Below are 144,179 nucleotides of genomic sequence, written 5' to 3' on the forward strand. Positions count from 1 at the left end.
AATGAAATTTAATTAACTCAGTATATTCTGTTGTTGGCTTTTTATAGACATTTCATATATTCATACTCTGTGATTTAATAATTTAACTCAATCAGTTGCATTGTTTACCTCGCCTTAATGACTCCGTTCCATTATCTTTGCTGCATCCCACTCTCAACATTTACTGCTTAAACATTCCCAAATATGAAATGAGAGTGTTTCTATTTTAATATTTTGTGACCTTTTTCTTGTGTGACAGTTTCAGGAAGAAAAAAACATTGCATATAAACTCGCTAATTAAGTCCACATTTCTAACCTACAAAACCCTGATTCAGATAAAAGCCCCGGTAGATAGCAAATGAGCGGGTCCTTATAACAAATATCACCAGCAAAAGAATGAAAAAAAATGGAGATGGAAGCAAAAGAAGAAACATGGAATATTTATTTTACCATGAGAGTTTTTATGCATTACAAATTCATCACAATAGAGGCTGAAATATGACTTTACTGTGTAACTGAAACACATTACTAGTCTGGGTGCTGTAACTAAGTCACACTTGATTATACACCTAAATAGATTAAAATAAAAAAGATTAAAGGCATTTCAGTGGGTCAGAGTATACTGATCATATTTATTCCACCAAGGAACGCAGTCGAGTTATGTGACGATCAGTGTTGGTTTGTCTGTCTGTCTGTCTGTCTGTTAGCAGCATTACTCGAAGACACACTAATGGATTTGGATAAAATTCATGCAAATCACACTTATGAGAAAGAACATGTTAAATGTACAAACATTTATTACTCTGCCAAGGAATGCAGAAGTTATGTGAGAACTGGCTAACTTTCCGTATGTCTGTCTGTCTGTTTGTTCGCAACATTACTCAAAAACAAAATAATTGATTTGGATGAAATTTTCAGGAAAGGTCAGAATACACATTTAGGTCACGTGATTCAGTATCTGTACATAACCTACACATGCATAACACACACCTGTGCTCAATGCAAGGTCATTTTGTTTGTGGGCACATTTATATTAAATGGCCTCATTCTATGTTGCTGTGATTTGTGATCATCAGTAGCTAATAAACAAATGCTGCATTTATTTTTTAAAAATGCTGCATTTCTGACAATGGAATGAACAGCCTTGGTGGAGTGCTGTGCTCTCTGAGTGCTTTTTTAGTTTGCGTATTTAATACTTTTGTGAAAATGGCTTTTCACATGTAAAATAGATTAGATTAGCATATGATGGGTAAAAGTGCATCTTTGGATGCAGGGCTTGTTAAAAATGACATAATAGTTTATGTTTCACTGTCAATCATCCACAAAGGTGTATGATGTACAGTTGTACACTGAAATCACAAATGGCTATTATAGTTATAATTGTGATTATGTATTTAACTCTAAGAAAATGTGGAGGCCAAATAAATCTGTCTCAATCTAAAGGACAATCCTATAAATAACAGCGAGGCAGCACCGAGGCTATCTGAAACGGTGTTCGTCATTGCGACTCTGAACTTCATTCAAAAAAACTAACATTTATGTGTTATTTAACTTACTGGTGAAGGTACAAAAGTTCACAGTGTACCCATTAAGATTATGAAGAAACAAAAAGGTCTTCTGGTGAATTCGGCGCACATCTGATGTCAGTTAATTATTTGAGAATAAAAATAAAAGCGTACAAAGTTACTAATTTACCTAAATAATTGATGCTTGTTATTGTGTGTGCAGAAACCGAGCGTTGCTCTGGACTGACAATGGTGTCAAATCATGTTTAAAGAATATATAATGTATTTTTTTTAGTAATGTCATTACGTTTAGCGTTGTGTAACATGCGGCACCGTGCCGTTACACAAGTCCCGTGTTTACGTTAGGTAAGCTCGCTGTTATGTAGCTTAGCTAACTGGGCTAGCTCAGTGAGTGTGCAGCCGGAGTGTGTCGGTCTGCTGTGGGTTCAATGGTCTCCTCCTCCAGGCTGCGTCTGGTTTGGCGTCATTTTGTCAATAGCAGGATGGGTGACATGGCCTCCAAGGCACAGATGCCAACCCCAGAGAAAGCGCTACCCGGTCGGACTGACAGCATCAAAGTCTCCGGTGAGTCCGAGCCATGCTAGCTGTAGCTGGTTAGCTACGTTAGCAGTGTGATCCAACTTTATGACACATTCGCATTATGTCACAATCCTAAATGGACCTTTTGTCGTCTGGTTTTGTGCTATGGTTGTGTAGGTCTAATGTTTGACGCGCTGTTATCCATCTATGATAAAGGCAGCTTCAGTAATTAAAACGTAAATAACTTTAGAAACTGTATCATTTAGCTTTTAGCTTCTGGGGTATCTGTATACAGGAGCCAGTACTTTCTGCGCATGCGTACGCCGGTTTACCGGCAGTGGTGGAATCTACTGTTTCGTAAGGTACAAATACTATTCTATTCCATTATTACTGAAGTACTAGTACTAGCACATGATTGTATGAGTACTTAACTACAAGTAAAAATCTTGCATTCAAAGTTCAAGCAAAAGTGCTGAATTATCATTCGTAAATTGTCCAAAAGTACATCCCATGTTCTGCAGAAAAATGTATTCTGTGATTGATTTATTATTGTACAGGACATTATTCGATTGTAAGTATTGATGCATCAATGTGTAAATGTAAACAACATTTTATTGTTGTAGCTTGTTGAGGTGGTGCTATAGTTTTAACCAGTACAGTTCAATGGTTTCCAACCGAAGGGTCAGGCTCACAAGATAAATCTCATGAGTCACAAGATGATGATTAAGTGACAAAATAAGAAAAAAAATGATTGTAGAAGAATTAGTCCTGTTTTCAGTTTTTTTTTTTTTTTTTTGTAAAATCTTTCCTCTTGTGGTAAAATATTAAATTTTTCCTCCTTGGGCATCAAATATTTATGGAAATGGACATCTGAGAAGTGTTGAGAGGGAATGTCTTTTGTGTCTAACATTTCCAAGTGCAGCGACACTGTACTTATTTGATGGCCCCAGCAGTAGACCTTCTTGTGTGAAGAAGACTAGATAAACTGCTGTCTAGAAAAACAAAGAACTGACAAGGAGCTATACATACATGTATAGAGATGTACAAAGCAACTGATAATCCTGATCCTTTGCCCACAAATCTTATAAAGAGTGTCTAAAATATGATGATTAAATTCCAACTCTATTCCTATTGAGTCATTCCATCTCATTTCAACAAATCTGAGGAAATTTTGTTGCATGACCTCCTCTGATCATCTCCAAACTTTTTTTTTAACTATCCCAACATAAGAATAGATTACTTGCAAAGTTTTAACATCATATGATTGCTATTTGCTAAGTTATAAAATATTTAAATCCCTATTTTTCCACTCGGAAATTGATATGTTAGGTAGAAAGGCTTGATTTAGGAAGATAATACTGGGAACTGACTGATGATATAGACTTACAAGTGATCTGAAGGGTTCAAACACCTTAACAATAGAGCAGGAAAAAAAATTTGGAATGAATATACCCATTTCTCTGTGGTACAGGGCAATTTAAAAATTTGGCGAAAATGGCATTTTTCAAGAATTTAGGCATTTTTTTCACAAATTTTAATAAGTAACAAGGTTCATATGTTATAAAAATCTCAAAGTACCTTAAAAGTTCTCTCTAACCTAAAAATATCCAAGAGCTAGCTAGTCTCCTTAGACCTCAAAACGATGCCTATTTATGAAACAGACTGAAAAACACCATACATATATTGGCACAGAAACCAATGTGGGACATGGAGTAGAAACATGAAACTTTGTCTGTATAACAATAAACATCCGAATAATTGATATCTGAAGTATCAACATTGTTTCTTGAATCCTTCATGGCCAATTTAACCAAGAAATGCACTATGTTTTATAGGCGTTTTTTTAGGAATTCTAACTAATATATTGCAGTTAAAATGAGTTATATTGCCTTAGGTCCCATGTAAAACATGTAATTTGTCCCCAACTTATCACACCACTATTTCTGTCCTTTGAACTGCTTGAATTTCTCTGAAATCAGGCCATCATCTGCACCAGATATGTGGTACTGTCCACCATGGCGTGTTGAAGGAGCAGTGATTGGACATAGGATGTGGGCTGTAGGCACCCACACTACGTCATCCTTTCTAGGCCATGTGAACTTCTTGCTGGGACCTTTTGGGTGCATGAATTTCACTTGCAAATCTTCAAATTCAGCTGATAAGTCAAATACGATACCGAGGCTGTCCTGAGAATGCAGTCTGGGAGTGATGCCATTTCTTCTTATTCAGTTACTGTATGAAAGAAAAAACAATGTCTATATAATAATTAACTTCAGATATGCCCTTTGTAACTTATACTACGATGCTGATGCTTCAGATTCATCTTTCATCTTTAGTTGGTCATGTAAATGGTTCCTAAAAACAAAAACGAGGATCAAAATGTATAGTAAATTGATTCAGCAGTTGCTCATCTTTGGCACAAGAAACAAATATGAAAGTAAGTTCACACATACTTCACACATACTAGTTCCTCCAAAAAAAATTTGAACCGCGTACCATGTATCCCACATGCACTTTTTAATGCCTAAAGTTAGGCTATTTTGGGTCTACACCTGAGTTCAACAGCCTATAAATCAATAAATAAGCTTTATTTTAATGTTTTAAAACTTTTACCTTATGCAACTTTCATTAGTAAAGAAGAAAATTCATTCTTTCAATGTCTTTTCACAAGAATAAGTCCTAAAATAGAGGCATGAAAAACCCAAAATAAAGTCGCCCATGAAATAATAAGGATATTTTGGGAAATTCCACAGTCCAGTATTTTTTTATTTTCATTCATTTCTATACTTTTCTCACCAGAAGGGTAAAAGTTTTGGAAGGGGAAAAAATTCTGACCATGTAAAAGGAGTATAAATTGCTTTTTTAGTAGTTTAAAACCCTAAAATCATAGGCGAGGATTAAGTTTGGACTGACTATGGGTATTAGATTAGATCATTACTGCTTATACTGTATGTTTATAACCATAATACTTTGCATTTGTTCATAAAATTACCCAAATAAAGCCCAAAAAATTTTTTGGGAGGATCTGAGAAAGTGGTGCAACAAGCATTTGTTGAATTGACATGGAATGACTCTATTGCCCTTTCAAACAGTGTTTGGCACAGTTATATGCATGCAACGGATGCTAACAGTAACCCTCTGAGGCAGGTTTCCTCATGACATCACATGATCAACATCAGGACCTTTGCTATATTTGTACAAAATAAGATAAAATGTGATATTCTACAGCATAAATGTGTTCAAGCTTGTAAAACAATAAAGCTTTAATTATGATCTGCTCCAACTCAGCAATTTAGACTGCAGAATTTTATATAACATCAAAACTTGTCACATTGAATTGTTATCCAGCCATAATTTGAGGAAAATGAAGAGAGATGTTGGTGTAAAACATCAGATATCAGCAGCTTCAGTTCATAAATGTCAGTACTGTTTTTTTAAGTGATCCAAACATCTGTTGATTTAGTCCCTTATAGTTGAAGGTAATTGTCACTCTAGCCTGCAAATAGCTCAAATAAAAGTGTGTCTACGTGTGTGTTTGTGAGATAGAGAGCTTTCCGTGTGTATAAACAGACCGACAGCAGCACTAAGTTGGCAGTCGGGGCAGTTGGCACCAACCTGCCCCCTCTTCACTACAAGTGAGGGCGCTGAGTCTTGGCACATGATGAATAGATCTGCACTGGCACCGAACAAAAGACCCGAGACACACATCCACACACACACTTACATCAGAAACATACACACCCCCTGCCCTTTATATTGCCCTTTAGTAATAAGTAGTAAGTGTAAAGGTTGTCTGGTGAATGGAGTGTTGAGAGTATTGACTCAGTGGTATTTGGGTTCAGTGTTAAAGAGAGAGAGAAACAGTTAGAGGAGGGTAGTGCACAATGAAATGTTTGAATGATTTTAAATTATTCTTAGATTAGGTTTAGATTGATTTACCCAAAGTGTGTTTAATATTTTGGCTGGACTGGAGGGGGTTGGACTGGGGAAGGAGGATGTGGGAGTGGAGGGGTTAGCGGGGCGGGGGTCCACAGCGAAAGGACGATCGGGATGGAGGGATGGATGGGAAGGTTCAGACGGAGTGGCAGACATGCTGGAGCATCGCCAAAGCTTCTCGGGAACACTGCCACAATCGAGAGAGACGAAGAAAGAGCGAGGGAGCAGAGTGGAAAGGAAAAAGCCATGCCTGCAGTGGAGAGACTTGGCAGGGCTTCTCCTTCTTTGTCTGTCTGGCTCAGGGCTGCAGCGCCAGAGGAAATCAAGAAACGGCCAGGCATGGTGGTGGTGGTGGAGGAGGATGGGGACAAGCTCTGCAGAAAAGACAAGAGAGAAAAAGTATTTCCAGCGGACTGCAACTCAGCTTCTGTAAGGTCTATGGAAATCCAAAAACAAAACAAGCCGTTTTCTCTTTTCAAACAAAATTCCGCTTTGGAGCCAGCCAGGTTTCGGAGACAAAGTGTAACGTGATCGCAGTATCTGATAGCTCGACAGGTTATTTTAAAAGCAACAAAGTTGTGCATATCGCATTTTTGTTTTTTTGGAGAGCCAAACAATGCCAAGGACGGACATTTGACTTCAGACACTCAGGGACTAGCAGCCAGAGGAAGGCCATCCCTGCGCCAAGCAAGAGGTTTGTGAATGAGTGTTTGTTGGGCTTTCAGACATCTTTAACCAAATCAGCAGGATTATTCAATCAGTTTTATGTTTAATTGCAAAATGTTGGTGTACGAGTTGAAACGTAGATCAAATTTAAGTATGTGGTTTGTTAGTCTGATGGAGCTGGAGGACACAAAGCAGGCCAAGCAGGGCCATAAGCCTTAACAAAGGACCAAAGTGCGAATTCTAAAAATTTTTGAGCTCTTCAGGATCGCTACAGTCGCCCTGGTTAATACTGAAAAGGAGACTTTGGATATTATATTCAGAATTATACAAATGGAATGATGGGTGAGATTGAAAATTCCTTTTTGGCCTTGGAAATCTCACCTCTTAATCTGTTTCATGGCTGCTCTAGAGAACCATTGATTGTAAATTATAGATGGTAGATAGCATCCTAAATAATGGGATTAAATGACCAGTCTATCTGATATGTATAAGCTGTCTCAATAACTTGCTATTTTAGAATGCCTCCATCATGTAATTCTGTAAATACTAAGGCTTTTGGACACTTACGTAGGAATAAAAGTTACACACAGACATTTGTATAAGAAAAATTGTTTTCAACAACAAATTTCTTTGACTGTAATTACAAGGAAATACTGAAAGCAAGTCCTTTCATTCAAGGTGGTTTCATTTAATAGTTTGATTTATCAAACCAACACTTCAAAGACATTTGGCTTATGATCATAACTCACAAAAGCAAGTATCAAACCTGATGTTTATGAAATCCCGATCTTGAGATTCTATTATCAAAACATGGTAGTGTGCAATTAATTTTCTTCTGACTAAATTAGAATTCAACTGCTCGTCTGTTCACCTTCAGATTCCCAAACTTCAACTTCAATGGCCTGCAAAGACGTGGCTGTTGGTGGCGTTTTCCATGTAAAAGTCAGTAATGAAACATGAAAAAGATTGTTTGTATTAGTATATATTACATCTTGGTCAGTAGGTTGTGAGGCTGTTTGGTGTTTTATCAAAAGTGGAATCATATCAGATCTCATAGAGCCTGGAATTCACTTCTTTGCCATTAGTTAACCATGTTCTGCTGATTTTACTATTTTACTTTATTTTACAGTTTACTTTAAAACCTATTTTTCTTGTGATCATGTCCATATGGTGCTTTTTTATGGTAGAATGAGTGAAATAGGTTCATGATGTCAACACCATGGCTGAATATTTCCACCTTAAAACTGCAGTGCACTGATGACAGTGTCAGAAACACAGATTCAGACATCTGTAACAAACCCAAGGAGCTAACTCAGTCAACTTATAGGGTAGGACCTTCTGTACGTGTAGGGTGGAATTAGTCCAGTGTTACAACTTGCATTATGTAATGTAGTGTGGTTTTGGCAGAGTCACAGGTGAGCTGGAGTGCTTGACCTGCTCTGTATAGCCACCTATAGGTTTCCTGAACAGCAGTTGTGAAGCTCACTGTGGTGGCTCCAGCCATTGGCTTCTTAGCAGTACTTAACTCCTACTAACTCCTGGGTAATTCAGAAATGAACACAGGTGTCACAGGAGTGGAGCTGAAGCGGCTATAAAACTTCTCTGAACCATTGACTGTGTTAAGACGGTGCCCTGCTGTTAAGCCATGTCCTTAAACATACATACCTACATCATACAACCTCTGTAAAGTTGTCATAAATGGAACAATTAGCTAGCAAAACTGTTCTTGTACCAGCCCGTTAACATATTACTCCTGCTGTAAAGTTTGGTAATTGAACACAGGCTTCTATGAGCATTGACTCGCTTTTGGAGCCGCCTCAAGTGGACATTTAAGGAAGTGGAGTTTTGGCATTTTTGCAGCAACGGTGTTAAAGTTACATTTAAGCCATTTTAGGCAGGATGAGATTATTTTCACAGAAAATTTTATAAATAACTATCTAAATATGCAACTTTGATACATAGAGATAAGATTTCAGGGGTTTAATTAATAACCAGAGATAATTTAAATGTTGAATCCATCTTACAATTTATTTGTCTTCTGCTCATCCACTTTTTAAACACACTACCTTTTCCCATAGTATTCACCTGGAAGCATTAATATAAGCAACACTCAATTACTACTGAAGAATTCATGTTTGGGACCAGAGATCAACAGCTAAATATGCTGTCCGATCATTATTTCTGTAATATCTTACCTCGCCCAGTAAACGTCTCCTCTCTCCATCTCCAGACACAGATGAGGAAAGTAAAACCAAAGCCTAATGAAGAAGTTAATGTCATCCACATCACAGCTTAATGCAGATGTCTTCAGACATCCAGCAGCTGGTGTGTGAAAGTCTTTTAATTAGCAGGTGTACCTGTGGGTGTAAATCATTATTTTGCAGCTTGCTGTTGAAGAACATATAATTTTGACAGGGAAAATTTCCAGAGATTTCTTTGAGGCTAACAAAAATGTCTCGAGTGATATTATGCAAATGAGATTGTGATTTGAAGATACTACGTTTGTATATAGAAAAAAGTTGTTTCTTGGCACCACACACTGAGCTGAGAGCTGCTGCTCAGTTGAAGCCAAAAAGCCAGTTGTTTTGTTCTCAACCTTTGAACAGCTAACAGCAGTTGCATCACAACCAACAGTTTCTGCACTTATTTTGAGCTGGAATAGGTACTTGGATGTGACTGTATGTCTGTTTTATTATATTAATTCATGATTCCAGTTCATGTTTTGATTTTGCACTGTGGAGCAAAAGAGAAAGCAGCTGTGGACTATGATGAACAACGAATAGTGTAATGAGGACGCTATAGTTGATCACTGATAATAGGCTGTTTTTTGCTATGGCCATTTAAAGGTGGACCAAATCTTAGTGCATGTTCTGACTGAAAAACAGTCCTGTTGAACCTTTTAGAGGCGGAGAAAAAAAAGAAGTACCCCAGAGTTGGTACTATTAAGCACCTCTGAAAGATTGCTGTGAGTTGGTTGAACTCTGAAAAGACAGAAAGCTCCATATATTCTGCTCTGTAGTTGTCCTTATCAAGGTTCTCTCTGACATTACTATCAGCAACGTAAAATTCACCATATAGGCTAATAGAACCAACCTTCACTGTTGTATTTCCTAGAACTACAGTTAGTAACTACTATTAGCTGTTGGTTTGGTGCACTAGAGTTCATGTTGCACTCAGTGCTGTCCGATCTTACGCTACAGTGGAAACAGAGCTGTTCCTGTAAATAGATATACTAAAACATTTCCTGGTACTGTTTCTGCAAATTTTTTCGATTTTCAGCAATATTCGAAATCTAAATCTAAACTGTTTTGGTTTTGTCAGATCATTTGTGATGAGTTCACAGGCCATGATAATATTTTGGAAAATCTTCTTAACCTCTTTTTTGTCAAGCGATAGAATTGATGCCACTCTCATATCTGTATGCGAAATCTGTTAGCTTAGCTTAGCACAAAGACTGGAAGTAAATGGGAAACAGTTAGCCAGGCTAGCCTTATTTGCCAATGTGGCAGGTTAATGCAAATGTTAACTGATTTGCATTTGCAGTGTTGACTGATTTGAAATTTGCATCTACTAGCTTATTTACACTTCAAGAAGTTAAGGAGTTCAGTTGCAGCATTTAACATTGTTCTTTTCTACCAAAGCTAGTCATTTGAACTATTTCATATGAATCACATCTAAAAGGGATGGCAGTAATTAGGTCATATTTCTTTTAATAAGAGATCAGTTTTGGCCTAATGCGTTTGGTCCCACTCTACCAAACACTTGAGTGACAAGATAAGAGTCAGAGCATATTCAGTGGTTTCCTGATGTGGAGAATCCAGGTGAAGCCCCTGTTGTATACCTGCATCAGCGTGTCCATCGCATCTCCTGTTCATGCTAAGTGACTGCAGCGTTATCAGGCGGCGGCTGGCACTCCTCTATCCATCCACTTTTGTCACAACCGTTACCACAACAACACAGTAGGATTCCAGTAAATGAACAAACGTGTGTTTGTGTTTGATTTCAGCTGCAGAGGTCTTTATTGTTTACACAGTGACTGGTCTGATAACCTTGACAGCAGAAATGGCAGGTGTTTAGGGGTGAGTGTGAGAGGCAGACATGGTGATGAGGGAGACTTATAGAACAAGATGAAAAGAGGGAAAGAGGCACAAGACAGAGACAGAGGCTAAGAGGTTTAATGTCACTCAGATGTTCAGCATTAGTCAAGCCGATATTACCCACCAACACAAAATATGTGCAGACCAGTTAGAGAAGGGTTGGTGGGTTACAGACAGCGAGGCAGCAGACAGACGTGTTTGAGCAGCATGACACATACAACATAAATGTCCAGATATATATAATCCAGTCACTGTTACTCCTGTAACTGCTAGCTACTCAAAGTTAACTAGCCACTAACCCTAACCCAGTCAAATGTGAGGTTTGTCTTAGTGAATCGTTATGTAACTATAAGTCAGTTTTTGTCCATCCAATCAGAAAATATTCCACAATGTAGACAAGGATGTCAAGTTTAGCATCACACTGAGTTGTGCGTGCACCAGTGTAAATGGTCAAATGTTGTTCAGCAAAAGAAATTCAGCACAGAGCAGACTACATAGTGTAGTAATTTTACGTATGCATATGTACCTTGTGTGTTTTTGTGAATTATTTGAATCGTTGCCACATTGAAGACTCGATGTTTTACATTGGTTACACTGGAGTGCCTAACATCCTCATAATTTTGGTGCACCAATGCCTTTTGGTGCTGAATAAAATAGTATAAGCATTATCCTTTTTGCCAGTTCCCCTGCACATTGATCATTTCTTATGCATTATGCAAACAAAAAAGCACTCAGAGAGTGAAGTACTCTGTCAAGGCTGCTCAGTCGTTGTATCATTTCCGACAGCTGAAGTCCTGAAAAAACTCGTGGTTAAAATCACAGCAACATAGAATGTGGCTATTTAATAGAGATGTCCCCACAAACAAAATGACCCTGCACTGAGCACAGGTGTGTTATGCATGTGTATGTTATGTACGGATTCAGAATTGCGTGACCTTCATATGTAGCGGGCAGTGGGAATTGATGGGACTCAGAAACACTCCCACAATTTAATCAATTGTTCCTTTTGTCATTTGTGATGGATAAGTCCTGATAAGTCTGTAGCGGTCGATTTGAAGTAGGATTGAAATCATGTGATCATCAGCAGGCAGTGACATAGTGTTTACTTGTCGTCATAGTTACAGTGACGCCATGCCGCCATCTCGCGATACAGAAGTCTTTTGCAGATCCGTGGATCCAGATATGATAATATGCCAAAATGCCAAAATCTAATCACTTGGTCTTTGTGTCATTTCTGACTTTCCCTGAAAATTTCACCCAAACCTGTTTGTCCATTTTTGAGTAAGGTTGCGAACAGACAAACAGAGAGACAAACCAACGCCGATCGTACAATATTTGTACATTTAACATGTTTTTTCTTATAAGTATGATTTGCTACTAAAGTCAGTAAAAGGTAGCTTTTCTTTTGGTTTTATCATAAAGGAAAGGAGACAGATTTAGCACTTCATTTCAACTGCAAGTGTTTAGAAGCATTACCTGCGCCTTTGTACTCCATCTGAATTAACATGCAATAATGTGATATCAAGTGGATGTAGCCTGTCATTATTATGTATTTTCCACTAATGGTGAGTAAGCTGTCAGTTTAGTTAGCTCCTGTGTTCAGGCCATTCAGCTCACGGTGAGGTCTGTTCCACTTGTTTTTTTGATAACTTACGATCAAGCAGAAATACTGTTGCTATGGTTACCTTACAATTCATAATGGTGACCGGTCAATTCCATACGTGTTTGCTGTGTCGCTTTTCTGCCATGAATAGGAAAAGATTTTGGGGCACACACAGATTAATGTGACATCTCACGTGTGCTACTCCACAATTCATTATTTACTTTATAAGAACGCTGAATCAAGTGACAGCCTGTAATATGAAAAGTGTTGCTCGTACCCACAGAGAATCATCTACTCTGTAGCTCAATGGCGCTCTTAAGCCTCTTTTAGTTCATTGTTGTGGTTTTACAACACATTTACTGTACTGCTCAGTCTCAGTGCTCTCATTATCCTTGTTTCCATTAGTTGCAGGCAGCTGGTTTCAGAGAAAAAGCCTGAATAACTCCACTGCATGCTAAATGCCCAGCACTGGGGAAAGTTAGCAATTAGATGGTGAAGAAAGCTGCAGAATTTAGTAGCTAAAGAGCAAGATATTTAACTTGGGAATGAGCAGAACAGAGCTAAAACAAGAGCGAATATTGGACTTCATCATCAGGTCAACAGACACAGAACTCCACTTTGTGTTTCTGAATTAGCCTCGGCAGCTTTTTAGATTTCCCTGCCATGAAAAGCACAACTAAAAGATTAATGAGATTCATGACAGCTTCAAAGATACATTAGAATCAGCATGAAAATGAGGTCGATACAACCCAAAACGTTTGTATCAGCCTTCAGAATGGGTTGTCAGCAGTGACAGCTGTACTGCACTTTTGTCTAATTCTGTCTTTTTCCTTCCTTCTTTTGCTTTGATTGGCCTACTTTATGAAAAATTGTTGTTGTAATCTTCGTTTCTTGCATTTTTTAGCCAATGCTACTCCATTTGCAATAAACAGCAATAGTTCTTCATCAGGAAACACATAGCTCTGTCAAAGCTCGGACCACAACCCTACCTTTACTCAACATAAGCATAGACATTTTAGAATAGCGTTACTTTTTACCCGACAACTGAGTACGGAGAAGATGGTTCTTACCTTGCTGTCTGTACATTCTGCCTTTGAACTGACAATAGATGGATTTGGCAATGAACCGTAGTAATGCGGAGATGTCTTCAGTTGCTGAAACATGTCAGCCAAGTAAAAGCCATCTTTTCCTTGCTTAGTTGTCGGGGAAAAAAGTAACGCTATCCTAAAGTGAGATCTGACAAAATGAACATAATCCAACTATAAGCATAAAGACAGGGAACTTTTGCTTCTTACAAGGGAGCTTTGTGTGTTTATTGCAATGATGGCACACTGTTCAAGATGTCATGAATCTATTAATGTTGGTAAAAAGCCCGTACAGCTTACAGTAAACAATCTTAGGCCTTATATATTAAACATAAATTCCTGCCTGATTTTGCATCACAGCTCTACATAGCAGTCGACATTTTCCATAGTGTCCACTTCCAGCATGTGTGAATGCACAAAGCCATTACTACAACGTATAGAAGTCTGAAAGGTCTAATCAGTTCATCGTCTTTTAAGTGCAAAATGCATCGAGTCTGTTTCCCTGCACCGCACGCTGTCTCATGACTAATGGCTGAGAGTGATCGATCAAGTCGAACCCTCAGGAGGGCACAGACACACACATACACACACACAGACACACACACACACACACACACAGCCTGCAGAGGCTTATAACCCCCCCCCCACACACACACACACACATACACACCACCACCACCACCACCACCACTCTAACTACACTCACAGCTGTCAATCAAGTGATTTTAAAGGTTCAGATGAGATGAGATGAGGAAACAGAGAACCAAACAGGAAGCATACCTTAAAGTGTAAAACGTGTACTGCAGGTGATGGTGTAGTGTCATTCTGTGTAACACTGGCTATTTACACTCAGCTTTTCTGCAGTGAACAACCATCAAGTCAAGTTTATGATTGCTTCAGCTTTGCTGTGCTGTAATGTGCGTGGGCAGATTTTCACAATGTGCAGATCTTGAATTAAGACCTGCTTACCAGCTTCTTCTGGAACTTCTTCATGGTTTTTATCAGTGCATGGAGGTTTGTCAGTAGTTGTGTTGTCAGTTGTTTGACAACTTTGAGATGCCATTCTTCAAATGGATATTTTTGACCATTTTCTCGCTAAGGCATTGGTTTGATAGAAAACATCCCCTAACAATCCCCTGATAATAAAAAATGTAATAAAAATTGATGTGAGCTGCTGGTTCAGGAGGTTAAGATTGTGGCTTGTGTTTTTTTACATGGCATCCCTCCTCTCTCACACTTCATTGTTTGTAAACTCCGGCAAAAAATCAAAATAATATACTGCATAGAATGTGCACTTTTTTACCACTAAAACAGAAACACCATGTGGAAACTCTTATAGAAACCATCATATATTGCCAGAGCAATATATTTTCATAATATTGCCTTCTATTTGACTCAGTCAGTTAAAGATATATATTATTTTTTGGCAAGCTTGTCTCTGCTGATCAATGTCACTGTGTCCTCTAAACTTAACATTTTGTTCACTGCATTTAAATACACAAGCATCTGCTGAACAACAACCTTTAAAGCCGATTAAAACAGTTTTCCAAACAAGCACGTAATTTCTTTGGATGAAAACTGAAACATCAGTACGTATATCACTTCCTTGAGGTGTCCTGTATGTTCAAAGGCAAGCAGAGGAGGCAGCCAGCAGCAAAACAATAAGGACAACACTGATGGTTGTAATGATGGGCAGTAATAAAAACAACGATGGCAATCAGAGCAGCTGATTGAGAGGCTAAGATAGAGAGCGAGGTAGAAATACTGTAGCAGGGAGAAATAAATGGAGAGAGAGAGAGAGACACGGGTGGAGGAGGGAGATGCTCAGGGAGGTTGATAAGAAAGGGGGAGCAGGAGGAAGATGAAGAAACAAGGCAATCAGAGAGAGAGACACAGGCGGAGAAGAGGATGGGGGGAGGTTACTTTGTAGATTTAATTGCAGTGCAGTTGAGGCAATCTTTTGTGTGTGTGTGTGTGTGTGTGTGTGTGTGTGTGTGTGTGTGTGTGTGTGTGTGTGTGTGTGTGTGTGTGTGTGTGTGTGTGTGTGTGTGTGTGTGTGTGTGTGTAGACTCTCCAATCTCCCCCAGCCAGACATTAGCTGCAGTGCTTCATTTATCACTGTCAGGCTTGGAGCTCCAGGGGGGATGAGAAGGGGTTGTTGAGCCCAGGTTGTAGCTCCTCTCCTGGTCAGGGCAGCCCACTGAGGACCTGGTCCAGTCTGTGGGCCTCTAATATTCAGTGCAGAGGGTGAGGGAGAACCACTGCTAATATTTAGTTACATTCTGCTGGTATTGATTGTGCTTACATGCCGTCAGTGTTTGTCTTGGCTCAGAATGACTGTGTAGGACTTCATCTATGATCAATGAGTCTTGGTTGCATTATTTTACTGAACTCTACGCATTTTCTTGTTGGTATAGACCATTTTGTAAATGAAAATGTCTATAAAGCTTAAGTAAATAAAACTCAAATTAAGAAAACTGGTTTAAAAATTTTTTTGTTTTGTTTGTTATATTAAATTCTTATTTTCTGCTGGTTTGACTTTACTTTGCTGCAGGCTCTAACCTCTTTGAGGGGCACCAAATATTTCACTATGCAGAAAAACCCTGGTCATGTCTGCACCATGATATGAATCAAATCTATATTTTTAGCCATGCTAGCAATGACGGATGATGGTTGGATTCAGCCCACTACTTTACATCCAAATGAAAACTCTTTGTTAATAATCTAATTATGTGTCTTTAAACTCTATACAGACATTTGTGCTCCACAGAGGATAATCTCAATGCTAATCCCCTGATATTTTCTCTAGTGCCACTATGAAGTACTCAATCAGTATTGGATGGATTATCACTGACTTTGGTGCAAACATTAGTTGGCGGTGTCAAATAACCTTAGTGTTCCTTTGTTTTTTCACTTAGTGCCATCAAGAGGTCAAAATTTCTTTTTGTCCATTGCTTTGTTTTAAGCCTCGCTGGTTCGCACTTTTGGCTTGCAGCTAGAAGATCCCTGGTTCACGTCCCGATCTCCTGGGGTCTTTCTGCATGGAGTCTGCATGTTCTCCCTGTGCATGTGTGGGTTTTCTGTGGGTTCTCTGGCTTCCTCCCACAGTCCAAAAACATGCTGAGGGTAATTGGTAATTCTAAATTGCCTGCAGGTGTGAATGTGAGTGTGATTGTTTGTCTCTATATGTAGCCCTGTGATAGACTGGTGACCTGTCCAGGGTGTCCCCCAACTTCACCCTAAGTAAGCTGGGATAGACTCGAGACCCTAATTAAGTGGAATGGATGGATGGATGGATAAATATTAAATGCAAACCACCATGACAGAAAAATGCTAAGATCAGTTGCATGTACAAACCCCAAATAAACTCTCTTTGGCCCATATCATCACTCAGTATAAACCTTAGTCATTAATAAAAAGAGGTAAATTGGGTTATAACTGTGGATATCAACTGAAATGAAACATTTTGTTGTGATGAAATTTTCAGCTTTATCTCTCAGCCCGACCTAATCAACAGAAATTATTCAAACAATCTTTTATTTTTCTGCATAAAAAGCACTTGTTGGCTTCAGAATTGATGAGGGCTTTCTGTCTTTTTGAAACTTTATGATGAACCTTTTTGACCGTTTTCTGCCGGACTTGACTAATAGATTCAGTGGAAAAGGTTGGAGGTGGTTTAGAGGTTTAAGACGCTGACCACGTACCGGCAGCCTCCCTGCTCTGAATCTGGCCAGTAACATTTTTTTTGCATGTCATCCCTCCTCTCATTTCATGTGAACCCTCTGCTGACAAGAAGAAAGTTGGATTCCTTATAATTAAATTGGGTTCCGTCTTGCTGCAGCAGTAATATTTTTTATTATGCTGCTGGTGAATGATGAAAGGAAAACACGACTGGAGAAAAAAAAAAGAGATCAAACAGCTTGAAAATCTAAGACAATGACGCAGGAGGCTGACTCAGCACTTTGTTCAGTCAGCTCTGTGAGCAGCATGACGTAAGACGCCGGTTTATCTTGGATGCGCAGAAACGGAGCGAAACACATTTTTTCTGTTCGGAATAATTTACCCAGTGTGTAAAGGTTGATGTGTAGAATCAGTCCAGTCATCGCACAACAAATAACTCTGTGCTGACCTGTTTATGTTGCCCTTATCTGGTGCGTTCGATCTGATTCTGCCTGGTTATCTGTAGCTTCACTACAGAAAATTAAAAAGAGATGAAGGGCGTGATGAAAAGGCCATGAAGATAAACCAGAGTGTACCGAGTGCTGATTGGCCGACTGTGTAGTGATTCTGCCTGCCTTCACACACACACACACACACACACACACACACACACACACACACACACACACACACACACACACACACACACACACACACACACACACACACACACACACACACACACGTGGGCCTGAGCTGAAATAGAGCAGCACTAATGGAGAGTGTGTGTGTGTGTGCCACAGATGTCACCGTGGATAAAGGCCTGTTCTGTGATCAGGCTTATTATTGTGACAGGATTTAGGAAGCTGCAGGAAGAGACTGAGAGGCAAGCTGGTTAGCCGCAAACACACACTCACACACGCACAAAGTGTAGCTAAAATGAAGTGGCTCACTGTTTGATGTGAAGTGTCCTGAAGTGCTTTCTAACCTCTCTCGCTGCTCTTTACCGCCAAATAAAAGAAAATTAGTCGCCAGCACAAACTGTCTAATGAATAAACAAGGCATGGAGCGGGAAGCAATCTGCCGTCTATTTTCTTGTAGTCAAATCATAACAGCAGCGTCAGCCGTGCGGTGTGATATTTTGTGCAGTTTGAGATCCTCAGCATTGCCACATATGCTAATTCAAGGTTAAGCAATGCTGGAAAAATACAATAAACCCATCATCACGCGCACACACACTGTTGCAACCTTACACAAAAATCTGAATTCAATTAATCACCAAGAAGCGTTGTTATCACTCCCAGCAAGTCCACCGCAAGATCAGGCATTTGGGGAGTGCTGCATGAAATAATTACTCTCCGGAAAAATGACACCGTCTGTATACACTGTGTCGAGGAAAAGATTAATGTGGAATATTAATGAGTGTTTTTGAAAAGGTTTCGGCCTCTTTCTTCCTCGTGTTGGAGAAATTATTTGTCATTTCTCTTCACCCTGCATGCTTCACTATTTTTAGGCTTTCCGTATTTACTGCTGCTTTAGTCAGAGTAGGCTTGAACATGGAAGCAGCGTATGTGAGTCCTACAGGGTTTTCACATCAGAAATGAAACTGTTCAAACAAAGGGCAACCTGTCTACCTACTGCAGCAATCACCTGGCAATTTGTCATGATTATAGGTGGGATGCCAGTATAGGATCTTGCATCTTGCTACCTTAAAGACCTCCTGGCAGCAGTCCAGTTTTTTACCTTGTTAACATGGTTTTCACTTTTTTTTCACATTTTCATCTGGTAATTTTATATGCTGGGAGACACATCATGAGCAAAGAAGACAGTCAGCACCATTGCTGAGCATTTCCACCTTGAAACTGCAGTGTACCAATGCCAAAAACATGGATTCAGGATTTCAGAAGTTTCATTCGTAACAAACTTAAAGAAATAATCCATGGCGGGGCTTTCTGTATCATTCTTCTTCTTCACAACTGGCTGCGGCTCTATAATGCCTTGGCTACTGTGCCGTGGAAAAATATTTGCCCCCTTCTCAAATTATTATTTTTTTGTAGAACAAGTACTCCACCAACGCTGCTCAGTTGATTTCCGACAGATGAAATCTTTAAACAATTTGTGGTCCGCAGTGATCGGTTTGTAGTAGGATCACAATCATGTGATCGTCAGCAGGCAGCTGATGTAGTGTTCACTTGTAGTCATACTTACAGCGCTATCTTGCAATGATACAAAAACATTTAACAAATCCGAGAATCCAGACTATAAGCTGCATCACTGCCAAAATCTAATCATGTGGTCCTTGTGTCATTTCTGACCTTCTATGAAAATTTCATCCAAATCCGTTTGTCTGTTTTTGAGTAATGTTGCGAACGGACAGACAAACAGACGGACAAACCAATGCCGATTGTCAAATAACATTCCTTGGTGGAGTAATAAAAGGGTTTTTTGATCAAATAAGATTATCAGCTCAGATTTAGTGAAGTTTCCTGACAGAAGTATACACCATAAAACCTGAATCGCTGATCGTCACATAACTCCACCGTGTTCCTTGGTGAAGTAAAAAAAGGCTTTATGATAAAATAAGATTAGCAGTTCAGATTTAGTTAAGTTTCCTGACAGAATTATACACAATTAGTTCAACCTTTGGAAAGCTGAAAACCTGAAAACTTCTTTAGTTTTTACAGTTACTGGCTCTGATATATGGTGTCATTTTTGCTAACTTTTCAAAAGAGAGCATGCTGTTCAAACCCGCCAACGGACTTTGGGCTTTGTATTTTTGTATTCCTTAAAGCAGATACAACAAGAATACTGTGCAGTGGGAAGCTTAAGTTGGCAGGAGTGTAACGGGACTGAAGGTGAAGAGGTGCAGTCATTTCCTCCCCAAGACCCAATCGACAGGAGATGACTGCAGATGACCTTCCTACTTCTAAATATGTAACTTCAATACACATAGAAGAGTTTTTCGAGCTTTAATAAAGAATTAGAATGAGGCTAATATACCAGAAACTTTTTGGGGGGTTTTCGCACAGTTTTTGCCTTTTGGTGGCCGTTATCATGTTCCCTAGTGTGGTTGTGTGGTACATGCATGTGTATACCTGGTTACAGTGTGCACTAATGTGTTATTCTGCTGTTTTGGGTCAGGCTAGCTGTCTGTAGACACAGAAACCATGAACTGGCCTTTAGTGGCTCTGGTTGGTCTTGACTGTTGCTCAAACAATGACCGTATTTCCATCTGCTCTTTGAATGTGAGCACACACGTACATATTTTGACTTTATTATTAATCAAATTTTCTGACATGATTAAAGAAAAAAAGAGCTGCGAAGGTTTGGTCATGCAGCTGCTCAGACGCACACAATTGGATTGTCAATTACAAAAGCTGATCTTTGTCTCAGTGTCGGTCTGGCATGTTTAATATAAAAGCCCAGTAAGATTTATAGACAGGCCGTAAATAGAATCAGGGAAAATTACAGTTTTCATGTGCAGCACCATGTCTGTAACAGTGTACAGGACAAATAACCCAACCCTGCACAGGAAATGTGAAAATGTGTGCAAAAAGCAGTTCAAGTGGGAGTGTGCAACTGACTTGTCAGTGCAGAACAAATCAAAAATTGAATGGTCTTGGTGCATCAGTTCTGTGGGAATGTTCAGTATATGCATGACTGTCCTTTTGCACAGCCACGACCAAACGTTAAGTAATGTACAGGAAAGTATAAAAGCTGTAGAGCTGGTTTGTTGCTCAAATAACGGAAGTCATTTCTTAGTTATCTGTGATTAAATCAGTGCAACCACCAGTGACAAGTCTATATTTATTGGTATAGGTTGATTGAGCCTCCAGAAACTACTGTGCAGGTGGTTTGTGTTTGCAGTCTATGGGAGTATCAGTTATTATCTCAGGAAGGTGTTTACATTTCAGAGCATATATATGTTGGGTGTACTGAGACAAATGATCTGCATCTTCTGTCGCTTCTTTTATTGTTGTTTTTTTTCGTTTTCATCCTGCTTTGTCTCTCTCACCCACAGTGAGCTGTTACACTCATTAGTATTCTGTCTGGACTTATTGTCTTTCCCACTGACATTTACATTTAAATTGTTTATCTCTCAGTGTGTGTGTGTGTGTGTGTGTGTGTGTGTGTGTGTGTGTGTGTGTGTCTACACGTGTGTGTGTGTGTGTGTGTATAGTCAGTAATGAACATGCCTTCACTGGTCCCTGAAGGCAGCCATTACTAAAACACACATACAGAGGAGGAGGGCAGAGAGGAAAAGGAAGGCTGTGAATCTGTAGCAGTATTAAGGTGCAGGATTTTAAAATTCCACTTCAAATCACTGAGGTATGCACCTTGTTGAAGGCTGATTTATTTAGACTGAAGCTTGTGCTGATATTCAGCTGCATTAAAATTTTTTTTAATGTTTTATAACAAAAAATCGCTGCAATTCATTCCGTTAGCCTCATTTACTCTGGAGTTCTAAGTCCTGACGTTTAGTGTCTGAAAACTAGGGCATCTCAGTTTAAAAATCTCATCTCTCTGATTATGATTTTTAGTTTTTTATTGCTATTAGGATTTTAAAAAAGGCAGCCGGTATCTGCACAGTGTATTATAGTGTCGATCACTCATTTTTTCAAAGACAGAACAAGCAATGTTTGGAACCTGCAGGGTTCTCATCAAACAAATGACTAACAGGACAAAGGGCAAGGTGATTTTTAGATCAGAAAAATGATAAAAACCTGTCTGATATCACTGTCAGCAAATCAAACTTGGGTAAACATTTGATTAGGACTCTAAAGATGTCAGACAAAAACTTCATTTGCCAGAAACATGCAATGGAAATGTGCCCATGTATGATCACACCGAATAGTTGCGCACTCGTTTATCATACAGATTGCCTAAAGTGATGCACAGGAAAGGTTTAAGCACACATTCAAAAGGTGTAATACTACAGTCTAATTTTTCCTTGATTTTATATATGTTCTTTAACCTTCTGAATGCAAAGCAGTTTCCGGCTTTTTTTTGCTCCTGTCACTGTGGCTCATTTATCACTGCAGTATAAAGTCCTGGCCCTTTGTAGAAACAGCACAATCATGACTAGACAGAGAGGCAACTCAAAAATGCCATTTGTGCAGTAAATTGTTAAAGTTGTGTTTTTTGTCTTTTTTCTTTCATTTTGATTCTTATATTACTTGCTCTACATTTTTTTTATATATTTAGCCCTATTTCTTTATTCATGTTGCTTCTCTGTAATTTCTTGTTTTTAATCAATTTCTCATTGTTGCACTGCCTGCTTTACATGCCTTTTTAATTGCCCCCTGGGGACTCGTAAAGTTATCTGAATCTGAATAATCCCGTTTATCATCAAAAAAATATTGTACAATACTTCAATAAAACTAGACTGTAGACCAATTGCCCACAGATGTCACCACTACTGGGGAAATAATGCTGACTCTACATACTATAAATATTTTTGACTTAAATTTTAAATTTGTTTTGATACGTGTCCCCTGTCTGCTTTGTGAACACACTGCCTGCAGTTCAGCCGATAAGTCTACTGAATTTTTGTCACATGACTGTTGGTCACAGCTGAGTCACCTATGGTGTCTTGGTTGAGATGAGACGCACAGACTTTATATCTTTTACAGAATCTGGTTTGAGCAGATTATTTAGATTTGGCCAGTTTTCAAATGAAACATGTAGAACAAGAGAAACTCTCAGAGAGCGCAGCATTCTGCCACAGCTGCTCAGTTGTTGTATGATTTCCAACAGATGAAATCTTTAAACAGTTTGTGATGCACAGCAGTGGATTTGTGGTAGGATCACAATCGTGATCATCAGCAGGCAGCTGATGTAGTGTTCAGTTGTCATAGTTACAGTGACGCCGTGGCACTATCTCGCAGTGATATAGAAATCTCTAACAAATCCGTGGATCCAGACTATAAGCTGCATCACTGCCAAAATCTTATCAATTGGTTCTTGTTTCATTTCTGATCTTTCCTGAAAATTTCATCCAAATCTGTTTGTCTGCCCACTGAGCAATAGACATCTATTAGACGTCTAGTTTTTTTTTTTTAGACCGAAATTCAACCGTCTAGATTCTGTCTGTTTTTATACGGAATTTAGACATTGCAGTTTAATCAATTATTCTATAACTATTTATTTAAAAAACAACTGTAAGGTGCATAGCTAATCTCCAAATACTGAACTAATATAATTATGATAGCCGTTGAGCGATATACAGTGTAGTATAAATATAGCTGAGATTTAGACGTCTAAATCTCTACTGCATTTCAACGTCTAGATATAGACCGAATCTAGACAACTGAATTTAATCCATTATTTAAAAGTTGTTTATTTAAAACAATAACTGTATGTTGCAGAACTGATCTTCAAATACTGAACTGATATAATTATGATAGCCGTTGAGCGATATACAGTATAGTATAAATATAGCCGAGATTTAGACGTCTAAATCTCTACTGCATTTCAACGTTTAGACATAGACCGAATATAGACAACAGAATTTAATCCATCATTTAATATTTTTTTTATTTAAAACAATAAATCCATGTTGCATAATTGATCTCCAAATACTGAAATAAATCAATTATGATAGCCGTTAAGCGATATCGCTTGTAGACCGAATTTCAACAACTTAATTTTATCCATCAGTTATTTATTTAAAACAATAACTGCATGTTGCAGAACTGATCTCTTTTGAAGAATGTTGCGAACGGACAGACAAATAGACGGACAAACCATCGCTGATCATCACATAACTTCACCGTGTTCCTTGGTGAGGTAAAAAAAGGCTTTATGATAAAATAAGATTAGCAGTTCAGATTTAGTTAAGTTTCCTGACGGAATTATACACAATTAGTTCAACCCTTGGAAAGCTGAAAACCTGAAAACTTCTTTAGTTTTTACAGTTACTGGCTCTGATAAATGGTTTCATTTTATTATTATTTTTTTTACAGTTTTTCAAAAGAGAGCATGCTGTTCAAACCCTCCAACGGACTTTGGGCTTCGTATTTTTATATTGCTTAAAGCAGATACAACAGCAATACTGTGCAGTGGGAAGCTTAAGTTAGCAGGAATGTAACGGGACTGTCATTTCCTCCCCAAGACCCAATCAGCACAGGAGATGACTGCAGCTCCAAACCTTCCTCCCTCACAACACAGAGGAAGATGAGAAAGATTTGTGTCGTACTGACACAGGATGAAGGGCTGCTCGTGCAATCAGACAAACGAGGACGACACACACACCGACTTTCAGATGATGTGTGTGTTTAGTGTGTGCTTGTGCAAGATGAAACAATCAGCTTATTGCAGAATGTAAAATTCAAAGAGATAATCACAGATGATTTTGGTGTGTGTGTGTGTGTGTGTGTGTGTGTGTGTGTGTGTGTGTGTGTGTGTGTGTGTGTGTGTGTGTGTGTGTGTGTGTGTGTGTGTGTGTGTGTGTGTGTGTGTGTGTGTGTGTGTGTGTGTGTGTGTGTGTGTGTGTGTGTGTGTGTTGCGTTGCTGATTGGTTGGCAGCATCCATCTGGCTGCTTTTTGTCTATAGGCATGCTGCCCCTTACCAATTGTGTGACCACGCATGAAGATTGTGTGTATATGTGTGTGTGCATTGAGGAAGGGGGAGGGCATGGGAAGGGGGGGATCCAGATGTTTACTTCATTCTCATTCTCCTCCATCATCACATTTATTTTAATCCGTCTCCCTCCCCCACAGCATTGTACAGCGAGCCATCTGTACACACACACGCAGCCTCCGGCATGCTAACGCTAATGCGTGTTAGCTCAGCCAGGTGGCTGGATGGCCTCGAATGGGTCCTCGTGCACCTCTGGCTCTGTGTTGATTGGAGTGAATGCAGCTGCTATGAAATTATGCAGAGCTGCTCGCCGCTGTTTAAGTGGGTCACTGTATGTGTGTTTGTGTGCTGCAGTGCTGAATTTTCTGTGTTTTGGTGGTGTAGTCTTGTTAATAGTGAGTTATTCAGTTGAACTGTACAATTAAAACAACAGTTCAGTATCATACTGATTACTATTTGCAGTCAAAATGAACAGTTACACAATGGTCTTTGCTTGCTGCTTAGATGCTTCTTTCACCGGGTCAGCTCAGAAACAGGATTCAAGGATACATTAACAGGTTGGGAAATGCATTCCAGTGGTACAAATCTAATGAATAAACCCTCACAGTCTGCCGGTAACAAAATAACTGAAGCAGAAAAGAGAGAGACGGTCTGCAGCAATATTCTTAACTATGTTTTCTCCTTGTTGTGCAGCCAAGCATGACGTGAATGGAAACAGGACTGTTCCACCTTTTCCAGAGGAGACAGAGATGGTCGTGTTTGGTGAGTGTGTAATGCTCAAAATACATTTCAGGAAATGAAGACAGCTTGATCACCTACTGGTATGACCTGAGATTTATTCTGCAAACCAACGTCACACCATATGACAGAACACGATTTAAATGCAGCACAAATCCTGTACTTATTTTCTACTATGTGTGTAGTATAATTTGTACATTATAACAACTTTGAAATTCACTCCACCCCTTTCACACATAAAGATTATAATATTAATGGTCACATGTTATACCCCTTTTCTGCAAATTGATTTAAGTCCCATATGTCCACAGGTTTTTAGCTCAAAACACTGCAACAATGGTTAATTCCACCATAGGCCCTGGTTTTACTCCTGCTCTAAACAGACTGATTCAGTATTTGTAGCTTTCAATGCAGATAAGCTGCTGCTGTCTCCGCCCCCTTCAGGAAAAAGACTCTCTGTGTCTGTAAATCACAACACAGCAAAACAATGGACCACACAACAGCTGAAACAGTTGAGAATGAGTATGTGAGATGAGGATCATTTTACATGGAAATATGATCAAATTCCCAGCACTGACTCATTTGTCAGATAGTGTCACAGTTATGAAATCAGTATTTTCACTGACGAGCTTAAAAATTGATCTGAGGTGACCGCTAGTTAACATGTTATCTTACCAGGCTGTGTTTCAGTCACTATTTTATTGTTTCAGATGTCAAATTTGTTCACAGGGATAACCATTTCTGTATGTATGTATGTATGTATGTATGTATGTATATATATATATATATATATATATATATATAATTTCTGTATTTTTAAATTTCTTTTTTAGATATGTGTGTGTTTGAGCGAAGTTACAACCCTCTAACGTAATAACATACAGTTGCAGAAATACATAGATAAATAAATGAATGCATGTAGGCATCCATAAATACATGTACAAATATAAACATGTGTTGTTTATTCATGTATACTTCAGGCTTTTTTGTCCATACAAACCTGACTCCAAACCATGGTGCTCCTCATTTTTTAGTAATCGTCTGCCTTTTTTCATCAAGTAAATGCTTGATTGAACATATGAACAGCTGTGAAGCTTTTTATGTTTCCTCTTTTAGCAGAAAGCTTAATAAATTCCCCCAAAGATATGATGGTGCGTTGTTAAAACATATTGAATGTTAATAATTTATTAGATTATCATATTTCTGGTTCCATTTCTTGAAGGTATGGGCTGTTTCTGGGGAGCAGAGAGGAAATTTTGGAGACAGAAAGGAGTTTATTCCACCCAAGTGGGCTACTCTGGAGGGTACACGCCTAACCCCACCTACAGGGAAGTTTGCACAGGTAACCTAAGCGTACCAACACACACACAACACACACAGACGCGCACACACACAGTGTACAGGGCAGTGTGTTGTCTACTGAGAGTCAATAAATTGTGGAAAACAAGACACACATAAACAGAAGAGTGAATCATTTCCCCCAGGCCCTATTATACTGGGGCATGGATAAGGCTGCTATTGATGCCTGACCACTCTGAGCAGGGACTATTTTTGTGTTTGTGTGTGTATCTGTGTGTGATGTGTGTCCAGACCTCCCAGTGATTCCTCCAGTTTGCCAGTACAGAGTGAATCCATCATTAGACCTGCATCACCACCTGTCTCTTTTACTTTCTAGCTTGGCTTTATCCTCTCAAACTGTCACGTTGATATGGTGCTGAAAAGTTTAGATGATGAGAAAAGCTGAAAGCAATATTGGAACAAATACAACAAATTCGAGTGATTACATATCAGGAAAGGAATAAATGCCACAAGCAAGAGTTGGATTAAACGTAGGAAAATTAGGCTTTTTTTTAATAATGAAAAGCTCAAGATTTGTTTGTACAGAGAACCAGTGTTTGCTCTGCGTCAAAGGCTGATAATATGTGGACTAAAACAAAGCTGCATGCTAATCTCAGGGGGGATAGGCAAGATTTTAAACCTAACACAGGAAAAAATTAGGTTTGTGCCCAAAATTACTTTGTAATCATAATAGATGAGAACCTCAAAATTTTGAGTTACTATTTATTGTAGCAAGAGAAACACGAATAACTTTAATTTGTGTTCTATAAGAAATTTAAAAACTATCCCATAGCTCTTCTAACTGGTATTTATACACTTTTTACAGGCTAAATGATGAACTGAGATACTGATAACAACAATACATGTTAATTTTACTCCTACATCCAGTAAACATGCAATAGTCAGTTTTTCTGAAATTCTTGAGTGATGTTTCAAGAAATTGTGCTAAACACTCTATGAATAGATTTAAAATACCTAAAGACGCAGGTTGAAACATGATTTCTCAGTTTTGGACTATTGTCAGCACTCACATTGTAGGTTTGGCTGAGTATAATCCGTTTCCTTCTGCAGGAATTTGGAAACTATTTATGGCAGGCCAACCTTTAGTGTGTGTTCTGATTGTAGACTGTTATACACATTTTTTTATACTCTTTTATACACATAAAAGATGGATGTGGCCACAGTGGTGTTTTTGGACTACCGTTGTGTGAGCAGTAAATCCAAGTGAGATCTCAGGGACACTATGCACATTGATGCAGTTCCCGTCAAACACAAGGTAGTCTCGCTCTAAAGCATCCCTTAATGTCTTTTTCACTCTAAATGGTACCATAATGTCATCTTACAACTAGCAGCTGTGAGACCATAAACCTTTTCAGTAAATGTTTATTTAGGTGACAAATCAAGTGAGAAATTTCTCATTATCTCATTGACTTCTATAGAGTTAAATCTGTTTTACAACCAGAGGAGTCGGCCCCTGCTGGCTGTTGCAAAGAATGCATGTTTAAGACACTTTTGCATTGCCTTTTCAGACACATCTATCTTTTATACACAGTTTTTGGTTCCAAGTACAAGACCCTCACCTGGAGAACCTGTTTCTGCACAGATACAGTGCCTTGTGAAAGTATTCGACCCCCTTGAACTTTTCAACCTTTCGCCACATTTCAGGCTTCAAACATAAAGATATAAAATTTTAATTTTTTGTCAAGAATCAACAACAAGTGGGACACAGTCGTGAAGTGGAACGAGATTTATTGGATATTTTATACTTTTTTAACAAATAAAAACCTGAAAAGTGGGGCATGCAATATTATTCGGCCCCTTTACTTTCAGTGCAGCAAACTCACTCCAGAAGTTCAGTGAGGATCTCTGAATGATCCAATGTTGTCCTAAATGACTGATGATGATAAATAGAATCCACCTGTGTGTAATCAAGTCTCCGTATAAATGCACCTGCTCTGTGATAGTCTCAGGGTTCTGTTTAAAGTGCAGAGAGCATCATGAAGACCAAGGAACACACCAGGCAGGTCCCAGATACTGTAGTGGAGAAGTTTAAAGCCGGATTTGGATACAAAAAGATTTCCCAAGCTTTCAACATCTCAAGGAGCACTGTGCAAGCAATCATATTGAAATGGAAGGAGTATCAGACCACTGCAAATCTACCATGACCCGGCCGTCCCTCTAAACTTTCACCTCCAACAAGGAGAAGACTGATCAGAGATGCAGCCAAGAGGCCCATGATCACTCTGGATGAACTGCAGAGATCTACAGCTGAGGTGGGAGAGTCTGTCCATAGGACAACAATCAGTCGTACACTGCACAAATCTGGCCTTTATGGAAGAGTGGCAAGAAGAAAGCCATTTCTCAAAGGTATCCATAAAAAGTCTCGTTTGAAGTTTGCCACAAGCCACCTGGGAGACACACCAAACATGTGGAAGAAGGTGCTCTGGTCAGATGAAACCAAAATGGAACTTTTTGGCCACAATGCAAAACGATATGTTTGGCGTAAAAGCAACACAGCTCATCACCCTGAACACACCATCCCCACTGTCAAACATGGTGGTGGCAGCCTCATGGTTTGGGCCTGCTTTTCTTCAGCAGGGACAGGGAAGATGGTTAAAATTGATGGGAAGATGAATGGAGCCAAATACAGGACCATTCTGGAAGAAAACCTGTTAGTCTGCAAAAGACCTGAGACTGGGACGGAGATTTATCTTCCAACAGGACAATGATCCAAAACATAAAGCCAAATCTACAATGGAATGGTTCACAAATAAACGTATCCAGGTGTTAGAATGGCCAAGTCAAAGTCCAGACCTGAATCCAATCGAGAATCTGTGGGCAGAGCTGAAGACTGCTGTTCACAAACGCTCTCCATCCAACCTGACTGAGCTCGAGCTGTTTTGCAAGGAAGAATGGGCAAGAATTTCAGTCTCTCGATGTGCAAAACTGATAGAGACATACCCCAAGCGACTTGCAGCTGTAATTGCAGCAAAAGGTGGCACTACAAAGTATTAATGCAAGGGGGCCGAATAATATTGCACGCCCCACTTTTCAGGTTTTTATCTGTTAAAAAAGTTTAAAATATCCAATAAATTTCGTTCCACTTCACGATTGTGTCCCACTTGTTGTTGATTCTTGACAAAAAATAAAAATTTTATATCTTTATGTTTGAAGCCTGAAATGTGGCGAAAGGTTGAAAAGTTCAAGGGGGCCGAATACTTTCACAAGGCACTGTATTTCTGAACAGAAATGGATGCTGATTCAGCTCACACAACTAACGTAAAATTCACTATGTAGGCTAACATAATATACCCTCTATGTTCTATTTCCTATGTGCCCAAGAAACTGGAGTTACATTCATTATCTACTATTTATTGTTGCTTTGCTACATTGTGTCGCGGTTCAAACCGTCTGACCCTACATCACTGAAAAGACTGAAAGGATCTATTCCTCTAAACATTCAAACCACATCGGTGTTCCTGCAGTGAAAAGTTGCCGTATGCTGCCCAAATAATCCTGGACAGCTTTTATATTCTCCACTCGTGATAAATCTTGAACGTTTCTTGTATTCTGTACATTTGATTTACTTTTTGTTGCTGTATTCAGAACAACAGTTATTGATGAACTTCTTCAAATTATATAGTTACATAGTCACTCCGACTTCCTGCCACAGTCCAAAAAAATGCTGAGGTTAATTGGTAACTCTGAATTGTCCATCGGTGTGAATGTGAGTCTGATTGTTTGTCTCTATATGTAGCCCTGTGATGGACTGGTGACCTGTCCAGGGTGTCTCCTCCCTTGATCCTAAGTCAGCTGGGATAGACTTCAGCCCCTCTCCTGTGACCCTAATGAGGATTGAGTGGTGTATAGAGAATGGTTGGATATATTTGACAATATAAAAACTGATGGACAGATCCTGGGAATTAACATTTAAAAAAAAATGCAAATTACTCTTTTGTAGTTCATCATATTCTTAAACTGCATCACTTTGTATAATGTAGATGCAGTATTGTGGTTATACTAAACAGGAAGAGGAAGAGATTCTCTTTAACAACTAACTAACTCGTCTGTCGCTGTTTCTCAAACAAAAACAACTGATGTGAACCAGGTTTGAACTGCTGGATGTGTTTTTTAATTAGCGCTGTATCTTGGCAGACCATTGAACAAGGGCACTTGGCTAAATGAAGTGCTCCTCACACCTTCACATCTTCAGGAGAGACACATGGAAAAAAAAAACTGAAAAGATTGATCTGAATATTCATTGTTGGTTAAATATTTACAGTCAGATCAGCGTAGGTTCAAAATGTGATGATTATATTAGCATATTTTTCTCTTTTTGAGATAGAGCACCTGTGCTACTGGATTTAAAAACACTCCCACACTGTTCATTATTTTTCTCATTTGCAGTCCTTGTTTCTGTGTCTCACACTCACAGTCCTCATCATTATTTGTTTTCAAAGCCATCTTCCTCTCAGTCAAAGGAATGTATGGTAATTCTTACTTTTTAGAGCTGTGAGAGCTACAATGAAGGTGAAGGCGTTGGCTCACAAAACATCTCTTGGCATTTGACGCTCAAACAGAAGGAAAAACGAAGCTGCTCCAATAGTTTATTAGTGGCAGTCAATCAGAAATGGATAATTTGTTGCTAGCGTTTAATAAAGACAATTGAATTAATAAAGTAAATCATTAACAACTGTTACTAACTTCTAGGTCCACCTTAAGACTTAACAAATACTCCAAAATAAATGCAATGTAACATAATCCACTGGACATATTTAAAATGAGAAGTTACTTAAATTTGCATGTGTATATTGTTCCAATCTAAAACCATTTTAACTTCAAATACATTAACGTTATAAACATCAATCTAGAGAAAATGCTGTATAAAGGTGTCATCAGGAATACCTGAATGAAATGAGTCTGTGTGATGTGAAAAGGGATATAATTATCACAAGACTCTTTGGGGAAAAAATCTGCTTGCAAGTTGTTAAAATGCTTGCATTTATTAAGCAGTGTGTCCAAAAGAATTAATCTTTCATTCACATTCTCTGTCTAGTCTCTTTCTCCCCTCGGTGTCTGGTATTATAGGCAAACAAAAAAGGAAGCCGGTGTCTTTCATGAATGTGATTGATAACTTTGAAACTCTGTTGGAAAATGTCAAAACCACAGCTGCAAAAAGCAATATTTGCAGAAGGAAGAAATCCTTTGTTGAATTTATCTCTTCAAAATGTTACATTAAAAGCACTTTTAATAACTTTTGCCCTCAGCCTGCAACTGCTATTACACCATCTTCTGTGACCCATTTGTTTCGTTGCTCTGCTGAATGAAATGAAAAGTCTCAGTTCACTAGAAAACAAACTGCACATAACGATTGAGTAAGAGGTTTGAAAGGGATCGGATTCAGTGATTGGATTTTGATTTTTCAGCCTCTATCTGGTGAAAATTTAGCCAACAAAGAGCCAAGACAAAACTTGAAGGAGAGTGAAACATACAGCCGCTGAGCTTCTAAACATCAGGTGGCCAAATAAATAACTCAAAATGAATGTAAATGTTGCTCAGTGTATCTGTAACTACATGCAGAAACATTTTTGCAAATAATTTCACTGCCATCAAGTGCCCAGTAAAGTCACCTTATTCTGCTCTAAACACAAATGAGTTTTGAGGGGGGAAAATCAAAAAACAAACAAACAAAAAAAGCAAACATAAGATTAAAATTTCAGTTGAAATTTATCAAGAAAAATGTATTTTTCCTTCAGTGCTTTACAGCATCCAGATATTTGTATGGCAGGCTATCAAACACACACATTTGATTGTTTATTCTGCATTAGTGGCAGATTATAGAATATTCTTGCAGCAGAATGTACATTACGCCAACGGCTGCAGCTTCATTTTCAGCTCTACTTCCAACCACTACTGTATTTCTCATCCTGTCCAAGATGAATTTATTCCTGCGAGATTGGCCTTGTGAGACATTAATTTAATATCAACCGCTGCTTTGTCTCTGTTCGCCAATATCGGCCGTAGGATTCCATAACTCCTGATATTAAAAAAGTAATAAGAAAGAGAGAGACAGGAGTGGAGGTAGAATAAGAGATGGGAGGAAGATGAGGTGTCACGTAATGGGTCACAGTCATTACCAGCACCAGCTGCTATTTGACTGTCAGCAGGACGAATCGTTTGAATGCTAAAATCTGCTCTGGACCTATATGGGCCTGTCAAGGACAACAGCTGCATTTGGTGCTTTTCAGATGTAAATTTGGTCCTGATATTAGAAATATTCATATTAGGTACTGTGCTGTGAAAAAGTATTTGCCCTTCTACAGAAGTCTTCTATTTTTGCATATTTTTCACACTAAAATCTTCCAGTGATAAACCACAAAACACAACATGCAGTTTTCTAAAGGGTGATTCATTAAAGACTTATTGAAAACCTGTAACACCCCTGCGAAAACGTAATTGCCCCCCTAATTCTAATAACTGGTTGGTCCCTTGACAGCAACGATTGCCGTTAAATGTTTGTTACAGCTGCTAATCAGTCTTTAACGTCTCCATGGACGAATTTTGGTCTGCTCTTCTCTGCAGAACATTGTTAATTCATCCACATGGGATGGTTTCAAGCATGAACTGCCGTTTTAAGGTGTTGCCACAGCCTCTCAGTTGGATTCAAGTTCAAACTTGGACTCGGCCACTCGAAAACCTTAATTTTGTTCTTTTTGAGCCACTCAGAGGTGGACTTGATTGTGTGCTTTGTATCATTGTCTTGCTATAGAGACCAATTTTGTTGAAGATTTTCTGATAGAAAGCGCAATTCATGGCTCCATCCATAATGACTCGTCGTTCAGTTCCTATGGAAGCAAAGTAGCCCCAAACCATCACAATACCAACACCATGTTTCATGCTAGTATGATGTTCTTCTTGTGGAATGCAGTATGAGCTTACTCCAGATATAACAGGACCCACGTCTTCCAAAAGTTCCACCTCTGACTCATCAGTCCACAGGATGTTATCCTTGGGACTCTTCCAGGTTGTTGTTTTTTTTTTTTTTTTTTTTTCCAAATGCTGACGAGCATTTATATTCTTTTTGGTCAGTAGTTTATTTGGACCTTGCAACCCTCCCATGATGCCATTTTCTCCCAGAACCTTTCTTATTGTGGAATCATGTAGATGGACCTCAACAGATCCCAGTGAGGTCTGCAGATCTTTTGATCTTTGTCTGGGTTCTTTTGTGACTCCTGAATTAGATGTTGACGTGCTCTTGGAGAAATGTTGAATTTTTGATCACTTCTGGGAAGATTCACCACTGTTTCATTTTTATCTATGGATAATGTCTCTCAGTGTGGTTCTCTGGAGTCCCAGAGTCTTAGCAACGACTTTGTAACCTTCCCGACTGACAAATGTCAATGATTTTGTCTCTTTACGTGGCATCATGTGCTACATTTTGAGAGCCTTTCGCTACTTCACCATACAAGACAGGCTCTCTTTAGTGATGTTTAGATTCAGCAAGCCTGGCAGTAATCATATGTGAGTGTATCTGGTGAGATTGAACCCAACTGCCTACTATCTAATCTACAATCTACTCAGAGTACTAAATAAATGTGATCATTTGGTAGATTGTAGGGCAAGGCAGGCTGTATGGTATTTTTCCCTCAATAAATGAAATCATTGATCAAAAACTGCATTTTGTGTTTTCTTTGGTTGTCTTTGTTTTACATTAAAACTAATTTCACGTTATCAAACATTTAAGAGGGTCAAATATGCAAAAATAGAAGATTTCTGTGGGGGGCAAATACTCTTTCACAGCACTTGCTCAGTTAGTCAAAAGTGAGGAACTGGACTTTAATTAAGTTTTTTTGTTAACTGGTGTTTTGCCAATATCTACTGCAAGAATCCATAACTCATGATAATAAAAAAGTATTAAGTACATCAGGAAGTGTTAATAACGAAGAAGAAGACCCTGTGGTACAGTCAAAAGTTCCGGAGCAAATGAAGAAGTAGAGCCTGAGTCAAGAGCATTTTGTCACTATTAAGTAAAATTTTGAAGCCAACATTGATGTGAAAATAATACTGAAAGACAACTCGACTGATGAAGATCATAAAATTCAGTCAAAAGAACAAACCAGCAAGTACAACTATACTTAAGATTGGGTTGTTAACGGTTTCCAGGACAGAGAAAAAGTTTCAAAGTACTGGTGAAAAGATGATAAAAAGTCAGTCCTTTTACTTGCTTGTTTTGGAGCCTTTTCTTGTATTGCATGGCCTTCTTCAACAGTTGGAGCTGCTCACTTGTCATTAAATCATATTTTCAGTAGTCATAAGGACTTGTGTAAGAACTGATTTTATTTTTTAATATCATGAGTTATGGATCTCTGGACGGATATAGGGGAGCACGATTTACAAAGCAGTTTCAGGTCAGCCACTTTCACGCCTGTTCTGGAGTTTTCCGCTGTAAAACATGGTCTTCATTAAGACATAAGTACTGATTTACAAATCACTATTTTATTATCAGGAGGTATGGATTCCTAGGGATACTTACTGGTTAATCAGCAGTTAACAAAAAAAATCTAAAGTCAAAGTCCCCTTGCTCACTTGTTTTGAAGCTTTTGACTGTATTGCATGGTCTTCATCAACAATTGGAGTAGCTCAGCGTTCATTCAGTAGTATTTTCACAAACATCACAACTACACTGGCTTCAATGTTGACAGCTACTGACCAAACACTCTTGATGTAAGGTCCACTTATCGTTTGTTCTGCAGCTTTCAACCATAAGAATGAAAAAAATGATGTAGGCCTTCTCACAAAGCCCAATTGTCCTAAACTGAAAAATTTGAACATCTACACTTTCACAGCAACTTAAACTGTCAGATGATGATGAAGACCACATGATAAGTTAAAAGTTTTAGATATTGTACTTTAATTAAAACATGCCAAACTGAAAAGTTTAATAAGGGGGAAAAAAGGCTTTAAGCCAATAATATCTGAGTGAAAGGATTCATGACCTCTCGGATCTTTCTTTGACTCATCAATGTTGTCTGTTACAGGCATGACAGGACACACTGAGGTGGTGCGAGTTGTTTTCCGTCCAGAGCAGATCAGCTTTGCAAGTCTCCTCAAAGTCTTCTGGGAAAGCCACGACCCGACTCAAGGTACAACATCACCCACTGACTAAATAAACCCACGAAGAAAGTTTTATTGATAAAGAAACTAAAATCGTGAATCAAGAAACTGTTATTTTCTTGCCGCATTTGCTACTTTGTACTGGATGAAACTTTATTTACAGCAAGTACTATTTTACTGGCAGAACTCTTTACAGAGTCATTTTTAAAGGCAGTTGTTACTCCGCCAAGGAATGCAGCAGAGTTATGTGTTGTTCTGTCTGTGTGCAGCATTACTCAAAAACGGAATAATGAGTTCGGAAGTTTTCAGGGAAGGTCAGAAATGACACAAGGACCACCTGAATAGATTTTGGTAGTGATGCGGCTTAAAGTCTTGATTCATGGATTTGTTAAAGATTTCTGTATCATTGTGAGATAGCGGCACGGTAACTATGACTGCAAGCGAACGCTACGTCAACTCTCTGCTGACGATCACATGATTGGGATCCTACTACAAATCCATCATTCCACACTTATCAGGACTTACCCTTTGGAAATGATACAACTGCGCTCTCTGAGTGCTTTTCTTGTTTGCATATAGATACATTTTAATAGAACCACCATCCCCATTGTATTTCATACAGTTAAGTACTTCTGACTAACCAAATAACAGATGACTTTACATTATTGTCACAGAAACGTACATCGATACAAAAACATGCATGTTTTTATCTGTAAATAAAGAATATCTGTGTACATGTTTTTTATAATTGAAGTGTGTATGATTCAGGTTTAGCTGGGGGTTTAATCGAACCTAGACTTTAGGGATGAACTCTGGAAACAAACTGGTACAGACTCTCATCAAGGTGGGTGTCCTGAGCAGAACAAGAAGTTTATCTTGTATAATTGACATTGTAATTATTTCATGACCTTTATCAACAATTTTAAAGTCATAACTTTAGCAAACGTTCCAGATTTTAATCAAGTGAGAGTTACATTAAAAGCTTATTATACAGTATATGAGTCTACATGTTTTTCTACAGCAGTCTTGCCTGCATAAGTAAATAATGACGGTGACTGACCAAACAAAAACAGACTGATTTGCTGAAAGAAAATAAATGAAATTAGCAAAACATTGTGTCAACCCACAATAGTTCCAAGATGGCCAATCCTATATAAACTGTCTGCTCCACTGCTCACACTCACAGGTTTAAATGTCACCAAAGTCACGAGGGACCAGAAGTGATTGGACCTGTGTGGGATTGACGGGTTTACCGACACACTTTTCCGTCCGTAGAAACCTGTGCGCTAATCAAACATTGCTGTTGACAGGCTGACAAGCTGACAGTGAAAGGATGAAAGGATGCATGATGAAATGATCAAATCAGTCAAAAACAGCAATCAGTTCCGCCAAGACAGACGAGTCATATTTTTGGAAATGCTGTCAGCTGTTGTTTTCAAATGATGTGATGTTCCCTCTGCCAAGAACTGAGGATGCAGGCGCTTCACTGCAATCCTCAAATCTTGATTTTCACAATGTGTGTGTGTGTGTGTGTGTGTGTGTGTGTGTGTGTGTGTGTGTGTGTGTGTGTGTGTGTGTGTGTGTGTGTGTGTGTGTGTGTGTGTGTGTGTGTGTGTGTGTGTGTGTGTGTGTGTGTGTGTGTGTGTGTGTGTGTGTGTTCAGGGATGCGTCAGGGGAACGATGTTGGGACGACGTACCGCTCTGCCATCTACACCTACACACAGCAGCAGCTTGAGGAAGCTTTGGCCTCCAAAGATCAATACCAGAAGGTACACAAATCCATCAGTCATTCATCGCTGTGGCGGGGTTATTTGTTTTTGTGTTTGGGCATGTAAACATCGTAGCAAAATTGCAGAAACCGGGCTAAACCCTTATCCCCGTTTTGAGAAAACCAAATATGCTAAGTGGAGAAACTAAGATACCGTTGCGTGGAAATGCAGATCCGTTCAAGTCTATAGTAGACAGATTGCAGAAGGTCTGTTTCCAACATGTGCAGAGGAAAAAACATCACGTTGATAGTCACAGTCAAATGGTTACAGGAAAGCAATTTAGCCACTTTAAAATTGACAGTTTGCAAACATGACAGGCGCCTGCACACGTAGCATGCAGAAACTGGTATGCTAGTATTCATCATGCATCCAGATGAACATTGTATCCCAAATATGATCAGTAGCAGAATAGAACATCTAATATAAACACTCTTTGTTCATTCTCCTCCCTTCTTGTGTCCTTTTCCACCTTCCTGTTCGTCCCTTCATCTTTCTCTTTCTCTGACTCCACTTCCCAGCATCCTCCTCTGCTCCTCAACCTTCTTTCTTGCAGTCTGTATCAGTAACACGCCTTTGACTACAGCCCGTGAATACTGAAATATAATGGATCTGTCTGTGTGTGCACGCTGCATTCACCACCTATGTCCATATTCTTTTAAAATCAGCACACACAAAAGATGTTCACACGGTGCCTCTCTCAAACTCTCTCCTGCTGAGGCTTCTCCACCGCCATCCCACCAAAGGGCTTGTTGCCATGGAAACTGACGAGGAAGAGGTTACTCTATTCTACTCTGTTCTATTCTAGTGTAGTCTGGTCTTCATTAGAGTCCTTTTTCTCTCCCGTTCTTCACCCCGTTTGCCCTTCCTTTTCATTCTAGCACCTTTTCTCTTTCAGAGGATTTTTTTCTCGAAATCAAGTGGATTTTCAGTAGACGGCATTATGGCAGTTTTCTCCAGAGAACTGGAGTCATTGGGTTGTAATAATGGTTTTGCTATGCTGTGGCTTTTTGTGTATAGCATGAATAGCAAACAAACTCATCCAACAGGAAAGAGCAGTGATAATGTGGCAGCTTTAATTAGCAGCAACACAGTAAAGACACCAAGAGAGCAGAGTGGATGGAAACATGCACTGAAAAAAGTTAACTAACGGTCTTGTCAAGATTTGTTGTCTCATAAAATACTATGATGCTAAATTATACTGAAGTTAAATTAAAGCATGCAGTTAAAAGCCCAGAAAAGGTCAATCTCTTATCAGAGGACGTGTCTGTGCTGATTTTCTCAGACATCTTTTTCCTAAAAGCATCCTCAATTTAAAATATTTATAAAAAGCATCTCATTCACTCATGTTTGAGATGTTTCACGGCACAGAAAGGCAATTTAGTAAACTGTCGAAGTAAATGTTTTTTGCAAGTGTGTTTAGCTGGAAACCATTTTATGCCTTTGCAAACCAGAGGCATTATATTTTGGAATTGTCCACTCGTATCATTCTCATGAACATATTTTCTTTTGAAGGCATTTTTTCAAATTTGACACAAATGTTCAGTAGACCTCAACAAAAACTGATTCCATTTTGGTGGTCAGAGGTCACTGTGACCTCATGTCCATCCAATTCCTGTGAACGCAGTATATCTGGAATACCTGGAAGGAATTTCTATGTTATTGGCACAAACGTTCACTTGGGCTCAGTGATGAACTGTTTAGATTTTGGAGGTCAAACGTCAAAGTTCCTCCAAGCTACCGCATGACCTCACACATTTCTGGCCATAGCAAATTCTTAAGCTAATTGTAAAAAGTTTTACTTAAATTTTTATGCGGATAAAATGATGAAGTGATGATATTTAATGTCCAACAGGTAAAAGACGACTTATTTAACGCAATAACTGAGACTGTGATTGTCTCTGACATTGGGTCGGACACTGATTTGATTTGGTGACTCTAATTTTGGGGGCTCACTGATTGAATTCTTTCAAATTCTTCACTGCATTTTTATATTTGTATGGACAGACATACAACTGCAACTTAACTGGTTGGCTGAGTCATACCACCACAAGGATGTCAATGCACGTTTTAAATGTTCTGTTTCCTACAGCGTTGAGTTGAAATATGATGAGTTGTATGTCGTCATATTAAGTGTCCACTGTCTTAAGAGGCTATAAAATTACTGCAAATGACAAAAATATCAAAGCAAAGTAATTAAATGAGCAAGACACCTGGACAAGAAATTTCCATATTCTAAAAGTAGATTTCCAGCAGAATCAATGAACATTTTAATGCTCACACGAGGTTTGACCATTAGCATCACAACATAGTTTTGATTTGATTGTTTTTCGTGATCCTCTTTTGGGCGAACATTTTCACTCGTCAAAATAAGTGTGAAGAACTATTAGATTCAGCTCACATCATCTCCAGAGAATCAACTGATGTTACATTTTAATGTTAGCCTGACTGTGTTTAGACAAAGTGTATCTTAATGGTAGTGTAAATGCACAGAAAGTCAAAGAAAAATGGACAAGAAAAACATGCGCGATTTGAAAATGTTTCAATTTTAAGTAAAGATGTTGTACGTCAGATATACAGAGGTGACAGAAAAAAGGAGAGACCCTGGTGCACAGATAACAGAAAGAACTGGGTTTCTGCAAATTCTACATTTTGGTTTTCCAAAAGAAAAGTTAGTAAAAGTCAAAAGTAGGATGCCAACTACAAAAGCTGCCAGTTTATGGTAGAAACACTGAGTCACTGCAATGTTTAATAATAATAAAAATTTATGTTTGCCAACAAGAATCAACTTTTTTCACCATATTATTTTTTGCTCCACATTACATTATCTTAATAAGTGTTTGCAAACAAATCAAAACATTTTCTGCGTTTGTTGCAAGTGACAATATTTAGGGCTGAAAATGCAGCCAAAGACGAAGACCCAACGACTGCAGTTCCTCGAATAACCACTTGAGGCTGGCTCAAAAACTAAATCAGTCCCCATAGATCTCTGTGTTAGCATGTCCAGCTTTGCAACAGAAATAAACATGATTATAGCCTGGGACTAAAACAGTTTTGGTCTCTCTACCTAATGTCTCTGTTCATGACAACTGAAACTTTATGCTTAAATTACATTAAGGCCTAAAGTTATGCATAATTAATGGTGTGGCTGCTTTTTTTCAAGTTGACAGTCGATGCCTCTCTCAGTTGAACTCATCCCACACCTCCTACATTTGAATTAGCCAGGAGTCAGCTGGAGTCACACTGGGCGTAAAAACCGCTCTGCAGGAAACCTACATCCCATAACAGAGAGTTCGTCCATCTTCAGGTTTAGTCAGTGGCTGCTGGAAACGTCCTTTCAGCTAACATCCAGCTAGTACGACTATGCTGGCTCATGTGTGGCAACGTGGTGTAAAAACACCTTTGTGACAACAGTTCCTCTTCTACACAACATACACAGAACTATGATGCAACAGACCGACTGTGATGACAATAGTTGAGCAAAATCCTGCTCCTTGGAGACTGAACCCTTTTAAATTTTTGACACGGTTAGTGTCTACAGTGCTTCGTGCAGACATTTTTTTTCTATTTTCTGCTGGTAGAAAACCTCTAAGAGAAACTATTTTTTTTATTAAATTGTGAGCATTTAAATTTCTGAGAGAATCTTAATACTTTGATTCTTGTTAACAAAAGCTTACCTTGTGTACTTTTGTGTGCTTTATCATAAGGCTAAGAGACGACAGTTATGTGTGCATCCCAGTCTGGAGATAACCTTGTTGGGCCAGACACTTTGTTTTTATTTATAATGGTCATAGATGGATAAACACAGACACTTTCTTTCTCTCTGTAGCTGGTTTTTTTTATGCTATACGGAGACAGTTGATGGATAGGTTCCCTTCATCCAACCACAACGTCTCCATCAAAATCTCTCATAGGTTTTGTTTCCTCTCTCATTTTTTTCTCACCAGATTGGCTCCCCCACCCCCTCCCATCTGTGTGTGTGTGTGTGTGTGTGTGTGTGTGTATACACGTGTATGTGTGTGTGTGTGTGTGTGTGTGTGAGCAGTTGGCCTATAGCAAACACACTCCATGCCAAACCATCTGGGCCTTAAATCTGTCCTCCACAAAAATCGCTTTAGTTGCAAAACTAACGCACACACTCGTATACGTACACGGAGCGTCAGGGTTTGTTCAGATTAGACATTTATTCAAATAACAATATAGTATTCACGCTGACTCCTCTACATCTGATGTTTCACTTAAAGCAACCACCTCTTTAATTTTGAGCATTTCCCTGCCAAAAAATTTGAATAATTTAGTTCTTTTCCCCCTCTCTTTCATTCAGAGTAGAAGCATCATTTTCCTGCATTAACTCTGTGCATTAACTTGACACACATTCGTACCATGCCGTCTTTAAAATATTGATGAATTTGTGCTCCCAAAAATATTGCGGAAGTCTTTGTCTTTGCCTCCACGGCGGCTACAGCTGCTCGTGCCGGCGACCCACTTCTTCTCCCTTTTTTCCAAACAAACTGAAAATGTAAAATGCATCACGGCACAGAGGAATTTCCCAGGACATGCGTACCACACACCTCCTGAATTTTTATTAACGTATAGCTGACTTTTACAGCCACATGTTACATGTGGAAGCATATAAAAAATGGCAATGGCGATAGGAGAGCGAGAACGGTGACATGCAGGCGGAGAAAGAGATAAAGTTTAGGCCACGGGTGGTGATAAAGAGAGATGGGAGGCTAAAAAAACAAAAGAGTCTGGTTAATTTGGTGTCAGGGTATTGACTATGTTCGCTTCGCCGCCTGGCTTGATTGTATTGTTCACACGGAGAGTGATTGGGGAATTTGGTGTGTGTGTGTAAGGTACAACAGCACTGCAGAAAATTACCTTGCAGGCGGCTGGCGGTTGTCTGCAGCATGAAAGGAGCCTCCCCTTTCTTTTCTTGCCTCCTACCCATCATTAGGGTGTGCACTGCGTCTAAAATGGCAGGTGGAAATGGTAACTCTGTGTGTGTGTGTGTGTGTGTGTGTGTGTGTGTGTGTGTGTGTGTGTGTGTGTGTGTGTGTGTGTGTGTGTGTGTGTGTGTGTGTGTGTGTGTGTGTGTGTGTGTGTGTGTGTGTGTGAGTGTGTGTGTGTGTACTTGCGTGCTTGCTTTATGTAATAATGTGTGCTCGGTCTGTGGGTGCAGGCATGGATGCTGAAGCAGTGTGTACTCATTGTTCTGGCACCCCTTTCTCTCTTGATACACGTCTCTGGCTACATTCTCTTTTCATGAACACTCATATATCCACTTCTAAACACAAAACAGCTGCTTTTCTTTCCTTTTTCTTTTCGGCCCCTTTCTTCTTTGTCTATGAAATCCCTCTCTAGTGCTTTAAACATGCCAGCTTCACCTTTTTTCATTCCGTTTTTTTTTTTTTTTTTTTGCCATTCCTCTCTCTGTCTCGTGGGTGCTTATCAGAGTTGTTCACGTTTTCCTGCTTTACCAGAGCAGTCAAGGTATTTGCATTCCAAATGAGCAATCTACTTCTCTGACATGCAAATTAATGGATGTGAATTATGCATTTATGGCCGTCTGCTAACACAGCAGCAGGACCAGCCCAAACAAACGCAATGAAACGCTGAAAGGCAGGAGGGACAGTTAGAGATGCCACCACAGCAATATAATGGAGAATGCAGCCATTTTGAGCATCACAGGTAGCCTGGAACTATTGTCAGCGCTCATATTTTTTAGCTTAAAGCTGCCTGCAGTCAGTATTTCTTGTCCTAAATGACTACATGCACAATTTGTCCTCATTGTATCAAAGACTCATGGTTGGATTGAAATGTGGCTTTAAAAAATTCAGCTGTCAGGCAGTTGATTGTGAAAAGGATTTAAAAGTGAGGTACACACAAAGATTTTACAAACAAAGCAAGAGCGAAGCTGATGGATGTGATGGACAGAAGGTTTTGTGGTATTTTATGTCTGGTTTCACAAAGAACTCATGAAGAAATTACCCAATATAAGCTTTGTTAGCATTATAGAACTACTCATAAATATGCCACTTTCCACTGCAGGAACTTGAGGGCTGTTCGAGGACGAACTGAACCTTTGTTTTTCAACCTTTGACTGCAGGAACCGTCCATGTAGAACCTCTTTTGGGGCCATTTTGGGGACAAAAAAGTGCCCTCTCCATTGTAGCTACTTCTGAGCAGCCCTGAAAAAACAGTGTGCATGGTTTGATGCTAATTGGTTAAATTTGATAAGAAGCTGATATCTCAGCATCACACAACGTAAAATTCACCATCCTTGACAGCACAACAGTCTGCTGCTTTCAGTGTTTTAGACCAGGCCTGTTTTATTATCATATTATTATGTGCATTTTTGAGTGTTGCATTAGAATTAGTTAATAGAAACAGCTAATTAAAAACACTCCTCCAATTTTGCAAGAACTACCCGAGGTAGTTTGTGGCTTTTTCGGAAAATAGCAAATGTGCATAGTGAGGGATAGAATGGCAAATATTTAACTTAAGTGGAGGATCAGGTGTTTCTGTCGTGGTCATCACCTCAGGACTTCATGTAACATGGCCAATACTAGCTGACAGGAAAGAATGATTACAAGTCACCCAGTTGAATACGGTTCCTCCTGTAGGCTTCTTTCTATTTTTTTTTCTGTCTTGCAGGATTTCAAAAGTTGACTTTTTTTCTTAATCCTTGTGTTGTCCTTCCCAAAAAATGTTGTTGCCTTGTCTGAAAAAAGTCCAAAGATTCAGAAAAAAAATCTGCCCAAATTTATAAATATTTGCAAAATCTTCATGAAGAAAATTCCTGAAAAGTTTACCTTTAAAAGTTTTATTTTTTTAAATAAAAAATCCCCAAATTTGACAGCGAAATTCACTGGATTTTGGTAGTTTTTTTCTGAATGTTCTTAAATATTTTTTTCAATTTGTCATTTTCCACCAAAAATGCTCAAAAATTTCCTAAAAAAATTTTGAAAATGTGGAAGTTTTCACTCTGAAAATATATATATTTTTTCCACATTTTTAAAACTTTGAAACGGGTCAATTTGACCCGAAGGACGACAGGAAGGTTAAAGGGAAGCAGCCTTTAGTTTTTACTGTCTACAGTGCTTATAAAAGTATCTACCTCCTTGTATGATTTGCAGTTTTTTGCCTTGCAACTTTGATTCATGACCAGTATAATTTGGCTTTTTGGATGAGTGTTTTGTTTTGTTTTAAATGGACTCTTCTGTCAAAATGAAAATTAATTTCTACACAATAATATCTTAATTAAGTTCATATTCTGTAATTACTGCATTGACCCCGTGTGGATCAGTCTCAATCAGCCTTCCCCTTCTGGACACTGTAATTTTACCCATTCTTCTCTGAACAACTCCTCAAGCTTTGTCAGCTTGCATGAAAATCATTAGTGAACAGCCCTTTTTGAAGTCAAGCCATAAATCCTCAACTGGATGAGTTAGATGACTCGGCCACCCCACAACATTCACCTTGTTGTCTTGAAATCATTTCTGTGTAGCTTTAGTTGTATGCTTCCGGTCACTGTCTTCCTTGAAAACAAATCTCCTAAGTCACAGACTTGCAGACTTCATCTGGTTGTTCTCCAGTATTTCCCTGTAGATCGCTGCATTCATTTTGTCCTCCACCTTCACAAACCTTGCAGGTCAAGCATCCCCATATCATGATGCTGCCACTACCATGCTTCCTGGTGGGGATGTTGTGTTTGTGATGATGTGCAATGTTTGGTGTTCACCAAACATGGCATCTAGTCTGATAGCTCAATTTTAGTATCATCAGATCAACAAGCCTTTTTTAAGATAACTTCAGAATCTCCCACATACCTTCTGTGGAAACTGTAGTCAAGACTTAACATAAGTGTTTTTTTCAACAGTGGTTCTACTATCCCATAAAGCTTTGACTGGTGAGGAACAGACAACAGAAGCTTCTTACTCTTTCAGAGGAATCATAGGTGTCTTGGTGGCCTCCCTCACTAGCCTCTTTCTTGCATCATCAGTTTTGGGGGATGGCCTGTTCCAGACAGATGTACTCATGTTTCATATTCTTTCCATTCCCTGATGATGGTTTAACTGTACTCAGTGACTTGAACATTTTCTATCATCCATCCTCTCACTTGTGCTTTTTAAAAACTTGCTTTATGTGTTCTTGTCTTTCCATGGTGTAGTTATAGCTAGAAGTAGTGATTCACCAGTGACCAGACCTTCCAGATACAGGTGACTTCATGATACAATCACTTGGGACACATTAACTAGTCTCAGAAGTCTCTGTTTCACTAACTGTGACTTCTAGCAGCAACTGGCTGCACCTGTGCTGAGTTCAGTGAGTCGTTTAAAAAAGGGGTGAATACTTAGGTAATCACTTATTTTATATTTGATTTTTTTTAGTGAATTGACATTACTTTGTAGAAATCTGTTTTCAATTTGACATTAAAAAAGTTTTTGTAAATTTTTGTGCAGAAAGCCCAATATATATGGGCCCTGATTCACTGTTGAAAGTAATAGAAGAGGAGAACTTCCAACGTGGTGACTGTATACCTTTTACAGGCGCTGAAGAATAGATAACTCAAATTTTTAAAATGATTTGTTACTGAGAGCAGCAGATTTATTCACTTTGATATAATATTTCTTTGTGTACAACTATTTTTACTTTCTTTCCCTTACTTCTATTTTTAATTTTATTTTCTCTCTTTTGTCTGGTAAATGTTTTTCTTTCTTTCCTCAAGTCCCCTTTATGTTTGAAAGCTGCTATATAAATAAACCTGCCCACCGTAAGCATAACTCCATCTCACCTCTCAGAATCACAAAGGGCAGCTGCAGCAGCAAAGAGAATCCCACTCTAACTGCTGCGTTGTACTTCCACCCTACTTAGCCAAATTAAACTGTGGTGTCAGTGCAGTCATGGTGGGAAATCTTCACGGGAAGTGATGAAGCAAACAGTGTGTCCATTAAAAGCTGACCTCATCAACGTTACATCTTTTGTCTCTCCTGTCTCTTTGATGTTTTCTGCTTTAAAAGACTCAAAGACCCTCCAGGTTTGTTTGCTGACATCTTCTTGAACAACTTCCGAGTGCTGACGTCAATGAAGCTAAAATGGTTTTCGAACCATTACCTCATTAAGTATTAGAGGCACCAATGTGTGAAATTACCCAGCACAGTTTTAAGACTGATTGTTTTCGTACTAAAAATAAACAGAGGACTTTGTATTATTTCCCCAAAGACTTCTTTCTATTCAAACTGGAAGTGCAATCTAAACGGGGAATGTACAGTTTAACTATAACCTCTCTGTGATATGATGCCATCACACGTTTTGACCAAAGTAGTCCACTGACGGTTGTTGGTACGTCCATGAATACGTTACAAGCAGGAACTGCTCATAGCTAATGCACTGAACTTTTAATGGCAACGGTTTAATGACATTTTAACAGATATACATTAAAAAGAAGTCTCATACCAGACTAGTGCTTGAACGTTTGTGAACCCCTTAAAAAGATTCTGTTTCTGGCTAAATATGACTTAAAAACATAACTGGATTTTCACAACATTTCTAAAAGTAGATAAATAGATAAGCAAATGAGACAAAGCTAGAATAATTGGTCATTTTTGTTTTGAGAAAAATTATCCAATTTGACGTAGTTTATGAGACAAATATGTTATTGTCATCTTTTTAGCTGGGCTCTCTTTACACTTTTGTGATGTGTGTGAAAATTAGATGCAGAAATATAGAAAACTAAAAAATTCACACACTTTCAAGTACCTGTCGCTGATATTATAATTGTCCATTCCAGCCCTCCAATCTTTGATTTCTCTCCAACATTGCATTGGTTCTCAGATATTTTTGTGTTTGCATGTTTCCAACAGATCAGCACAAAAAAAATCTCACCAGAAGAAGGAAAACACTTTTTTTTTTCAACTAACTTCTGCAGTTTTTGCTCTTCTCTGTCCCCCCTATGAACCCCGACTTTCATTATCTTGTGTTAAGATGTTATACTTGACATGTGAACATCTAGAACTTATGGAAAATGGTGTTTCATAAATGCTGGTGAAAACCTTAAAATGGAACCAACAAGAATCTTAAAATATTTTTGAAGAAGAGCCACACTTACATTACCGTTCAAAAGTTTTGGATTGACCAGACAATTTCATGTTTTCCATGAAATGTCACACTTTCAGTCATGTGCTAACATAACTGCACAACGGTTTTCTACTCATCAATTAGCCTTTCAACACCATTAGCTAACACAATGCAGCATTAGAACACAGGAGGGATGGTTGCTGGGAATGTTCCTCTGTACCCCTATGGAGATATTACATTAAAAATTTCCAGCTAGAATAGTCATTTACTACATGAACAATGTCTAGACTGTATTTCTGATGAATGCAGTGTTATCTTTATTGAAAAAAATGCTTTTATTTAAAAAAAAAGTGACCCCAAACTTTGAACAGTAGTGTATCTAAATAGCCTAGCCGCGCTAGACAACCCACGGCAACGAATTTAATTCTCTGCCACGGTGGGTCTAGTTACCCTCCATAAGGCTCGAGGCTGGATTCTCCTGAAACTAGCCGGACGAATAACCATGAAGTGTAGAGTCAGAAGGCGGGCGTAACTAAGTGACGACAGAGGCGCGACGATTCTGACAGAAACAACCGGAAACAACTAGCCTAGCCGCGCTAGACAACACACGGCAACGAATTTAATTCTCTGCCAGGGTCGACAACAAAAACGACAACAGTCGTTGAGCTCCATTAGCACCGACTCTGAATAATCTTTCTGTTTACATGTCTGTAATATACTTGAGCTTCACCCATTGACTGTATAAATAAGGCTTCACCGAACTACCGCATCCTCTGATTTCCGGCTCTCTAGGAGCCTATTCATTACGCTGATTGGTTGTATACCTACCCAATTGCTGCAGAGGGATTTGAAAGACAACCTTTTAGCCCGCCTCCCTCCCTGTCGAGCGTGCCTAGACCCTTGTGCCGTCAGAAACATGGGTGTAGCGTGGCTAGGCTAGTAACTAAATGCATGAAGCAAGAAACATAAACTGTTTGACTGGACTTTTAGTTAGTACAAATATCAACAGAATTTTGAATGAGGTTTTCTTCTCCTTGAACAAACAGAATGCACCTGAATCCGCTCAGAAAGTTGCCTGTCAGAAACTTTAATCCGAACATCGAATCAAGGCTTTTACTATTAAACAGCTTCTTGTGGCTTGTCGGAGCTCCACATCTCTGGAACCATTCAGCCCAGTGGAGAGGCGCTTTGCTGGGCTTCAGGTCCAGACCACCTCCCTGAGGCCTCTGGTTCTCTGGCTAATACATAAACACTGGATGGAGGAGCAAAAGGAGGGAGGGATGATGGATGAAATGACACTGATGACATGTGTTTAGATGATGTATGGTGCTTAATTCAAAATGATTTATTTTCCAGTCTGTCATTCATCCTGTCATATGATGGATATTATTTTTATATATTTACAGTCGATTGATCAGCGCTGTCTTTGTTATGCCTGTGGTGATAAAATATTATAAAAAAATCATTGGTTTTGCCTAAATTTTAGACAAAGCAAGACAAAGATTAAGAATATCAGCATAAATTGTTCAAATTGTGTTGTCTAATGACCCCAAAAATGTAAAATTGATAGAACAAAGTAGGGAAATATATCGATTTCACCAACTACTAGCTCCCTGCTGAAAACAAGCTCATGCTATAGTGTACAAGACATTTCCGTCAATTATAAAGTCGAAACAGTCACATACTGTAAGCCACATAATCACAGGATATGGAGCATATAATCAAGCTGTGAATTATAGTATGAGATAGGTTTCCAGTAGAGTAGATACTCCAAACGATGTGAAGCACCCAGCTTTTAAATAATTAACCTAAATGCTCAGCCGCCAGCATTTGCATTCATATAAAATTTTAGCCAAATCAACATCAAGCAACTCTGACATTTTTATTTCCCTAAAATAAAACCCAGTCCCGTCCTTTATGGCGATGAGCTGAGCCACGGAAACAACAGCCTGAATAATAGCTGTGTTTAGTAATTATTTAGAGGGACCAACAGGATAATTACCATAAACCTGGTGCAGTCACTTCAGGGGCTTTGGATTCCTCCTTTGTAGCTGTCGTGTCAAGAAGAAGAAGCAGAACAGCAGCTTTGCAGATAAAAGGCTAAACGTTTAAATGCTGCACCAGATTCATCTCTTCTACCACCCATGATACGCTCAAATAAAAAGCGTAGCTATAAACACACACACACGCTAAAAACACAGTAACGGCCCTCCATCAGGAGTTAAAGTTTCATCGCTGTGTGTCTTCATGCTCGCCGCCGTTTCTGTTTGTCTTTTAATTTACCCACACGCCATCTGTTTGAGTCATTTTTATCACAGGGAGGAGAAGGTGTCATTACCAACTGATTATAAATTGAATATCTGTGAGTGTATTGTCTGTTTTCGTAGGTACTACCCTGCCTGGAGCTGCACGTTTTGCATAAACACATCAGACATGTACAGATCAGTGGCAGTTTGGAGGCAACATCATCATACAATATATTAGTCAGGCATTGGGCCACTGCATGCCATCAGAAGAGCTTCTTTTCATTGATTCTCCAGGTCTCTGAAACTCTGTTGGAGGGATGTAGCTGATGTAGTCTGATGCTAAAAGGTATAGCAATCCTTTTAATGTTTAAAATTACAGATATCTGTAATTTAATTGTACCGAGTCAAAATGTTTTTTTTACAGACAGCTCTTTAGGCCACAGAGATCACCCTTTCTTTCATTATTATTTCTCTAATAAAACCCAATAACTGGGCACACATGCATAAGCTTCATTTTATATTCCTACAATTAACCACAGATGGACATAGAGACACTTCTGCATCTTCATATTGTAGCTGTCCTACGACCCATTAAACCTCATGCACTGCTGTGGTTATTTATAAGGCCTGTACCAGTTATCATACACGTGTGTCACAAGAATCTGTAAGCCATCATTATGGTGATATCTAAGTCATCCCTATTAAACACAGGAAGGAGGATTAAAGGGTATTTTTTAGGTGTTCATATTGAAACAGACTTCATGGCTGAGTTAAAAAATGTATCTCTGACAAGGAAGTAAAGGCTCAAATGTCAATACAAAGAGTGATTCTGAACAATTATCCAAGATTTCCTGTTAAATTGACAGGCCAGTCTTGTTTTTCTGGACTGGCTTTCGTCTGCAAGATTTATAAATGTATATAATATATAGAAGAAGAAAAGCATTCAGAGAGCGCAGTACTTCGCCAAGGCTGCTCAGTTGTTGAATCATTTCCAATGGCTGAAATCTTGAAAAGATTTGTGCCAGAAATCACAGCACTATAGAATGTGGCCATTTAATATAGATGTACCCACAAGCAAAATGACCTTGCGCTGAGTACAGGCAAGTGTTTTGCATGTGTACGTTATGTACGGATGCCGAATCCTGTGACCTAAATAGCGGGCGGTGGAAATTGATGGGACTCAGAAACAACAGCACAATTTAATCAGCTGTTCCTTGTATCATTTCCAATGGATAAGCCCTCAACGGTGGATTTGTAGTAGAATCACAATGACGTGATCGTCAGCAGGCAGCTGGCATAGCGTTCACTTGTTGTCGTAGTTACAGTGATGGCATGCTGCTATCTCACAATGATACAGAAATCCGTGGATCCAGACTATAAGCTACATTACTGCCAAAATATAATCCCTTGGTCCTTGTGTTTTGTTTTTTTTTACCTTCACTGAAAATTTCATCCAAATCCGTTAGTTTGTTTTTAAGTAATGTTGCTAACCGACAGACAGACGGACAGACAAACATATGCCAATCACCACAGAACTCCCCTGTTCCTTGGCGGAGTAATTATGTATATAAATGCCCGCAACCTGAATTTTACTCAACGCCCTTCTGTGGTCATTGATTACCCTCATCTCTGTGTATTAAAGTTACATATTTGCACGTTTTGCAGACCTATGACATCACTGCCTCTCCTACTCACCCTGCTCTGATCCCTGCAGCCCGAGCACACCAGCTCACCTACAACTTTGTAGAAATACAACACTGTAGAAATACTTTCTGCAAGTTGTAATGTAAATTTAGGAACATGTCTGAACTGGAAACCAAATCAGACTAAGCATTAGGGGTGTAACGGTACACTAAAATGTAATTTCGGTTCGATTCAGTTTCCTAGAGTATTCGGTTCGGTTAATTTTCGGTACAAAAAAGGCAGAAAAAGAACGTGAATAAGAACGTAGTCCCGTGGCAATAAAAACTCCAATGCCATGTGTTATTGCTTTGGCCCGGTCAGAGTCGCGTGTTAGAGGTTGTTTAAAAGCAGACGTTATCGTTGTTTGCACCAAGCTGGTTTTCTTTCTTGTTGATGTAACATTTACTGTCGGGTGATGCCGTTTTAAGTGCGTTAACATATTAGACGTGTTTCCTGTAGCATACCCGATCTCTGTGGAACAGTGCCGACACACAACTTTGGTTTTATCCACTTGTCTTTGTCCATTGGTAACTGTAAAAGGAAAACCAAAATGTTCCCAAACAGGAGAGCGTGGTGAGCTGTGAGGGTCTTCCAGCTCAGGTTTGATGCCATTTAACACGCCTGCTAGCAGCGCCTCCACTTCTTCAAGAAGTGGAAGAAGTGGTGTCCGACGCTCTAAAGCGTCCGTGTGAAAACACGTTAAGGACTTTAGTTCCCGACGGAGAGCTTAGATCACTCTAGTCATAAATTTGAAGAGAAAATAATATGAAATATGAACCGAAACGGTGCGCAAGTGGACCGAAACGAACATGCCGTACCGAAACGGTTGAATACAACCACGTGAACCGTTACACCTCTAATAAGCATATTAAAAAAAACAACTGCTAGCATGATTAAAAACTGGATTTCCATTGGAGACGGTCTTTGATTTGTTACTAACTTGTTCAAAATTTTGTGTCTTTTTGCTGTTTCTCTCAGATACTAACAGAAGAAGGTTTTGGTCCGATTACCACAGAAATAACTGAAGCCAAGCCGTTCTACTACGCCGAGGACTACCACCAGCAGTACCTGAGTAAAGACCCAGATGGATACTGTGGCCTGGCAGGAACAGGTGTCACCTGTCCAATAGGCATCAAGAAGAAGGCCTAGATAGCCAATGAAAGCCAGGTGTTACCTCTGATCTGTGATGTAGTGATTTTTGAAGGTGATGCTCACAGATGCAAGAAGTTTGGGGTTTTAAACATGTGAACATCCAATTATTTTTTATCTTTTATGCACTTAATATTTATACTGAATTACAGCTGTGAGCTTGTCAGTAGTTTTTACAGTTAAGAGCTGATTTATGTCTTGTAGAAATCTCTCTGTTGCAATTTCTGATTGATGTGACCGGTGGCACAACTGCACAACATGAACTGCAGGCTGATGAAGGCTGTGAGTCTTCTCAGCTATTTGCTAATGATAAACATACCAGTGCCTGAAAATGTATGCATAAAAAATACTGTGTTGTAGAGGTGATGCAGCACATCAGTTTATAAAAAGGTTTGAATGAAAATACAGCAATCGACACATGCATTACATATTTATCTAATAGATAAATATGTAATGCATGAAGTATTGACAGAGGTCTATAGACTGAGATCCAGTGAAACGGTGCTAAAATCCCACACTGCATCAGCACAGAATTTGCTTAAACTAAGGTTTAAAATTGTTGCTGTTAGTGTGGAGAGCCCTTTTCATTGTGTGTTACAAACATTAGGATTCTTAAAACTGCTCTGATTTGTTAAATCAGCTGCTTTAGGTTGGGGATGCACTTAAAAATCATATTTTTGTTGCTGAAATTGCTTCAAAGCTTTTTATTTAAGAGTTGGTTGCTTTGAAATTGATGCAGTTTGCAAAGAAATAAAGCGGCTTCTGAAATTATGAGTATACTGTGTTTTTTTTTTTTACTGTTTCTTGACCTGCTGACACACTGCTCTATGGGTACTACACATCCAGTTTGGACAGAAAATTCACACAGTAAGGCCAAAGATCCTCAGAAACAGGGACAGAGCCACTACACATAACCAGTAGTGAAGCCCATAAGATTGGTGTCATAGAAACACAAAACAAAGTTGCATCCGGTGTATAAACAGCATATGAATACATCTGTTTTAAGATTTAAATAAAGAATATGTTTGTAGTTAAAGTGTGTATGATTTAGGTTACCTGTAGATTTAATAATAACAATATTCGGGTCAATGTATAATTGTAAGACTTTTTGTATCATAGTCGACCTTTTTGCTGTTTTCAGGCTTAAATTCAACATGGCCACCTATAACCTAACACCACATGGCATTTTTACAGAAAGATTCTTCTAAATATATGTAGAATTGAGTAAAATTGAAATTGAAAGTTGTTTATAAAGATATTGTAGTAAACCTGTTGACATGCGATAAATCCGCACTTGACTGACACAGTCCTAAATATTAAAGAACTTGGAGTCTTTCCAGTCTTTTCTTCAGGAGGAAATGACATCATGTGGAGCAGGTCATGTGATTTGGAATTAACACACTTCCTTGAGAGGTGTTTTTGTAACGGGTAACTTAGTTGAAAGTGATTTCTTGGGCACAGATACAATTTGTTATTGCCAAAAAAAGAAATATCTGTCATGATTATCTCAACTTAATAAAAAGAACACAATCTACTATTTTTAATAAGCTCCTTTTATTATTGTTTAGCTAAATAGAAAATGGTTAATATTAAATTCGGACAGTCAGTTGACATTTTAGTGATATCCAGCCATTTCTTTATTAATAAGTGATTGTTTCCATAATAAATAATTATGGAATTTGTAAAGACGCCATCATTATGAACATAAAAAATATTAATTCTTTCACTTTTTTAATAAAAATGTATGCAAGATATGGTCGTCAAAAGTCCCTCAATTATATATTGACTCAATATATTTTATTTATAAGTGCCTTTCTTGACACCCAAGGTTGCTTTACAAGAAAAATAAATACAACAGAACAGATAAAAACTATACATACAAGAAAAAGACAATTACAGAGAATAATTAGTGTTGAACAGGTGAGTTTTGAGTCTGGATTTGAAGTGAGGCAGAGAGTCAATATTACAAATGTCCGGTGGGAGTGAGTTCCAGAGTTTGGGAGCCGATGTGAGTGAGATCAGATAGGGAGGGGTGAGGTCGTGGATGGCCTTAAATGTATAGAGGAGGATTTTGAATTCCAGTCTGGATTTGACAGGGAGCCGGTGGAGCTGCTGTAGGACGGGGATGATGTGATGAAATGAGGAGGTTTTGGAAGTTATGCGAGCAGCTGAGCTCTGGACCAGTTGAAACTTTATGGAGGGATTTGTGAGGGAGACTGAAGAGGAGAAAGACTTACAGTAGTCGATGCGATGAGGCTGTGGACGAGAATAGAGGTAGACGACTGATGTTGCAGAGGTGGAAATATGCAATGCGGGTGATGTTGTTGATATGGGATTGGAAGGAAAGTGAGGAATCGAGGATGACACCCAGACTCCTGAGGGGAGGGAGAAACTGAGGAGCTGTCAACAGAGAGGGTAAAACTGTCAGTGTTGGATAGTGTAGTTTTTGTGCCAATGAGAATGATCTATGTTTTTGTCACTGTTTAGTTTTAGGAGGTTTGAGGTGAACTAGGATTTTATTTCAGATAGGAAGTTGGTGAGGGAGGAGAGTAGGAGTGGAGTTGGGTTTACTGGATGGATACAGCTGGGTGTCATCGACGTAACAGAGAAAATGAAAGCTGTGTTTACGGAAGACATTGCCAAAAGGAAGGAGGTAGGTGATGAGGAGAAGGGGAAGACTTTTGTAGACTGTAGGGATGAAACCTACTCTACAGAAGTGGTCCAAACAGCTGAACAATATAAAACTGACCCAGAACCTGCAGCCAGAGAAATAAACTAAAAGTCTGGATGCACACAGTGTCGTGTCACAACTAGGTTCTGAGCAGAACAGGGACACTTGAGGAACAATTGAAGTCTTACGTGTAATTATTTTGAAGGTGCCTCATTGTGCACTTTTGTTTTAAACAAATTAATCAAAGTATCATCAGTCTTTCTGCTCAAAACACTGCAATGATGATTCCTGTCACCACAAATTATAACTCTGCTGCTGTCACAAAAAATATATCATCTACATCTGTGACTGGCAGCCAGAGGTGTCAATCGCAATTTGAGCTGGATGACTATTGGTTAGTTAGATGTCTCTAGCTCCTGACTCGAATTCTTAATCACTAGTGAAGCTGAGAGGATAACTAGTTGTAGGGGGTTTGAGGAAGGTTTCAGTCTTCAAATTCTACCAGCTTTAATTTTACACCTTCAAATTTATAACAACCACAAAATACTTAAAAATGGATTTTCATCATATGGGACCTCTAAGTAAATCAACTGTAATTGTCTTATAATTTAAAAAGCAGAATTTAATTTTTAATCAATTGAATGTTGCATAACATAGCTTGTTACTGCTGTCCACATGTACTTCTGCATGGAAACCTCGCCCGCGAAAGCACACAATAAGAGTGAATGATCGAAAAATTTGGTCTATAATAACAATTTGCTGAAATTGAGCCACCCTGGTGTTTGTAATAATCTCAGCCTGACCACCTCTATAAAAACTATCTGCCTCACCGCTGCTCAGATGTATTACAGATACAGGCCTCTGATGCAATTTTCAACAACTGTCTCACTGTGAGATGTGAAGAAAACAAGTGCAAGAAGTAAATGGCACACCCAGTATTTGCTATGGATTATGGGTTTGCTAATGAAGATCAGAAGAATCTATGTGCACCATAATTGCTATTTGGAGGCCTGTATTATTTTTGTATTTTTATCTTCTTCCACTAAATTTGATTTTCTGATGGAAAGATGTGTCCGTAGGTTTGTGTTTGCTCTTTTGTTTTGCGTGCGCGTTGTGTTTCGGGGCAGGATTGTGGATGACCTCCTTCCTCTGATCTTTGCCTGAAGCCATGTTCCAGCCCGTGACTCAACTGTCGTCGCTGTTAATCTCCACGCATGTGTGTTTGTACAGTATATGCGAGTGTTTTGATGGTGCAGCGTGCAAACACACACACACACCAGCAGGAGGAGAGCGCGTTCGGTGCCAGGCCCTCCAAAGCTTGGCATCACCATCACAAAGCAAAAGAAGGCAGAGATGAGTCTCTTTGGAGATGGCAGAGCGCCACCTTGGATCTCCGTTGCGTTGGATCACCTCCACGATGCAGGCTGCAGGACCACAGCTCGAGCGGCTTTTAGAGCCAAATCTCAACACTATTTTTGGAATGGAGCGGATGATGTCGGAGATTTTGTGAAAACGTGCAGCATATTTAAATGAGTCTATTTTCCCTTGAAGTGAATCCAAAATGTGTGTTCATGTTTGCACCTTTAATTCTTGTAGAGATGGGAAAAAACAACCCCTCTCCTTTCAAAATATATAATCAGTTCATATTATCCCTTTCCAGAGGCATTCTACTGATGAATTATTGGTAACTGTGCATGAAAAAAAATGCATCACATATCTATTATATCATCCAAGGAGAACACCAGCTGGACTGAATCTCATTTTTAATAAAAGAACAAGACAATGCTGAAAACAGCCACATCGCCTCATGCATGTTCTCTCTGTGACTGGTTGCTCTTATGAAACATCCGTCACATTTGCTTGTGGAAAAACACAACTAAATCTTTGTTTTAACATTTGATATTTCGCTATTTCTCATAATTATGAGGAATTTGCCTACTACTTTTCATAAATTTCAGGATGTGACGATGGCAACTCAAGGGTTTGCTGATAATGCGCTGGTTAAGATGAATTTTGTACAAGGATTCACACAATCGTTTCACAAATTTTGTTTTGTTTGAGACACTGTGAGGCTACAGTGCCCTTGAACAATGCTTCTGTCAACTATTTTTAGCCCCGTTTGAGCATGACAATTACTGTAACAAAAAGAATCAGTGGAATCAGTATTGAGCATCAGTACATTTTAATTGTGTCTGTTGAAAACTGTAAAGTACTGAAGCCCTTTTGATGCATTTATGAGCCCAATGACCTATTATTGGATGTGATAGTTCATTTTTCAGGTGATGTATTTATGCAAAGTTCTTATTTTTGTGTTTCTGATTTGAGATCATCAGTATAAAGATGTCAGAATCAGAATTGACTGCATATAAGAAAATACTGAAAATAGTGTTGACAGTATTGTCTATGTTCTCAGTCTCCAACTGTACAGAAATTCATACACTTTCATTTGTACAATCACCATCAGTTTTTTTGAGCTCACCTTCATTTACAAAGAGGCCTGATCCTGAATCTGACTCTGGTTAATGTGCTTGATTATGCTGCCATCCTGTGGTATTTTAAGGTGTACGTGGCTCAAGCCTTGTGTTACCATAACACTGTCAGGAAGTGCAGATTGAATTGATAAAATTACAAATGTTCTAAATCCGTATTGATCACAAATCCTTAAATCCACAGAGGTTTAGGCTAAAACACACAATTAATGCTGTTTATATATATTCAAAATCTGAGAACTAAAAAGAATTTACTCACAATTATTCAGAAATGTCATCAACTTCCAAAAATATTTGTTTTTGCTTAATAAAATGTCACAGAGAGATTATTTTCTAGCACAGTGTGTATAAATCGGTGATATGGCGTTAGGGAGGAAAATTAGAGCCTTTATTTTGAAGGGTCCTAACTGAAGTGTGATACATTATGGTCATTTTACAACGAAAACAACACTTTGTGCAGCTCAAGTTTTTTTGGTTCCACGTCCAGAGTCATTGTTGAATAGTTCGTGTTTGCTTTAAGGGAGTTTTTTTTTTTAATCTTAATTAGTCGTTTATCTGTGTATAAAACAGTGTGTTGAGACAATAGCTCGGGAACTGTAGCAACAGTAAACTTCCCTCCATGGCTCAGCTTGACCCGCGACAACACAACAGGTGAGTGAAGTTAATTAAACTAAAAAGCTACACATGCCACTCATTTTTTTCGATGTAGACTTTTTCTTGAGAGAGCAAATACAAACGTGTTCGTTTTCTACGAAATAACAGCTGACAGTTTTACTTAAGTGAGCTCGAACGAAGAAATATCAATATAGCTAATAGATTTGCATATAGTATATAATGTAACTAAACACTTGTTTCCTTCTTAGAGCTAAACTTTTTTTTTTTTTTTACCAAAAAATGTAGCAAAAAAATAAAAATAAATGACGGACCCAGTTTGTACATTAGGTAAATGTGATTTATTTATTTATTGGTGTTTAGCTTGTTTACAGCCCTAATTTTACCCATCATGTAACATGAGACGTTTGGATTGTTAGCTAATGAACAGCTAACTGCATTAAAGTCATAAAGAGCCTGTAACTAATGTGGGCATTAAAGCCTTTTAAGAAATATAAGTAATTTATACTGCTTTGAGTAGGTTTACAGCTTCCTTGGATTTGTCTGTTTAGCCGGAACAAATAATATTCTGTGTTGTCAACAATAATTAGTGTTTTTAATTAGTATTTTTATTTATTGTTATATAGTATATACATTTAAAAAACTATTTATGTTTTCAGAGTTTGAAAAACCTGTATATATGCCTATATTTTCAATTATAAGAAACTGCAAGAGCAAGAAATATGTTAGGTTAGGGTTAGAGTTGGCTGGCTATGGCTTGGGTTAATCCACAAACAACAAGTAGGAAAACTAATTTCTGGCAGCCATTTTAGTTCAGTTGCAACTGCAAAACAAACAAACAAAAAACCCTCGGTATGAGATATACAAGATAAGTCTTTGTTAATCCAATGTACACACGTCTTTTAAACTGTGGCAAACTACTACTGCATTATTTTTCTTTTAAAGACACTTTTGCTAGCTCCTAGCTTAAAAATATGATCATGACGGCTGTTAGCTTGTCCCTCACATGTAGCCAATAATTTAGACAGAGATAAAGGTAATTCAGAAAATTGAGAAATTCACATCGAATGACAGAAACATTTTAAAAAAAAATATTAATTCTCCATAATAAGTTAAACTACTGCTCAATGTTCTCATAATTTCTAAAAATAATCTCCCTTGAAATTATGAAGTCTTCTGCTACTTGCTTATTATTTCTGATGCCCTCATGTGGAAGTAGCAACTAATGCATTCCAGTTAATAAACAACAAATCCTTTTGGAATTCTTCAGTCTGAACATGAAAACAAAACACTCCAGCAGTGCAAGTTCTTCACATCTGCGCACATTTCAAGTTCAGACTGTTTTATTCCTGTTTTGGGAGTGAGCTTAAAATGAAAGCAAATATTACAGCTCAGATTAAGGCGTTCTCTCTACAGTTATAGCCTTGGAAACTAATTCTGGTTGCACTTTTGTCCCTTTTCTAATCAACTTACAATACTTTTTGCAGCTGAAAACAAGATGAAGACAAGTTCAGCATAAAGGAGTCTCTAAAGCAAGTGAGCATCAACCAAGAATGTCTGCTGAAATCCCAGAGGAGAGGAAGCACCAGAGGACGTGGACGACTTCAGATCAGTCACTTGACTCTTGACACTTGATGAGGGCATGTATCACCCTCATCTGCCCTGCCTGCTGAGCCCTGATGATGCTGCCTCTGTTGGTCATTCTCAGTCTACTGCTGCCAGCCAGGATGTTTGTGCCTCTCGGACTGCAAATCAGCAAGTACGTAAAACTTCACCGCTTTGTCTAAAAGCTCACAAATTAAAGGACAAATATACCAAAAATATTTTCACGGTAAATTGTTTTGATTATTTGATTGCTTTGATTTGTAAGACATTTTTCTGTTGATCTTTTTGCAGCAATGACCAGTGGTCATACTCTGGAAAGTATGTCAGTTTCAGTGAAGTAAAATCCAGCTAACACATGTTTTCAGCACGGTCAGAGCACCCTGGAGCTGACCTCCACCTCCAGTTATCCAAATGGAATACATCATGCATTCAGTTCTTGAAATTTGTTTTCAGATACTGTCTCATGCTGAACAAACAGTGTTCTCTTCTCTGAATTTATCACCCAGAGGCAACACACAGCAGCATGGTGGATACTGTTGTTACTGCCTCCAAACTAAGAAAAGAGAAAATAAATCCTTTATTTCTCCGTATGGCAGGGGAAGTTCACATTGTTACAGCAGCTTATGTAGCAGTAAGCGTAGTAATAGAAATAAAATAATAATAAAAATAGTAGTAATAATAATAATATTTACAATATGTACAGGGATGACAAATGAGGATGAAACAGTACAGTACTGACACACTGTAAGACAGTACAATATAAAGTGGCTTGAAAAAAAATAAGTTTAAAAAAGTGCAAAGATGTAGCAGTGCATAAATGTCTGTGCAAACTAACACTCATTACATCTTCTTGTGTATCATGGTAACGTTACCTTGTCATGATAAATGCTTTTCTGCCCAGCGAACACCAATTCAGTCTCTGAATTGAATTTAGTGGTAGCAATCATGTTCAGAATGGAACCAGCACATTCAGAGCTTTGTAGCATAAATGCCTTTTTAGTGGTGGCGTTGCTGCAGACATGGGACTTATCCAGTCACTTACATACAAAATAAGGCAACACATGTTCGGCCTGATAACGAGTAAACACAAACTCCATTATGGACTGTGACCCAAATTCTCGCTGGACAAAGGCTCCCCTCCTCACAAACCCCAGTTTAACCCCGGAATAAGCACCTCAAATAAAAGTCTTTCTGAGAAGTCCTTTAAACTACAGAGTATCAACAACAGTTTCTAAGTACAGGTTCAGAGATCGGGTTTTTTTGTACATAACAAACCAGAAGAACCAGTCCTTTCACTCTGAGGATTTTTGCATCATTGCTCTTCTTCAGAATTAGTTTCTAGTTAGAACCTGTACACTTGAATTACTCCAATTTTTTGACTTTGTCTTGTGAAGAGCAGTTTTAGTGTCTTAGCAGAGTTATAGATTGGTATATTCTAAAGGAAGCAACAGGTTCAGGTTAAAGCCAGCAATCAGTCTCGTCAACTGCCAGTCCATTTTGTTTTCTTGCCACTAGATGGGTGTAAAACATCATATCATTGCATCTCAAACTGCTTGGCACAGTCATTGAAAAAAACTCTTAAAGTTTGTCTGTTTCTTTACAGGCTCCTGATCGTCCATATGAGGTGGTTCAGATGCTAATTGAGCAGATCCACAAGGTGTTACAGGAGCAGAGCAGACTGCTGGCTCTTTTGGGAACAGGTCAGTGTTTGACAATACACACTCCTGTTTGTACATCCAGTGGGAAAAATTCTGCTTTTCAGCGTTGGGATGAAACACTTTCAGCAGTTAATTTCACAGTTTTAAACCTCAACAGCACACAGCAGGTTTATTGTAAGAGGTACACACGTAGAAGTCCGAACATTTAAATTAGAATCACAAGAAGACGTAGGGGAAATTGTAACTGTTTTTTCTGTTCACCTTGAATTCGTCAAGTTTCCCCATCAGCACTTGTCACTTATCATTATGAGCTAAATCCCATCAAGCTGCTTTCAGGCTGAGGCTGGGTCATTTAGCCATTAAAGGCTTTTAAGAAGCAGATGGAGCATGGAGCCACTCTGCAAAAAAAAAAAATGCAAGAACCATAATGAAATTATGTTCCGTGTTTGTGTTTTCATACTTCTTATATGTGTTGTTGCTGTTGCTGTGATGTTCTGGCCTAGAGGTCGCTAGCCTCAACTAAACAGCTTTCCTGTTGCATCACCTGCCTGTCCAGTGCTAAAGGTGCACAGCGCAAAATGTTATTAAGAATTGTCAAAATGAGAATGATGCATAGATAAACTGGGTCTCGTATGTGGAAAGGCTCTGCTTGAACTTGAACTATTGCAGGTGACATCATGTTATGGCCATCAGAGTGCACAGACACAAGCTGAACAAACTGTAGCACTCTTCTGCAAAAGGGTGGACCACGGATCCTCAAGAGGCTGATCAGCAATGCCAATATTTGGACATTGTAAGGATCATGAGGTGGATTTGGAAGTAATGCTTTTTGTAGATGTTTGGGATGAAGTTAAACCATTAGGGGGTTTTACGGTGAAGCTTTGCACGGCTGTGTTTACGTGACAGTAGTCGATATTTTAATGTGATGTGATGTTTTGCCGGGAGAAGGCAACACTCCTCTCTTCACTCCACTCACGCAACATGAAAAGCGGACTCTCTGGCTTAGATATTTTTTTGTGTATTTGCAGCACCAGTATACAAAGATCTTCAGTCAGCATTACAGTCTTTGACAAATAATTCAATTGGGATTATCAACATCACAAGAAAATGTACACAGCTTGAATGAGGGGATTTTCAAACAGCTCTCCAGGTTTTCGTTGTCCACTAAGATTTGACATTTTTGAAGTGATGCTTGTAACATAGATTTTTGAACACCACAATACTCGCTTACAACATTCAACAACATGAACAGAGAGATGGAGAAACACGAGTTGTAGACAAGCAGAGCAAGAGAGACCACAGAAATAAGTGACTTCCTCAAGACAGATGCAGCAGCTGAAAGATACTGACATGTAAGTGTGCATTGTGGCACAATATCTGAACACATGGTGGAGTTCACAGTATTTTCTGACTGTCAACCCCAATAAGGACGGTTCCATCTGGTTCGAGGGATAGATGATGAACATGATGGTTAACGATGCAGACTGTAAATGAGAGTATGTTGTGCTTTCTATGCTATACTTCTGATTACTCTGTAGTTACTGCAAGGCCAACATATGCAGTCACAAAAAAAATGCCACGTCATCTCGGATCCTATTAGAGATCCTAATAAATAAAAAAATCTTGAATATATTCAAGTAAATATTGATATAAAATATCAGTTTATATTCTACTATTTAAAGCAGGCAGTTGACATCTACATTGACATCCAACACATTGTTTACTTTTCTAATAATCTAATAATGACTTTTAATGCTGGATTTTGCATTCGATCCGGAAACATCTACATAATATGAAGCCATGCGAGTTCACCAGTCAGACAGGATCTCAGCTTTATAAGTGAACCTGTTCTTCCACTTAAATGCTCTCTAGATTTGCGTTTGTAATGTTTTGGCTGAGCAACCAACTTCATAGGATGGCATGTATGTGTGCAGGTTATTTATTTACAGGATGACAGTCTAATGACATATGACTGAGTATATGTCAATGTGTATTTGACATTGCAAAAGTGCAAAAAAAAAGTTCAAAAGGTCATATTTTTGTCTTCAGTACAAGGCTTTTAAAAACACTGACCTGTTCTTTAACCTTCCTGTTGTCCTCATTTACAGGCACTAAAAAAATATTGTTTCCTTGTGTGAAAAAAATCCAAAAATTCAACAAAAAAATTCCCCAAATTTCTGAAAATTTGCAAAACTTCCAGGAAGAAATTTCCAATAATTCCTCAAAATTTCCTTTAAAAGTTTGATTTAAAAATCCCCCAAATTTGGCAAGGAATTTTTTTTAGATATTTTCAAAAAATGAGTGAAAATCTTCCCCCAAAAAATCCTAAAAATATCTAAAGTGATTACTTATATATCAGTAAAACTTCTAATATTTTCTTTAAGAACATTCACATAAAAATCAACCTTGATTTTTATGTGAATGTTCTCAAAGAAACATTTTTAACAGTTCTTTTTTCTACCAAAAAATGTTCAAAGACTTCCCAAAAATGTTGAAAATGTGGACATCAGAAGTTTCACTGTGAAAATATTTTCACAACGGGTCAATTTTGACCTGCAGGGCGACATGAGGGTAAATGTATGATTGCAATGAGAAATAATTCTGCAGATTACTTACACAGGAAAACCACAGATTAATCTTTTCAGACACACTGTGAAAAAAAGATGAAATACATCTGAATAATAATGTCAAACTGTGATGGTCTATGACCTGCATTCTGGAGGACATGCTCACCACATAAAGTATGTTTGCTACCTTCTAGTAAAGGGCATTTGATAACCTTAAAATGTCAGCATGGCTTTTCCCTGCTTTTTCAGAGAATAATCTGTCAGAGTAGGTAAAAACCTGCTGTGGGGGTGGATCTCTGATCTTAACACTGATATGTAATGGTAGATAAAATGCCTGTGCTGCCATGGAGATAGGATCACAATTCATCAGAAAAAAACAATCATTTCTCGATTATCGGCAACGTAAGAGTTCTAACTCCAGAAGTTGTAGTAGTTGCTCCCATCCCAGATTCAGAGGTTATCAGCTTCTTCTGAAGAAATGTAGGACAGAAGCTGGATATGTAAGCGTCTTTGAACCCTGAGTTACAGAAGCAGTACACCAGCGGGTCCAGCAGGCAGTCAGTGTAAGACAAAACCATGAGGCTGTCGTACACCTGAACCGCTACTTCCTCTGCTTTCTCCAACTCTTGCAGCCGGAGGCCGAGCAGCACGGCTCTGGCGATAGCACAAGGTAGGAAGCAGATGGAGAAGACAACAACAACCGACATGACTACCCACACAGCTCTCCTTAGTTTGGTCTTCTCCCCGACTGTTTTCTTCCTCAGCCGGTTGACGATGCATACGGTGCAGTAGACAAGGATGAAGAAGGGGATAATGATCTGACTGAAGAAGACCACCTTAAAAAATGAGAGGACACTATTTAGTATGTTGACAGTACTCTAGACAGTTAAATAATGTCAATTCTTTGCTTAATTTATTATATTTACATTTTGCTCAAAAGATACTTTTTTGCTGGGATTATGGGCTCAATTCTAAACCTCGCTCTTGGAATCATCTATCCCAGATATCTCCACCCAGAAAAACCTGTTTGCTTTTTAGTAAAGGTTGGCCCGTTCCTCATTGCATTATTCCAAAGCCCTTAGACTCTTTATAGAACATATGAAACTGTTTTCAAAGAAACCTATAGTATAAAAGACATTGAAATGTTTGTACAATTAAAAAAAAAAAGAAATTATAATTGGAATTTTTAAAATGAAAATAACTATTCTAACAGTTGTCTTTATTTGGTATTTATTTAGATTTTTTCTTCAGTCAGTTAGCAGTTGTGACTTATTCATTCTATGAAATGTTCAAAAATTGTGAAAACTATCCATCACAATTTCCCAGAGGTCCAGATGAAGTCTTCACTTGCCATGTTTTGGTTGCCAGGATTTTGGGCTAAAGTCCAAAGATTTTAAGTTTAGTTCAATACAAAACTGAGAAAATCAGGAAATCTGAATTTAAGATAATGGAAGTACATTTTTAGCATTTTTGTTTCACTTTTGAAAGATAAATATGTTACAAATCTATCAATACTGACTACGCATTAAACAATTCACTAAAACGACAAAGATAGTTAATTATCTGACACAATACAAAGCCTCAGATTGTTAATTTGGCAAAAAAAAATAAAATGATTCATTTGCTTGAACAAGTTTCTTTCTCTTTGGCCTCTGGCAAGCTGCTAGTCAGGGACCAGGGCAAATTAGATTTACCATTAAAGTTAATATTTTATCACGGTAATGTTCACTTTACAGGAAGTCAGTGGGGTAGTGTAAACAGCTGTACTTCTTCTGTGTTGAAAAACTGAGTTTAGCTGTTCAGACTTGGTGAATGCACCCATCGCAATTAAACTCATATCACAGGTTAATATGTCACAGCTGTGTTAATGCAAAGTAAAGAAGAGCCCATTTAAAACAAACAAAAAAACCCAAAGCCATACCTCTCTAAAGGTGTCTGTCACATCGTGATACTTGGTCTCATTTTGTCGGCCGTGGCTGTTGCAGCACTCAAAGGTCTTGACCATGGTGGGCACGGTGAGGGGAAGCAACAGGAGCCAGATGACAACAGAAATCTGGGGAGATTTCTTCAACACTTTGACACAATTTCTCCTTCCAAGATGGACCACGTTGAAGTAGCGATCGAGGGACAGGATGATGAGGAAGGCTATACTGACTCCCCGGTTGAGAAACAGCATGAAAAGCATCGTTTTACAAACCACACCATCCTCGCTACGCCTCAAGTTGTGCTGGTAATGGTGAATCTTGACAGGAAGACAGGCCACCAGCAAAAAGTCAGCAACCACAATGTTGAACAGGAAGATACTTTTGTTCTTCCAGAACTTGAACCTAAAGAAGAAGTAATTCACAGTTTATTAGGGTTTGTTTCTCGTCGAGAGTAAACACAGGGGCAAAAAAAAAGTGACCCACATCCTATCTTTACATTTTATTTTTAACCTCTGCCACAATTTACTGATTCAGCTGATGCACTTTGCATAATGAGAGGATGACTCATAAAAGATCCAATGGCAAACAACAGCAGACACATACAGGTACTAATGTGATGTTTCTGTTTCATTTTTTAAAGGCACAGAATGCCCTTGCTTTTCCTTTTGCTGTTTCAGTGATGGAACAAATACAGATGTATGGAGTAAAATGATAGCCAGAGTGTGCCTGCTGGAAGCCTTTATCATACTGTCAGAGTTACTCTTCACCTATAGCACAGTATTTTCCACATCCAACACGTTTATCGGTCATCTCTAGCACATTGCTTCTTTTCTGCGCTCTGTGTTGCAACTTTCTCAAGAGATAAAGAAAAAAGGGCTTAACCTGTTTCCCCTTTTAAAGTTAGGTTAATTATATGAATTATTTACAACTTAAATGGACCACTTTAGGAAAGTTTTTGAAGTTCAGCATTGTTTTTCACATTCTTTATACAGATTTTGTAGTTAGTTTCAAGGTGACTTTGTCAGCATGTAAACTGTATCTTCTCCTTCTTTACTGGAGTGAGCACCTATCTGTTGGGATTTTTTTGCAAACTTACAAAGCTGTGATACCAGAATTTAATCGTGATCCAGATTTTAGAACGTACTAGTGCAGGCAACCCTGACCGTTTTTGCTATCCCCATTTGACTTAATGACTTCATGATATCATCAGGTCGTCATCGCACATCAGTTTTGTCACGACTTTTGCTGTCCTCTCTCTTGCCTATACTAATATTTGTTTTAATTTCAAGTACTTTGTTAACATAAGGAGAAGACAATGATACAGAGAGTAAATTTGTGTTTGTTCATACCTGAAGACGAAGATGTAGAGGACAGACAGGTTGAGAGGCAGACCCAGGGCGAATTCTCCTATCATCACATAGGAGAGGACTTGGTATGTGGCATTACTTGGAACTTTGCAGTGGTCAATTAATGGATTTGTCTCCATATCTTGTTGGCTGGACATAAAAGTGCTTGAATCTGTCCTACTTTCACAGTAGCAGGAGAAGTTGCAGTCAAAGTAGTAGTATTATTCTGTGCAATATTACAGCAATAGAAAGGAGAAGTGTTAAAGATGTTTCAAGGCAGGCAGCACAAAGTTAAATCCTTTGTCTTGGAGATGGTTGTAGCTCCCTCTGACCTTGAATCTTCTCTCCTCAGGCAAAGATTCCCCTTCTCACTCTGATCCGTCAAATTCAACAGTCCGTCTCGGAGAGCCTTACGGTGATTGTAGAAGTCTGTCAAGCCTTGTCTGTCTGTGCGAAAACATGCTGAGAAAACATGCAGTATTAACACAGCATGTGCTGGAGAACAGCACTGAGTGTAACAAGAGAAAATACCCTGTCACAGTATGTCTGCACTTTTTGTGTGAGACTACTACCGATCCTTCTGAGAGAGAGGAAGAATTTATAGTCAGCTGGAGGTGTGGTTTAAAGAAAGAGGCTGAGCTGCCAGAGAAGCAAAGCTTGAAAGATGTTTTCGCAGCTTTTCAGCAAAACAAATTGAAAACTTTGGTTCATCTCTGTGATAGTAGAATATGAAGCAGTTTTTGTGTTACACCAATTGTCTTATTTGGAAACGGACACTTTCGGGGATTTTTTTTCTAGCTGAATGGAAATACTTGTGAAATTCCTCAGGTGGCTGTCCATAGGAAAACATCATGCCTGCACACGTCCAGTATTATGTCTGGAAATGGTCATGACAGAAGTGTTAAACACAGCTATTTCAGGAAAATAAACTATGGAGATCTCTGTACATAAATAATAACATTTTACACAATGCCTATTATTTTATGCATTAAGTATGGAAGCGTCTCGAGGAAATAATACATTGTTTAGAATACACATATACAGCCACTTTAGAAATGATTCATACCCTTTTACTTTTTGTATGCTTTATTTTGTTGTGGATTCAATTTCAAATAGACAAATTTCCCATCAATCTACACTCAGTAGGTAAGATAACATAAGATTCAATTTGACTGTCATTGCAGAATACAACAAATTGCAGCTTTTGTGTATTCCAGCTTGTAAAGAAGCTAGGATCAGCGTACTGGTACATTATGGTACCCCTGAAACAGAACAGGTTAAAGACCTTGCTCATGAGCCACCAGAAGCCCAAAGCAATCACCACCGAAAATAATGCTAAAATATGTTTTTAGAATTTTTTGCCAAACTTTTCAAATTCAAAAACTGATTTAAAAAAAATATTAATTCTTATTTCAGTGCTTTGTAGAGGGCGCTTTGCAGTAGTTCAACAGCTTTCAGCTGTCTCTCCAGAGACAGCACTTTGAAACAGTGATCCACGCCTTTGTGACCACTCTGCTAGATTACTGTAATGCACTTTATATGGGAGTTAGTGAGTCCTCCATCGCTCGTCTCCAGTTGGTTCAGAACACCGCTGCACGTCTTTTAACTGGCACAAGAAAATTTGAGCACATTTCACCGATTTTAACTTCACTCCACTGGGTGCCCGTCCATTTTAGAATTCATCTTAAAATGATTTTATTTGTTTTGAAATCATTAAATGGTTTTGTCACAGCACACCTCTCTGAGTTCCACCCCTATATACTGAGCCGATCTCTCAGTTGATCAGCTGCTCCTCAGGGTGCCCAAAACACTGTTGAAGCTCAGAGGGGATCGAGCGTTTTCCGTTGCAGCTCCGTAACTCTGGAATGAACTGGCGCTGCACATCAGACAGGCCTCATCATTGTCTAATTTTAGAACCTTTCTTAAAACCCACCTATTTTCACGCTGTGTAGGTGTGCTGTTTCCATGTGCACGTATATTATATCTGGGATGGGCAGTCCAGTCTGTTCACTCTATGTATTGTTTGTGTTTTATTGTGTATTTTGCTTTTAGTTCTACTATTTTTTATATAGTTCTGTTGTTTTTATCTTAGTTTTATTATTTTTGTCTTTTGATCATGTTTTTACTCCTCTGTACAGCACCTTGGTCAACTCTCGCTGTTTTAAAGTGCGTTATATATAAATTTGATTTGATTATTGGATACATTTCTACAGGTTGTGGATACCTGCATTTGTCCGGTTTATTCCATTCTTTATGGATGATCTTCTCAAACTCCATCAGATTGAATGTGTTTTGGAATGGTCCCCTTCAGACCCCTCCACAGATGGTCTGTCGGCTTTGTTTTGGCCACTCATGGACAGTGCGTGACAGACCTGTCCTGAAGCCACTCCAGAGTGTCCTTGGCTGGTTGCTTTGGATCATTGTCATGCTCAATGATGAACAATCGCTCAAATCAAGTTTCTGCATTCAAGAGCAGGTTTACTTCAAAGAGCCTTTTGGATTTGGTTGCACTCATCCTTCCCTCAGCTCTTAAATGCCTACCTGTCCCTACTGCTGAAAACCAGCCCCATAGCATGATGCTGCCACCACCATGCTTTACTGTGAGGTTGATTTTAGGAGGTGCTAAGCGCTGCCTTATGCTCACCAGATATTGTCCTTAGAGTTCTGCTCCAAGAGTTCAATTTTTAGTTTTGTCAGGCCAGGGAATCCTTTTCTCTAAGTTCTGACTAGTTTTGACAAATTGCAAACAGTCTGCCGTGAGTGTTTTACCAAGAGTAGTTTTATCTAACTCCTCTACCATAAAGACTTGATTGATGGAGTGTTGCTTAGATTGCTGTCCTTTTGGTAGGTACTCCATTTCTCCGACTGCTGGGTTCCTTGTTTAGTTTGGCCAGATAGCTATATGAAGAGTCCAGGTGGTTCCATACATCCTCCATTTCACAATTATTGAGGTGCTCCTGGGAACACTCAAAGCCTCATAAATAGTTTAACACCCCCACCTTTACATTTTATCCTTAACATCTGTGACAATTCATCCATTAAGCTGATGCACTTTGCTTAATGCTTCAGAAAGGATGACTCATACCGGTTTTACAAGTAACGAACTGGCATTTAAATGTACCGATAAGATTTTTCTACTTTATTTTTTAGAAAATCAGATTAATTTTGCTCAGCATATTTCAGTGGTATAAATACACAAAGATATCAAAGAAAATGATGGTCAGAATGTGCCTGCGTGAAGCCGTTATAGTACTGCCACTCTTTACCCGTAGCCCCAGATACTGTCCTTTGAGTTCTACCTCAAAGAGTTCCATCTTTTGTTTTATCACACACTGATCTACACTGACAGTTATTAAAAACTTTGAGACCATATTTTTCAACATAGTTTTTATTTTGAAGCCCAAAACTGGATTTTCTTCATATGAATCATTTGTTTAGCATATTGGCATACAGAAACAAAAATCTAAAGTTTCAAGAATGATTTCAAAATAAAGAATTTCACAAAAGAAAACGGCACCTGCCAAACACAAAGTCACAACAGTCAATACCGAGTATGGCCTCCATTTGCTTCGATGCAGGCAGCAATCTGTCGGCGCATGCTTTGGACCAGGCTTCTGATTGTGGGTTGGGAATAGCCCATACGCCTGGCTACATCACTGTAGCTCAAACCGGCCTCCACCATACCCAGTGCCCAGAGACATTGTTCATGTGATAGACGCGGCATGATGCTGTTCACTGGACTAACAATGGTGGCCTTTTTTGGGCCTTTATATAGTCCTTCAAAACCCATTCTCAAATTGTGCAGACACTCACTGAGTATTGTTTGGTGTGTATTTGGTTCACTTTTGCAAAGTGACCAACCCATGTGCAATGAATCATGACAAAATGACAGCTCATAATTATCTCAACTACCAGGGCACTAGATCATCAGTAAATCCACAATGAATAATTACAACCCCCCTACAAGTAGAATTCTGCGTACATTTCTACCTCAAAGTTTCTATTGACTGTCAATATATATCTCGTCACAGTTTTATCATGGTGGTCTACAGGAAGCTATTCAGACATCATGACTTAGTTGTTTTCCTGAAAGTTTCTAAGCACATCTGAACAATGCCTAAAGCAAACAGGATGAACCACAAAGATGACCACAATTTGGAATGCCACACCAAAAAGTCAGAGTAAATTATTACATTTTTAGCAAATCAGCAGAAACTGAAATGTTTTCACGTTGTCTTTATGAATTATTGAGTGTAAATTAAAGGGAAACTTGCCAGTTTTACCATTTAAAATGATATCTATGTCAAAGTAAAGAGTACAAAAAGTGGAGGGATCTGAATACTCTATGAAGCAACTGTACATAGGTGCTACATACATATGTTGTGTATTTTTTTAAAAATTTTAATTACACAAGCTACATTGCATTCATTACAGATTCTGTTGTGATTTAAGGAGTGAGGGTGATCCTGGAAACAGTACATTAGGAATACTCCAGCCTGTATTTACTCTCTGCTCGTTTGCTTCGGAAAAATTTGAGGTCTGGATGACATGTTTTGTTATGTAAAATGTTTCTTCTTAGGAAAACCACAGTTTTTATATAATGTTTAATGGAAGTATTTGTCATGCTATTGTCAAAACCTTTCAGCGCGTAAGTTGTGACACTATGATGGAAGTCATGCAACCTGGTGGTTAGAGGTTCTAGAGAAGTACTGGTAGTGTTGAGAATTGCAAAAAGCTGAGAAGACATGTCTCAATCCTCCTGTGTGTTGTAGTTCAGTCATAAATAATATTTTATACCTTTGTCAAACTATCTGTCATTTCTGCACAAGATGTATGTGTTTGTAGCACACTGGAAGTTCCCATAAGTTCCCATCCATTTATGTGGATTCATCTTTCTTCATCTAGTGTCCCATGCCGATGTCAGATATAAACATTGACAGAAATCTTAGTGCTGCTTTCAAAACGCTCATTCCAAAATCCAAACTAAAACAGCATGGTTGACTTATTGCACGAGTGATTCATGTCAGGGTTAAATCACCGTTTAAACATCTTGTCCTATTCAAGTCAAACATTAAAATAACCTCTACCCCTCTCCCTCTAGGTCTCTGCTGCTGTTTAGCACCGACAAGCAACAGCAGTAAGACTTAGCAAGCTAATCATTTAAAACTTTGCCAGTTTTTGTACAGTCATGCATTTACTAGCAGATGTTACTTACCAGCTACCAAGCTTTACTGCCTGGTCACATTCTGTCCTAGTGGTGTTGCATTGCACAAAAGACCAATTCCACACTACTTCTGCAATAGCACACGTCTAAATGCAGTGAGTGTGTTTAGACGTGGTCTGTTGCACGTCAGACCATAATAGGGCATATTTTAATCTATCGTAGTCATTGCAGCATTATTTCTCTTCCACAGAAATATATGTGGAGTGTTCTTCATTAAATGGACACAAAGCTTCTAGTTTTTCACCTAATATTCTTAAATCCATTTAAACTGATACAAAGCAACACCCTCAAGTGTGCCCAATATTCAGTTAAACACAAGATAGACTAAATTGTATGCATGAACATATAAAGGTTGCATCAGCAGGAGGAAGTCGAACAACAGATGTGAATTATAGATTACCTTAAAAAAACACCCAAAAACTAGATAATGTGGTAGACGGCAGACAGTTTCCTGTACAGAACGTCATTGTTTAATCTGAGAATTTAGGAAGTGCATTATTAAAGCTCTTCAACATATTTGAATGGTGCTCACTCTTATACAAATTGTTGTTTTGTGGGCATGTTGCAAAATATTATACCCATCTCACAAGATAATGATAAAGTCCAATAGTACAATACCATGAACTATGGACATGGAATTAAAAATAACCCAAAAATTACATCAAGATATTTTGACATATTTCTTCTTTAAACAAAAGAATTATACACTGCTCAAAAAAATTAAAGGAACACTTTTTAATCTAAGTATTGCATCAAATCAATGAAACATGTGGGATACTGATCTGGTCAAGTAAGTAACTGAGGGGCTTTTTAGTCAGTTTCAGCTGCTTTGGTGTTCATAAAATTAACAACAGATGCACTAGAGGGGTAACAATGAGACAACCCCCAAAACAGGAATGAGTTTACAGGTGAAGGCCACTGACATTTTTTTCCTTCCTAATGTTTTCCGACTGTTTTTCACTAGTTTTGCATTTGGCTAGGGTAAGTGTCACTTCTGGTAGCATGAGGCGATACCTGGACCCTACAGAGGTTCCACAGGCAGTCCAACTCCTCCAGGATGACACATCAATGCGTGCCATTGTCAGAAGGTTTGCTGTGTCTCCCAGCACATCCTCAAGCGCATGGAGGAGATTCCAGGAGACAGTCAGTTAGTCTGGGAGAGCTTGACAGGGCTGTGGAAGGTCCTCAACTGATCAGCAGGACAGGTATCTGCTCCTTTGTGCAAGGAGGACCAGGATGAGCACTGCAATAGCTCTACAAAATGACCTCCAGCAGACCACTGGTGTGAATGTCTCTGATCAAACAATCAGAAAGAGATGTAATGAGAGTGGTCTGAGGGCCCAGCGTCCTCTAGTGCCCGCTGTGCTCGCTGACTGGCACCGTGGAGCTCGGCTGGCATTTGCCATAGAACACAGGAATTTGCAAGTCCACCACTGGTGCCCTGTGCTTTTCACAGATGAGAGCAGGTTCACCCTGAGCGCATGTGACAGACATGAAAGGGTCTGGAGAAGCCGTGGAGAACGTTATGCTGCCTGTACCATTGTTCAGTATAACTGGTTTGGTGGTGGGTCAGTGATGGTGTGGGGAGGCATATCCATGGAGGGACACACAGACCTCTACAGGCTGGACAATGGCATTCTGACTGCCATTAGGTATCAGGATGAAATCCTTTGACCCATTGTCAGACCCTACATTGGTGCAGTGGTCCTGGATTCCTTCTGGTGCATGACAATGCCCAGTCTTATGTGGTAGGAGAACTCATGCAGTTCCTGGAGGATGAAGGAACTGATACCATTAGCTGGCCCCCACGCTCACCTGACCTGAATCCAATAGAACACCTTTGGAACATTATGTTTTGTTCCATCCGACACCATCAGGTTGCTCCTGACTGTCCAGGATCTCAGTGATGCCCTGGTCCAGTTCTGGGAGGAGACACCCCAGGACACCATCTGTCGTCTCATTCAGAGCTTGTCCCGGCATCGTCAGTCATGCATACAAGCACATGGAGGCCATACAAACTACTGAATACCATTTTGAGTTGCTGCCAAGGAATTTCAGCAAGATGGACTAGCCTGCCACATCAGTTTTTCACTTTTGATTTTGGGATGTCTTGAATTTAGCCCTCCTGGGGGGTTGATCATTTTCATTCCCATCAAACAATGTGGCACTTTTCATTCCTAACACATTATCCAGTCCATATCAATGCTAAGATCCAGTTTGTTTTTCCCCCATATTGAAATATGATGTATTTTCAAAATGTTCCTTTTCCTAATTTTTTTGAGCAATGTATTTTCCTATGGTATTATGAACACAACTGCTTTTATTTGTATCTTTAAAAGCCTTTTAGCCTTTTATTCTCATACATATGCAGCTTCTGTTTGTTATGAGTAGTGTGTGATCATAATTTATAATAGCATGGCATTCATTTGTCATCTTGTGACATTAATTCACGTCTTGATAATTATTTCAAGCATTCAGTCCTTGAGGTATTTTAAAGAATGCAGTTTTGTAAAATTTTGCAACAGTATTACTTAAGTCGCATAGGAAATCAGTAACAGTTTTTAATGCGTTAATGCATAACTTACAAGCAGGCTTGTTTGTCTTCCTGTGAATTATAAATTTGACTTTGTGTTGTTGAGCCCATCTAACCTAATTTCACACTAAAATTGCTCACTTCAGGGCCATTACGTTTGGAAAAACACTGTGACTGCGTTTTCTGTCGAACAGCTGCACAATAGTGCTCACCTGCTATGATGACGCCATTGTCATTATATAACAGAGAAAAGGAGAAGTTCGTCTCATGCATGGATTATTGCAAACGTTTTACATAATGCTTTCACATTTTACGCTTACCTTGAGCAAACTGTGAGCTTGGGCAACTAGAGTGAAAGATGGATGATGCCATAATAAAAGAAGAACCATGCAGTCTGAACTGTTGCACATGAGAGAGAGAGAGGTTTCTTCGAATATGTATCTACCTTAACTCTTGTGTCGTCCTGCGGGTCGAATTGACCCATTTTAAAGTTTGAAAATGTGGAAGAAAAATATATTTTCACAGACATTGGACACTTCCAATGTCCACATTTTGAACATTTTTGGGAAATCTTTGAACATTTTTTGATGGGAAAAAAAAAGAAATGTTAAAAATGTTTCTTGAGAACATACACAAAAAAATCAACCAAAATCCAGCGAATTTGCTGGATTTTGGTTGATTTTTTGTGAATGTTCTTTAAAAAAATATTAGAAGTTTTACTGATATATATGGAATCACTTTAGATATTTTTAGGATTTTTTTGGAAGATTTTTACTCATTTTTTTGAAAATATTTACAAGAATTTTCTTGCCAAATTTTGGGGATTTTTTTTTTAAAAATAGAACTTTTAAGGGATATTTTTAAAGAATTATTGGAATTTTCTTCCTGAAGGTTTTGCAAATTTTTGGAAATTTGGGGATTTTTTTGTTGAATTTTTTTTCAGACAAGGAAACAATATTTTTTGGCGCCCGTTAATGAGGACAACAGGAGGGTGAAGTATACGTTGTGCAACATGCATTCACAGCATGCGTTAAAGTATGAACAGCTCATCCAGCAAACTGTGTCCTCAGTTCTGCTTCTGTGATTTCAGGCAACTTATAGGAATAAAAAAGGGGGAAAAGCAGGCTGGTGGGAGCTGACGGCAGGCAAAACAGGTTCGGAGAAAGTCTGGACCGGGTCTAGCAAGATGCAGGGCATAAGGCTTGTGGAATGGCAGGCAGGAGACAGAGCAGGGGGTGAATATTATCCAAGCAGGACTCCAGGGGTGAGAACTGAGTCCATGTGGGATCCTGACAGTCTGTGGTCCGGTGAGGAGCGAGTGAATGAACAAGGTTTATATAGCTGTGTGGTGGGAAACTAGCAACTTTGATATGATGTGACTGTGGCATGCGTCAGAGTTTTGTGTTGATTTTAACAAAAAATTCAGCTTGGTGTTGGATCTTTAACCAGATTCTGTAAGAGTTTTCTGAAAATATACATGTTTTACTACATAATACATAATACATACAGGTTTTACAGGTTTTTTTATGTTTTTAATTTTTTTAAAGAATAAAATTGTCCCATTTCAACACCAGCTATTAAAACACTTTACAAAATGAATAGTGAAAAACATCTTGTGTATCCTGGATCAGATAACATGCAGCTTTCACTATCTGACCTAGTTCTTGTTGTAGATTTATCATATATTTGTGTGTATGTAGAATACTCCTGAGGTGAATCAGAGAGAAAGCTCTTTAAGTACTTCAGCGCTATGTTTAGTATAATGTTGGAAGAAAATCTTTTGTAGTTAAAAATGTTCACTAAACAGTACAGTCCCTCTCTCTACTTTCTCCATAATCCTGCCTGAAATGTTTTGGGTCTTCTTTTTCTTTTTCACATGCTTCGTGTCTCATCCTCTTCTTTGGGCATCTGGCTCCACAGCTTACAGTTTACCCAATTCAATCTCCTCTATCAGATCAAAGGAGGCTGGGAAATCATCCTGTGAAAGGTAAGAACCAGCCACTGCCTAACATGTCAACACTGCCGCTCTGTTTACACAGACAAAACAGCACATCTTATCTGGCCCAGATTTCACCGTAACATGTAGAGTCATGTACGTGTAGGATTGGGATTTTTACCATGCTGTTATCACATGAAACTCTGCACATATCAGTGAACACTTTGTAATAAATGTAGGAAAGTAATAAAATTAAAATTCAATAATGCAATGAATATTTATTGCATCAACTACATACATGTGTTCCTGTAAGCCCTGACTCCTCTCCCCTCCTGTGTAGTCTTGCGCAAGCAGAAACAGACAGACAGATAGACAGACAACAGGAAGCCAAAACTATTATGGTAACAATTAGGCTTACAGGTCTATAATTTTGCCTCTGTACAAACACAACCACAGTGGATTACAAATCGAGCAATCAAGATGGGATTTAAGTGTAGACTGCAATTCATTGTGTTTAACAAAGACATTGCACTTACTGTTTAGGAGTGACAGACATTTTTTACGAAGTTCCTCCATTTTCAGTCAAATAATAGAGCAATTGAACAAAGTTGGAGCAGAAATTGTCCAAAATGTCTTGGTATGCTGAAGCATTCAGAGTTTCTTTCACTGGAACCATAGGGCCAAGCTCAACCCCTGGAAAAAAAAAACAGCCCCACACCGTAATCCCCCAACACCAAATTTTACACGTGGCACAATGCAGTCAGGCAAGTACTGTCCTCCTGGCAACCGCCAAATCTATATTCAAGAGATTCAAGAGAGATTCAAAGTGTTTATTGTCATATCCACAGTATGGAAACATGTTTCTCTGTACAATGAAATTCTTACTCTGCTGTCCACCTAATGCCTAATGTGTAAGAATAAATTTAAAAGAATATAAATAGAAATTTAAAATAGAAAAAATAACACAAGTGTAAAATTTAAAATATAAAATACAATACAAATTCAAATAAGGCAGTACAGTATTGTGCTGCTGGTGTGAACTCTGGTCAGCAGTTTAGGAGTCTTCATCCATCAGATTGCCAGAGAAACGTGATTCGTCGCTCTGGAGAAAGCGTCTCCACTGCTCTAGAGTCTCGTGGCGGCGTGCTTCACACCACTGCATCCATCGCTTTGCATTGCACTTGGTGATGTATGGCTTGGATGCAGCTGCTCGTCCATGGAAACCCATTCCATGAAGCTCTCTCCACACTATTCTTGAGCTAATTTAAAGACCACATGAAGACTGGAGGTCTGTAGCTGCTGACTCTGCAGAAAGTTGGTGATTTCTGCACACTGTGCCCTTCAGCCTTTGCTGACCCCACTCTCTGATTTTACCTGGCCTACTACTTAGTGGCTGAGTTGCTGTTGTTCCCAATGGCTTCTACTTTGTTATAACAGCACTAACAGTTGACCGTGGAATATTTAGTATAGAGGAAATTTCACAAATGGACTTATTGCACAAGTGGAAACCTATCACAGTACCACTCTTGAATTCACTGAGCTCCTGACACATTCTTTTACAAATGTTTGTAGAAGCAGTCTGCATGCCAAGGTGCTTGATTTTATCTACCTGTGGGCATGGAAGTGATTGGAACATCTGAATTCAGTTATTTGGAGGGGCGTCCCAATACCTTTGTCAATATAATGTATGTCTGGCAAAGAAACTGCATCTCTGCTGGTGTTTGTCAATGCTGTGACTGCTGATTAGTTTACAGAGCTTTACTTTCTGCTCAGATTCAGTCAAATGCAGCTAAACTGATGGGACAGGGCTTCACAGTGCAGATGGATAATGATCCAAAACATAAAAAATGGAATGTTCTGACATGGCCAGTGTCATGGCCATGAGTAGGTCATCTGAGTTTTCACTAACTGAAGACAAAACTGAAGGCAAAAGTGCCCACAATAAGCAGCAACTCAGGACAACTCAAATGAAGTTCTGACAAAGCATCTCAAAGGAGGAAAGCATGTTGTCATCTCCATGGAGTTCGGGCTTCAGGTAGTCATTGACTGCAAAGGATTTGCACACATAAGTATTAAAAATAATCCTTATGTTCATGTTATTGTGTCCGATTAGTTTGGAGCCTCTGAGAATCAAAAAATGTCTCTAAGTACTCCACAGTTAATGCAATATTTTAGCTGAGCCCCTAAATGAAAGCTAAAAGTATGCGCCTCAATCCCATCTTCATTGCTTCATTTTAGATCCACTATGGTGGTATACAGAAGCAAAATAGGAAAATTGTATCACTGTCCAAATACTTATGAACACAAATGTATTCAGCATTTTTTTCTACAAGTCGCCTAAAGTTTACCATTGATATTATTCTCTCATTGTAGCCTGGTCCTTTGTTGTTGTCACCTTACTTATTTTGTAGTAAAAATTTTTTTTCAGTTTTATATTATTTGGAGCCACAAATGTACAGTGCAGAGCTTGGTACCTTGGCTTTAAGACTGAAGTCATCTAAATGTTGCTTAGGTTGTTTTCCCTCCTTCTATCAAGTACCTAATAATGAATGTAAGACACTCACTCTTTATCCCACAACACAAGTCACATTATTGCGTAAATGCATGCTGACTCATATCTAAACTTCTTGGGAATGTTTGTGTCAAATCAGCCGTTGGATACCAAGTTTAAAAGCTATCCAAAACTCTGTATGCGTGTAGAAAGACGAAGGATCACTCAGCAGAAATGTAGTCAACGATGAAAATATATTTACACTTTCACATGCTGTTGCAGTAGTAAAAACACACAAAAGTAATGGTAAACATTTACATAACGCCACCTGAAGAACATATTAATGACAATTTCAACTTGTGTGGCTCTAATACAACTTTAGTTGAATTGTTATCGTGTCTTGTGGGAAATAAAACATTTATTGGGATACAACAATACAACAAAACAAAACTAGATAACTCATTTGAACCATGCTCAGATGATGTTTACCATCATACACAAGCAATTTCATGGGGTGATAGACGCCTGAAATGATAAATCTTTTGAGCAGCGATACAATAATAAATCAAAACGTTAATAATTTCATCAGCACTTGTTCCTATTTTAACGGTAACACGATGTAGTATTTAATAATGCCAATACAGCTGCAATAGTGCCTATGACATGTATGTATATGAACTGGTGGCCAAATTTATATTTTTTTCTGTGGATTAAGATTAAAAAAGAATGATGCTCATTGGCTGTACAGCAGAATTCATCAGGGTCATGGACAAACAAATGATAAATACTGTGAAACTAAAAATCCATCACTGCATAGGTCAAATTTACACAACTATCTGACAAAGTAAACAAAAACACCCCTGCATGATGTTGATATTGTGTTTGTCAAACTTTAACACTGTATTATTTAAGGTTGTACTTTTTATAACCGCAGGCCATGTGTGCCCCTTTACTTGGTAAATATTTTCCGTGTTTTCACGCGCTTTGAGTTACATGTTGTCAGGTGTGCAACTGGGACATTTGCAGGTCTAAATATCGATGCCTGTTGAATGATAATGAAGTTATGCATGTGTAGAATTCCTCTTGTTTGTGACCCTGAGATCAAAAGTGTCTCTTGATTTCTCAAACTATCTTAAATCCACAAATATCCATGTGTTATAGTTATTAATACTTTTTTATTTTAAAAAAATTATATTACCGTACAAGAAAGTTTTTGAATATTCCACAGTGTGTCAGTATAACATTACAATCTTTCACCTTTTCAAACAACGTCATTGGAAATAGAAATCAGTGATGTTGTTGGTGACTCACATTGATTAATCTTTAAACACAACAAAGATGTCATTATTAGATGAAATGCAATGTAGACTCACCAGACTCCAGCTCATTGATTACTAAAGTGAGTCTATTTATAGTCAGACAGTGTAAAGCAGACATAACCTCACTCAGTGCATAATTTCCATTGATGATTCCTTAGAATGACTGAAGTCATCCCAGTGACTTATACAGGTACAGTGAACTTTGTGTGAGTAATTCTGGATGAAGTATAGTTCAGTCTGGTTGAAGCTATGACTCATGATTTATACTGTTATTCAGGGGAATTTGACACTTTGAGGGATGTGACTTTGCGTACTCAATTAATGGCTGGTGCACCTGACATAATGAGGGACCGTTTACTGTAACCTTTTCATAAATCTATTTACAAGAACTTATTCTGGACAGAAAGCAGTTACATAGCAATTACCCCCGTACTTCTATATATACAGTATGAACAGTTCTACAACACAATATTAAATCAGCTTTAGTAACCAGTGTCTTCTGGTGGAAAATCAAGGTTTTTTTTGACCTTGTTAACTTGAATATGTGATGTTTTTATATGCTAGAAGACTTATCATTATCAAAAAACGAAATCGACACCATGGCTGAATATTTCCACCTTGAATCTGCAGTGTGCTGATGACAATCTCAAAAACATGGATTCAGACTTCCAGAGTTTCATACATAGCAAACTTAAGAGACTGATCTTATCGACTTGCAAGTTGGGACTCCATGTCATTCTTCTACTTCAGAGTCGATTTTTCGTTTCAAACATATATGGCAAATTATTCCAATAGCACAACTTGCCATTGCTTAGGCTGGAGTAGTAGACTGAGTTTCATTCTCGAGGAAGGAAGAGTGTAGGGTTTCATGTAGTCCACTTTAAAGCAGGAAGGGGATTATTTTCATGGGGGAAGAAACTTTGACACACAGAGATGAGTTTCTAGGAGTTAAATCAGTGACAGGAGAGGGACGTGAAGTCTTATGTAATAAGGGACAGACAGTTTTAGGGTCAGCTACATACAAACATACATACATGCATGCGTACAATTAATATCCCAGATTGTTGGAGGTCCCCTTAGTCTGGATTTTTTTTTTATGAAAACGTTTTTGATAGGACATTTTTCATGTGCCAGGGTTATATTATTTTCTAAATTGTCTTAGTCTTAAGTGATGGCACTAAACATCAATGTTTGCTTGACAGTAAAAGGCTTAGACCAAGGCTGTATGAGATTGGTATGATTTCATAGTACAGATAAGATTCTTGTTCTTGAACAGAATGTTTCTATGGTTCACTGTCCAAGACAAACTGAAAAACAGATGGGAATACTTTAGCTGGGAGGCATTTCCCCTAATAGATTCTGTTTTCAATTTCACCCCTCAGGCCACTATTGTGTGAGATCCACTGGACTGAAAAACACATGATATTCATTTTGCCAGCTCATGATACTAAAAACTCATGACACCAAAGACCCTAACGGCCCCTGCTATTTATAATTTGTACTTCTGTTTGTTTGAGGAATATTTAGAGAATAGCAAGTTAAATAATGATCATATGCCTCATCTTCATAGCACACTTTACCTTCAGAGTCCTCTTTCATGAAGTCAGTACATTTCTTCTGCACAGTCAGTCTCCTGTTGGTTTCAACAGGTGTCCCTACAGAGAAAGCCTACACTCTGTACAGCAGCTACCCATCCTTAGTTTACATTAACTTCAAATTACTTTATTGCGTGAAGGCTGTGTTGTGTTTCCTGTTGAGCTCTCTAACGGCAGATCACCGTCTTTTACTAAAAACGGGAAGTAGTTGGAGAGATAAAGCCCTTTAAACTTGGTGCTACAGAAGCAGTAGACCAGTGGATCCAGTAGACAGTCCATATAGGAGAGGACCATGAGGCCGTCAAACGCCACAGCAGCTTTATCCTGGATGGGTTCACTCAATTCCTGAACCCGGACGATCAGCAGAACCATCCTGGCTATGGTGCAGGGGAGGAAGCAAAAGGAGAAGACCACCATAACGGACATCACCAGAAACACCGCCCTCTTCAGCTTGGTTTTGTCGCCGACTGTTTTCTTCCTGAGCCGGTTGACGATGTGCACCGTGCAATAGACCAGGATGACGAAGGGGATGAGGATCTGAGTGAAGAAGACCGCCTCTCTCATGCTGTCCACCACATCCTTAAATGAGAAAAGGAACCCACTTTAAGATTTTTTACACTTGTATACATATATTTTATTATCTTTTGGCTAAACTGTTCCTAAAAAGGACATATCAAATTAGTTCTCGTCAACAGTTTACCCTCTGTTCTAAATCATCACTGAAGGAAGTTCTGAGGATCCTGTGCTTAAGCAAAAGTTGGAAAAGGAGCCATCCATTCTCTATACACCGCTTTATCCTCACTAGGGTCGTGGGGGTGCTGGAGCCTATCCCAGCTGACTCGGGCGAAGGCAGGGGACACCCTGGACAGGTCACCAGTCTGTCGCAGGGCTACATATACAGACAAACAATCAAATTCACATTCACACCTACGGACAATTTAGAATAACCAATTAACCTCAGCATATTTTTGGACTGTGGGAGGAAGCCAGAGTACCATGGGGGAAAACCCACGCATGCACAGGGAGAACATGCAAACTCCATGCAGAAAGATCTCAGGCCCACCCCGGGATTTGAACCAGGGATCTTCTTGCTGGAAGGCGAAAGTGCTAACCACTACTGCACTGTGCAGCCCGGAAAAGGAACCTCCAGCACAAAAAAAGCCGACCTTCAAACTCATGAGTGAAAGTGCAGAAGTATTAGCAGTAACATGTTTCCAATATCAAAAGTAAATGCACTCATTCTTTGGAAAAATGTGATATTATTAAGACATTATTAGATTAATGCTCAAGCATAGTTTGATGTTGCAGCCGATCAAGTTGGAGCTTGTTTTTAACTTAATTATACTAACTTTGGCAGTTTAGTCCAGTGGTTTCCAGCTTGATACTCAGCGTCTTTTCAATTTTACTCAAAATATATTTGAGCAGTGGGACAGGAAGGATGGGAAAAAGTTATACTACTATTTTTGTCTTGCCTGTTGTTGGACCACCATTACTTTTGTGAATTATCAAATAATTTTACTTTATTTTGCCTATTTCATGTACATATCACTGAATTGCAACCCAAATGTAACATATGATGTTATTATTTATTCATAACGAAATCTTAACCTGTACACTACAGATGTCAAAAAATGTAGTAAAAAGTTAATTTCCCCCCTAAAATGTATTAGAATAGTCTATAAGTAATGTGATTTTCCCGATGAAACTAGTCAAACAATAATTTATCAACGTAAATAGAACTTCTGTTAGCATGTGGCCATGGTGTAGCACAATAATGCACTTTAAGATGTTTTAATTTAAACAATAATAGGCATGCTTCCTCATAATTCCTGTCATACATATGATCTATATTGTGTAATAATAAAATCTAGTTCCAACATACACACATCTTTTCTAAACATTTCCTGGTCGTGTGGTGCAATTTGACACAGTCCAGGTTCCACATGTCTCAACTTTAGCAATGCTGTGTGCTGTGACAGTGCAAAAAATAACTTTGGAAACATGCTCTAAGTGGAGCTCTTGGACGAGATAACCCCCCATCCTCTGTTCTCTCTGAAAGAACACCATGGACTCATATTGTTTAGTCATGATTAAAGTTCTTAACCTCCTTAATATTAAAATCGAGTCATTTTGACATCATACCCCATTGTCCTCTCTCGTCCTTCAGATTGCACAACTCTGTCTATTTCATCCAGATTTTGATGCCAGCACTGCCCTTAAAACTTGCGTATTCAGCACTGTGTTGCCACATGGTCACAAGTCACAGAGTTGACATGAGAAACAGTCATAAACACGCCCATGTAGAAATGTTTTCCTGTAAAACTGAACAGGTGTGGATGAATCATTCAGGGCTTAAATGCTCTTTTTTTTCTTCTCATTTCTTTCATTTCATTCACTACACTAGACCTTTGGGACTGATACTGGAAACCTGTCTAAAACAGACAACACTTCAACCAAATGTAGAGATAGTAAATAGTAGATTTAATACATAAACATTACCTTGATTAATGTATCGTTTTTTGCGTCACTTTTGTGGCTGTTGCAGCAATCGAAGTTCTGGAGCATGGTGGGGATGGTGAGAGGCAGAAGTAGCAGCCAGATAAGGATAGAGATCTGAGGAGATTTCTTGAGCGCTTTAAGGAGATTCTTTCGACCAGGGTGCACCACGTTAAAGTATCGATCAATGGAAGTCACTGTTAGGAATGCGATGCTGGCGCCGCGGTTTAAAAACAACATGAAGAGCATAGCTTTGCAGACGGTCTCATGCGTACTCCTCCTCTCTCCGTGGATGAAGTTATATGCCTTTATTGGCAAACAGAAGAGCAGGAGAATGTCAGCCAGCACCAGGTTGAAGAGGAAGACATTGTTGGTGTTGGATTTCCAGAACTTGAGCTTGAATATGAAGAGGTGGAGGACCGATGCGTTCAGAGGCAAAGCCAAGATAAAAATCACAATCATGACAGCCGCATAGAACTTATACAGTGCCTTGTGTGTGGCTTCACAGTCTTCAATGAGGGTGTAAGGGGATGAGGATCCACTGATATTTGCCATTTGAACAGTCACAGACATTTGCCAGGGAATGAGCGAACAAGCTGGAAAGTAGAAAAAAATAAACACTATAAATACTGCCCAACATGCATAGAACAAATTCTTTTTTCTACGCTGGAAGGGAAATCCCCTTAAAGATCAAGTCTTACCTGGACAAAACCGAAAAATGCTGCCGAGCAAGTTTTGTGAGTGCCTTTAGTTTTAATCCTTCTTTCGGCTCTTCCTTTCTGCCTTCCAAAGTTCTGTTTCTTTTTTAGAGTCAGTATCAGGTCTGGAAGCAATCTTTCAGTGTACAAGGCAAATGGTAGAGGCTTGAGTTGCTGCTCTGCCTTGTATATGTAGCTCCTCCTTGTTGCCTCAGGGGTGAGTCACCAGCTGCTCTTCGAGTGTTGGACCAATGGGACTCGCAGGGACCAAAACTCAAACTAGTAACTTTTAAAATACAAATAACCCAGATCTTTTTTCTCAAAAGAAACAAAAGATCAATTGAACATAAAACTAAGCCCTAAACTGCTGAGATTTTTTTAACAATAAGATTCAAATAAAGCCTGAATGTAGCCATGTTGATCCCTGATAAGCCACCATGTGAAGATAAGTGAAAACAGGCATATACTTACAGCAGAGGACGATATGATTTTTGATAGACAGCCAACTGTACGAGACAACATTGTGGGAACATTTCACCTTCTTGCAAAGCATACTGCTATTTTCTGGCGCAAACTGTGAGAGTTAACTGTTTTGCTATTCTGAGAATTCAGTAAATCCCAGAAGCTGCTATGTGACTTAGGAATTTCTCATGAATGACAGCTTTCAACTGTCTCAGCTCCAAGATTCCTGGCTCAGTGTCACTTTTAAAAACTGTATGTCCCCTCGGCAGCCCCTAAATATGGGACCAAGGGATATTTAGAGAAAATCTCCTCGGAGCACGCAGATGTGGATCCATGGGAATTGGTGATAGATTTACGTGTGGACATTATGAGACAGATAGAGTGCTGCTGTCAATGTTTTCTACTATGTAAGGACAATTGAATGAACTTGTGTGGAATGTTGCATCCTAAGGGAGGAAGATTTCTTTAAGGGACAAGGAGTGGGGGTTAGCCCTGAGCCTCACACTCAGCTCTGCATGCTTCAAACTCTTTCCCTACTTCAGCGACAAGTCCAGACAACTCTGAAGATTCAGACTTTCTCTCTCTCCTCTCTTTCAGAGGGAGTGAGAGGACATGACCTCCTCCCAGGTCTGCTTGAGAATTTACAAGCTACATTTACACAACACTAGGCGCATAAAATGTCAAAGTGCAGTGTGTTTGGAAAAGTCCTTTCTTTGTTTTCAGAGCATACACTGTGGTCATTCTGAATTTACTGCTAATCACAGTTATGCATCAGCTGACTTTAAACTGGTTTGTTAGGTTAAGGTGCAGAAACCTCCATCAGTCTACTACTATTGTTGACCTTATCAGCTGAGAGTCATAGCTGTGTTTGTCTCCATTCCTTTAACGAAAACTTTGACCTCTCTTCCCATCTCATACTGCTTCCTCAGACAATGGTTTAATTGTGCATTGGGTCACTCAGTCAGCTATGCGGTGGATCAGGGAACAGTCTTGATGTAATTAAAACCGGCCAGTGAAGTGTGCTGCTCTCAGGAGCGACTGCACAAGACAACGGAAGTCGTCTAGATGATAAGGAAAGTGTCAGTTTGTATCTAGACACACCATCTCTCACACTGTATGTCAGACTTCTTGCATTGCTGGCATTAGTGATTACTTGAACCTGTTATTTTTGTACTGAAAATAGTCAAAAACAGCAGCATGTGTCAGTGATATAACACAGATGAGCACAGTAGTAACTTTTAAGGTTGTGGGCAGTTTCAGGTTAAGCTGTCTAGAAAAGGTTATTTTTTGATTCTACTGCTCTCTATAACAGAAACTTACACATGAAATGCCTGATGTAAATAGTAAGTTTAATGTTGCTGCATAATTTGAAGTCTACAGAAGCCATTCTAAACTCCTCGTCCTTCCAATAAGCATCATTTAGATAAGGTGATTTCTGTTTTCAAGGTATATTAACAACCATGAAAGATAATTATTGGATTTCATGAAAAACATGTTCTCTCAAATTAAAAAGTAAGTAAACTTTGGGCTATATCTCAGAAGCACATAGTTTTTACAAATGCATAACAGGAAAGATACGCAACAGATATGCAACTAACCACTTTTCATTTATTTATATGAAAAGTGGTTTGTTACCTAATCAGAGAAAAAGTAGAATTTTCAGCCCACCTGATAGATTAACAATCAAACTACTGTTCTCAAATTGTCAAACTAACCTGCGACTCTGCTTGCAAAGTTGTACTTGCTGCCATGACTCATAGTTGAGTTAACCTTTCTCACTTTCATCCATACTATCACACAAGTGGCTGAGATTTTTGACACTCACATACTTTGGCTTCCAGCTTGCAGGTCACAGTGAAGCTGTCTTTCACTGCTTATGCTACAGATTTTCTCATTTTGGATCTGTTTGCTTACATTCTGCATGTCCTTCCAAGCAGATGCAGATGCTAACTCTTTGCAATGTAATACACAAAAATGTGAGTAGAAAATTTTCTGTTTTTCTCAAACAGTTTGGGGAAACAAAATTGACACAACATAATACAATACATGACACTCACATAATGCAATACAAACATTGGTTTATTGTTACTGTCATTTCATATCCATAACTACAGCGCTGCTCTTTTTCCTTGCTTGATAGACTCTTAAGTACATGTCTTTATTATACAAATGTACCCAAGAATCTTATATTATAAGCTTTATTAGATACATTTACTTGACTTGAATCTATTCCAGCAGATTTAGGGTGAAGGTAGGGGACACGTCTATCACAGGGCCACATAGAGACAGACAACTAAGCACACTCACATTCACACCTACGGACAATTTAAAACCACCAGTTCAACTCTTTTGACTGAGAGAGGAAGCCGGAGAACCCCACACAGGCACAGGGAGAACATGTAAACTCCACACAGGTCCAGGCCAGGACATGAACCAGGGATCTTCTATTTGGGAGGTGACAATGCTAGCTATTGAATCACCATCCCACCCTACAGTATCATGCCCAATGCAAATTTGCCTGACTTAGGAACCTACATTATTAACAATGAAAAACCCATCCATCCTCTATACAACGCTTTATTCTCACTAGGGTCGCGGGGGCTGGGGTCTATCTCAGCTGACTCGGGCGAAGGCAGGGGACACCCTGGACAGGTCGCCAGTCTGTCGCAGGGCATGAAAAACCCAATGAACCCAAATATTCCTCATCAACAAGCACTCACTGACACTGCAACAGAGATCATTAATTATACTCAATCATTACAATTATTAACCTGATAATTAATTCAGGAACAAGTGTCTCAGTCAAGGTGCATCGTGTAGGTAATGATGTGTTACATGAAAAGAAGTTGGGAGATATGATAATAATGAGTGATCAGGTCATAGTTCATAAGTATCCATGAATTCGTGTGAAAACTACCTCCTTTATGCCTGAGGGGTTTTTAAGTCATTATGTCCTTTTTATGACCTCACATGGCACATCATACTGCAACTGATGATTAAGTAATTGGTAATGAGTGAGTCTAAGTTTGAGCCACTCAACAGCTGATTCATTGTTATTCCGGAAAACTTACCAACTGCCATCAGGAACCGACCTGACTGAAAACAGACAAGGAGAACACAAACCAGTCAGTTCTCCAGAAGTGAAGAACATCCTGTCAGCAAACCTTGACAACAGGTAATCAGACTGCTGATCTTCAAGTCTGGAGGTTTTTGAGGTGTTACTTCTGAACCTATTTGGACTGCACATCTGCAGTTATTATGTGGGAATTTATAACAGTGATATTCCTTTCTAGCTTGTAAATATCTGTATATATTCTGTTAGATTTATTTTTACTACTACTGTTTTCCTTCCCTTTTCTGTTTTCTATAGTTTATTATTATTATTTTTAAATCTTTTTCCTTATTTCTTGGGCGACACCTACAGCCAAAACCAGATTCCTTATATGTTGTGTTGTGTGATTCTGATTCTTACACTGTTAGCTTTGTTTACTGTGCTGAAAGATAGAATCATAGAAACAAGTGGGTCATTACATGCATTTAAAATATAACAACTTAAGGAAAAGAAATAAAAACAGTACAAAATAGACAAATTGGGCTATGATAGCAGGTGGAAACCTCCCAAACTATGTCTTGATGGCAGAACCTAAAGATTTTTCATATTTTGTTGCTATTTAACCTTGTTTTAATTTTATTTTATTTACAGTGAGGTATTCATTAGAGGACACAATGTTTAAAGATAATATATGTTCAAATCAGGATTGGTACCCTCTACTGAAAATCCTTTTGCTAAAATTGAAAATTCATTAAATGAACTAACAGAAAATAATTATATTTTCTTCACCTTTTGTCAAGATATATTTTAATTGTTCCTTTTTTTCTTGTCAATGCCGAACAGATCTGCTGAGAAGGAGAAAGAGTTTTTCGAGAAGCAGGTAGAGGAATGTTTCATTCTTAGTGGTATTCTGTAAGCAGTTGTGATCTGCTGTACTGTAAAACAGTGGAAGATAATCGCTAAATGATGGGATATACTGTATTTTTAATCTAGGAAAGAGTTATTTATATCACTAGAAAACACATAAAACAGGTGTTGGCTCTCTTTAATTCTAACATACAGTGGAATAGATGCAGTTTCAACAACCTATTACACATTATTTAAATTGACATTACAGTAACAGTTTAATAACATAATTTCCTTCTTGTTCACACAGAATAATCTGCAGTTCTTTTCAAGATCGACATGAAAATATACATTTCTGTTGCTCAAACATTCAGGCTGACAGTGCAATGAGGTCAACAAATTGTTTCTTCTTGCAGCAGGATGAGGGCATTTCCAGGATGGACAGACATAATTTGAAGGTTGCTGACCAGCAGGAGCTCCAGAGGACAGCGTCTCTAAGCCAGCAGCAGCCCAGCAGGAAATTGACCTTCTCTGCCCCATCTTTGGTCTTGAAATATGGACAAGAGCAACTTAAAACCTTCCCGTCTCTGACCTGTCAGCCTGAACACAGCCAAGAATTTGGGATTTCACAAGACTTTTGTTCTGATTTCTGTAATCTTAATGCACCCCAGTACACACAGAGAAAGACCCAAACAGAGATCCAGGCCGAGGACGTTTCCCAGATCCACAGCCAAGAACAACCTTACTTCAGGACTCCTACCCTGCTCCAAATTGGCACTCCGCCTTTCTCGAAAGTCTAAATGAGCAATATAACTGATATTCCTGCAACAGAAAGAGCAAAAGAAGTGAAAGTTTATCAATTACAAGAGGACAAATACAGAGTCAACAAACCTAGAGATAAATCCCATTTGGAAGTGAAAGAGAACATTACTATCCCTCATTCAGAAGATGTAGAATGCAATCAATCACTCTCCAAGCCAACAGCCTCTGAGAGCAAGTTTTTCAAAAAGAAAGGGGAGAGGGGGGATGAAGCTTCAAGAAAAGTTGTTGACAAAGACAAGATGAAAGGTCAGTTTGAATTCTGTCAGCTCATCTGGTGCTGTCTCAGAAGATCGATGGGAACGGTGAGTGCAGCAGAACAACACACATGTCTGGACACCCATGCATTCCACTACGATGCGTGAATCAAACCTAGTGCAACTTTATGTCACCCCAGCCTCACCAAGGGACAGCAGAGTTTCCCCTCACGCCTGGAGAAATCAGGAAGTTATTGTTAGTTTTAAGACCGTGAACGACCACATAGAGAGAGTCTCAAACTTGAACATGGAAACTCTAGCCACTGGCTGTGATGAAACAAAAACACATTTTCCTCTCTGCCAGTGCAACAAGTCAAAACCAGGAAGCGACACAGGCTCAAACTGGGTCAAAGGTCAGAAGCAAGCTGCAGCAACAACAGCAGTTCGTCATAGTACGCCAAACAGCACAAGTCAAGCCTCAGCATCACTGAAACGCAGTACATTTCCCATGCATTCCACTACAGGAAGCACTAGCAGCAGTGGTAGCAGCATTGAGGGTGAAGATAACCCGTCCTGCTAGTGTCACCAGCTTCCCAAGCTCCCATCCCCTCCTCCCCACCTCGGCCTCCGGGATTCCCATTTTATGATCAGCAGAGGATTATCCCAGCGATGCTCCCAGTAAAGCTGGAAAAAGATGGATGATCCAGGAGATCCAGAAACAGGATTGGAGACTTGGATCTGGACCTGAACTAGGGCTTCAGTAGCAATTCTCTTCCCCTAGGTGCAACAGAGATGATGAAACTCATCCTGATTTTAATGGTAATTTTACCTCATATTTTTTTTACATATATTTACAGTAGTGGAGAAAAGTTTTCGGACACCCTTAAAATTTTACACAATCTCAAATGTTATCATAAAATATTTGTGTAAAAATCCCTTTTGTGTTTGAAAAAGTGTGGCTGCGTTAAACAGAGACAAATACAAATTATGTATTTTTTGTTTATCGTTTACAAGGAGGGCTGCACAGTAGCGTAGTGGTTCGCGCTTTCACCTTGGAGTTTGCATGTTCTCCCTGTGCATGCGTGGGTTTTCTCCAGGTACTCCGGCTTCCTCCCACAGTCCAAAAATATGCTGAGGTTAACTGATTACTCTAAATTGCCTGTACGTGTGAATGTGAGTGTGATTGTTTGTCTGTATATGTAGCCCTGCGACAGACTGGCGACCTGTCCAGGGTGTCCCCTGCCTTCGCCCGAGTCAGCTGGGATAGACTCCAGCACCCCCGGGACCCTAGTGAGGATAAAGCGGTGTATAGAGAATGGATGGATGGATGTTTACAAGGAAAACTAACAAAACTAAATTCTTGACAGTTTCAATGTCAGTTCTCAACATTGTCGGTATCGAAGTCAACAAATAACAGAGAATATGTTCAAAATTGAACAAAAAATAAACCATCAGATCATCAAATTAATTAATATTTAGTAGTCCTAACATTAACAGACAGTAGAGCTCTAATCCTGGCTGCCATGTTTTCCATGAGTCTTTCACACTATTGAGGGTAAATCTTGTCCCATTCTTCCTGAATTACTGCTTTTAATTCTTCTAAATTCTTTCAACAGACCTTTTGATAATCCACCACACATTTTCAGTGGGGCTCATGTCCGGAGACTGAGCTGGCCACTCTAAGACCTGGATACTGTGCTGCTGCAGCCGAGTTCCTCTGGTCCTGGATGTGTTCAAGGAGCATTATCTTGTTGAAGCATCCAGTTTTGATCTTGACAGAAGAGAGCACGTGCAGACGGGAGCATGTGGGTTTGGAGAATGGCACAACATTTGGCAGAGTTCAATGTGATGACGAACCCCAGCAGCACTCATACATCCCCTAACCATGATACTGCCTCTACCATGCTTGACAGTAGGTACTCTATATGCTGGGGATAATGCTTCGCCTGGCCTTCTGAGTACCCTCACATTAGCAGGAGGAAGATAAAGCTGGAAACTGAACTCATCTGATCACAGAATCTTCCAATTCCTGGCTGTCCAGTTCTTGTGTGTTTGGGCCCAACAACGCCGGGCTTCTTGACAGCCTTCTAGGACCTTAAGCCATGATCTACAAGTTGACCACATACAGTGCGGGTGGAACACTGGACACCAGTTTGGTTTGACCACTGCTGCTGAAGCTCCCGTGATGTCATTCGGTGGTTTTCTCTGCATATCCGGGTCAGGATGCACTCATTTGTTGAAGAAACCCTTGGACAGCCAGATCTTGGCTCTTCTTCCAAGCTGTTGGTTGGTCTGCATTTCTGTAGAGTGTTTCCAACTGCTGAAGGACTGCATCTGCACTTCCTGGCTACCTGGCAGCAGCTGTACCTTTCCTGCCTGAGAATTTGTATCTTCAGGTGAGTTTAATGCATTAGGTTCCTTGTTGTAGCCATTTTGTCTCTGAAGAACTTTCAAATGTGTCAGCTTTATACAGACACAAAGCACGGCAACAAAAATAGTGTATTTTTTATAAAAAGCACGACCTTCACTAGTGGATCGCTGGTACCGAAATGACTCAATACTCAAAATTTCTTATGTATTTTTATGGAACCAATCCATTTTACATTTTTAATGGCTTGTTTAGGATTTCTTTAGTATTTTGGTTGTGACTATACTAAAAGAAATTGCACTTGAAGACCTAAGAGTGATTCTTAATGCAATATTTTACAGATATGTTTGATCGACTCTGCATCCTACAGTTGTGAGTGATGTCACCAAGCCTATAGTGGCTCCATTTATTGAAGCAGTGTCCGATATAAGGATGGGATAAAACAGTAGATTTGCTTACAAGAATAAAAACTGTGGTTTACTTCCAGATGTATTCAGAGCATGTCAACTGCTCTTTTTGAGATTCAGTTTGTCTGATATATTGATACCAGCAATAATTATTAAACTGATATTGATTCATTCATGAAAAATCCACAACATAAATATCTGCAATTTTTTTTTAGTTCAAAACCCCTTAGTCCCTAGCCTGTAGGGACTAAGAGGAGGTGCCTCAAAAACAGGGCTCAGGGACTAAAAGGTTAACTGCTGACCACAAAGTGTCCCCTGCGTCATTGTACGGTTACTCTTCCGTTATGTACTGGACAGATTTTGAGTTTCCACACCACTCTTGTGTAACAATTGTAATGTTAACACATACACACCAAAGCTGCACATGCACAGGGACTCAGCAGTTTAACAATGGAAAAAACACTGGATGGCCCACAGCTATTTTCGATTCACTAAATAAACTCCCAATGGAAACAGCAGCAACTTCGTTAGTATTTATGGTTCAGTCAGACCAAAGTTAAAGGAAAATTCCTGAATATTTCAACCTGGTGTATTTCCCTTAAATGTGGCAATTGTACATCTGTGAATCATGCCCTGTGTCCCTGTTGAAGATGTTCAGGGAAAGAAGAAATTGCGCAAGAAGAACTTAAAGTAATAACCACCCTTCAATATTTGCACATTTTTGCACACTACTGTGCTACATAGTACATTTTGCACACATAACTTGTAATGACAAAGTTTTTGCAAATTAATTACATTTTTTAAAAACAATTCTCATTAACAAAAGCATTCAGACGCTTTGCTGCGGCAGTCTAAATTATGGTCAGGTGCATTAAATTTCTGTAATAATATGTACATGTTTTTACATTTTGAATGGAATCTACCTGTGACAAGTATCCAAAGTCCCACAGTCCACACTGTATATGTGGATGAAAATGAAGCCTTGCCCACCCTCTGCAGACCACTGTGATAAATCAGTGATTTAGCACAGATCAGGGCAAGTGCATAAAACCATTTCTGAACCTTTGAATATTCCCAGTGGGTTCAGCAGCCTCAGTAACTGTGAAACTGAAGCTGTTTGGAACCAGTAGGGTGGTTGTCTGGCCAAAGTGTGTTACCAAGAAAAAATATAGATACTTTATCAGGGAGAGGAAGGAAAACAATTTTCTCAATTGATGAACCTACTAGTGATGTGTTCTTCACGAACGAAACAGCTCTTAGGAGTTAACAATTGGAGCAGGCAGGCAGAGAGAGGGAGAGACAGAGAGAGAGAGAGAGAGAGAGAGAGAGAGAGGCAAAGAGTGAGACAATGCAATACAAAGGTGAGAATGTAACTAACTAGTGAAATTTAGCTGAATTTCAATTACATCAATAATACAAAGGCAGAGTATAGAAAATGCAAGGTTAAAATCTCATGTCTAGCAGGTTATAGAAGTAACCTGAACAGACACATTACAATTGTACATCTATCAGTGCAGTTGGAAGAAAAAGACAAGCTAGTGAACCTGCTAAAATGACAGTGCCAGTTTGTCTACTGCAACTGTGGCTGCTGCTACAGTGTCTACAGCAGGGCTCCAAGCTGCAACCAAAATGGTGCATTTGCGACCTTTTTTGAGACCGTGAGAGTTAAAATTTCAAGTGGTCGTACTGTGCCAGGTCATGATGGTCATGAAACTGTATTGGTGTGGCTCTAACTGGTAACAGAAAGCTACTGTGTTCACCACAGTGATGGAAAGTAGTACTTTTGTAACTTTGGTGTACTGCGGCATTAACACTTCTTGTGAAATGTGGACCGCACCTACGTGTGCTGGTTTTTTGCACTCATAGAAAAGATCGCATGTAGAAAAAAAAAACTCAGTTATATAAAAACAAATATGACTTTAGAGCGCACTCCTTTGAAGGTCACTTTTGGTCACACCCCTGTCTGAGTATCGCAGCTACCAAGCAGTAGCTGCCGCAGCCTGTGATGTGGGGCGTTTAGGGATCATTGGTAAACTGTATCGATGAGAAAATGTTCTGCAAGTGGTGTGCTTTGCCTGTGACAAGGTGCTACCAATGAAAAAGTCTGGAGGCCTGGTCTACAGCGTCATCCAGTAACCACCACAACCTAGACCTACAACCCAGTCTATGAGACAATTAGTGCAAAAGGCTGATTATGAGTGATTCTCTATAAATAATAAACATTTGATATAATCTATGTTGACCTACATTGGCAAATTATTTTACACATAATTTTACATTTTTTTGGCAATAAATTCATTTATGCAACAGAAAATCTGAGGAGCCACTTGAGAGCCGAAAGAGACAGTTCTTTTCAGTGAGCCGAGCCTTAAGAACCGGCTTTCTTCAAAGAGCCGGAATGCCCATCGCTAGAACCCACAGAAGTGAATTATTTAGGCAGAATGCAAAACACTATGTTTACCACGATGCACTGCTAACACCTGCTAACACCATCCCTACAGCATGGTAGTGGCAGCATTATGGCATGAGGGTGGTTCTCAGCAACAATGACAGGTTGACTGGTCAGAACTGAAAGAATGATGACCTCCCAACTACGGAGAAGTCCTTGAAGAAAACCTGCTTCCGAGTACAGAGACCTGAGATTCAAGCAGTGGTTCACTTTACAGCATGACAGTGGCCAAGAGCTAGGAGACAAGTCTCTGACTGTGCTCCAGTGGCCCAACTAAAATCCACACTTCAATCCAAATAGAAAATACAAAGCCTATAGAGACTCACTCAGGTAGTACTGGAAGGTGTAGCTATTGCAAAAACCCTTCTACTTTGTAGAAATATAGGTGTGGACACTTTTGTAAATGAGGCATTTTAGTTGTTTTATTACTGAAAACATGTTTTAACTTTGCCCATTAATGTAGTGCTTCTTTAAAGTCACTTTTGTGCATTTTTTTAATGTCTAGAAAGTCAGAAGATGTTGAAGATAAAGTCACTGAAGCCAAGAAGAAAACTTGATAAACCAGATACAATGAAAACATCGCAACCATCACGTGGATATCATAGGTAAAACACCCTGTGGTAGTCTGATAGCATACAGAACACAATTTTGCTATGGTATCACTCGATCTGCAATTTTCTGTATCTAAGCAGGGGCCGGAAAGTAAGTTAGTATCAATTTAACAGTTTTGCATGATGTCAGTCTAAGCTCAGTTTCTGATGCTATCTTTTCTTTCCACCCTCAGAGTGCTTGCACAAGAAATGGTGTGCAAATCTAAACCACAAAATGCCACAGCACTGCTAGAGTCAGCTAATTATAATTGTCATCGAGTCAGTAAAGTTTTCATTATAATGAGAGTAATTATGAACTTTGGGACTGGTGCTGTTGACAGAGCCTGTTCAGTTCTGAAAATCTTTTCTAGTCAGTGTTAAGGTGATGTCAAAGCCAGCCTGACAGCCCACACTGGTTCAGATTAAAATCCATCTGCAATGTTTAGACAGACTGTAATTAATTTTTGATCACAAGTTCATGTTTCCTACCGGATCAATCTTAAGAACGCCGGTGATTCTGTGTACTATTCATTACTAAAAATCCCCTCTTGTGAAACCATGTTTTAATCTTGTTCACATTTCCCTGTGGAGATTTTTATCTGCTAGACACTGTGAGCAAAATAAGTAGTCTAAACCATGGCTGATATTTCAGCCTTGAATCTGCAGCATACCAGTGACATTCTCAAAAGCTCACATTCAGACTTCCATGATTTCATACATGCCAGACGTAAGGAACCAATGCAATGCTACAGCTAAGTTTTACAGTGTTTTTGCAGCAGAGTTATGGGTGAGTTGGTGTAGTTGAGCTGCAGGAGGTGGTGGAGGGTGGATGGAGGAGGAGAGTTTTAACTAATATGATGAACGCAAACCTGCTTTACATCACACTGGACACCAGCTGTTAGCGTCGTCATTGTGAGCATGTTAGCATGGCGATATTAGCATTTACACTACTACCCAAAAGTTTGGACACACCTTCTCATTCAATGCTTATTATTTATTTGTATTATTTTCTGCATTGTAGATTATTACTGAAAATTAACACTTTTCTGTTTTCACCATAATTCCATATGTGTTGTTTTATAGTTTTGATGTCATTATTAATCTACAATGTATAAAATTATTAAATAAAAACCATTGAATGAGAAGGTGTGTCCAAACATTTGACTGGTAGTGTAATTCAGAGCTTTGCTGTGATCAACTACACTCTCACAGAACACTTATCAGGACTGCAGACTCTTCTTTTCCCCTTAAATCTTGAAGATTTCAACACACCGCATTGAAAATCAAGTTAAAACAAAATGATAAACTGCTTGTTTAGTTTATTCACATGAGATTATTTATGTAGTCAGTTGACAGTATGCGGTCATGTTTAGTTTGTTTTTTTTTTCCATTTGGAAGATTTCAACAACCCCCTTCCTTCTGTTTCTTGTAATAGCCATTACTGTGGGCTGTTGAGTGCTTCATTTTTTAAAAATCATTTCTAATGTTTTGCAATATTTCCTACATTAATCTGTGTGTATACAGAGAAAGAGTGGATTCAAAAGATGATCTCAAGAGCTGCAAAGAAGATAACTTCCCCTCTGACAGAAAAGAAAGTCAGGCCATGAGAAGTCAACACAATCAACACAATCAACACAATCTACACAATCTACACAAACTGGAATCCACAGAGGTTCAGGTCAGTCTCAAATCTTACGTCCACTCAGTGTTGTCCACCTCTGTCATGATGATCACGATGAAGAAATATGTAACCTAATGCAGGTCAACAGCACAGCTCTTTTATTCGCTTTCGATAGTTTTTAATGCTGGAATTCTTTGGCATCGAGGTACAAGCAGTGACAGAGCTGAGACGGTTTTTCTAAGGGTGGCCAGGCTGAGACCATTACACTAGGATGGCACAGAAACTATTCTTTTTTCTGCTTAGTTAATCACAGCATGCCAAATTGTCTATTTTTTAGTGACTTATCATTCACTAATGTAGTTGTCGCTACAAAGTAGAAATACATTATACAGAATCATATACAGTATAATAGGCCTTTTAACCCCAAACAGGGTTTAAAAAAATGATATGTTTGCATTTTTAATTGTTGACATTGCAGTTACATGGCATTAGGATTCATGTCTCCAGTTCGTTACGTATGGGCTTCACTATTGATTGTGAGGGGTGGCCAGAGATGTATGCAAGCTACAGAACACTGTGGCAATGATAGTAATAGCCCTACAAGTACTACTTCTTAGTGGGTTAAAATGGTTGTCAGTTTCGACTTTTCATGGGATTTGTTGACGGTAATAAAGAGATGAAACAACACCTGCATATCCTTTAAGCCACAAAATATTGGCTTGACAGCAGTACAGTGTTGCTTAACAAACTGGTTCACATGACATCATGGACCTGTTTCACAACTCCACCTCTTACTGAGCTGTACACACACACACACACACACACACACACGCATTTTATTGGTTCACATAGACGGATTGAACTGCTTCCTCGTGAAACTGCTGTGTAACACTCTGTGTCGGACTCATGCCTTGATAATAATTTACTATCCTGCCCTCATGAGAAGTTCCTTTTAAGTTTTCTTTTGAGCTGTGAGCACCGCCCAGTCCTACAGCATGTATGCTACATAACTGGTATCACCAGTATTGCTATGTCATTTGCATTCAGAAGAGAAAAAGCTTTTTACTTTACAAAGACTTTCAGTTTCTACCTCAGCCTTTCAACATAATACATGAAGAGTGAAATAAATGTGAAACTTGACTGCTAACCTGCTTTCATCGGAGAACATTTGATTGAGTATTTCTTGTAGGTGTTGGTGCTGGGAAATCACTATGTAACCTGAAAACCTGCATCGTTGTCTGTGTTACCTATAAATCACTGGTTGGAAATTTAATATAGCTAACTCTGTGGCGCATATTTTCTCTTAATTACTTTGTGTTTCGCCGTTGGAGCAGACCAGAACAAGTCACTGCCTGTCTTTTATCTGATTTTTTCCTCTGCCTGTCATACTGGAGACGATTATCTCTACTGCTTTACAAACTTAACATGAGGAGGCGTGATAAATGCTGCTGCTATTCGACAGACACTCAGACTTTAATGTACCATCACAGTCCTGTACAAACAATGCTTTATTATAGAACGAGTGAGATACGGTCCTAGATGTCAGTGTTTTTATAGACTTAGAGGGTTGCAGGGTGCTTGTGAAGCAAATGAGAAATGACTACACCATACCTAAAATATACTCTCCGGACATAATTCAATCACAGTCTTATCATCTTTGTAAATATTAATCTTTGTGTCATTTGATATCCTGGGAAAAAAAAACACAGTGAGCTTTGATTCTTGGCTGATCAGGAAGCATTAGATAATGAGCACATCCACATTTCTGTTCCCTCAAAACCACATCAATTTCCGAACAAAAATCTTGTCTTATGAATCTCAAGAGAGAAATTCATATCTCTAGCTAAAAACAATGCGGTTTAATAGAGCAGCACTGCAGCTTACAAGGCTCAGTTCTTGTGTAAACTTAAACTGTGTGGCCTATGACAGGATGCAGTTTGTGTTGCTGCCGATTTGTGTTGTGTTATACTGACTGATGCTTTTATTATTTCGTCCACCCCGCGTTCAGTATCTGAAAGAGACATCTGAGACGAAACATTTCAACAGCAACACATATTCTTAAATGATCAGCTCAATCAGCATGTCTCAGCCAATCAGTTTAACACAACAACATTATTAAATTGTCACTAGAGCATTTTCAGGATATCACTTTTCATAAACCGGAGACTAAATTATTAGCTGCACATTCATTATCAGAATTAATAGGGTTTAATTTTTAACAATAGAGTAGATGACTTCATTTTTTAGTGTAAAATCTTTGTTTTCCTTATAAAGTGGTTTAATCCCCAGAATTATTATGGATAATAGCAAAAGAACAAGTTTTTTCTCAGGAAGCCTGAAGTGATTTCCTGTCTTGTGATGGAGACTCGTGTCATCAGGTGTGATGCAGAGCGGTTAAACACATCATGGCGTAAATCTGGGAAAAAATCGTTTGCAAACATACTCCCACTTCTTTCGTTCAATACGTGAGTCACGAGCAGAGTGACATTCAGCAGGTTTACACTCTGTGCCTGTGTTGATGCTGTGTGTGTGTGTGTGTGTGTGTGTGTGTGTGTGTGTGTGTGTGTGTGTGTGTGTGTGTGTGTGTGTGTGTGTGTGTGTGTGTGTGTGTGTGTGTTCTTGTACTTGCTACATGGTGAGTACCATTTTCTGCATTTAACTATCAAAGTGAGGACATTTTTACAAAGTGAGGACATTTTGACCGGTCCTCACTTTGAAACAGCCATGTTTGAGGGTGAAGACTTGTTTTTAGAGAACAGGTATGAATTGAGGTTTGGTTAGGGTTAGGGTAAGGATTAAGTTTAGGCAATCAGTTGTGATAGTTAAGGTTAGGGTAAGGCTCTAGGAAATGCATTACGCCTATGGATGTCCTCACTAAGATAGAAGTACAAACGTGTGTGTGTGTGTGTGTGTGTGTGTGTGTGTGTGTGTGTGTGTGTGTGTGCAGGCCCTCAGGCAGCAGGTGGAGGCCCTTCAGCTGCAGTTTCAGCAGAGCGAGACTCATTGGTTTGTAGTTCAACGCCAGCTGAAGGAACTGATGAGCGAAAACTGTGACCTGAGGAGTAAACGCTCAGCTGTGCCACAGTGCTGTCCAGTGGCTGGCAGATGTACTGCACCTGCTGCGCGCCAGGATCCACAGACGGAGGTAAAATACGCTCAGTGATTCTTGTCTGATGTGTCGTTTGAATCAATGCATAAATCAGCATGTATGTCAACAGTTTGTAATTATGGGAAATGAGTCACTCATGAGCTAACACAACAACAAGCCAAAAAAAAAACTTACATTTGGAATTTTGACAGTTTTTAAGTGCTATTGTTGTTTTGTGGTCTGCGTCTGTAATGTGACACCGCAGCATTTATACATATCAAACTGAAATTTTGCACACATGTGGACAACAAACGTGGGACCAGGAAAGATAAAACATTTGAACATTTAACAATCCATAGCTCCATCCAATCCATAACAGGTTTGCTGTAAAAAAAAATAAAATAAAAATATACAAAAGTCCTGCAAAATTTTATAAAATTCATTTCAAACAATTGTGCTCTCGGTGTCCATTTAAAAAAAAAAAAAGAAAGCTCATTTACGGTTATACATGCAATGGTCAGAGTGTCTTCTTCAACCTCATCCTCAGCAGTTCTGGGAATTTCTTCTTTTTGCTCCCGTCACATTTTGACTCACTGTGAGATAATTTTTCAATATAAAGCAGTGTAAAGTCCGACCCCTCTATGGCCATTTACACATAAAAAAAAACAACAAGAAAAGCACTCAAAGAGCGCAGTACTCCACCAAGGTTGCTCAGTCGTATCATTTCCGACGGCTGAAATCTTGACAAAATTTGTGGCAGAAATCACGGCACTGTAGCCTGTTAGTATAGATGTGCCCACAAAGAAAATGACCTTGCGCTGAGAATGGGCGTATTTTATGCATGTGTACGTTATGCATGTGTTATGTATACCGAATCACATGACCTAAATATGCAGCAGGCGGTGGGAATTGATGGGACTTGGAAACACCCCCACAATGTAATTGGTTCTTCCTTGTATCATTTCTGATGAATAAATCCCGATAAGTCCTCAGTGGTGGATTTGTAGTAGGATCGCAATCATGTGATCGTCAGCAGGCAGCTGACGTAGTGTTCATTTGTTGTCATAGTTACAGTGACACATCTCGCACTACAGAAATCTTTAGCAAATCTGTAGATCTAGAGTATAAGCCACATCAATCCTGTCCAGTTGGTCCTTGTGACATTTCTGGCTTTCCCTGAAAATTTCATCCAAATCCGTTTTTCAGTAAAGTTGCTAACAAACAGACACATGTCGTCATTCAATAATGCCTTACTTTGTACCAAGAGAGCAGCAAAATGGGCGTTTCTTACCTTTTTTGTCACAGTCCAACAAACAAAATGTTTCTGAAATTTGTCTCTTTTTTTGTAAAAAAAAAAAAGCAGCATATATGATCAGAGGTTGCTGCCTATGTGTAAATCATTCTCACACAATCGGCTGTATTTGGCCAGCATTTTGCAACTCTAATGCTGAATTTACCTATTTTCTTCCTGAGAGGTTTGCTCATACAAGTGTTCCATGTTAGTTTCACTCTCTTTACTGAACAACGTATTATAAATCCCTTGTTTAGTCCTGATGAGATCCACCTGTTTATGATGAGGTGCACGTTCGTGAGATTTGATCATTGCCAGCATAACACTACATGAAACTGCCCTATAAGGCTGCATGTTCTGTTACAGTTGTGAGCAGTTTCAGTCACAAAAATGTTACCAGAGTATGAGAAGGAGAATTTCACACCGCAGTGCATCAAGTTCTGTTTTGGATATCAGCAAACAAATAACTGATATCATTAGAGGCTGCTGTGCCACTAAAATGTGCCAAATAAATTCCAATAGCAATCCAAATAGTATATAAATAAAATCAAATATCTGATGGATAGAATGTTATCTTTGTATGAAGCTCGTCCTAGTTGTATATTTTTGTTTATTTCTTCATTATATTTAAAAACATGCAGGTTATGATTGAAGGTCAGCAGAGTGTTTTGTTTCTGTGTGGAGACACAAACCACCTGTGCATGACTCATACATCAGGCCTGGAACATTTCAAAATTGTATTAGTACCAAAGAGAAAAGTACGAGAAAGCTGGTCAATATTATAAATTCTTAAATAGCTCTTACATAAGAACCAACCTGTGGTCCTCACACATTGTTTCAGGAAGTTATTGAGGCTGTTTTATATTACTGGCAATCCAAACCCTAAAAATCAATATATGCTGGGTGGAAAATTGAGGAAACGCTGTTAAGCCAATAAGATGAGCTGCATTTTGCATTACATGGATAATTCAGTTTGTTTTCAGTCAGCTATTAGCAAAAGCATGACTCTGCGGTTTGTGTGATACTGATGGCTTTATGCCTTTTAAGCAATCATGTACACAACAAAGGCAGGGAGGTGTCTCAGTTTAAATGTTCTGCCTTTTCCTGCTCTAACTTCATTAGCTGATGGAAATAAAGGAAGTCATGCTGCCCTCCGCTGGCTCTGAGTTTAATAGAAATCCTAGAGAGAGCAGCCAGTCATGGATGAAAGCAACATTAGAGAGTTAGATCACTTTGACTAAATGCTCAGGCTGATGTGTCTCATATTAACATGAATTAATAGTAATTATTTAGAGAGGCATAGCCCTAATATGCCATAAAGGAAATGCATTAATCAGTTCCATTTACACCAGTAATGTTGCAGTATATACTTGTAATAATGTGTGCTTTTCCGGTTTGAAATTGTAAATGCTTATTTCTGTTGTACAGAAATTCTAGAGGTCACCTTTGTCTCCGCAGAATAAATCTTGTTGGTTTCAAATTATTCAAGTGTATAATACACTGTTAAGTGCTCTTTAAGCACCCTGGCAATAATTTATGAGGAAAGACAAAAGATGGTGTCAAAGCACTGACTGACCTCATTACATGTTTATGCAGTGCAAGTCGATATGTTTCATGCGCTACTTCTGAACTGCTCAAACCTGATTTTACCCTCTAAACTTAAAGGTTCACTCGCATATAACAAAGCAAACAAAATACACCTTTAAGCCTAAATAAATTTAACTTTCAGGGGTTTAGTTTTATTGAACTGTTGACCAAAAAAAAGAATTTGAAAGTAATGTGTTTGCATCGTAGTATATTAATGACAACTACACACAGAATAAGAATAAACTTTATCAAAAACTTTTCAAGGGCTGCACAGTGGTTTGGTGGTTAGCACTTTCGCCTTGCAGCTAGGAGATCCCCGGTTTGTGTCCCGGCCTTCCTGGGATCTTTCTGCATGGAGTTAGCATGTTCTCCCTGAGCATGCATGGGTTTTCTCTGGATTCTCCAGCTTCCTCCCACAGTCCAAAAGCATACTGAGGTTCTTTGGTGACTCTAAATTGTCCGTAGATTGTTAGTCTCTATATGTAGCCCTGTGATAGACTGGTGACTTGTCCAGGGTATTCTCTACCGTCACCTTAAGTCAACTAGGATAGACTCCAGCCCCCTGATGACCCTAATGAAGATTAAGCAATGTATGGATGGAAAAACTTTTCAAATTAAAATGCAGGGTTACCTGCTAGAGCTGTTTGTAGAACTGAGTCTAAGTCTCCTACTGAAAAACTTTGCACTGTGCTGTCAGTCCACTGTTGCACCAGCAGTACTGACCATGGTTTCTTTTTTCAGTCACTTCAATCTGACAGATGCAGCCTGGGGACTCGGGCTAACATGGCAAAAAAAAAGTAATTTCTACTGACCAGAAGACAAAAACGGTGACATTTCTGAATGGAGACATCAAACACATTTTGGATGATGGGAAAGTGGTGAGCACTGTGGCTGCTTTGTCTCTTCTCTAACAGGAATCACTGGCAGCAGAATTATAAGAATCCTTGAAGTCCTATTTTGTTTTCACTGTTGGCACTGACATGACAAAACTTTTCAAACGGCGATAATATAATATTTATTTTTCCTTTTTATTACTAAGGTCATGTGCATGTATCTTATAGGTGTATCGCTATGCTGATTCAAAGACAACACAAACCACTTACCCCAGTGGTCTGGAGGTGCTTCACTTCGCGAACAAGCAGATTGATAAGAGAGAAACACAAGCATCTGAACTTACAAATGTACTTTTATCAGAGGACTTCCAGTGTTTACACAATATATGTGTATTGTTTGGTATATTCATTATGTTGTATAAACTTAGTGTACTATAAAACCTCAGAAAATAGGAAGTTGCTCACCGGTACCATTTGTTGAACCTCTCCCACATCCAGCTTCACAAGTCGGTTGGAGTTTCATCCAGTAACTCAAAACTCTGGGCAACCAGTATTTATCGAGCTAGAAATTTGCATAATCTTTGATTTGAGCAGACTCTTTTATGCACTCCCATCATCAAAAAATACAAAAGACCAACTGTATTACTTATATTTTTGATGGCAATGTCACCTCAACAATAGGAAAATCCTTCGTGCTCACGCAACTAATGTGGCTAACATTACCGTTAGCGTTGATGGTACGCCCAAGTCAGAGCTTTGTTTAAATTGTAAATAGTTTTCTTCTGTAAAGATGTGCATACAGCAACAGTTCAACTGTATGTACAGCTCCTGATAGTGAAACAGGGATAAAAACAGTGTTTATACAGTCAGAGCAGAATGATCTTGAACTGAAAATTAAGAGACACAGACTTGTTGAAATTGCTGTAATCTTTATTTTTACATAACATGTAAAACATTGTGAAGGTTTTTGCTCACAGGCAGGACTTCACACAGTCTCCCTGTGCTTTGTAAGGCTTTAAAGTGAGTTTTATCTCATTGTTTAACTGTCCCTCCGGCATCTTCACTGCTCTCATTGTGTCTTTTAGTGACTAGCTGGTGAATATAATAAAGCGACCAGCAGCTAATGGACCAAAAATTATTCTTGTGAATTGTGGAAAATAAAACAGAGTTAAAGAGGGTGAATATTAGGCCTATATTTAGAGGTGGTCAGAAGCATCCAAGGAACCGTAGTGAGCAAGTGTTTGTTGACAAGTTGATCATAACAGTTTAAAGGCAAAATGCCACTGTAACTTACAATTTGTTTCTGCTGCCCCCAAGCAGCTAAAAGAATCTCTTAGCTTAGATTTCAATCAATAGGTCACATAAAACAAATTAAAGCATTCTTTTCCCAGAATGGTTCTGCCATGTCAAAATGGAGATTGATATTTTGAATGAAGACATTATGAAATTTACAAATGTCTTATTTCATACAGAAGTTGAAAATTCAACCAAACTAGATCCTGGTTTTACATTAGCAGTAAATAGTCATCTGGTGGTGTACTGACAAAGGAGGGCATCAGTTTCAACCTAATTTAATGCTGTCAGTTGTTGGTAATCTCTAACAGAAAATGGAAAATGTGTACAGACTTCAAGGACTGCTGCTCATAGTGTAGTGTTTCTTTCATAATATGTCTCCTTCGGTAACAGAGAAGCGACACCCTGGGGGGAAGAGAGAGATCCTGTTTCCAGACCAGACCATCAAGTATTTGGAGTCTGACGGCAGCGAGAAGACAATCTTCCTTGATGGCACCGTCATTCACCTTTCGCCGTAAGACTAAAGTCATTCCATTATTTCAAGTTGTCTGAATGACGGTGGAATCCAGGAAGATTAGCTGTCATTAGGGTGGCTGCTAGCAGGTATCCTCATAAATAAATAAACATTGTCAGAGCAGTATGTGGTGACCAATAACAGGACAGACGCTGACGTAATTGAATTTTAATATGTAAACTTCAACTTCAAACTTCATATACATTTTTAGTATATTTAGTTAGAGGGCAATATACTTGGATGATCTTTTGTTAACACCACTGGACCTAAAGATATTCTAATTAAACAAAGTGCAAGACCAGCCAATCCTGCCCCCAAAGCCAGTCATATTTTTGTGAAATTCTGACCCAGGTTTGCTTTTCTGTTAATTCATTTATCATTTTTGCAAACTGCCACTATTAAAGAATGCAGAATTTTGTGTTTCCATTGTGCTCATGACCCTGCAGACAACCGTCACTGAATTATTCTGATATTACAGAGTTTTTTTTTAAATGATTTTTATCTAGATTTCTGAATTTATTGTGGATGAACAACCTTAAAAATAACAATATCATTGGAAAGTATGTATATCAGAGAATATAGTTTCGGTTTTCAGTCATTGTTTAACATACTAATGTGGCATGGAATTGCATAGTAATATATATATAATTATATACACGCTGGTGTACAAAAGGTTTGTTCTTTTGCTTGCTGGATTGTTGTGACCTCCAGGTCAGGTGAGAAGATGGTTGATTTCCCCAACGGCCAGAGAGAAGTTCATACCTCTCAGTATAAGAGGAGAGAGTATCCTGATGGGACAGTTAAGATCATCTATCCCAGCGGACAACAGGAAACTAAGTATGCATCAGGCCGAGTGCACATCAGAACAGTGAAAGGAGACTGTCTCACAACCTGAATGAACTTGTGTGTTCACACATGATACAAAGAGTGCTGTGTGTTTGAGTGGATGTGCGAATGTAGCATGTGAATCAACAATCACAGATCACACCCTGATAAAAATCACTATGACAGTAAATACTTATGTCTTTACTTTTCACAAGAAAATGGTTAAATTACGTGAATCTGAATGGTTTGTTGGAAGTAACGTTGCACTAACTTGAACAAATATGACTAATATCCCAGGACAGTGATTCAACCTGACTGCTTTACTGAGACAAAATGATGTATTTGTACTTTGGAAAGATGAACAAGTCAGAGCTTAACAAAAAAACGAGTATTTCTGCTACAATTTGCTTGGCTAAACCAACTCAAATCTACACATACACTAACAATTAAAAATTTGCACACACCTTCTAATTTAATGTTTTTTCTTTATTTTCATGACTTTTACTTTGTAGATTCTCACTGAAGGCGTCAAAACTATGAAGGAACACATATGGAATTATGTAGTAAAAAAAAAGGGTGAAATAAGTTAAAACATGTTTTGTATTTTAGATTCTTCCAAAAAGCCACCCTTGGCTTTGATTACAGCTTTACACACTCTTGGCATTCTCTCGATGAGCTTCGTGAGTTAGTGAGAATCTACGATGTAAATACTCATGAAAATAAAGAAAACCATTGAATGAGAAGGTGTGTCCAAACTTTTGACTGGTAGCGTATGTTTGCTTTTATGATCAAACTGTGTCTATTCATTGTTATTTAGTCTACTTTCTATTAGTTTAGATGTGTTACTGTCTTTTTCAGTAGAAAATTGTGATACAGCCACTTTGCATGAATGCACCACGTTTCCTCCTTAAATCTTCTCCCCAACAATGAGTTGTCAGAAGATTTTCTTGTAATATTGCAAACCATTTAATCCAGTGTAATGTTGTCACCTAGTCTGAGATCAGATGTGTAGTTGGTGCCCCCTCGTGTGGTTACATTTGCTAGTTATGATAGTCTGCACATGACTTAAATGGGTTTGAAGCACTGGCTGAACAGTGGAGGATCTTTTGGTCCCCACAACAGTGAATCAAAGTCATCTTTAATCCCCGTATTTTTCCTTACCTCGTCCTCTCTCCTCCACTTTGTCTTGTCTGATTGGCCTGAAACCAGCTGACCAGTGAGCATGTGAAGCTGCTGTAAGATTATTGTGACATCCAGTTTATGCTGCGAGGCCTTCAGAGTGGCTTCGTTAAATGGGAATGTCCGTATGAAGTCTCCAACTCTGAGTGGAGGCATGCATTGTCCATTCAGTGCTGCGGTTCCTTCCACAGAGATCCTTACAGGCCTTTGACTCCCACTGTGAATCAATCACAACATGAGTCAGTGGTTCGACCTTTTCAACTCCTTCATCCTGAGGTAGCTATACTATTGCAGCTGCATTCAGTTTGGCTTAAATTTGATGAATTTCAAGCCCTAAAAAGCTTTATAAACAAGATGTACATCACAAGACGCTAAAAGTTGTCATTTAAACCTAGAATTATGTATTAAGGACACTGCAGGTAAACACCTTAAAAGTGAAGCCAACCCAGAAGTGTCATAACCCTGCATTCATTCTAACATCCAACAGGTGGCGTCTCTGGGTGTTAAAAAAGAAGTCTGATCGTACAGAGCTTCTCACTTAACCATTACCATGTGTCCAGTTAGTTAATGGTCTCAGTCATTAGTTTCACAACTTTTTAAATACGTCATGATGTTAAGGTTTGGTTTCAAAAGAGCTAGATGACGATGACCAAACTTGAGGTTTCAAAGTGGTAGTCCACAAACCAGTAGTTGATGTCATAATTGCTACATCCATCGTTTATGTATTTGTACACATACACTGCCATTCAAAAGTTTGGGCTCACCAAGGCAATTTCATGTTTTTCATGAAAAGTCACAATTTTATTCCTGTGCTAACATAATTGCAGAAGGCTTTTCTAATCATTAATTAGCCTTTCAACACCATTAGCTAACACAATGTAGCATTAGAACACAGGAGTGGTGGTTACTGGAAATGTTCCTCTGTACCCCTATGGAGATATTCCATTAAAAATCAGCCATTTCCAGCTAGAATAATCATTTACCACATAAACAATGTCTAGACTGTATTTCTGATTAATAACTTTTATTTAAAAAACTGTTTTTCTTTCAGAAATATGGACATTCTTAAGTGGCCCCAAACTTTTGAATAGTAATGTATGTAACTCACAACAGTTTAATTTCTGTTATATGTGATGCATCTTTTTACTGAGTTTGCATTTAATGTTCAGCAACAGACTAATTTTTATTTGTTACTTTAAAAAAAATGTAATGATTCATGAACTGAGCAAAGCTCTTAAAGTGGGAAAAGAACTGTAGGAAAAACTCATTTCAATATACTTCAATATAGTGTTTTACCACTACTAGTGTGACCAGTAGCATATGTTGGCTAATATTAGCAAACTTGATATACTGTAGGTTTTTCTATGTTACTCTGCTCTTGTATTTTGACTCACATACATATTGTTTCTTGTTGATTTTTCACCCTAGTGTACTATTCAAATTTTTTTTTTTTTTTTTTTTTTTTGATGTGGTCACATAACCTGACACCACCACAGATTTTAGATTAAAAAGACAATCTTTGGGTCTACTTTTGCCATTAACCAGCTTACTGCTTTGTATTTATATGGAATTAGTTTTGATGTAAACTTAACACAACAACAATTCCAGTTATTAAATTACTGACACTATTTGCATTTATCACAAATCACAAAACCAGATGCTTTGTACATTTGTAGTCTCTACCACCTAGTGCAATCTGTAATATGTGTTGTATTACTTGTCTCCATTGTGAAACATTGGATTAGCACAGCTTTATCTCATACTGGTACAAAGACATGACAACACACAATTACCATCCCCATGACGGCTGCTGATCAGCTGATCTCAGAGTTGTGCAGGAGAACTAATGCGATCAGATCTGCTATGTGAATATTGGTCTGGACTGCTACAGAGAAAAGTCTAATTTTCTTTCTTCTCTGCCAGACTTTTTTGCTCTACAGCGTATTAGAATATAACTGTTCAAATATGTGGTCAAATGCCTAGCAAAGACAGTTTTATAATATCAATCATCAATTTGACTACTTTCTTTATTTTCCTTGCATTATTAAATCACAGATATCTAGTAAAATCAGAGGAATAAAGGTATTTATTTACACAATTACTCTTAAAAGAACAGTCAGACCTGTACATAATGTCCACATCAATTTTGTACACACATTAATGCCTTCTTTTACTGTGTGATTGTAAAATTGCAATTTTATACTATCATTAATCTGCTTAGAGTTTCAAATATTTGCAGTTATTTTCACAGTTTTTCTTTTTTCTTTGAATTTGGTTCTGTAACCCTTGTTACCAGATTTTCTCAGGTTTTATTTACAAAGAGGACAGAGAGGAATGAATGAAGTCAGTAATTTACATTTTTAAATCAGCACAGAAGTTTCTGCTTGTGTTCCTTTAATACTAGATTTGAGCAATTACAATTATCCTGTAATTACTCAGACACATGAGATTACTGTTCAGACAAAGTTGCAGAGGCTCCCTTCAAGTATACACTTATTGATTACTAAGTGATCATCAATTGCAGTTTGCAAATCGTGTGTAATATTATGCATTGCTTTTTTGTCTTTTCTGCAAACGTAGTGCAACACAGCAGCTCTGTAAATACCTGTGAATGTTGGGGAGCTTCCAGGACACAGCAGAGCGTCTGAGTCCCAGCCCCCTCTGCTGGGTGTCGGGTATCGTAGAGGAAGCATCTGTCTCTCTGCAGATCTCAGCTTCTGTTTCGGTGTTGTCATGGTTTGTAATCTCAGACACGTGAAGACTCCTGTTGTCTGTCAGGTTCGATGCGAGAGTTGGACACGTCTGTCTGTTTACCACTGACATGTTTGTCCTTGAATCTGGGCCGAGTATCAGGTGAGGGCTCTGATCGGTGCAGGTTTGTGGAGTGTTAATCATCCTTCCCCTGGCTGCGTAAATGCTGTCCAAGTCAACGGGTGGAAGGCGTCTTTGGTAGTTGGCTACAAAAGCATGTTGCCTGGACTGTCTCTGGTTCATTTTCTCAGAGTGCCGAAGAGATCTTAGCAAAGGGAGTGTGGGAGTTTGTTGGGTCTTGCCATCTCTCCTTTTCCTCTGAAATTTAGGGTTTTTTAACTGGGAAAGCGGAGGTATAGAAATATGAGAGGCATGGTTAGTGTTAAAACAAGGTTGCTTGTACCTGTGTTTCTGATAAGCTCTATCTCTTAAGCCATCAACTGCTGTGTAGTTCATCAAGTCAATCAAATCACTGATTAACCCTTTCTTTACTGCGATGTCAGCCTGGCAGTCCAGAGTCAGCGCAGGGCTGCAGTTGACCTCCAGCAGCCAGGGTTTAAACTTCACATCAATGAGGATGTCAAAGCCAAACAGCTCCACGCAGTTTGGACAGGACGGAACAGACGGAGCGATGGAGAGGAGGGTCAGAGTGACGATGTTGTTGATTCTCTGCCACAAAAGAAGCTCGCTGATGTCTTGGCTGTAAAGAAAGTGTCTGAACTTACTCATGGTCCACTTGCATCCCTGCCCCACTCTCCCCTTTTCAGTTTTGTAGAAGGGCCCGAACTTATTGATGCTGGTGTTAGTGAGGTGAGCGTACAAGTTGTGCAGAGATGACAGGTTGTATTTCTCGGTGGCGAAACGCACCAAACCTTCTTGGTGAATGTAAACCGTCAGCGGATGAAAGCTCTTGACGCACACATAGATCCTCAGATCAAACTTGTAACCCGAGATCAGCAAAGGGTTGCTGATGTACCTCTGAACGATTACAGAGCAGTCGTAGACCAAGTCCTTAATGTCTTCGAAGATGAAGATCCCTCTGCCTCTGGAGAGATCCACAGGTTTACATATCCAGTAGGTCGACGGGCCTCTCACCAGACGTAGTTTGTTGTGCTCAGCCAGGAAGCGGGTGTAGTCGTTGGGAAGGATGAAGGCGGTGGGACTGAAGTCATAGAGAGATGAACCAGATGTGGCTTTCATTCTCCTCAGGTTGCGTGCCAAGCAGTCCTTCCAGAGAATAACAAATACTTCTTTTAGTCTCTAAATACTTGAACTGAAATCTCTTTCTAGAAGATTACATTATTGACAGCTGGAGAGGGGGTTTTTGCTACAAAGTTCACAAATTCTTGTTACACCAGAGAATTTCCTGTCAGCTACTAAATCTCAGATACAGAGTGTGTCTTGTGTTTGTCAGCACACTGCACCTGGTGTAAATGTAGTCAGAAATAAATACGGACTAACTGAGCTATGTGACGTTTGTGGTGAGATGGTTTCTCAGAGTTCAGGGATCACACTGATGCACTTTACTGCAGACAAACAGTTTCATTTCCCACAAGTATTTTAATATATTGACAGTCAGGAACTTGAATATATGTTCCTTAAACATTGTGAGTTGATTAAATGGCCATGAGTAAAAGTCAGATACAAAACTTTGAGTGCGAAATTTGAGAACCCCTGATAGATAATATAACAGTGAAAGTATCCGCACACTGGGGTTCTTAAGTCGACTTTTGCCCACTTAAAAGTCACCTCAAGGCTCCCATTGTGATTTTATGATACAAATTTTAACCACTGTGAAATATAGCTGACAACAAAAAAATGTTAAATGATGACATTTTTTTTGTCCCTTTAATACAGTTTTGTTTGTCTTTAGCCACAATCAAAGTAGAAAGAAGTCAATTTTATTTATTAAACTATAGTGAAAAGGCCCATGCTTAAAAACAGCTGCAGCAACACTCAGTATACCCTCAATTATAGTGAAATTCCTTTCTTGTTTTTCTTTGTATATTTGTATGCATTTATTTTTGAGGACAGATTCAATCCTCGTGTGTTGATGACACCAGTCTGTCACATATCAGCTATTTGTGTTCTGTTGGATTCAAGTAAGGCGACATGCTAGAACAGGTTTTCAATTTTTACTTCTTTTTTTGTGTAATTGCTGCAGTGAACTGAACAGAAAATTACATGCCTCACTTTAAACATTAACCCCCCTGTTGTCCTCATTTACAGGTACCATGTTTCCTTGTCTGAAAAAAATCAAGAAATTCAGCAAAAAAATTCCCCCAATTTCTGAAAATTTGCAAAACCTTCAGGAAGAAAATTGCAATAATTCCTTAAAAGTTTTATTTTAAAAAAAAATCCCTCAAATTTGGCAAGAAAATTTTTGCAATTTTCAAAAAATTAGTAAGAATCTTCCAAAAAATCCTAAAAAAATATCTAAAGTGATTACATATATGTCAGTAAAATTTCTAATATTTTCTTAAGAAGCACTTTTAACTTTTTTTTTTCCACCAAAAAATGTTCAAAGATTTCCCAAAAATGTTGAAAATGTGGACATCAGAAGTTTCACTGTTTTTCCCACATTTTCAAACTTTAAAACGGGTCAATTTTGACCCGCAGGACAACACGAGGGTTCAGGTTGTACTTTGTGCTTTTTGCAGTACTTCAAGCACCGACACAAAAATGTTGATCTGGAGCTGAGTTCTGGTATAGACCCTTTTCAATCATGAGACAGGCTTTCTGTTGAGTATATAGAAAGCTGCTGCCAGTGCACTGTTTCACTAAACTGAAAATGGATCATAACACACACTGTGTAGCAGAAAATAAAGACACAAAGAGAATTCTAGTGCAAACAACAAAAACTCATCTACATTTCTTTAACACACAAAGGAAACACAGCATGCCAGATCGTTACCTTACGTGTGATGCCAACGGTTTTGGGATGGTGGTTTAGACGTTGCCATGGCAGTAGGTTGTGGTATTCTGAGGTGCGAAATGCAGAGCCGCGCCAGTAGAGGTTCCAGTCTTCCTCCTCGCGCTCATCTTCATCGTATTCCTCCCATCCTCGCTCCAGAAGCACCTCTCTCACCACCTCTGGACCTCTGTCATGCAGTCTGAACACCAGGGATGCAGCCATGTAGCATCGTGACCTACGCATACAGCAGATTATTGACACTAGAACATACTGGTTATGAGCCATTATTTGTTTATGTAGGGACAAGGCAGTATTTGTGACTAAAACGCACCTTGCTGCCATTTTAAGAGGATTATCCAACATGACACTTTCACTTTGTACGACCATGACTGAAATGTGTGCAGCATTGCTCTGCTTCATGTTTGCAGAGTCGTAGTTGAGAATGTCTAGAACAGGTTCAGGTGGTTTATTGTTAAAGTGTTAAGTTTTTCAAAACTCCTACTGGCCTGGTGATTGCAACAAAATTATGTATTGTGTTCCAAGTGTCCTTTATCCACGGAGCCCAACATGTTTTACTCTTGACTTACAGTTGTGTAACTTACTGGCTAAACCTAAGGATGTCTATTTAAAAATGAACTTTCAAAAAATGGCCCAAGGCTGAAGGAGCTAATAGTGGCGCATTGGTCGTATAGGTTCTTAAATACTTTCGGTTTATATTCTCGTGCTAACAAGTGTCCAACTATCAGTTTTCTTTCATTCGACCTCATCGAGAGATGTAACTCCACTCTGGATGGTTCCTCAAGTGCTAAAGTTGAGCTGCTTTTTGCTATTACATATTTAAACTTAAACAGTTTATCTCCTGGCTGCTCTCACACTACCTTGTTTGTGTGTGAGCTAAAGAATATAAATGGTAAATATGAGAAGTCCAAACAAACCTGACACTGTGTCTACCCATTTACACAGAAAGAGGGATGACACTAAAGCTCACACTAACAAATACCTAATCAAAGTTAATGCATTCATTCGGTAAAAATTGATGCATTTCAAACTCACAAAGATTAACAAACGCACACAACCGATTTTTTTAAATAATTGTCACAGTTACAGATATTTCCTCACTAAAGTTTACAGTAAAATGAAGAAAAGCAAGCAGTAATGCACTAAATCTAATAAGTCTAATAACAAGGATATACTTGGTATATTACTATGGTAATACACAAAACCGTTGTCTTACCTTTAAATTGAAGGCACAATAACTAAGTCTTCTTACTGTGAGGTGACAGAAGGGCAGATAGTGAGTCTGTCCTTTCAGCTGCATCAGTGTTGTGTTCAGAGGCCGTCTGTTCTATTAGCTCCTCCTGCTGACAAAAGCAGACACTAACAGGAACATACAGTCAAACAGGTTTGTGCACAGGAGCCATCTATCACACACAACAATGCATCATGTCTCTTGTTGGATCCGCATTATTGTCGTAGAATGCTGCTATCACAAAGATTAATGCACCGATGAATGATGGACAATGCTGCTGTTAAATGTGTGTCAGAATACGCCAAAGGTGTATTTTAGTGTCAGATTATAATGAAGTCCAATCCAAAACCTAAAACACACTTAACACTGACGGTGTATAAGGACATCTGACCTAAATTTAGGAAATTATACCAGTTGTCAGATCACAGTTCCGGCAAAATGTGTGGAAAACTCTTCATGCACACGAAAGCCAAGTGCCTTTTTGTCCAACAATATAATGTCGAAATATTTACCATTCTTATGTTTAATCTGACTGCTCTTAATCTGAATGGCACAAAAGTTACAGATTTCAATTACAGCTCTTCTACCAACATGGTCTGGATATGTGGTAGACGCAGCTACCTCTACCTACCTAAAGGTCGGTGTGGGTGCTGTCATCCAGCTTACCTGATCCCTAACATCCAAATTTATTCCAGTCTGACATTCAGTCATAGACATACAGTCTATGCTTTAGCTGTGCTAGGAGCTAGCATCAAGCAGGAATCCTGTGATCAGGTAGTGACTACTTACCCTGGACAGAAAGCCCCGCCCAGAGCCATTTGATTGACAGCTCAGTCCAGATGGCAATGACAAAATGAAAAAGCAATGACATGGAAAAAACAAAGACAACATTTACCTTTATTTCTTTATACTTACATATGTATTTCCTCATTTTTGACAGATTTATTTTTTATTAATTCCTCTTTATATTTGCACACTTATTTCCTGATTTTTTTTTAAACAGATTTATTTATTCATCCCTCGTTATATTTACACATTTCCTGATTCTTTAGGAAATAAATATTTAGTTATTCCTCTTTATATTTACACATTTCCTGATTTTTTTTAAAAAAAGATTTCTTTATTATTCCACTTTATATTTACACATTTATTTCCTAATTTTTTGACAGGTTTATCTTTTATTGTGACACTCCTGTGACTCCATACTATCCAAGTGGAGAAAGAAAGACACTCCAAGCAGACGATTGCATTTGATTTTTTTTGTTTTACCCTTTTTATTAAATCTCACCAACAAATGTCAGCTAGTAACCAAAAGCCTTTTCTGCTATTTCATCCGCTCGTCTGAAAGAAGAAATGTGTGTTAGCGTTGTTGGGCAAAATGAAGTCAAGTGAAACATTTGGTGACAGGCAGTAGCTAAGAGGTCTTTACCACAGTGGTAGAGTTTGTTCAGTCTCTGTACGTCCAGTTGGCTCAGATGAGTCCTCTGACCCATCTTCACTCCGCTCCGTTTGGGCAACACAGTCGGACTTCCATCTACACTGAAAAAATACCTGCGCCAACAAGGAAGGAGATGAAATTAGTCTGTCATATAAGCAAAACGAAGCTATACTTTGGTACTCTGAATAAATGTGAAACCTACTGCCCATAGTGCATTATGGAGTTTAGATCATATGGCAGGTTGAAAGTGTCTCCACGTTTCACCTTGAAGTTCCTTTTCTTGTCTTTAAATCAGAAAAAAAACAAAAACAAATTGTTAACATGTCTTGGGAAGTTGAAAATATCTAAACGTTTCACACAACGTACTTCTAGATGCCATATGCTGAGATGTTGTTGGTTGCGTTTGTATTGGCATCAGCTGTCAGTTTGACATCTTTCACTCATGTTGGGGGGGTGGGGGGTGGTCAAGGAGCAGGGGTATGAGTGATTGAATGGCATTATATTCACCTGTTCAGCACAGCGGCTGCATGGAGAAGGGGTGAGTTGGAAGAGCGGATTTTTGTTGACTGCTAATCTAACTGAAGTGAATATGGACAGTCAAACATGGAAATGGCTTTGTCGTTTGTGTAGTGAGTCAACAGTGCAAATGCTCCCTCACTTAGACTCTCAGTGACTTCTTTGTTTAGTTTGGAGTCACTACAATACTGAAGCGTGTGTTCTATTTGTCACAGAGAATTGAGGTTTGAGATCTTTAATGTGTCACTTTGTCAAGAGATGGAGGTGGATCAGTAATCTGGCAACAAAATAAAGGCCTGCTAAGGATAATAATTGAAATCCTCCAAATCTAAACCACCTTTCAATGTTTGAATAAGCACATACTGGTGGCCTTTAACCCCAAAACACTGCATGTGCTCAGTGTTTCTACTCCTCAGAAAGATAAATCCAGCTTTAAGTATGCAAACAGTTTGGACACAGACAATGTTTTCCTACAGTTAATCAGGATTAAAGTCTGTTTTTTTACTTGGTTTGATGCTCTGCCAGTTCACGGTGACATGCTGATCCCGGTCTGTTCGCGTGTGTTCATGATAGAATCCCAGAGCATGGATGATCTCGTGACAAAGGTTCCCCACACTACATGCTGGACCAAAAAAGACCGACTGCACTCCTCCCCGGCAGCCAATATACGATGCACAGCTGGAGAGCCAAGCACAGACAGTGAGACAAACATTCAGTTCACTCAAATTAAAAACAACAACAAAAAAATATGGCATCTTCTAGTGGTACCAAGGCATGCCATTGAATTAGATTTATTTGCCCAGATTTTGAGAAACTTTTTTTTTTTTTTTTTTTAAAAGATGAATTTCTCAAATATCATGTCACCTCCATTGTTTTGGAACAGTGTATAAAGTTCCCGTACTGACGACCGTTTCAGTAACTCCAATAATAAAATACAAACAGTGACAGTGGAATATCAAGTCTCAGACAGAAGACTTACAACCAGAATCAAAACTGAATATGTTGCATGCGTTTCTTATTGTGCCTCATTAAAATGTGTTAAAATGATTTTATTGACTATTTATGATGCTCTTTTTGGCTATATTTCTGACTTCTGAATGAACACTACAACTACAGGGGACGGAGTGTTTGTTCAGGGCACTAGTGGAATTATAAAACAATGGACCCCTGAGCACAGATGTTTTGTCCAACATAGGATCAAGACACCGACAGTCACACAGATGTGACTTGTTATGATTTTTTTGTCTGACTTTGGTCATTTTGAGTCCCTTTGCATCTGTTTTTTTTTTTTTTTGTACCATTTTGGTCATTTTCTCTTATTTTAAACATTTTGCATCTCTTTATGGGCATTTGCATTTAATTTTGGTCATTTTTTCTCAACATTTTCATACGTTGATGACTATTGTTGAAATCATACTCAGGTGCAGGTTTGTAGACTTTTTCTTAAGGTTTCAACTTGGAGCCCAAATTCCGTTTTGTGGTTTCTAATATATGCATTGGATGCATTTAATTTCGTCTCTTTTTCTGGTCATTTTGTCTTTTTGACCCATTTTGGCCATTTTCTGTCTCATTTTAAACATCTTTGTGGTCATTTTCATTTGATTTTGGTCATTTTGTGTCACATTTTTATCACTTTGGGGTTCAGATTATTAACTTCGTCTCTCTGAGGTAAATTTACATCTCTGTATTTCGGTGTTGCATTTTGGTCATTTTACATTTCTTTTGCGTTCATTTTGAGTGTTGCGAGTCTGTCTGGTACATACATTATAATTCTGGGTCACTACACCTGGACCTGTTAGGTAATCTATGATCCTGCATCAAGGCAATCCAGTTGTAATATCTTCTACATCTCTTTAAGACCTGTTTCCGATTTACTCAAATTGTCTCACCCTTTGCCGTCTTGTATCTTCAGGTAGTTCAGCTCATTGGTGTGTTTCTGGAAGCGAATACATGTGGCATCTGTTATCATCTTGAAGGCAGCGTAGACCTCTGACTCTCGGTGAGCTGTTGGGGTGAAAACTCAGAAGTTGGTTTGTCGTCTGCACCCAATGGTCAAACGTCCTGCCAGGTTTGATCCACAACAACCCACCCAGTTCTTTACTGATGGTGAAATGGACAGTGGCGTCTGACCATATGGTCTTCACAGCGTTCCTGTCCTCCTGTAGGTGTAGACAGAATGTTTAGGATTAATACACCTGTTTGAAATACAAAAACTCTGCAGTTGTTTCAACATCCAGAACCTTCTCATGATCACAAATTACTTTATCCATCCATTATCTAAACAACGCTTAATCCTCATTAGGGTCGCAGTGGCTGGAGTCTATCCCAGCTGACTTAGGGTGATTTAGAATTATCAGTTATCCTCAGGGTGTCTTTGGACTGTGGGAGGAAGCTGGAAAACCCACACATGCACAGGGAGAACATGCAAACTCCATGCAGAAAGATCCCATGTGGGGAAAAAAAAACATCTTACTGAGAGCAAAATGTCTCCCTCTTGGACCAACATTCCTTCTTGAAGGTCTGGGACAATAAAAGAGCAAAAACAGTCACTTCACATTGTACTTATGAAAACTATTATTATTTGAATTTGGAAAATGCTTTACTTTTACCTTCTAAAGTCTCTGCACTGTCTGTCTGTGGTGGATTGAGCACTAAAGCCACTTTACCTGCAGAAATCTAAATGTTTAATTATACAATTTCAAAGTACAAATCTCAGAAAGTCTTAAAAACCAGTAAACACAGACCTGGAGCAGTGCTAGATTCATTGCGGGTTTCATTTAATGAACTGGCACCAACTGAAACAGAGAAACACGTTAACGATCATCATGTCATTTCATTTGTCAGATTTCATTGTAGAAATACACTAAACAATGTACCTTTTAAAGTTTCTTTGGAGGCTGACTGCAGCACGGCACCCATAGGAGTAACGGTAAGGTTACCTATGCAAATTAAAGGAATTCCTCAAAAATGATTCAATATGTTGTAGCAAATGTAAAAAGTGTAAATGAACACCAACCTGTGACAGGAGTCGCAGCATGCTGGGTTGGACCGACAGGAAAACCACCCACTGCATAAAAAGAAAGAGTCAAAAATCCATATTTGGAAAAAGTATCTGTAATTTGAATGTTTTATTCTGTACCTGTTGACACACAGATGAAGACTAGAAGCCACATGATGCAGGGTGTGCATCGTTTTTTTAAAAAGAGAGGAGCTGTGAAGCTTCTGATTGATTTCTGGCAGTCCGGAGTTTTATCAGGCGTCTGAACAGGTGTGATCACTTCCAGTGATGATGACCTTTCAGCTCAGTGTGAACATCAGAGCACAGAGAGTAGCTATGCTCAGGATACTGAGGTCTTTTACTTAATATTATCCATTCATAGTGCATGAGTGCCAGGACAAGGTTGAACATCTTGGCCTCCTCTTGACTGTGAGGAGTGGAAATAATACATCAGGTGCAGAAAAGTTAAAAAAAATAAATAAATAATTTTAAGTCATAAAAACCACATTTGGCAGCCTTGCAGCTAGAAAAATATTTTTCCTTAAATGGTGGAATACTCTGAGGTTCTGAAACTGCAAAAGCTGTTAAAATGAAAGAAAATAACTACATGCAAAAATACGTATTTTCTGATGTAGACAGTATCATCTGTGAATTAACAAAACATATAAGATCTGTAAGATAATATTTAAGTTATTTACCATTTTTAGAAATCATTATTATGTAGGGTTTTTTTTTCCAAATAAGAGAAAATATCTGTGAAGTAATGATATTTTTGCTGATTGTACTTGATAACAGTAAAAATAAAGTAATTTTAGCCTTTGTCAAAGAATGATTTTTTTTGTTCTGTGGTTTACTAGTTATCTGTAATTTAACAAAATGAACCAAAAATCTATACACTAACAGTAAAATGTTGAAAAAAATTAGTTAAAAATTATTTTTTTTATAAATCATTAATTTTTAATGTGTGGTGATCTCTTTTATCTTCTTATCACGCCTTACCCCCAAAAATGCCATGAAGAAATGCCCAAGAAATATTTTTTAAAACTCCAAAGCTCTTTAGGAACTCTTCAGTATGAATTCTTGAAATAAATGTATGAAAGAAGAGTGTTTGGTGAGACAGTCAGTTCAAATTTCTGAACAAATACATATCAGTTGTGACTATAACGTAAAAATTCAACATTGATTAGACAGCTGTCTGTAATGAACAGTATCTTCTGTTTTATATGCACTGGAAGTTTTTGTGGTGCTCCAGCATGACCACTTGATGTCGCGATATAACACCTGAGCCATTGAAGAACCTCAGTGCGAATTTCTACCCTGAGCTGTAACTTTCAGGCTCTGTTACAGCATTCTCTCACAGTGAAGCCTGCCTTTAAACAGACTCTTGTAATAAATGCATAATGCTGTAGAGGGTTAAGGTTACCAAAGGGTCAGCAGTGAAAGTGGCAGAATTAGAAGAGGATTGCTGTGTGAGGCTTATTTAAGGGCTAAATATTCCCGAAGTTCAAAGAGCCTGGCTCTGTAGCATCGGAAATGATGCGTCCAAGTACCATATGATATACAGCACAAACTATTTCATTTGCCTTTTAATGTATTTTGTCGTTATTTTTACTCAGGTTACTTATATTTGTCCTTTATTGTCTTAATCAGCTACATTATGTGGTTCACCTTCCCACCTTAGTGTACTTTAAATACAAGTTAAATGACTGAAAGAAAAAGCTGCTCCAGTTTACGCACTGTCCTTGAACGCCTCCACAGTCCCCATCATGAGAGTCATGTGATGTTCTGTCATGTGGTGCAGTCACTTCCTACTGATTTGGTCCGGAGCAGAACCGCTCTGCTGTATCATGTCGTCTCACTAAGGCTGCTCAGACGTTATCCAACACAGCAAACATGTTCTTTCCGGGTAAATCTACCCTCTGTGCGCCTCTGAAGCTGGCTCTTTGGTTCATGGCGTGTCTGGGATGTTTGTTGGTCCGGTCCGGAGCGGAGGGGGACAGCAGCCCGTGGTACCAGGACCTCTGCAGGTAACAAACACACCTCCGGCTCCAGCGCCGCAGCTACGAACACATCAGAAAACCGTTCAAGGCCACAGCGTTTCATCTTCTTGTATAAAGAAATGTTCAAACTAACTCTAACTTGATTCAGTAATATGTCAGGTGATGTTTTTACCAGACATGCTCTCCCGCTATCGCACGACCTTTGGCATTCAGCTGCTGCTAAAATCAGCTCACAGACAATCAGTCAGCTCTTTGTTTCAGTCACAATATCAACTTTTAGATCTTCGCTTCTGTCCAACGTTATCGCTCTGAACAGTGTATGCTAGCCCAGTTGTTTAGCTAACATAAAAAGAAAAAGTAGTTTTCAGCTTTCGAAAATGTGCTTCCTGATTTGTTATAACTAGCTAACGTATGAAACAGTTGTTTGAACCCTGAAGCTCCTTATTATTTCGAGCCAGAGGAGTCAGCGGTTTGTTTTAATGAAGCTAAAAGTCTAGCCGAGCTAACTGCTAACGGTGTCAAAACTGGCTAATGCTAAATGTTAGCAACGTCAAATGACAAGTTTGCGAAAAGGTCAGCGGTATGGCAATGTGTATATAAAGCAGCCTTTCCAAACAGAATAACAGCATGAATATTTGAGGTTAAGCTCACTCAGTATTGCCTAAATACAGTGTTGTTCTCCTTTACTGGAGCCCTGACACTGCTGTTCAAATATTGACTCAGCAATCAGGCAGCAATGATAACCAAGAAACTCAACCTGTAGGTTCAGACTGACTGCATATCATTTCCTTGTTTTGGCTGCATTTACTTAACGATCTTAGACGAGGCTGTTTACCAAGAGAAATAGTTGAAGTATTCAGACCCTTTCCATGAGTAAAAGTACTGTGACTGCACTGAAAAGTACTTTACTACGAGTAAAAATCATACAATGAAAAGTACAAATATGCAAGTTTAATCTAGTATCTATCTATTTAATCTATGCTGCAAATAATTATTTATTCCATTATGAATTTGCCTAGTGACCACTTTCTTGATGATTAATTGAGTGGCATTTTAAAAATATGAAGAAAAAAGTAAGTACTTTACATTACAGTTACTCAAAGGGACACTTCAGGTAATGTTTTGTTGAATAAACAGTCTAAACATCAAAAATATTCAAATGAAAATCGGTAAACAATTGCTTTTCAGAAGCATGAAATAATGAAACGTTTGGCATTTTTACTTGAAGAAATACTTAAAGCTCGAGAAAACTTGTTGGTAGTTAAAGTTTGACCAGCTGTCTCAGCTCTACTGTTATTTAGTTTCATCTGTAATATGACATAGTAGCTTACAACTCGTGCCAGGTTTTGCTTTAAAAATGGCCTATACCGTTCAAACTATTATCAGAATTGCTGCCCAGCATTTATAGAATGACAGTGTCACTTCATGACTTCAGTAAAATATCCAGCAAGTCTGAGTATGTTTTTGTTAATTGCTGCTTCACAGACTTTCTCTTTTATACCACTGTAAGCTGTCAGTAGGTTTAAATGGACAAAAGAAGCAGTTTGAATATCACCATTGGCACTTGAAACTGTTTCCAGGCAGTTTGTGGGATTACCAATTGCCTTGCTCATAATGAATGGTGAAAATAGTGGTTAGGTGACAGTTGTTAACCATTTGTTAATCCACATTTGTGTTTTTGTTCTGATAACAAACTATGAGACTGAGGCATAATGTGAACTCAAGTGGATTTCCCTTTGTTATATACTTTATTTCTATTTTCCTTGTCCTGCAGTTATAAATGGGAGGCTATAGACCAAGATCATGGAGTAAAATACACGCTAAAGCTCTGTGAGTCTTCACCGTCAACCAGCTGTGGGCCTGAAGTCGCTGTGTGCGCTCAAGACCTCACCACACAAGTCAAAGAGTCTGTCGGTGAGTACAGTGGAACACCAGGACACAGTGTTATATCACACATCTTATCAGCCAGGTGTGATAGCTTCCTACTTATTTATTTAAGGGTGGATTTACTGTGAGCAGATAGTCATAGTAAAGAGGCTATCAAATCAAATATAATAAATAAGAGTTGCTGATGTCACGGTTAGCAGATGTCAGATGAGGTGTGAGGGAATATATGTTTCTTTATCGAGCTACTTTCGGAGTCTTTATGGAACAGTGTTAACAAGCACAACTTGAGAGAAAGCTGCAAGGTTTCTTGTTATGTTTTTTTTTGGCATGGGCTGTATCTCAGTTTTCTAATCAAAGAGAGACCCTTCCTGACTGTTACTCTCTGATAACTACTGTGCAGCGCCCTTTCCAAGATTTCTTACATTTCAGATTCCCACAGGTGTGCTGTCTTTGCTGTACTTTAATTCTCATTTTCAGCTGCCTCCTACAGCTTCCCTGTAAAGGTGCAGATTTCAGCTTAAAATATCATTTTTCCACCTTTGGCCCCAACACAGACCAACTCTGTGGAATAGAAGCTGTTGCAGTCGTCTGTCTGGCATGAAGCCTGATTTTGCTTTGCTCGGGAAAAGTGTGTTTGTAGCAGCTGTGGACCAAAGCCTGACATGTTGACCCATAGTCCTGCTCTGTTAATTACGAGGTTTATGTTTTAGTGGCATAAGTCCTATGACAATCACACAACAGAGAATTTCACAGCTCATTATGGGCACTGCTGGAGAATAATCTGCATCCTAGGGGCTGTCATTTAGCTGTGAGGTCAGATTTTGGTCATTCCCTCCCCATATAGTCTGTTGCTGTGTGAGGCATGAAATTTGTTTTGAACTGTAAAATGTTACAGTTTGGCATTTTGACATTTTGTCAGCAGCTTAAATGGAAATGTGTTCGTGGTGGTTTAGTTTGGTAATGGCTGGCTGTAGAGTGAGGGTTCTTACTGACAGCTGTTCATTGTCTTAACAATAACTGTTTCTTTGATTAAATATGCTTTCATTGCTTTTTATAAGAATACTATTTCCTGGAGATTAAATCAAAAGTTTTGAGTTGGACATTTTTGAGATCATTTCAATACATTTATTTGTCTAAAATCTTTGCGCTCTTTTTTTAAAATTATCTACTTTTGATGATGCATTTTCATTGTGTACTTCTTTCTCTCCATTAGTCTTTTAATCGTTTTGATTTTAAAGTTTCACTACGTAGTGAAGAATGGCCATACAAATTTGCCACAGCTCAATGAAGTGTATTCCAGTGGTATGTGTTTTTCAGTCAACACTCTATCAAGTATCCAGACAAAGAAAAGCTAAAAGTCTTCACATTTGCAAAGTTTTTCCTGCATACGGGAATTTTTGGCATCCTCTAAGAGAATTTAGGCTGCACCAAAAGACAATCACAAGCACCAAATGAGTAATAATAAATTTAGAATAACAACAGACATTTTCTTTATCCACTGAGGTTTACTTTTCCTCAGGCATGATGGATGTATTTCTATTGAACAAGCTAACACAGACTTGTCTTTACCTAATGTGGACCGATCATGCTGCTAGTCCGGCACAGTCATCTCTCAAAATCTCATTCTGAGCTGGAAAAACCCTGACTTGAGAAGCTGCACTGAGTGAATGTTGCCATTATTGCTTGCAGAATACCGACAACAATTGTTTTATCAAAATATTTGCAAAATGTATGTGAGTGTACGATTACAAAACATGTGAATTGAATGTGTGGAGACTTTCAAGAGAAGCACGTTTGACACGTTGGCCACCGTGGGTTTATTAGATTCTTAATTGCATCTATCACCACACAGCTAATCAGCTTTTTACTATATAAATATGCAGTGTGACTAAGAATGAGAAGGGCCATCTTTGCTGCTGTTTCAGTGAAAAACTGCATCAACCATACACAAAATGCGCTTGCCAACAACTGGGGTTCTCTATGCTAATTGAACTGATGCTGGATGGATTAGTCTTTCAGAGCCTCATTAGAGATCTGATCTCTGTGCTGATGAGGCTGAATCTGCTGCTGCTGCTGCCTGTCAGCAACATCCACATCTCTGTCCTGAAAAGCCTGCCGTGTCTCAGCGTCTGTATCTATAGCCCCCCACCTCCCCTGAATTCTTCAATATCAGACAAACTTGTGGCTCTCAGATGCTAACATTCAAGCCCCCTTTTTGGAAGCAAGGAAATACTGTTACATCTCATGTCCTGTAAACCAAAGGAATTTTAGCAACATCGTACAAATCCAGTGAATGTCGAATCACATGTCCAAAAATAAAAAGTAGAAGATTAGTCAGCAACATATTTAATGACTAATAGTTTCAGTTGCTTTTTTTGCTAAATATTTGCTGATTTCAGTTCCTTAAATGTGAGTAATTATTGATTTTCTGTTGTTAATATAATTTTGAATCAAGTATCTTTGTATTGTGGATTGTTTTTTTGCACAATATAAGACATTTGAAGATGTCACTTTGGGCTCTCAGAACTTGTGACAGGATGATTGATCAGAAATATGTGAGGAGATTAACTGATAATTAGAGTAATTGTTAACTGCAGTCAGCTGTAATGTAGTTTTATTTTATGTTATTTACGTAAAAGTCAAGCTGAAGAACATTAAGCTTGCTTAAATAAATTATTGTGTGTAAATTCCAGATATTAATATCTTTTGATTTAAATATCAAGCATTTGGTGTTTTCAGCTTCTCAGATATTGAGATTTGCTGATGTTCTTTGTATTGTATGATAATACTCAAAATATTTGTGGGTTGGATTGAACAGACATTTTGTGAGGGCCTTTTTTTTTTTTTTTTACTAGACTCAACAATTAATGGAAATAAGCAGCAAATTAATATATAGTAAAAAATAATTGCGAGTTGCTTCCCCTGTGTAATTGAAAGTTGTCACATTTGACAGAAATGCTGAAGATTTGTTTCCAAATCTACCAGACACAAATCTCAACTAATATATTGACGGCCTTGTTGTCTTGACCTCCTGTTTTCCTGATCTGCGTTCTTGGCGAGTATCACTTCTTTCTTTGATGTCTTATTTCTTTCTTGTCTTATTTGCGTGAATGCTTGCTTTTCTATGTGTTGTTCCCACATCAATCAGATTTATTCATCTGTGGTTCTGCTCCACATTTTCCCTCAGCAGGGTCCAAAGCAACTCCAAGCGATGGGCTTCCTGCTGAGGAGCGCCCCGGTGTTTTCGAAACTTCTAATCAGAGATGAGTTTAGCCCACGGAACCAATGTGCTGCTTCAGTTTTCCTGTTTTATAAGATAAAGACTCTGTGAAGAATGAATAAACACACTGATGGAAATGTAAAACATCAGAAAATGTAAAAAGTCATCTCTTCATATTAATGTCGCTAACTTCTCATTAAATGCTTCCTCATGTATTCTATCACTGATTACTTTGAACATGTGGTTTTACACATGACTACATTTTCACGGTGGTCAAAACCAGCACTGCTGGCCTGAAAGTTGTGTTACCCTTAATCCAAATGTCACATGCTATTAGTTACTGTCACATAGATTTCCGAGGGAAAAAAAGCTTACTATTATTGTTTTAGGCTGTTTCTCAACTTTAGTTATGTCACCGTCTTAGATTTTGTGTGACCTTTCTGGCTGCCAGACGGCGTTATTTCAGAGTCTCACAACAACAACTTGTCCTGCAGTCTGAGGTTGCGACCTTTCCCCCGGTGACAAATTGGTGTTTGGTAGCTCTCAGCCAGAGTGTCATCTGACTCAGATTCCTGACACTGACAAAGTGCTGTGTTGCTTATTGTTGTTGGTGGGCTGCTGTTTTTCCATCTTATTTTATATGTCCTCATTAAACTCTACTTATTTTTCATGGAGAAAATCTCTTCTGGAAAGTGAAAGAAGCAAGATGTAGCAAACAAGTTGCAGTCAGATGAGCTGGGGTTGAATCACACCAGCTGACTTATCACATGACCCAAGAACACATCATCGGACATAAAGGCTCACTAACACAAATAGGAGCCAATCTCATGCTCCTCCCTCTCTCTGTCCTGCTGGTTTGAGACATGAGTCATGCCGTCTGCATGGCTCTCTTCAGAAGCCGCATGTGGTTCATTGATACACCGACATTCTTGTCTGTTGTTTCTTTTTTGTTTCCGCTATTTAAAAGAATATCTGGAATCAAGGTTAGAACAAACAGTTATTTTGTATCATGTATGACTTTGATTGCATTTAAAAATAATTGTTCACCCTTTTCTTAAATAACTGCAGGCAGTAGTGAAAAATGGCCGTCATAAAGTTTGATTTTTGTCCCTAACAGCTCCAAAGTCCTAATTCAAAGATCATTAATTTGCTATCACATGAAACAAAGCAAAGCTGTGGATTATATTTTTACTTATTAATTCACTTGAATAATTATTCACACAATAAATGGTTGCTGATTAAAAGTAAAGCCAGTGATATTCTGATAATCCAGCACTATTTCAGCATGTTCTTTGCATTTAAATCTGCATTTAGATGCACTAAATTTAGTGCCTAGCTAAATCTTTCTCCAGAAACATGGACTCCACCTTTAATCAACAAAAGACTTCACCTTTAAATGTAATGTGCTGTAAGAAATTATAAAAAATATCTGATTTAAATAGCAAATACCTAGATGTGGTATACACTACCAGTCAAAAGTTTGCACACACCTTCTCATTTCATGTTTTTTCTTGATTTTCATGGCTATTTATATTTTAGATTCTCACTGAAGACATCAAAACTATGAATGAACACATATGGAATTATGTAGTAAACGAAAAAAGTCAGAACATGTTTTATATTTTAGATTCTTCCAAATAGCCACCCTTTGCTTTGATCACTGCTTTGCACACTCTTGGCGTTCTCTCCATGAGCTTCCTGAGGTAGAACCTGAAATGGTTCTTCAGCAGTTTTGAAGGAGTTCCCAGAGATGCTGAACGCTTGTTGGTCCTTCTGCCTTCTCTCTGCGGTCTGTCTCCTCCCAAACCATCTGGATTGGGTTAGAGTTTCTAAAGAACACAAAGTCTTTTGACTGTTAGTGCATATGTAGTATATGTGGTGAATTAGGGCATTTCAATGATGCCTTGTGTTGGACTCTGTGTTTTGTTTTGTTTTTTTACTGCAAATGCACATCTGTTCAGCAAACATCACCGGTTTCCTTGACTTTCAGTAATTGTGATCAGCCAACTCCTAATCTATACTTGTTTCACATTTGGCACACAAATATAAGTGTTTGCTTTAGAGCTACAACCAGAAAAGGTTACTGAGTATTGTCAGTTGTCTGTCAGTCAGCTGTTAGACATAATAGTGATAAAATATGACAAATGGAAACTGTAAATGTTCATTACAAGACCTGAAAGACTGCATCAGGCAGAGACTTGAGTGGTGTTATGTCTGAACAGTTTTGACACACTGACTGCCCTGGTGTACAGTAGATTTTGGTGTTAGTAGGTCAGGCTGTTGCTCAATTACATTCCTTTACAGCTATCTTGTGATAGCAGTCTGTCATATCACAGGGTTCAGAGAGCACAAAAACACACATCAGATCTAATGCAAGTTTTATTTAGAACACATTCAAATGAACGAAATCATAAAAGAAATATGTCCTTGTTTTTGAAGCATTTTAAATACAAAAACACAAGGAAAGAAATGAGCTTGTCAGTTATACACAAACATTTACACACTTCATTAGAAAGGAGATCGTATTGAGTCGCTCTGAACACTATTTGATCCAATTTGTTTCTCTTGTTTGTTGATGCAACAGAGCCAGCTTCAGCTTGTCAGATGTGGTGATACATTTACAGACATCGGGTGTTTTCATAGCATGTCATCTGACTGACCTGTTGTGTTTGTTTAACTTCCTGCCAGTTTTTCAGAGACTGTTCCCACTGATGTTGGTTTTCTTTTCAAGTGCACTGAGATGATTAATGAAGCCTCTGCGCTGACATTGTGATCGAAATAGTATGGCACAGGGGATGTGTGATGTTTGGGAGTGGGATGCAGAGTTTATGTTGACCCACTACGTCAGTGGAAGTTGGTGGGTTAAGATATTAGTCTGTCAAATTTTCTGCTACAGATACTTACGGGGGTGAACAGCCCGAAATGTTTATTGGAATAACTGACAGATCTTTTTCATATCCTGTTCTTTTTTGCTTCTATGTTTTGTCGATAAACATTTCTTGTTTGCAGCATATTGGTGTTCTGTAGCGCCGAATACATTTCATCCATAAAGCATACAGCAAAAGGGTGGAAAGAAAATGAAAGTAAAAACAAGAGAAGCTGCTGCTTTCTTTATTGTAGTTACTATTAATATCCATTTTATCGATGCGGTAATTTGTCACACCTCAGTCTCGTTAAAACAGTATTTGTGTTTCTGTTTTTATCTGTAATTGTGCCGAAAGAGAGCTCCCAATTTCGTTGTTGAACGTAACAATGACAATTAAAGTGACTCGTGACTCGTTTTTCCGTGTCAAATATACAGGTGACTTGTCCCTGCGGAGGCTCTCTGACACCGTGCTGGATTACAACAACACGAAAAAATGTCCTGGAAGCAACAACAACATTCAGACCAGCATCAGCTTCCAGTGTGGGAAAACCATGGTAAGGCTCACAAGCAACAACATTAAATATTTTTAGACACATGATTCATGTTCTTACAAGAGCAGGGTTTATGGGAGTATATTGAAAATGTTGAAATAATTGATTGATGTTGTGTGTGAGCTAACACCTGGTTTGTGCTGAATGTGCTGTGCAGCAGGAGCTCTAGCTCTCTACCAGTGGCTGTAGTTGGCAAGTGCTTGATTGGATACCCACTTACATTTTAGCTGTGTCTTTCAGTAGCTACTAAGTGTGAGAAAGAGAGACAAGGAGGCAACAGGAATTTAAATAAATGAGGCATTCTTGTCTTGAAGCTGTTGTTTTAAAGCAGCATCAATCAGATGTGACATGTGGCAGAGATGAATTACCTGTTCGTAGTTTTGTTACAGCCTGCTGCTATATTTAATGATCTGTCACATAAACAGAATTGTGTTTATGACAACTTAATGTTTGTATTTTCTGATTATTCAATTCAAAAACCAACTTATATGACAAGACTGTACATATGTCATACTTTATTTTAACACACACAAGCACATGTGCTGTGAAGAATAGTTCAGATGTGACACACAAAAGGGAACTATACAAATAAAGAGTGTTATAAATCTATTATATGTATTATAGTCAAATGATAAATATTGAATGGACACATTTGTTAATCCCACTTCCAATAGGTTTTGTGTAGTCCAGCTGTGTGCCATGAATCTTTTATAATTCATGGGTGCTAAAAAGACATTGACAAAAGGTATATTTTATGGAAACTCTGGGCTTCAAGCACCTGAGCAAGGCCTTTAACCCCATCTGCTCGACAGTCGTCTTATTGTGGTTAACCATGCACTCTAACTGCAGCTTCCTGGGTTGTATGAAAAGAGTATCTAAAATTAAAACTAAATAATACAATTTAGGATACACCTGTGCATCCTTGTTCATAGTCTGATGGCAAGCCTCCTCTCTCCTTGAGATGCAGTTTAGTAACTGAGATATCCTAAGATCAATTTTTGGTCTCACAGGCAGGAAGCTGGAGGACAGAGGAGAGGAGGTGGCTGAAAATAGAGAAATAAGAGGAGCCTTTAGAATGGAGTATAGTAAACTTTGCTGTCCTTCAGAGGAAACCTGCCTTGGCACAATGCTCCAGTCTGATGCTTTACATAGAGTATTTGAAACATCATAGAAACATAAGAAGAAATTTCACTATGCATCAAAACAAATTTGAAAACCACATATTTTTTGTCAAAGCCTGTCACACAGGAGGTATATGTATTTCCAAAGAAATAAGCCAAATACATTTTGAAAGCTGTTTTTTTGATGATTGCTATACAGAATTTTATTTCATTATAATTTTGCAGTATCTATTTAATGTCTGTTTGGCATGTTTTAGTAGCCTGTCCTCTCTGGATAATAGTAAGGAGGAGATCCCCAGTGAATAAAATTAACCAGCCACCAGTGGTGTCTGTATTTTAAGTCGATTACTGTCAAATTTAGTAACTTTGTGACAGCTGCACGAGAGTGGTACAGCATAATAATTTTTGCATAATTATACGCACAAATTCACAGATATTGTGCATTCATTATTATCTGTAATGTCAATATGGCAGCAGTGCCCAATTCTGCTATTTACTATATTTTATTTCATAGTCAACAAATTCAAATTTGGACAGCTAACACAGTGAGAGGATAGAGTCTGTTTTGGAAGAGTTTTAACTGCATGCTTTCCTTTTTACCAATAGACCTGGAAGATCAGTGGTCTTGATAAAGCGTGTTTAAGGATATACTGTCTACGGTGTTAACAGGTTTTAATCAGGAGAATTCTAGCTGTCTTAAAATGCAGTAAAGACCTAGCTTATTGCATATCATTGCTGACTCTCCAGCTTGGTACAAAGGTGCAAAATAATAAGCTTTATAGGAGCATAGAGTTCCACCCTGAACCACCACTTAAACTGTGGCGCAACCCTAAAGATGTTATGACTTGCAATGACAGTGCAGTCTGATGCGCGGAAAAAATGAACAGATACCAAGCTGATGTGTTGAAACAAAGATTCAGCTTCTCTTTCACTGCAACAAACAAAAAATATAAAACTGTTTATTTGATGTCAGCTGCCTCCATGTCCGTGAAGCTGTGAATGAAAATAATGTAGAACAATGACAGTCACCTGATACATATTTCCGCTCACTTCAGCTTTTGTGTGTGTGTGGTTTCTGCGGGGTCGCTCATTTGAGTTGGCATTAACTTGTCATTTCCTGTTTGATCACAAAGAATAGTTTTCTGCTTCAGAGGGAGATTTTTCATTTACCGTACATAAATATGAAGAGGAGAAATGAAAGTGGCTTTCACAAAAGTCTTCAAAAGTCATCAGATGCTGAAAAGAAGAAGTGATATTAGCAAAATGCAGATGATCTGTACTAATAACTGGAATCAGCAGAACTGTACCTTGCTTACTTGTCTATATTCAGGTACTTCACAGATTTGAATATTTTTTAAAAAGTACATAATTTCAGATTTCTTCCAATTGCATATTAAAATGGCCTTAGTCTGTCATTTCTCCTCTTCTAAGTGCAATTCTTTCTACCCAACTTTCAGAAGTAAAAAATCTTTGCCAAGAATAGACCTGTCCTTCTAGTCGGGTCAGTGCTATGAAAAGTTTAACTAAGTAGCTCAGAAGCCAAACATGTTCTTTTTTGTCATTCCTTCATAGTTTCAATCAGTGGCTTATTTCAGCAAAGGTTATCACACAAAACCAGATATCAGGATTATAATTCACAAAAGAGTTTTTACAAAGCTGAAATAGTTTGCCTGTGACGTTAAAAGATGCCAGGTTGACTCTCTGGAATGACTGGTAAAACGTGAAAGAAGGAAGGAGTCCAATCCCAGTCTCCATCCAAACACCGAAGCCCTTAATGCTCACACATATTACTGATTGACACGCAGCAGTAGGGCTTGGGTGTGGGACTATATTAAGGCTTGAAATTGTATAAAAAGGAAGAATGGGGCACAATATTGAGCCAGTAGAGGTTGTCTCCAGCTTTAGGTACCTGGGAGTGCAGCTGGATGACGAGCTGGTCTGGTCCACATTTCAGACACAGGGAGGTAGTGTACAGGGTGTGCAGAATTATTAGGCAAGTTGTATTTTTGAGAATTAATTTTATTATTGAACAACAACTATGTTCTCAATGAACACAAACGACTCATAAATATCAAAGCTGAATATTTTTGGAAGTCGGAGTGGGGCTTTTTTAGTTTCAGTATCTTCGGAGGATATCTGTGTGTGCAGGTGACTATTACTGTGCACAATTATTAGGCAACTTAACAAAAAAACAAATGTATACCCATTTCACTTATTTATTTTCACCAGGGAAACCAATATAACAACTCAAAATTTACAAATATACATTTCTGGCATTCAAAAACAAAACAAAAACAAATCAGTGACCAATATAGCCACCTTTCTTTGCGAGGACACTCAAAAGGCTGCCATCCATAGATTCTGTCAGTGTCTTGATCTGTTCATGATCAACATTGCGCGCAGCAGCAACCACAGCCTCCCAGACACTGTTCAGAGAGGTGTTCTGTTTTCCCTCCCTGTAGATCTCACATTTGATGAGGGACCACAGGTTCTCTATGAGGTTCAGATCAGGTGAACAAGGAGGCCATGTCATTATTTTTTCTTCTTTGAAGACCTTTTCTGGCCAGCCACGCAGTGGAGTACTTGGATGCGTGTGATGGAGCATTGTCCTGCATGGAAAATCATGTTTTTCTTGAACGATGCTGACTTCTTCCTGTACCACTGCTTGAAGAAGGTGTCTTCCAGAAACTGGCAGTAGGACTGGGAGTTGACCTTGACTCCATCCTCAACCCGAAAAGGTCCCACAAGCTCATCTTTGATGATACCAGCCCATACCAGTACCCCACCTCCACCTTGCTGGCGTCTGAGTCGGAGTGGAGCTCTCTGCCCTTTACTGATCCAGCCACGGGCCCATCCATCTGGCCCATCAAGACTCACTCTCATTTCATCAGTCCATAAAACCTTAGAAAAATCAGTCTTATGATATTTCTTGGCCCAGTCTTGACGTTTTATCTTGTGTGTCTTGTTCAGTGGTGGTCGTTTTTCAGCCTTTCTTACCTTGGCCATGTCCCTGAGTATTGCACACCTTGTGCTTTTTGACACTCCAGTGATGTTGCAGCTCTGAAATATGGCAAAACTGGTGGCAAATGGCATCTTGGCAGCTTCACGCTTGATTTTCCTCAGTTCACGGGCAGTTATTTTGCGCCTTGTTTTTTCAACACGCTTCTTGCGACCCTGTTGACGATTTTGAATGAAACGTTGATTGTTCGATGATCACACCTCAAAGGTTGGCAATTTTAAGAGTGCTGCATCCCTCTGCAAGACATCTCACTATTTTTGTCTTTTCGGAGTCTGTCAAATCTCTCTTCTGACCCATTTTGCCAAAGGAAATTCAGTTGCCTAATAATTATGCACACCTGATATAGGGTGTTGATGTCATTAGACCACACCCCTTCTCATTACAGAGCTGCACATCACCTGATATGCTTAACTGGTAGTAGGCTTTCAAGCCTATACCGCTTGGAGTAGGACAACATGCATAAAGAGGATGATGTGGTCATAATACTCATTTGCCTAATAATTCTGCACACCCTGTATAAGATGGGCTAAAGCAGACTTTACTTCCTGCGAAGGTTAAGATCTTTTAACATCAGCAGTCCTCTTCTATGTACATTTTACCGGACAGTGGTGGCCGGTCCATTATTCTTTGGGGTTGTGTGTTGAGGGGAGATGGCTCACTCCAGAGACGGAAACTGGTTTATTAAGCTGATCATGAAGACGAGCTCCACTACTGGTGTTGAGCTGGAATCAGTCCAACAGGTGGCTGGGGTGAGAATGCTCAGGAAACTGAACTCTGTTATGAGAAATGCTTCTCACCCACGACACAGTCTGGAGGTGTTTCAGCAGAGCACCTTCAGCCACAGATTCATCCCCTCAGCGGAGGTCTGAGTGCAGCAGGAAATGCTTCCTACCAGCTGCAATCATCCTTTTCAATTCACATTAATATTTTAAGTTATATGTCGTGCATGTGTTTTAACTTTTATAATATTTCTAACTCATATACTATGTATATGATCGTACTGATGACTGTCAGTGTTGGTGTTCGGTTGGGTTTATGGGTTGTCTGCGTGTTAACATGCTGCCATTACATATAATTTCCTGTAAAGGATCAATAAAGTATTATTCTATTATTCTATTCTATTCGATATTGTGACACCACAGGCTGCTTAGAAACACCGGATCACAGAAAGGATGCATAATGGTGTGAAGAAGTCCACATTAGAGCGCTTATAAACGTGATGATTTGGTAGTGGGACTGCCTTCAACCCTCACTACACTTAAGAGGAATTCCTCAAAGTCGATGAGTGTGGAGTTTAGGATTGGTTCTGGGAATAAAAAATGCTCTCCTCTCCCAGTAAGTGTTTGAGAAGCCCTTGACTAAGCACTGACCTGTCACACACTCCAGCTGCAGCAGCAGATTGTGACAATGATGGGTGGCACTCAGCCATAAATGTGGGCAATAATAAGCGCTGATATATAACCTTAAAGTTCTATATTATAACAAAAACAATGACACGTAAAACGATGGTACAATAAAGCAGCTCACAAGCTAAACTGTCCTTTTATCCTTCTGTATTGTAAATTACTATGCCTTGTTCTTTTGCTTTGTTTTTTGTCTGGAGCAGAGCTACTTAGTACGCAGCTCTTTAGAGTGTTTGTCAGCGGTATCAACATGAAATTTTCCTTCTTACTCATGTTCCTGTCTGTTCTCTGTCTGTTGCAGGGCACTCCAGAGTTTGTTGCCGTTTCACAGTGTGTGCATTACTTTGAGTGGAAGACCTACACTGCTTGCAAGAAAGATAAATTCAAGCCACATAAAGAGGTATGTGGTGGAACATCTGAGGGGCGGCTGACTCACACGCAAGGCTGCTTTATGTGAAAGAATGAAACTGTCATTTGGTCTGTTAAGGTGATGCTCGTATTGGAGAGGAAACTGATAGTTGTCCTCCCACGCTTGTGAGGATGCTTGTGGTATTTTATTTGATTTAATAATTTGTTTGAATAATGTAAGAAAAAGATGGTGCAAACATCCTCACAAGAGTGCATTAGGGTTCAACGTCTTATTTTCTTCCTTTATCTGTCTCTGGCTTATTAGTTCTATGTTACGGTGCAGAAACTGTCACATGTTCTCGCAATGATCACATCACACTGAGCTAAACTTTGACTAATTGAAAGAATGTGTGAAATGAATTATAGTTGCTCTTTCAGCAGCACGTATCTGTGCAAAAGATCAATGTCTGTTCAATTGAACAACAAAATGAAAAAATGTATACTTTTATCATATTGAAACATTTTCAGTCACATTTACAAATTCGTGTACTGACAGATATTTATGTACTTTCTTGAGCATCTTTCAAAATGAAAACTAACTAAAAAATGACCTGTTAATTAAAACTATCATTTCAAAAACATCTCTGAATCGCTGCATCCAAAAGTATTGAAATTACTTAGTTTAACCTTACAAGTTACTGCTTTCAGAGAGAGTGTAGTATGACAGATTTATTACAATTTACTGGGGATTTTTTCTGAACGTGGGCACATTAATCAGCAGTTGCTACACCGAAACACAATCTAATACACCAGTTCTTATGAAGTTTGTAGGAAGGCTTCCTTTTATTTTTAATAGCCTGTATACAATCATCTACTTTAACCCTTTGTCTCATCTGTGAATAGAGATAGCTGATTTATAAATATGTCTATACTGCAGTACTTATCGGCCTCTTCTTTGTCCAGGTACCATGCTATGTGTTTGACTCAGATGGTAAGAAGCATGACCTCACCCCTCTGATCAAAGTGAACGATGGCTATCTGGTGGACGACGGTGATGACGCCATTGACTTCTACATCAACATCTGCCGCAGTCTTAGTGAGTATCTGAGGGGTGGTAGATGAGAAATGGACGTCTGAATAGATTCAATAACGCTGAGCCTTTTTGAGGTCATTTCCCAATCGGATGAAAGCACACAAGTGGTGTAAAAGCCGTAATGGCCACTGAGGGTACAAAGCTAGAAATGGGGGTGGAAAAAAAGTATTGTCAATGTGCATTTCTAGCTGAAAACAAAAATCTGTCTTTGTGCATGACATTCTCTACCCATTAATGATGTGAAAATAGACCAAATGTTTTGGACGTTGATGCATGCGCTTACTAAAATGCCTCTCTGACAAAGGAGGACTATTATTTTTTTAATGCTTTTTAAACTAGCCCTTTGGTTTTTCATTGATAGATTGTAAATCATTGTATTATCAATGAAACATTTTATAAAAGTGCAAAATAATCCGTCTCATTTTATATTTTACAAAAATTAAACCACCTGTGTCTTTGTCTTGCAACACTGGATCACAGTTTAAATTGTTTACTTGTTAGCAAACAGCAGCTTATTTACACATCCGACCGGTGGATTTGTCAGTTAGAAACATGGCTTCAATTACATGTTCGTATTGCTCAAGCCTAATATTCACTCTCTTTTAGCTTCGTTTTGGGTTTTGTTCAGCTCCTGAGGAATATATCTGCTGCTGTAATTCACCAGATACTCAATTTTTTTTTTGGGCCCATTATTGAGTGCTAAGATAATGTTCAGGGGTTTTTAGAGCTTTTTTCCTGTTTTGCCAAAAACGACTGGCTGTTTCAGTCAAAAACAACACTCTGACAGTGGAGATAGTGAAACAAAACAGTAAGGTTGTGGACCTAAAACTGTGAACTGAAACTCACTGTATTGCAGATTGAAGCTGCAGAATCAACTGAAAATGCTTTGTAGGTTCATCACCGCAAATCAGCCCTTTCAAATTGTCCCACTTTGTTTTTTTATTTGACACTGTAAAGTTAAGTTATGCTGTGATACGTGTGACATAATGCCTACCCACCATACCAGTGAGAAATGCTGCTCTAACTGAAGCATTACTGTTATATTCATTTTTTTCCCATGTGATATGTCTTACTAGGCCTTATACAGGAATTTACTTTAATCTCTTACATCATCTAATGTCTTTCTTCATCCTCTCAGACCGTCCAGACAAATCTTGTCCAGAGGGTTCTGCAGCTTGTCTCATCACCAATCAGGGCTCCTTCAGCATGGGCTCTCCTACCAGTCAGCTAGAGCTTGTGTCAGATGACAGGTACCCATGTGTTGTTGTTTAACGTCCAGTTTAGTACATGGTAGTCCCTTAATCTGTTTGAATTTGAGTAGGGAGGGATTTGAACCTTGTTGTTGTCTGTTCTGTTGCTTTAAGTTTAGTATTACTTGAATACTTTGAGCATAACATGAATGTCAGAGGATTTAGAGTGCCTTGGTGTGTTTAAAACATGATTCTATTTTTGTTAAGTATGTGTTGATTTATTGTAGAGAAATACGAAGTTTTAATGAAGATAAATATTTAAGAATCTTCTAAGTCACAAATGTAATGAGCTTTAACTTGTTTCTTGTCTCCTGTATTCCATAGCCTCAGGTTACAGTATGAAGTAAGTGCCGACTCGCCTCGTCCAGAAATCTGTAAAGAACACACACCTGCCGTTACCATCACCTTCACCTGTCCGTCAAGCAGACATTCGGTAGGTTACACAGCAAACTTAGTCCTGACTTGATATATTTCGTCTCTTGAAGATATTTTGATGTAGCTGCATGTTTCACTTTAAGTACATGTTCACAGTTTTCTGCTTTACTTCTAAAATGTAGCTCAGTCTCTCCTTACTTTTTTTTGGTTTCACAGGGCAGCACTCCCAAGATGATCGCGGAGTCGAACTGTCGTTATGAAGTGGAGTGGGTGACTGAATATGCTTGTCACAGGGACTATCTTGAGAGCCATACCTGCAAACTGACCAGTGAACAGCATGACATCTCCATCGACCTGACGCCTCTCACTTTAAGCTGTAAGTAGTTCTACCCATAAACCACTGATCATTAACCTGCACCCAGGGACTTGGTCCAATCCTTAATACAATTTCACAAGATCTCCTCCTTACCTGTCAAGAACTTATTGTTTCATCTGGCCCACTGGTTTAAAACTGTTTTAAAATATAAATGATCCTCATCTAGACAGACTTTCTAGCTCTGTTCCAGGAGTAATCTCTGTGGCATTCAAAGACGCCCGAAAAACATCTATGACATGACAGTTAGCATAAACTGAGTTACCGTGTCAACACGAAGCAAGAGGTTGACTGCTTAGTTGTGTTAAAAATACTACAGAGGAAGAATGACAAGAGCGAAAAATAAGGCCAGGGATTTCCTTAACTGCACAAGAGCTGTTAGCATAACATAGCATGGTGAGCGCCGCCTGTCGTGTCATTCATTTACTCTTGAATAATCAGTGCCAGTCAAGGCTGATGTCTCTGCTTCCTTCCGGAAAATGGTCACATTATAGGACCATGAGAAATCAGAAAACGGTGTGTTTTATGGGTCCTAATGCTGTTGTAGTAGTGTGAATACTAGGTGTGTGCATAATAGAAGTTATGTGTTTCAGAATAAAAACATATTTGTCTGAATGTTGCCTGTGTCTGTCAACTGTTTAACACAGAGTAGGTATGTAGATTCAGGTTATAGACTTTTTTTGGCTAAGCACAGCTGCATGCTATGAGCAGCTCAGTGGTAAGCACTGTCACCTCACAGCTAGAAGATCCTTGGTTCGCGTCCCAGCCTGGGATCTTTCTGCATGAAGTTTGCACGTTCTCCCTGTGAATGTGTGGGTTTTCTCCGAGTACGCCAGCTTCCTCCCACAGTTCAAAAAACATGCTGAGATTAATTGGCGATTGTAAATTGTTCATAGGTGTGAAGGTGAGCGTGATTGTTTGTCTCTATGTGTAGCCCTGTGATAGACCTGTCCAGGGTGTCCCCTGCCTTCACTCTAAGTCAGCTGGGACAGGCTCAATTCTCTAACTGTTTCTTACAAACAGAAGTTTTTCTAAATCGCGAAGGGTAGCCAAATACTAGTGTATAGAACTATTAAGGTGACTGTTAAAATTTGATCTTTAGATTAATATATAACTCATGCATTCCTTGGTTATCTGCATTTGCACAATTATTGTATTATTCACAGTGACATTTATAGCCTCCAAGAGTTGTTGGCTCATGAGCCTTCTGTTTTTGTCCCATTTAGAGGAAGTTACTTTGTGAGTAAACTGTCATGACCTTTCTGGTTTCTGTCAACTTATTGTCTGAAAAATCCTTTTCCATGTAGTGTCACAGCCCATACAAAGTCACTGAGAAGCAGTAGTACTCTCCTGATGCCATTATAAGAGGGTGTATGTATGAAATAAAAGTCAGAAAATGCTTATTTCAAATTGAACCTCATGAATGTAATGAATTTTGCTCGTAGTCTTTATGTTTTAAGGGATAGTTCTGCCTTTTGGGAACCTTGCCTATTTTTTCCTCATACGGTGCTTTTCTACCTTTATGGACTATGCAGGGGCATTTTATGGTTCAGTGTCTTTGCTAAGTGCACTTTGAAATGTTAACATTAGGTGCCAAGGAACCTCCTCCACCTTCTGAACACCATCTCTAAGCACAAGTGCAAAAAACAAAGACAAGATTAAGATAATGGTAATCCATATGACTGAATATGCCGAAACCCTTCAATGCCATCTTTTGTTTGTGTGTGTAGCTGGAGACATTCCATACAATGCACACTCTGGGAACAGTGACGGACCTGAAAGTTACATCTACTACCTGAATGTGTGTGGAAAGATCCCCACTGATGTGTGTGACAGCGACCTATTGGTATCGTCCTGCCAGGTGAAGAAGTCCTCAGAAGCGAGCAAGGTGGCTGGAAGATATCATAACCAAACACTACGGTAATATATATATATGTGTGTCTGTGTATGCGTGTGCTTGTCTGCCCTTTTTTGCCCTCTTTAAACTAAATGTTCATAGTTGAATAGAAAAATCTGAAATTAAGAAACTGAGTTCAACTTTGTGCTGTCATGGAGCTCAGTTGACTCATAAACAACCTCTGAAGAAGATGCGATGAAAGGATCTGCAGCAAGCTGGTAAATGGACCTGAAGTCAAGATGATTTTGTTTTTTTATATTTAAAGTCAATAATGAATATTTGTGTTACAAAATTGTAATGATGCAAGATATTAGTAATTTGAAACTGTTCTATGCTTGGAAAAGGTTATTATCTTTCATGATTCAACACTTTGGTTGAGATTTCATAAAGCAGTTGTAAAACATTTTTTCTTGTCTTGCTGGCATTTACCTCCTGAATCAGCATGATAGTTTAATCTCCTAGGATCTTCATTTGCCACCATTTAGACTACTCCTTTATTTGTGAGGCATCTAAAATGTCTGTTTGGTCATTATTTTGTGAGGATGTTATCTGTGATCTTGGTAAAGTTGCAGTGTTACCTGCCACACAGTGCAGTGTGGTGCAGCGTCTACATTTATGTGGTGAGCTTTTTTGTGTCCGTGTTGGAATGGCGTACCAGTAAGGCTGCTGGAAAAAAAATATACTTTGCATTTTTCAGATGTCCTGTTATTTTATTTAGAATGATGATTCTGTAGACTTTTGTGTTGCATAAAGTTGAGTCTGATATGTATTTTTTTTTCCCCCTGTTGTCACAAAAGTCTAAATTTATTGTCCCAGCAATCATATATGGAGAGTGTCTCCAACACTGGGACACTGATTAAATGTTTGCGAGTCCAATGACGCTGTATAGCCTCTTAGCTTCCAACTCATGTCCATCCCTGTGTTTGCTCTGCAGTTATTCAGATGGAGATCTGACCCTGATCTATCCAGGTGGCAGCAAATGCTCATCAGGCTTCCAGAGAATGACCATCATCAATTTTGAGTGCAACGAGACTGCATGTAAGAAGTTTTTAAAAGATTTTATTGCAGGAATTGTTGTCCACTTCATTCTGCACTTATTCTTTCTTTACTTTGGCATCATCTGGTGGTAGGATAAAGAATCAGAGTAGGGATAAAGAATCTGTTTAGAAAGTGTGTGAAAAAGAGACTAAACAAGAGACATTCAGAAGAGGTCAAACTGTAACGACTCTTACTATACAAGAGGCATTAAAATGTAAACGTTTTGACCTTTATCAGGTAGTGAATTTTGCTGTAAATTTAAATAAAGACGTACATCACGGGTCAGAAGGTCAGTCAGTAAGAAGAAAGAAGAAATGCAACCTGGCTTTTGAATCACTGTTAGCAACTGTCACCTCATATATTTTCCAGACTTTTCTTTATTTCGAATTGCTGGTCAGGTTCAATCATGCCGTATCTTCAACTCACTTCATCTCCTTCCTATTGTTTTGCCATATTTTCTGAAGCCAATGGTGGTCGAGGGAATCCAGTGTTTGCAGGCGAGACGGACTGCACATATTA

The 144,179-nt window shown here is 38.8% G+C and overlaps 7 protein-coding genes across 9 annotated transcripts in view; 3 read left to right on the plus strand and 4 right to left on the minus strand.

Annotated features, from left to right (window-relative positions):
- The first annotated feature begins 1,815 nt into the window (after nucleotides 1–1,815).
- msraa (methionine sulfoxide reductase Aa) lies at nucleotides 1,816–53,538 on the plus strand. Of its 2 annotated transcripts, none has more exons than XM_022192723.2 (6): nucleotides 1,816–2,069; nucleotides 25,347–25,415; nucleotides 26,614–26,733; nucleotides 35,768–35,872; nucleotides 37,506–37,612; nucleotides 52,597–53,538. In XM_022192723.2, exons 1-6 carry the CDS (start codon nucleotides 1,934–1,936, stop codon nucleotides 52,765–52,767), a joined length of 708 nt encoding a protein of 235 aa, XP_022048415.2. In that variant the 5' UTR covers nucleotides 1,816–1,933; the 3' UTR covers nucleotides 52,768–53,538. The 2 variants fall into 2 exon arrangements, with proteins under 2 accessions (XP_022048415.2, XP_022048416.2); XM_022192724.2 differs by lacking the exon at nucleotides 1,816–2,069 and adding an exon at nucleotides 6,068–6,654.
- Nucleotides 53,539–64,288: 10,750 nt separating this feature from the next.
- LOC110950258 (hydroxycarboxylic acid receptor 2-like) lies at nucleotides 64,289–68,191 on the minus strand. The gene is made up of 3 exons (XM_022192729.2): nucleotides 67,644–68,191; nucleotides 66,291–66,696; nucleotides 64,289–65,205 (listed from the first exon to the last, which is right to left on the minus strand). The coding sequence occupies exons 1-3, from the start codon at nucleotides 67,796–67,798 to the stop codon at nucleotides 64,750–64,752; spliced, it is 1,017 nt and encodes a 338-aa protein (XP_022048421.2). The 5' UTR covers nucleotides 67,799–68,191; the 3' UTR covers nucleotides 64,289–64,749.
- Nucleotides 68,192–80,059: 11,868 nt separating this feature from the next.
- gpr31 (G protein-coupled receptor 31) lies at nucleotides 80,060–86,070 on the minus strand. Its single transcript, XM_022192699.2, has 3 exons — nucleotides 85,936–86,070; nucleotides 85,238–85,830; nucleotides 80,060–83,317 (listed from the first exon to the last, which is right to left on the minus strand). Exons 2-3 carry the CDS (start codon nucleotides 85,805–85,807, stop codon nucleotides 82,856–82,858), a joined length of 1,032 nt encoding a protein of 343 aa, XP_022048391.2. The 5' UTR covers nucleotides 85,808–85,830; nucleotides 85,936–86,070; the 3' UTR covers nucleotides 80,060–82,855.
- Nucleotides 86,071–105,500: 19,430 nt separating this feature from the next.
- On the plus strand, nucleotides 105,501–108,820 carry si:ch211-140l13.3 (centromere protein J; the record flags this gene model as incomplete). The annotated part of the gene is made up of 4 exons (XM_022192730.2): nucleotides 105,501–105,587; nucleotides 105,771–105,853; nucleotides 107,227–107,349; nucleotides 108,061–108,820. Coding segments are annotated over 4 exons (477 nt in total), but the record flags the coding sequence as incomplete, so codon positions are not given.
- Nucleotides 108,821–108,942: 122 nt separating this feature from the next.
- Nucleotides 108,943–115,411, minus strand: ttll2 (tubulin tyrosine ligase-like family, member 2). Its single transcript, XM_022192731.2, has 3 exons — nucleotides 115,019–115,411; nucleotides 111,959–113,331; nucleotides 108,943–109,570 (listed from the first exon to the last, which is right to left on the minus strand). The coding sequence occupies exons 1-3, from the start codon at nucleotides 115,403–115,405 to the stop codon at nucleotides 109,240–109,242; spliced, it is 2,091 nt and encodes a 696-aa protein (XP_022048423.2). The 5' UTR covers nucleotides 115,406–115,411; the 3' UTR covers nucleotides 108,943–109,239.
- A 2,023-nt stretch (nucleotides 115,412–117,434) lies between these two features.
- On the minus strand, nucleotides 117,435–120,727 carry LOC110950261 (hatching enzyme 1.2-like). The gene is made up of 6 exons (XM_051937038.1): nucleotides 120,695–120,727; nucleotides 120,311–120,380; nucleotides 120,111–120,225; nucleotides 118,727–118,899; nucleotides 117,908–117,989; nucleotides 117,435–117,818 (listed from the first exon to the last, which is right to left on the minus strand). The coding sequence occupies exons 1-6, from the start codon at nucleotides 120,725–120,727 to the stop codon at nucleotides 117,569–117,571; spliced, it is 723 nt and encodes a 240-aa protein (XP_051792998.1). The 3' UTR covers nucleotides 117,435–117,568.
- Nucleotides 120,728–123,002: 2,275 nt separating this feature from the next.
- Nucleotides 123,003–144,179, plus strand: part of igf2r (insulin-like growth factor 2 receptor) — a 54,459-nt gene continuing 33,282 nt past the window's right edge. For both annotated transcript variants that reach the window (XM_051960653.1, XM_022192725.2), the window contains exons 1-11: nucleotides 123,003–123,246; nucleotides 124,994–125,133; nucleotides 131,628–131,746; nucleotides 137,588–137,686; nucleotides 138,598–138,730; nucleotides 139,866–139,977; nucleotides 140,302–140,410; nucleotides 140,569–140,728; nucleotides 142,456–142,645; nucleotides 143,557–143,660; nucleotides 144,125–144,179. The exon at nucleotides 144,125–144,179 is cut by the window's right edge and continues 110 nt beyond it. In XM_051960653.1, the coding sequence (XP_051816613.1) occupies nucleotides 123,113–123,246; nucleotides 124,994–125,133; nucleotides 131,628–131,746; nucleotides 137,588–137,686; nucleotides 138,598–138,730; nucleotides 139,866–139,977; nucleotides 140,302–140,410; nucleotides 140,569–140,728; nucleotides 142,456–142,645; nucleotides 143,557–143,660; nucleotides 144,125–144,179 (1,355 nt within the window). In that variant the 5' untranslated portion in view covers nucleotides 123,003–123,112. The remainder of the gene's footprint in view (nucleotides 123,247–124,993; nucleotides 125,134–131,627; nucleotides 131,747–137,587; nucleotides 137,687–138,597; nucleotides 138,731–139,865; nucleotides 139,978–140,301; nucleotides 140,411–140,568; nucleotides 140,729–142,455; nucleotides 142,646–143,556; nucleotides 143,661–144,124) is intronic.

Source organism: Acanthochromis polyacanthus, chromosome 16 (genome assembly GCF_021347895.1).
Source record: "Acanthochromis polyacanthus isolate Apoly-LR-REF ecotype Palm Island chromosome 16, KAUST_Apoly_ChrSc, whole genome shotgun sequence".
NCBI lineage: Eukaryota > Metazoa > Chordata > Actinopteri > Pomacentridae > Acanthochromis > Acanthochromis polyacanthus.

Excerpts from the sequence above, each read along its gene's own strand:
- gpr31 (XM_022192699.2), bottom strand. The coding sequence starts at position 85,807 with ATGTCTGTGACTGTTCAAATGGCAAATATCAGTGGATCCTCATCCCCT. Across the intron at positions 83,318-85,237 it reads AAAACGATACATTAATCAAG|GATGTGGTGGACAGCATGAG; the intron begins GTAATGTTTATG and ends TTCTCATTTAAG.
- msraa (XM_022192723.2), top strand. The coding sequence starts at position 1,934 with ATGGTCTCCTCCTCCAGGCTGCGTCTGGTTTGGCGTCATTTTGTCAAT. Across the intron at positions 26,734-35,767 it reads CTACAGGGAAGTTTGCACAG|GCATGACAGGACACACTGAG; the intron begins GTAACCTAAGCG and ends TGTCTGTTACAG. Across the intron at positions 35,873-37,505 it reads AAGCCACGACCCGACTCAAG|GGATGCGTCAGGGGAACGAT; the intron begins GTACAACATCAC and ends GTGTGTGTTCAG.
- LOC110950258 (XM_022192729.2), bottom strand. The coding sequence starts at position 67,798 with ATGTCCAGCCAACAAGATATGGAGACAAATCCATTAATTGACCACTGC. Across the intron at positions 66,697-67,643 it reads CTCTACATCTTCGTCTTCAG|GTTCAAGTTCTGGAAGAACA; the intron begins GTATGAACAAAC and ends CTTCTTCTTTAG. Across the intron at positions 65,206-66,290 it reads TGACAGACACCTTTAGAGAG|GTGGTCTTCTTCAGTCAGAT; the intron begins GTATGGCTTTGG and ends TCATTTTTTAAG.
- LOC110950261 (XM_051937038.1), bottom strand. The coding sequence starts at position 120,727 with ATGTTGGTCCAAGAGGGAGACATTTTGCTCTCA. Across the intron at positions 117,990-118,726 it reads CTGGCAGAGCATCAAACCAA|ACAAGAAAAGGAACTTCAAG; the intron begins GTAAAAAAACAG and ends TCTGATTTAAAG. Across the intron at positions 117,819-117,907 it reads TCCATAATGCACTATGGGCA|GTATTTTTTCAGTGTAGATG; the intron begins GTAGGTTTCACA and ends TTGTTGGCGCAG.
- ttll2 (XM_022192731.2), bottom strand. The coding sequence starts at position 115,405 with ATGGTCGTACAAAGTGAAAGTGTCATGTTGGATAATCCTCTTAAAATG. Across the intron at positions 113,332-115,018 it reads CCGTTGGCATCACACGTAAG|GACTGCTTGGCACGCAACCT; the intron begins GTAACGATCTGG and ends ATTCTCTGGAAG. Across the intron at positions 109,571-111,958 it reads AAGCTCCCCAACATTCACAG|TGGGAGTCAAAGGCCTGTAA; the intron begins GTATTTACAGAG and ends ATTGATTCACAG.